Raw genomic sequence first — 123945 nt, 5'->3', positions numbered from 1 at the left:
CTCCTTTCATGAACAGCAAAATGGCTTTCCCTTTTGCACAGACCCTCCATGTTCTGGGCATCAGCTTAGATTCACGCCTTGGTTTAGGCCTTCCCTTCATGGTAGGTCTGTAACGTTGCTTTTCATAGGCGTCCACACAAATAAAGCTCCTGTCCATGGATATGATCCATGGCATGCCAGGTGGGTATGAGGGGCTGATGCTGTCTGTATGGGATCAGGAAATAAAAGTAAATTATCAATGTCTTTAATTAAAATTTCTGAGAAGTAGGGAAGGCAGTAATTGTTCCTTTGGGTACCTGTGGTGTGGCTGTCTGAACTGGTGACCCAGCACAGTGCTCAGAGTTTCAGTTGTGGACAGATGGATTCAGCAGCTTGCCCAAACTGCTAAAAAAGCTTCTTGGTACAGTTTTCTTGGCAGTGGCAAAAGGAGTTCATCTTTCTAAAACAGTGATGTGACAAAGATGTCTTCTGATCTTTGGAAGCTGGGAGCTGATTTCCTCTTCTTGTGTCTCTACACGGGACAGTACGTTCCCAGGCAGAGAGTTGAGGCTGTGGATTTCTTCCTCATCTGGTGTTTCAGAAATAAGCACTCACTTGAATACTGTTCAGTTATTACGTGCCGGGACGCTGTTTTCAACCTGTGATCTACAAGCCTCCCTACAAGGGAGGAGTTTGGTAGAAAAATTTTGCAAGGGCCACACAAAAAGTGACTGAAGAAAAGGAATTTTGTGCCTACGCTCTACAGCAGCTTGAATAAGGGAAATCATTGTAAGAAATGCACATCTGATGGCAATTTTTTAGGACCCTGAATATCAAGAAGATTGAAAGACACTTTGCTAAAATTACAAACCTCTGCATTGTGGTAGTGTTTGAACTTCTGCTAATAGTCTTCTTTTTTTAGCCATATAGTAATTGCACCTCTCAATGGGAACGCTACTCAGGAATAATGATCCTATCAAGACAAGGGAATATAGATTGTAGTAAAGGTTATGATGGTTTCTGAGAGGCTTAACATTGATCCATTTAGCTACCTGATTTTCCAAGAGGAAAAAAAAAAAACAACTTTGAGTTAAGCAGGCGATTCAGTGTGAAAATCTTGTGGTTGGTTTTAGAGGATGGAACTTGAAGTGAATTTGCTAAACTGTTTTTTTTTCTCTCTCTTTTTTGGTGAATGCTTTTGAAAAGAAATGGATTTTTCTTTCCCACACATTTTAAATGCACTTCTCAGTTCTTTTATTTTTTTTCTAATGCAAGTCAAAATTCTTAGAGGATTCAAAAGTAAAAATCCGTTATGTTGAAAAGCCCGTGTTGTGAAATATATCATAAACACCCTGTTAGAGCATTGCCTGCTAATTAAGGGAGAGAGAGCTCCTGGGAAACAGCAAGCCTATAACACAGCTCAGCCCTCTTTGATCCTCTGTTAAGTTTGTGAAAACGTTGCCCGCCTAAACTTGTCTGCAGCTTGTTACACATTTTCTCCATCTGCTGCAAGACCAAAAATAAGCAATTTATAATTCAGTTGAACTCCAGTTGTTCAGTATATCACTGACTGTGGAGTTTTTGGTAAGAGGGTAAGGACGAGAGGAAAAGCCAAGCAAAGGCTAAACAGAGTCAGGCACCCTGGAAATTGCGTTGCTTTTGCCTGTGGGTATTATGTAGGCAGTGGATTGCAAGTTGTACAGTTATGTTGCAGGTGTTACTGCAAAGTGGTTCAGATTTTTTGGGTCTATCCATTAGCTATAAACTGAAATCAAACCATTTGTTGGGGTTCTCCAGCTTTAATCCAGACAAATTTCCATGTCTTGGGTAGCATTGTGGATGTGTATGTACATGTGTGTATGCGTCATGATTTCCCCCAGCCTACTTACAGCAAGATGATCAGGGCAACTACTTCGTATATGAAAGATCCAAGTTTGAGTCTTATCTGACGCTTTGAATGACTGGGTGACCACATCCAAGCGCTGCAGGTGACTGTAGATCACCTCTTTAATTCCATGACTAAAGTGAAATCTCGCCTTGAAAAAACTCTGTCTGTCTTTATGGTTGTGATACCAACCTCCCTAATGCGGAGTCTCTTGTGCAGGACTGCGATGTCTGCCTGAGCCGTGGCGCAGTCAGCGACAGCATGCAGGAGAAGTGGGATGGCTCTGTTGGACCAATTGGGTGTTAGCTCTGAAATCTAATAACAAGAAGAGCGAATTATTCCCTGTGCAAATATCACAAGTCTATGTTCTGTTGATTTTTAGAACAGATCAGCACTTCATTTTAGCACCCATATGTTTTATCTGCATTGGTTAGCTATCACTCCTGGATGCCTGCATCCCTCCAAGGGCTGCTGCTGTCATGTGTCTTGCTGCTGAGATGGAAGCAGAGCATTGTGAAGTTCTCCTTTCATCGGAAATCAGAGATTCATTTGCTGTTGCCTGTAAATAAATTACAGGTTAAAACTGTATCCAGTACTTACCGACCCAAATTTATCTTCTTCCGCGCCAGGGAGAATCTCGCTGTTACAAGTACCATCTCCTCCCAGTGACTTCTCTGGTGCTGTGACTTACCAGTAGCAAACCTGCTGAAAATGTGTCGTTTTGAGTGTGTAATCACTTTAGGTCTATGAGAGAATAAGTTGCACAAAGCAGAGGGATTTTGCCAAGGGCAGGGTAGGAAAGAGGAGAGCTGATGAAGGGAGCAGCTCACCTGGGAGGTTATGCCATGACGTTGTCTGTTCTTTGACAAAGATTTAATGTGTGGCAGGGAGCGTTACCTGGGTGCCAGTGGCTGAGACAGAGCCCAGCGGTTGACAGGTGGATACTGGAACAGTGAGTGCCCTGAGGGCTGGTAACAGCCATCAGCTTTTACAATGGCTTTGCTAACCTACATTCATTTACTGCTCTTGTTAGGACTGTAATTCTTAGTACATACTGAAGCTGGTAGTAAACTTGTTGGAAGTGTCTGCAGTGTAAGTCAACATCACTGAACAAAACTATTTGGCACAGGTGTTTAAAGAAGTAAAGACCTCTTAAGTCACTGATGTCATCTGTAAAAAACATTGCTCACCAAGCAAGGTGGGATCTCCTTAGTCCATGCTCCATTTAAAAATGCAAAACACTTGGATTCCCACTACATTTCTCTGGAGGCCATTTCACAAGGTAATATACGTTGCTGCTGAGCTTATTTTCTTGCTGCTTATACTGTGTTTACCCTTTTATAGTTCAGTTGCTCCTAGACCTCTAAATTCAGCAAGACGCTGGTATTAATTTTTGAAGCTTCTTTTTCTTTCTTTTTAGTTGTCTCTTAGCCTAAAATCAGCAACTATTTAATTCTTTCTCCCTAAACCCCATCATCCTACTTGTAGGTTTCTCCTTCTCAGAGTTCCTAAAAGAATATCTGTCTTGTGATAGTGTGGGAAGATGTATATCGGGCAAAAAGGCACCTTAACGTTCTGCAAGTTATGTTTTTATTTAGGGTTTAGATAAGTTTTGAGAAACCATGTCATATTGACATGATAGCAATGCTTTTGTTAAGTTGTTTCTCTTCCAAATAATTTCATACCTATAATATTCTACCTCCTGTAGTTGTTTTTTTTTTTCATTTCTGTGAGGGGCAAAACAACTCTGGCTTGTGTTCCTCTGTGGGCGGAGGCTTCCTCTGGGGGCTGTGGGCTTCTTCAGAGCTTTTTTGGAGCAAAGCGTTTGAGGCAGTTGTCTGCCATGGGCTGGTTCTGCATGCTTTAGGCCTGTCACTTTAATCAATCAAAACATAATTCTCCCCACATTCTCCACCCTTCGATTTTCCCATCTGGACGTGCTAAAGCTAAAGATGTAGTGAAAGTCAGGGCCAGGAGACTGTTGGAGATTTTTGACTGCAGGTTGTTTTCTACTTTTTTTTACCAGGTCTGTTGACAGCTGTAACCAGAATGCGTGCGCTTCAGAAAAGGTACTTCTGTTCCGATGTTCTGTGTTTTTATTTTTATAAAATTAGCAATTGAATGAAAGCTTTTCAGATCTCTGCAGGAATGTGTGTAATTTGTCCATCACTTCTGGATTTCTAGTGGTATTCTCAATGGGTAGAAGTACTTTTTCCATTTCTCCTCTCAGTTCTAGACATCTTATGTAGATAGTGTGTCGACAGGTGTTGATGGACAAGCAATTTACAGTAATCTCTTATGGTGCTTATTCTATAGCTCCCTGAATTATAAGTGACATGCTGGCAAAGCTGAACAACTGATCACCAGATACTGGCATAGTGTTAAACATGGCTTCTGAGGCTGCTCAGAATTTCCTTCAGCCGTTGTCTTCTTGGATGTCTCAAATATATGAAGCTATCCAACAAGCAGGGGACTCTATATCTGCTTCACTGCTGAATTTGAGTGGAGTGGGTCGTAAGTCAGAAGAAGAGAGGAACCAGGACTTGGAGAATAATGGAGGAGTTTATGAGGATTATTCTGAGGAATCAGATGATGAACGACACCTGGAGCTCTGGGATGGGGAATACTTATATCCTAGAGAAGATGGTCCTGGTCTTGCTTCACAAGATTTCCCTCAAGGCTCTGACCCGGGCCTGCAGAGGCAAAAAGAGGTTAAAAATACCAGCAGCATACCAGAGCAGAGTGTTGAAAGCACCAGGTCTTCTGCAGCCAATGGATCCTACTGGATGAATGAAGATCTCCAGCCGCTTGATCAGCTTCCTCCCATCGCTGAGGAAGAAGGTGAGCCCTCTATGAGGATGGGAGGTCATAAGCACAACCTCAGCTTGGGTGGCTCCTTAAAAAGTAATAACAGCAAGGCAAGTTTTGCAGGTAAGCAGCTATCATGCACCCTGACAAGTGTTATCGAGGCCTCTGTTTTCTGGTATTGATTTGATTTAGTTGCTAATCTGCTCATTATGTTCTGTGTTATCTTTTTTTGCCACAGCTAAAATAAAACTCCCCATATCCCAAAGAAGCGTCTAACCTTTCCTCTTCTGTTTCCAATTCTTCTCTCATTTGTGAGACTAATTTCATTGAAATAAGTGGAAATGTCCCAGGTGAAATGCTGCATATTAGAAGGCAATCGGGCCCTGTTGCTGTGGCAAGGAGTATTTTTCTCCCCCTGTATTTTGTTTCTGGTAGTAGGACCCTTCAAAGGGAGTGTTTAGCCTTAAGCCTTTGCTTTGAGAACCATCTGCCTTTGCGTCATTGCTATTAAAGTTATATATAATCTCAAACCTTGTTTCTTTGTGCCAGAAATCTCAAGATGTTACTGTGCCATGTGCTGTGAAATGCTGTACTAAAAAGCCAGCCGTATCTCATGATTTTATGGATGAAAGGTTCCCAAATCGCTTTCCTCCCCTCCCACCACCCCCACAGGCTTTTCAAATAAGACTGAAGAGGACAGCAGGCAGGAGATTATGGGAAGGAGAACTGAATTTGATATTTTCAGTTCTAAACAGGTCTATGACTTCTGATCATTAAGTGACGTGAACAGCTTTTCAGGTGATTGTGTTCAGGACTGAATTTCAGCCACGTGACTTGTGTTCACTAAATATCACCATAAACGTGGCTGGAAGTTACCTAGGTCACAGAGGACTGATGGAGACGTATGTCCCATCCGCGAGCAGGAAAGCTGCAGTCCTGCTGATGCCACCCTTGGGTCTAGCTGTGTTAAAGCCGCTCTTTACGAACATCCTAGGAAAGGGCATAAGGGAGGAAAGGGAGGGCAGAAATGGGTCTACAATATAGAGCTGATGAAGAACTTGAGACTCACTGAGGGTCTTCAGAATTTGGCTTCAAATATCTAAATCCTTTTTTTTTTTTTGAAGCAGGCAGTAGATGCTATTGAAAATGTGTGTTTTATAATGACCAAGAGCTTTTCATCACTATTAGCTTCTAGGGAAGTCTTATATATTTAGCCTTTTCTGTGCAGACTGCGGAAGATCAGCCTGTTTGTTTTTGTATTTAATAGGAGTATCAGACTGAGAGCGTATAAACCTTGACGGTGTTCTTTAATGAATGTTAAAATTAGCTCTTTTCTTTATTACTATTCCTCACACTGTTATGGCCAGGCAGTAAATAATTAAAAAGAGCTTTTGGTCTAGCTGTTCTGTCTCCCAAACTGGGACTGCTTGTTTCATATTCCAAATGAACGATTGCCAGTTCTCAGGTTAAGCACCCCAGAGCTGTATGGAGTGTCTTGGAGCCCAACCTCTAACCGGTACAGATGCCCTGCCTTCTGGTACCCCTGTACATTGCCTGTGCAATATCCTGCCCACGGGCTTTTTTCATAGGCACCGAGTCAATGCTGCAGGGCTGGATTTACTGCCTGTGCTTGGATTATGTGTCCAGTGTGTGCACAGGTGCCATGGAGCGGGGCATGTAGTGTCCTTCCAGGGAGTGCTGGGGCCATGGATTCTCCTGGACGAGTGCTATCCAGGGCGCGACCTTGTCTTTTGCAGAGCCTGTACCCCCAGGAGGGGATGTTACAGTGATTCATGGCAAAACCTGGAGGTCCTCAGAGTAGGCTGGTGAGCAGCCTTGTGCCAAACGCATTGTTCTGATGGTGGTCTCCAGATTATGGTCCTGTCTCTGGACTACGCCCTTGCTCACAATGGATCGGAGAAAAGGTGTTGAGCCCTTGGGGAAAATGGGGGCCAGGAATGGGCTGCTGTCACTGTCAGAGCAGTTTCTCACCTGCAGTCTTGTCTTCAGGGACATCTGAGAAAGAGGGTCCTTGGGAGCATATGATGGACCAGATGAATTTTCCAGGTGAGAGACACATGGAGTGACAGTCAGATGCCAGAGTGACCTATCACTGCAGCTAAAGGAGAGGGTCACTCTGAACCTCTCTCCCAGCTGAGAGAAGGTACTGATCAAGTTGCTGTTGGACTCTCTCTTAATGTTTATTGGCTTTCCTTCTCAGTAAGCTGCCTAGAGCCATTGTGGGCTGGAAGGCTGGCCTTACGGAGCTCCCGAGCACCTACGTTGCTTCTGCCTAGAGCTCTCTACTTCCACGCAAAGCACTTTAGAGGGCATTGCATAGCTTTTTACACCAGAGGGAATGTCACTCCAAATGCTTTCAAATAGTTTTTTATCTTTTTATCTCTGCAATGCACTGCACAAAGAGCCATCCAGTGGTCTCAAGACTTTATAGTTATGAAGTTGGCTGTTTGAGAGTTGGAGGGCTGGGAGCTGATGCCTTTTTTCTCAGAACTGTGTTGTATAATAGGAGAGAAAGTGCTGAACTATGATTTGAAAATGTCTTCTGCAAGTTCTTTGATGTAGAAGAACTCATTTTGCTCTTCTAAGTCACCCTTCACTTCCAAAACACACACGTGCTTTTCGTGTTTCATTTTTCAACTCTTTATTTCCTCTTTTTCCTTTAGATTCACTCTCTACCATCAAGAGTATGAACTCTGATGGTAACCTAGACATGCAGAGAGGCTTTAATACCCTGGCAACTTAAAATTTCAGTCATGGATTAAAATGATCAAGAGAAGATGTTTGAGGTATCCTTATTTCTGTTAGCTTTGTTACATAACCCTAAGTGACAATGTAAGCGAGCATATGGACTTGCTGACATTCAGCAAAGGCATTCAGTAGCATCAATATTAGCTTTGAACATTTTTCCTTCCATTTGGCATTTTTTTCCCCATTTCTGCAAAATACATGTTTCCTGTTTATCCTTATATTCTTTTCAGAACATTGCCTTTTGACTTTATTTCACTTAATGTACCATATTTCTCTCCACAATAGAATATTTTAAAGCTAAATTGGCGCAAAACAGTAGCAATGCTGAATGCTTTTTGTTACCATGGAAATATTTCTGGGCACTTACTGAAGACCTGGTTGCCAATAGTAATGTAACAGAGAAAATAGATATGCTTCATTTAGCAGCCACTGGTGATTAAAGAGCCACAGAAACCCGTTACAAGGTCATTCCAATATATAGTTTATAGGGTTTAGGGGGAATAAACCCCACCAACCCAAGGTGAGAATAATTTTGTTTTAAAAAAGATGGAAAACAAAATCCAATAGTTGTTCCCCTCTCTTAAACTTAGAGCATACTTCTGAGATGAAATAAAATAAAATTGCACTTAAAAAACATCATTACCCCTTCTCCTTTTTATCAAATATGGTTTTGATCACATTTTTGCCTCCTAGGAAATGTTTCCTAGCTCCCAGAGTATCTTTTCTGAGGCCCCAAAGCAGCACACACATTGAAAACCGTTTTTAGGCTTAGGGATCTAATAAAATATTTGAGCAATTAAATTCTTGGGTTTTTAAGTCAAATATCTGTTGGATACTGTGGGGCATGCTAAACAGCAGGTTGCAGGTTTGGCTGCTGCTGAGTCCTGGTCTGTACTTAAATGGTTTCAAACAAATGCAGGGAAAAGTTTTTTCACTTTGGATGCTTTTGATCCACAGTTTAAGAATGAGGAGGTAATTCAGCAGGAAATATTGCAACACCAGGTGTTTGGTTTAAGAGGTTAATGATGGGAAGGCAGACCCTTCCATGCATGCAGATGCCTGCCACCGTTTGCACATCATGTAGCTGTAAATTTTGCAAATAGAGATGAACTTGCTCTTGCAGTTTCCTTGAGACCCTCCTTCATTGTCTAACTTCAGTGTTCCTGATAGAAAAACTGTCTCCCGTTGCAGAACGGGGAGAGAGCAGCTTTTGCATCCCCCCGCGGCTAAGATACTGCTGATCAGCTGACTGGGGGTGGCTAGTGAGAGTGTGGCTGCAAAATCCATCATTGCACATTTGGCTTAAGAATTGAAAAAAAGCAGTAGAGCAATAAGCCACTTCTAAAAGTAGCATACTGCAAACAGAGGGGTAGAGCTGGCCAGTCCGTCTGCTTCCCAGCCTGAATGTATACAGAAAAAAACCAATGTAATAATGAAAAAGCTGAACAGCAGCAATAATTGTGCCCTGAATGCAATGGCTTTAGCCCAGTTCTTCCTCGGGGCCCAAGTCCTTTGCAAACAAAAAGTCGAGGAGACCATTAAGTTAGCAGTTTCAGCAGACATTGCTCTGAAAAGGCATGGGGACAGACATGCCAGCAGAGCTGAGTCTTCTGAATCAGAGCTGAACTATTTTTGCATCACAATTCTGTGACTGAAGAGTCTCCCGAGCTGTCTGACACTGTGTTCATAACACTAGCGTAATTTATAGGTGAGCAGTACACTTAAACTGCATGAAGTCTTTGGAGACTTTTTTCCATCAATTAGACAATCTCAGTGCTAGCTGAAGATTGCATTTCAGTTGCACTGAAATAAATTCTTTGACCTTGGAATACTAGGAAGTTTGATGTCCTAATAGGAATCTTGTCTAGATGGCTAGATAGTTATCCTCAATACATGTGTAAGGGGAGGCATGCCTCTGAGGCTCTGGGAGTTTTTAAAACTAGAAAGCACTATTGTATTTACTTACCTTGGCCTCCAGCTTAGCAGGGTTCATTGATTTTTGCCAGTAATTGCTGTAGTAGAGGAAATTATTCTTTCTACTGTATATGAGCAATCCTGACCTCAGTAAATGACCCTTCATACGGCCAGGAATTCCTAGGCAAGACGTGAGTTTTCATTATGTCCTATAAACCCATACAGCAAAATATATAAAATATACCCCTAATAGAAAGATGTTGCTTGCGTGATAAATAAAACTTCTGCTTGAACCTGAGACTAAAATAGATAGGTGGCCAGTTTCCATGTAAAGATCGTAAGTGTTGATGAATTTTATCGCCTGTCTGGCTACAGAGCCAGCCAGTGCTCTAGCCAGAATGTAGCCCTATAAAAATCAGTGCCTGTACTGAAACCAGGACATTTAAAGAGGCTGTACTGAATCAATAGCACCACTAGGATTGAGTGAAGGAAAACAAAGACAGACAGTGGACGCAAGCACTTCACAGAAAATGCTCCTGGCTGCTTGAGTGGAAGAAAGCGCTAATGTGACTGAGGATATGCATCTGGTCTCTGAAGAATGCGGTACGAGCCCGCAGCTTTCTGAAATGAAGTGCGGATGTGAGTTTGCATTGAATGCTTTCTCTCTGGGAAATTCAGAACCACTCAGAAAGTGTTCATGCCTAGACTTTTGTCTTTGTGTAGGTGGTACGTGTTTCTTTTTACGTTTAAAGTACTCCTTTGCAGTTCTGTCTTTTCAAAGTTTCAAATTATAAGGGGTCTTAATCCATGATGCCAAAAGTAAGTGGCGATGAGAGTACACAGTAGCCCTGAAAGGAGGATGGATTGTGATATGTGAGCTTTATAGCTGGGGGAGTGAAGCCAAAGAGAGTGGTTCCAACCACAAATTTCCAAAGGTGTTACCATTGCAGGCTCTGACTTGGGCCTGTCAACATTGCTGTTCATCCTCAGTTGGTCATTTTAGACACAGAGTCTTTGCAAGCCCACGGTAGATCAGGAGTTTGGGTTTTCACCAAGTTCCTTGTCTGGTGGGTAGAGCTTCCTGTGCCTAGCTCCCTAGGGAGCATGAGGAAGGCTACTCTGTTCAGGAGTATTTGTCATCTGCTCTTGACATCTAGAAGGTTGCATAAACCGTCTGGAGAAGGGCGTATTTGAGAGGAAGAAATGGCTTTTGCCATTCAGTGCAGTTACAGAACAAATTGTGTGAGCGTGTGTGTTTGTGCGTGTATTTTCTGATCCACTTTAGCTAAGTGGCATCCTCATCCCACTCCCCATATGGCAGTTGCGACTCTGTCTTCCTCTGGGAAGGTTGTTTAGGACTCAAGAGGCTTCATTTACCAATAAACAGCATCTTGGCAGCATCTGGGAAGTGCTGCCTCTCTCCTAGAAACCCTGCCTCCTCACCTTCCATCTCCTACTACAGGCAAGGCAGGTGTGAATGATCTCATTGTGTTGTGGTGGAGGTTACGGGCAGGCATACTAGCAGCACTCTGTACAGAGCTGGAACGTGGTATTTCTGTGTGCTGATACAAACAGTAGTACTTTATTTTTATTTTTTTTTTTTCCCCCCAGTTGTTGCTAACTTGGCCCGTTTTGTAGGAGGGTACTTATGCAAAGCCATGATGGCAGGCAAATGCTTGCAGAAGGGAATGAACATTAGGACTTTGGGAAGCATAGATAATCCATCTCTGTTTCTTCTAGCCTCTTTGCATTGCTTAACAGCACAAAAAACACTAATGTAAGCTTATATGAGATGGGATCACTCTGCCAAAGGGTGAGATGGTGTTGGTCCTTGCTTCTTGCCGGGTAGGGGTGTGGATATGACTTCCTTGTGCCCAGTTCATTTTTGGCTGTTGGCAGCAGCAATCATTTTAAGTGGCCTCACAGACTCCTGAAACAGTTTTAGTAACGAAGGAGAAAGACTGCAATGAAAGAAAATAGGGAGATTACAGTCATGCAGGAAAAAACGTGCAGTTTTACAGACAGTGAATGGCATTGTTGGGCTGTGTGGGTCTTCCAGGTAATGAGGAAGGTCTGGTTGGGCTGTATCTCTGCGGATGCTGTTTGCGTGATTCTCATGCAGTCTCCTTCTCCTGAAGAAAGGCTTCCTCAGTACTTATTTGTAGAACAACATGAATGATGTGTGTTGAATCTTACACCAGTCCATAGCAAAATCTGTAGAAAATCCTATGAAAATAGCTGATTCTCTTATGGCTTCATCACTCTGCCTAAAGGTTCCCTGATCTTCAGGCGGGTGGTCCCCTGTCTAGAAAGCTCAGTATCCATGTGAGATGAAGCATCGCTGGAGGGACTCACTGCGCTGGGCATGAGTGCTTGCCTACGCAAGCTGGGCACTTGGAGACATTTCTCTCCTCAGGCTGAGAGAGATTTAAGCCCATACGGTTTATACGTAGCAGTATAATCTGCGTGGGAGTATTTTCCAGCAAATAGTATGAGAGTGGTGTTGCTGGAGAGAAAGCTCTGAATTTGGATTAATGAGAGCACTGAGGTTTGCTGAAGCTCTGTGTCACAGGGTCAATTTTGGGGTCTAGACTTATTGCCATAAATTATGTAGCTTTAAAACCATTGGGCCTGAGGGTGCAGTTTTGGAATTGTCAGTAGCTGATGTAAAACTGCAGATGAAATATATTGTCCTTCCCCGATCACACAGTTGTGCTACTTTACGTGTCTGGCCTCATGAGCATGACACTGTGTGGTGAACCGGACCAGCTCATTGCTTCAGCTGAGAGTTACCAGCCCCTTCCCTATTACTTTTGAATCAGGTGAGTTAGCCAGGTGATTGCTAAAACTGAAACAAGGGGAAGTGCAGAAGGGAAGGAGGACAGGATTGTCCCTTTTGAGTGACAGCTTGGGTACTGAATGCATGTGAGTCTTGTTGTACCACATCCTCACCCTCTGCTGCTGCTGAAGTCTGTGATTGTCCCTGCAGTGCCATGGAAACGGTGGTGTTACAATGGTGGTAAAGGGGGGCTGTGGTGAATCAATCATCTGGTAGCAAACAGAAAGTTTCAATTAGAAAAATTAGTGGGAAAATAAATATCTGCCTTGTTGCAATGCAGTTGTTATCCGTAGCAACCCCAAACAAATATCTTTGCGAAGGAGTTGATTTCCACCGTGCTAATCATCAAACAAAGACTTGTGGATGTGAAGCTAATGGTTATAGCCGTGGGTGCTATGAACGGTATGTAGTTGGCATGCATATGCTGAGTCTAGCAGGTTGTAAGTGTGGTGTAGCAAAACTCCACTTTAAAGAGATGCAAGAGTCAATGTCCTGGGTTTCCTGGGCATTTCCTTGGGCAGTTTGCTAGGTGCTAGGTGGAAGGCCATTTTCTGGAAGAAGCTAGCGCCAATTCAGAAAAACTTCCTTAAATGTAGTGGAGGGAGCTTACATAGTGACCCCCTTGCACTACAAGAAGTGAGCATCCAACCCAAGCAAACAAGTAGAAGAGGCAAATGGTGGGAAACCTGAAGGAATTCAACCCATTGTGCTGTGAAAGCAACCAGGAAAGCTGCCATAAAAATAATGCTTATACAGTGAAAGTTATTATTTGTTGGGAGGGAAGGGACGGTGTTTTCTAACTCGTTGTCCGTAGGGATCTGGCAGTTTGTTTAGTTTCCGAGTCCACGAGCATTTACAGTCCTGCACCCCAGAGCATACACAGCTACACCTGTGCCCTGCAGTGTCCCCAGCATAGACACAGCATCTGCTGACAGAAGGTGCTTTTCTGCCTACACGGCTGCATGTTTTCTTCAAGCAACCTAACCTGGGCTGGCAAAGGGGTGTAGGCTGACTCACAGATATAACAGCATCCACACCAGGGGTTTTCCTGGCTTAGCAGTGTCTCCTGCAGCGTGTAATCTCCTTTTATCTTCCACTTCTTCAGGAGTCCTGGGCCTGTGCTAATAAAACCCAGTAGCATAAATAAAGCCTGACTCATGCTTACTCCACATGTAAAATGTAAAGCAGGTGATTGGGAAAATCAGGGATGATTGTGCTTCTGCTTCTTGGCTGCCATTTCCTTTAGCTATGGAAGAACCTCAGGCAGCAAAGTGAGATTAAGTTTGAAGCTGAATCCCATGTTCTTATTTTTAAAATCCAAATTTGGGCGTAGGAAAAAAGCAACAGGAAAAGATGTTGATTTTCCTGCTGTTTGTCGTGGGCAGTTCTCTATTTCTTTGCACAGCAGTGTGCAGAATTGGAGTTTATTGCTCTGACTGCTGTATTGTTCGGCTATGGAGGTGCTTGATGGTCAGAGCCAAATAATGACTTGTTTCTGATTACTCTCTGACTTTTTGTGTTTGCTTTTTTTTTTTCTTTTTGTTGGAAATGTCACCTGGTATGAAAGCTGCAAAGTTGTAATTTGCTCTGCCTGCATCGCGTGCAAACACCCAATTGTGTTTGCCTCGGAGAGCTCCCAGTTGGTTTGGTCATGGGGTGAGGACAGATGAAGAGGCAGAGATTGATATGTTGCAAAAGCAGGACACTGTCACTTAGAATCATAGAATTGTCTAGGTTGGAAGGGGCCTTTCGGATTATCGAGTCCAACCATCAACTTAACACTGACAAAAACCATCACTAAACCATATCGCTAAGCACTACGTCTACATGTCTTTTAAATACCTCCAGGGATAACGATTCCACCGCTTCCCTGGGCAGCCTGTTCCAATGTTTGATAACCCTTTCAGTGTAAAAATGTTTCCTAGTATCTAATCTAAACCTACCCTGGCGCAGCTTGAGGCCATTTCCTCTTGTCCTATCGCCTGTTACTTGGGTGAAGAGACTGACAGCCCTCTTTCTACACCCTCTTTTCAGGTAGTTGCGAGAAGGTCTCCCCTCAGCCTCCTTTTCTCCAGGCTGAACACCCCCAGCCCCCTCAGCTGCTCCTCGTAAGACTTATTCTCCAGACCCCTCACCGGCTTTGTTGCCCTTCTCTGGACACGCTCCAGCAACTCAATGTCTTTCTTGTCGTGAGGGCCCCAAAACTGGACACAGTACTTGAGGTTAGGCCTCACCAGCACTGAATACAGTACACTTGTCACTCAGTGAAGAGGGGTGGACCTTATGTTTACCACTGGGCACTAAATGGCTCCCTGGTTGGTATACCTACCAGAAAGGGACAAAACCAAACTGGCCTGGGTGCAAGGAGAAAGCCCAGATGAAGACAGCCTTCTGTTCGTTAGTAGACTACCAGTTGGTGTTAGTCAATGGTGCCCAGTCACTCTGGACAGTCTCTGTGTCCATAATGGCATGTGTGGAAACACGAGTTTACTGTATCGCAGTGCATTCTCCGTCAGTTGTAAGTATATTTGAGGTCAGGGTGGATGTTTTGGATTTGGATTTTGTTTCTGTTTCATAAAAAGAAGGATTTTTGATGTTCAGATGTTATCTCTAAATAGTTTTGAGCATAAATGGGCTACACTCCTCCCTAGTCAAACCCATAAATCAGGTAGTTGAGTTATTTTGTGCTTTCATTTAAACTCCCAGTTCAAATGGTTGACAGCAAGAGGGAGAAGATGACTCTAGATTGAAGACACTGCAAATCAGAGCTGTGGTTGCAAGGGAATTGGTAGTAGCAACTCCATGTTTGTTGCTAAATGTCCCCTTTGAAAAATGTTCCTCCTTTTTTCTGAGAAGCTTTAACATATCCGTTGTTTGCAGTTTTCCAAAATAAAAGCCCTTTTCTCTCTGTGTGCAGTTCTGGGGATTTGCTGAGTTAGGAGCTGTTGCAGATCCTCTATGTCATCCTGATCATGAAAATTTTAAGGCCAAGCCTGTGTGACTGCTTCTATAATAGCAAAGAACATGGCACAGACGGCTCCTGGGATGCTCCGAGTATATGCATTATGCATAGATGTAATGGTATTATCTTTGGATATATGATCGAATACATTTTTTTTTGTATAGTACTTCTGCTTCCTTCAGGGCTCGGTGATCTCCCATTGAAACCGTAACTGACTTCTGTAAAGCAGAAGAAAAATCTTTAAGAAGAAAGTGGACACACAAGGGCAGCATTAAATGTATAGAAAAGCAGAAATTTGGCACTTGTGGACTTTTCATTGTTCAGCCAAAATGACTGTTGTTTGTTGTTTGTTTTTTTTTTTTTAGCCTGCAGGCAGACAGGATGCATGCAGTACAACTGTATTTTACACCTACACTATGTATTTTATTCAGTAAATTTTGTTCTTGGGTAAACTTTGAGCAAATGATAAGTTATTCTTTATACTTGGTAACACTGCAGAGAATTCTTGAATTATTTATTTCGTGCATTTTAGCTTAGTGTATTTGGATGCCTGTAAGCTAACTTTGAAACTGATAGGGTGTTTGAAATTTCTGAATAAATAGTGGTAGTATGAAATACCTTGCCAGAAAAAGAGGTCACCCTCCTTCCTCCCCTCTAGTCTCCTCTGGGGAAAAAAATATATAAAAATCCCACATACTTCCTTACGAGTGGTGGGAAGCCGATTTGTAAAACAGATGCTGCATAGAAGTAATTGAGTTAAAGTTGGTAGAAACGTGTATATGCTACACAACATCTGCAGATCTCACGATGTATTCATTATCTTTCCAGAATTTAGATTGTAATTATGGGTCCTTTGTTTAAGTTTCCGTGGTGATATACAAAATGTTTCCCCCTTGTCCTTTCCTAATCAGGACACTTGTATATTTGAATGGTTAATGTTTTTCTCTCCCCTGGGTAAAGTTAGTTTTATTAATACAGAGATATTAAGTTGACACGGAGCTGTCTGCTACTCAGGCAGAGATTCAGCAGCAGACGTATCAAGCATTTGCTACAGATTCCCCAGTGCCACCATTTAATTAGCCTGTATGCTTCCAAATGCTAGTAAGAAATAGCATCCAGTGTCATAACAAGTGATGCAGTCATGCTTTGGGGATTTGTAAAGTTGAAGGCAAAGTCAGGCGGCCAGTAATACATCAAACGGGGCAAACTCCTCCCCCCCATCCTTTCCCCCTTCCCCTTCTGTCCTAGAAAAAGGGCTGTGGTCTATTTTGCAGGGAGTTGCATGCAGGTCACCCCAGGGACCCTTACAGGAGTGGTCCAGGAGTGCTGCATCCCCATGGCCTTTGTGAAGTTTCTGGTAATAACCAGAATTGCACACAACATTAATGTGCATTTATTTAAGTATAGAGCCTCATGCCCATGATGGCTTGACCATCATGGACCTGGGATTTTAATGTTACGGTTGTTTTAGAAAATGGTGAAAGATGTGGCTTAATTACTAAAGATGGTATTTTACTCAGGATTTTTGGGAAGCTGTTTGAGTGAAAAGTGGACTTTTGTTTATACTGGAATAATTTTTATTTTTTATCTTAAATACCCCAAAGATATACACATATAAATTGAACCTACTGGCATTTGCCAAGCCTTTAAATTAATTTTGTAGAGGTTACATGAGCTGCAGGTAGTGAATTGACAACGCAGTTGGATAAAGAAAAAGATAATGGATAAAGAAAAAAGAAATGTTTAGTTTTATGTGTTTCGATTATTTGAATAGATCGTAGCACATTTAGGCCGTAGGGTTGTTACATCTTGAAATAATTTTTATTTAAAAAAAATTCAAAGAAACTTATTTTTAACAGCTTACATAAAAATAATCAATTTTTATGACAGCTGGTCACTGACCATTTACGAACTAATGTCTAAAACCTTTTTCATTTTTATCAGAATGGGGACACTTAGCTTTTTCCTCCAATTGAGAGCAATTTTCTAGAAGAAACAGCAGGCTTATTGTCAAACTGTGGCAAATCAGACCAGAGGGTCAAATCTACCAGTGTGGCAGCATGGAAAAAGCCAGCTTCTGCTGGGCCGGTGGTGGGAGCAGTTTGCTTCGGTACTGCCAGCTTCCTTGCTCTGACCTCTCTGCCCAAAGAGCTGACTGCCATCTTCTGTGCAGCAGCAGGTAAATTTATGGAGCAGTGATAGCAGTTGTCGTTAAGTTTAAACTGCACATTTTTAATAGACCTAACATAGTGTGTAAAAGTAGGATCCGGCTTCCCCACCTGTAGCCATGTGGTTGATGTAAGTGAGAGTTGAGGTGAAAAAAGGTGCTTTCCCTCCCAAACTGGGCAGTGTCACTGAGAAAGCTGCCCTTCACGCGTTTGTCTGCAACTCTCATTTGTTCAGCTGCTTGGGTTTGCCATAGCGATTATCAAAGCGAGTCTTGGCAACCATATCGTATACTTCATGGTCAAGAGCAAGCAGCGGACCGACCACAGCTGACAGCTGGCTTATTCACACGCATGGACACAAACATGCACGTACACACCGACTGCCCGTCGTCCCCACCGCTCCCTTCCCTATGCACACCGGTGGGTCAAAACGTCCTGCTGTTGTGCTGCCTTGATGCTGATGGCAGGGAGATCAGCAAAATGCCTCTGTATTTTCATCCTGACAAAGCAAGGCCAAGTATATATAATATGTATTGAACCCTCCTTCCCCCATCTGGCGGATATTCACGCACTAATGAGGGTGCAGTCATCTCATATTCAAAGCACGTGTTGGTAGCAGGAGGGGAAGAGCACTCACAGGCACGCGCTCAAATGCGTATCTTCACTTTTAAAGGTTGCAATTTACATTGGTCTCCTGAGTTCCTCTGCTGCTGGCAGATGAAGTCAGTGGTGCTTGTTAGCCATGTGCTGTATTTATGTGTTCATAGTATTACCCAGAGCAGGTTACGTCTGAGTTGCTTTTTCTGCACAAAAGAAGTTCCCTCTCCACCTTAGCAGGAGCTGAAGGGGAACGGAAGCATGACCAAGTTTTCAAGACCTTTGCTTACTACTTTTTCTTTGCACATGCTAATGATTTTACGCGTGGTTCTCTATGTGTGTTGTGTTTTACTTTGTGTTCTGCTTTGTTAAATATCTTCATTTAAAAAAAAAAATAGGGTAACGTGCAGAGTTGGGCAAGGTCTAATAATATGTAAATGTTGTTGATATATTATGACATTCACAGGCTTTCCAGAGGCTGAAGAAGCAGGAGATTCTCAGGATCAATCCCCAGTCATCCCTAAACCCTTGGTACACTTTTTCTCCCCAGAAGGTCCATCTGAGAGCTAGAAGTGTGTCATGTCATCTGGCTTCTTGGCCAAGGGCAGCAGACTGTCTAAAGCTCGAGTTGTGTTTTTCTCCCAGTAAACAGTTACATGGAGGATGGAGAACAAATAGCATCTTCAGGCAGCGGTGATGAGGTGATTAAGCAGTGCAAGATCTCTGTGTCATGCTCACAAAGTTTTCGGTCAGAAGTATCTGAAAAAGCAACACCAGCAGGCGTGGAGCATAGACGCAAATTCAGCCGTTTGCTCTCCAGCCACGAGGAGTACAGTACAGAGGGATCTGAATGCAAAGGTACTGTTGGCGTGAAATAAGATTAAAGAAGTTGGAGTCTTTAATATACAGTACGGAGGCATCTGAATGCAAAGGTCCTGTTGGCATGAAATAAGATTAAAGAAGTTGGAGTCTTTAAGATCTGTAGCCTCAACGTGGAGAGGTTCTTTTGTTGTGGAGAACAAGCCCCGAATCTTGCTTTCTCTCTTGCTAAACTTGGTTTCCTTACTGGTTACCTGCAGCTCATTTCTAAAATACTTAGAGGGAAGAGTCTGGATCCAAGCTGTATATGGCTTTTGAATTCTGGCTTCTAATCCTCATGAGTTTTCATGGATTTTATTGCCAGTTTTGCCAGAGTAAAGACTGCAGGACTTCATTCTAATTATTTTTGGTCTGTGCCACTTAAGTCATTTGTTTAGCAAGCCTTTTAGCAGAAGTTGAATGTCTCCTTTTGTAACAGTTTTGCAAACACAAGGTGAACAGTGAATGAATTATGCTGTATCGTTTGCCAGCACATACGCCAAATGTCAGGCAATGACAGAAACTAAAAATTTATGGCACAGAAGGGAAGAATTTTATGATCTTCTATGGACTAATGGAATGACTCTTTTATACAAACAGAGATGAAATGCATTTAAAAATGTAGCTACTTAGAAAATTGGCCTGAACGCATTCTAAAATCTGGAGCAGTTCATTAGAGGGAAGAGCTGTGAAAGTGCCCCTTGTTTTTCACTGCGTAGAATGCTTTAATTTTGAAATACAATTGCTTGATTTTGATGCACCCTCTGATTAGAGCGATCATTTCAAGATATGGCTCTCCGTCAAACTCTTCTTCTGGCACAACATGGTGCAGAGTTGCTCTTACTTTTCTTTTTAGAGGTAATATTAATATTGTTTAAATAGCTGTTCAGAAACTAGATGTCGAAGCCTGCTTTTATTAAGACCTTTGGTTCTCTGCCCCATTCCTCACGACGCTCAAGACTAGACCCTTCATTACAAACAAATGTCTATAAACTAATCCTGAGTATGTCTGGTCTCCTTCAAACCCAGAAAGGCTTCCAAGGCACATAGAGCTGCTGTTACTGGGTGTACAGCGATAGTTACGCTCTTCCACAGCTCTAAATATGAGACATTTATCTGGGAGAAAAGCTGAGGGATTGGGGGAAAACCTATATAACCCCACACTCTGATACCTCCCAGTTGCCGGTTGGAGATCTCCATGTGTGTGAGAGTCCATTTTGGCCCCTAGCTGGTGCCGTGATCACAAAACACAGAAAAGTTCGTGTATGTAGAGCCGTCATTGTGCCCTGATGACATATCAAACAGGTTCAGCTGAGCAGGTTCTCTGGACCTTTCTGGGTGGGAGGAATGAAGGATCTTTCAAAAGTACTGAGTCCAGATTGGGATCACGGTACTTTCAGACCTTCTTTAGACTATGCTCAAGGCTTCTCTTCTTGTGTTCTCTTTAACAGACCTTTTACTCATATAGCCGGTAGTGTTCTTTTCTTACAGAATCAGAAACATGTAACAAACTTAGGCATACAACGAAGTTGAACATCTTGGAGACCCCTGAATAGCTTCTCTCACACTGAGCCTCAACATATGGCAAAGTCTTCTCACATCGCGTTCTGACATGAGATTTTCCTTGACCGTCTGTTTCTGCTATCAATGTCATGACAGTCTGTGCTTAGGACTCGTCTAGCTTTAACTTTTCACCTGTTAAAAATCTTTGTAGTAACCTGAATAGAGCTTGGAAAGAGGAGTGCACTGCGGGAAGGAAGTGTTTGGAGGATGCTCTGGGGAGCTGAATGGCTTGAATGCCAGCTCTGCCCACAGCCTCTCTGCAAATCACCCTGTTAATAAAGAGCCTATTTTGGTTCTGGAAACATGGAGTCTTCTCAGGCTATTACCCAGCATGTGGTAAATTAAACAATCTTGGCCTGATTACATAATGTCACTTGAAATTTAAGATCCTTTTTCTCTTTAACCCCTAAAATTTACAAGCCATTTTTGTTTAGATTTACTGTAATTAGATAATGATTCTGCTCCTCTGAGGCGCTTCTAGGAAGTTTTTTAGCACTTTTTGATGGCTAATCTCAAAATAACCAGGGGCAGAAGCACTGCTTGGTCTCTCTGCATCTGGTTTGGTTCAGTGCGGAGGAGCACATGGTGCTGGGGTACTGCAGAGTGGTTTGGAACTGGGGCTGTAGCACGGGCCAGGCATACTGCTCTATGAGGGCAAATATGCCTCAGTCCCAGTAACTCATATCTCTGCTGCTGTTACTGTCTTTCAGGAAGAGGGGTTTGAAAATCACTCCCAGTAGCTAGGAGGATTTCAAGTCCAGAAGTACCCAGATCCATACAGAAATCCTCTCATCCTCTGGGCCATATTTAAACAGGTTCTTAAATTGCAGCGTGTGTTTATATGCAATCTAGAAGAATGGATCAAATTTCTTTCATTTTGGAAAATCACAAAGAAAAGACAAGACATGCTTTTTCTTGTAAAAGCACAGTGATTCACTGCAGTCCACAGAGCAAACATTGCCTTGGTCAGCGCAGGTAACAGGCACACATTAAACTCCTCATCTCAGTGTTTATTGCTGGTCAATGAACTATGTAGTGTTAATTTAGCAAGAAGATCTACTAGGCTTCATCTTTTAACTCTGGCAGTGTGTTTTAGGAACTGATGAGGCCTCTCAGGGCATTTCTTTAGCACATTGTAATGCTTCATAGAACTGAGAGATTTTGCATCATTGAAAAAGAAGAAATATACTGTAGGTTAACCAGGCTGTTTACCTGCCAATGTAAGGGGGGACTTCACAGCGTTTTGCAGCCTGATTTTCAGTGTTTGATGTGCTGAGTGTTCCCTGTATCTTTGGAGAGATGCTTCCATGTCCCTGTATCTGTTAGAGTTCTATTTGGAGGTGCTGCTCATCCTTCCATCTGACAAAAGTCACAGTTTCTTCATAGCCAGTTCTCCAACCTTGAATGCAGGCTTTCCTGGTTTGTTGGTGATTTCTGTTCCCCAGAATTGCCTTTGCCTCCTTCTTGGCTTGTGGGCACACATGGCACAATGGGGAAAGGTTGGGGACAGGACTGAAAAAAACATCACTCTCTTAGTGTACAGTGCTATCGGCCCTTAATTTTAGAATTGGCTGCTATTGCCCTGCAGGGACTCTTGATTAATTAAGGTTCAAATAGTTAGGTAATGCTGTCTCAGTGTATATCCCTGATGCTGTGCTGTTTATTCATGTCAGGTATTCATAAGACAGTTGATATTTTCTTCCTTAAAGATCTCTAAGGTAAATTACAGGCATTTTACTTCTCTGACCTTTTCCTTTACATGAAAACTTTTGTTTTGACCATTTTTTTTGTGAATATAATGTTAGAACGGATGTAATTGGAGAGACGTAGTTGTTCTAGCCTGTATAGTTTGGCTATTACCTGTTATGATCCTCTAATGCTGGTATTTATAACAGATTATCTCTTACCAAACTACTTTAAATTGAAAGAAAAAGCCAGACTGTTTCACTAAATGATTTTGGTGAATCACCTTTTCCCTTCCTTTCCCTGAATACTACACTTGCTTTCCTAACACATTCATTTTTTGACTGAGTCTGAGAGAGATGGCTTGCTCTATTAATATATTTCTGGAGTTCTCCTGTTATGAATAGCTTTTTATGGCTTTAATGTACTTTTTGAAAATTCCTCCATTATTGATCTAGATATTATCCCAGCAGGAGTCAAAACCACAAGACAATTGTGTGGGGATAATTTCTTACTACAGTAGCATTTTATTCTGAAAGCCTGCTGTGTGGTGTTTGCTTTGATGGATGACCCACTGTTTAAAATGCGTGTTACACATTGGCTTGCTAATTAAATGCCTTAAGGAGTGCCGGTACCCATTCAGTCTCAGTATATTTGTGGAATTTCTGTTGTTTTATTTCTTGCTTACTTTCTTAATGTTTACTGCTTTCTGTTTTCTGACTTCGTAGAGAAGAATGGGAGTAATGGCAAAAAATCTAATTACTTTCTACCCTCACTCAAGAGTTTCAGCTCAGGTCAGAGGCAAGACAGTGCGGGTTCTTGGTTTCCGGACTAGGTCTGCCAGATGGGAGGATGAGGAGGAGAAGAGGTGGGTTTTGCATTTCAGAAGGGAGTGAGAAGACCACTCACCTTGAATTTGAGAGATATGAATTTAGATCCCTCTCTCCTCCTGAAGGACCATCTCCCACGTCTCAGAAGAGGACCAAAATTACCAAGCTTTGAGGTGCTCTCAGACTTGTCTGTTGAAGTGCCCATGCTTGAAGCATTTTACTGGGAGGGAGAATGTGAAACCGTTCATAGTTGAAGGAAGGGGATAAAGTTATTCTCCTAATCTCTGAGCTGTTAAATTGAAAGAGCAGCCAAGGAGAGGGACAAGAACTTCTGCACACCTCTAGGAAATGTTTCCAGAGTATAATCCCCATTCACCTTGTTGTTGTGGTTTTTGTTTTTGTTTTTCTTTTTTTTTTTTTTTTTTTTTTTTGTGTGGAGCAAGTATGAATCAGAAATGGCATATTTGCTGCTAAGGCCAAACATGGAATTTCCTCTTCTCAGAAAGATTTGGGCTTTCTGTTCTAGACAGAAGGTAGTGTAGAGAATTATAGAATGGCTTGGGTTGGAAGGGACCTTTAAAGATCATCTAGTCTAACCTCCTCCCCCCCTGCCCCGATCCGGTTGCTCAAAGCCCTATGCAACCTGACTTTGAACACTTCAAATAATGAGGCATCCACAGCTTCTCAGGGCAACCTCTTCCAGTGTCTCACCACTTCATAGTAAAGAATTTCTTCCTTATCCAATCTTAATCTACCCTCTTTCTGTGTAAAACCCCATCACTGCAGGCCCTGGTAAAAAGTTTCTCTCCATCTGTGTGCTGTAAGCACACATTGCTGGCTCCTGTCCAGTTTTTCATCCACCAGTTTCCCCAAGTCCTTCTCTGCAGGGCTGCTCTCAAACAATTCATCCCCCAGTATGTACTGATATTGGGAATTCCCCCAACCCAGGTGCAGGACCTTGTACTTGGCCTTGTTGAACTTTATGAGGTTCACATTGACCCACCTCTCAAGCCTGTCCAGGTCCCTCTGGATGGCATCCCTTCCCTCAAGTGTATCAACTGGGCTTGGTGTAATCTGCAGACTTGGTGAGGGTGCACTCGGTTCCACTATCTATCAGATAGTCCATCCAGCAAATCCATATCTCAATAATTTAGAGACAGGGATGTTGTGTGGGACCATGTCAAAGGCCTTACAGAAGTCAGGTTAGATGACATCTGTTGCTCTTCCCTCATCCACCGAGGCAGACACTCCATCATAGGCAGCCACCAGATTAGTCAGGCAGGGTTTGCCCTTTGTGAAGCCATATTGATGAAGGTATAATCAGCTTCCTGTCAACCATATGCCTTGACATTGACATATCTTCCAGGAAGATCTGTTCCATGATCTTACTGGTCACAGAGGTGAGGCTGACTGATTGATAGTTCCCAGGGTCCTTTCTACCCTTTTAAAGAATGGATGTGAAGTTCCCCTTTTCCTGGTCACTGTGGGCTTCACCTGACTGCCATGACTTTTCAAGTATGATGGAGAATGGCTTAGCAACTACATCAGCCCATTCCCTGGGATGCATCCTATCAAGTCCCATGGACTTGTGTATGTTCAGGTCCCTCAGAGAGTCTCAAACCTGATCGCCTCCTACAATGGGTAGGACTGCATTCCTTCAGTCCCTGCCTCGAGATTCAGAGACTCGTGAGATGTGGGAGAAGAAATTGCCAGTGAAAACTGAGGCAAAAAAGTTGTTGGGTACGTCAGCCTTCTCCATGTCACTTGTCACCAGGTTCTATGTCTCATTTATCAGACAGGAATGAAAACATCGATTCATCTAAACCAAGCATAGCGTTTTCTATTGTCCTGGTTTGAGGTAAAACAGAACAATTTTTTGTTCATTAATTTTACTTTTTAGCGAGGCCTCTTCTAACTAGATGAATTCTGAAACTAAGAGCATATTGTGCAGAAACTAGTCACTTTCAGAGTAGTAAGAGCTATGTTTATAGTTCGTGCTAAGGAGTGGTATGTAGAGAGGCTCTTGCTTATACTTACTGCTATAGCAACCAAGGTCAGCTCACTTTGTTATTTGCCCCACTGAAGGGTTGGAAGTAGAAAAGTGTAGACGGCTTGCACCTGTGGGGTGGAGCGGACAGGGCAGGTGACCCAAAACTGACCAACAGGGTATCCCATCCTGTCTGCCCCATGCTCAGTATAAAAGCTGAGGAATCAAAGGGTCAGCTCTCTCTTTCTTCAGTGGCCGACGTTCAAGGAGGAGGACTCTGTTCATCTGCCTTTGATCCCCATCTGTGCGTTCCCGAATCCAGGTCCCGTCTGTTGCTGAGTCCAGTCTGGGACTTTCCCGGTGCCTGCTGGTGACGTGATTGTCACCCTGGGATCTTGATAAGGTTTTGTATATATATTTCAATATCTTATTATTTTACTAATATTTTCATTAAAGTAGTTTAGTTTTTTCTAAACTCATAAATCTCTTTATCTCTCTCTCCTCTCCTTGAAGAGAGAGGTGCGGTAGAGCATCTGTCATTGGTCTGTGTCCGGTCCGACCCAAAGCACTTCATCTGTTAAGCACAGTAATTAATACAGTTTTTAAAAATTCGAGTTGGAGATCAAATTTGAAAAAGTAGTGGCCCTCTTGAGAACAAACCTGCAGGTTTGAGGATGAACAAGCATGTGGCGCTGTTTGGGCAGGGGGGTGTACAAGATGATCTCCAGAGATCCCTTCCAATCTCGATCATTCTGTGAAACCTTTAAACCCCAAGTAGCTGTGTTTGCAAAGGAAGTAATTCTGTTTTCATTACTGACATCAGCTGTCTGGAAGCACAACTTGTTTTCTTTTACTGTAACTGCTCCTTGCTTATTTGAAAGAGACGGAGGTAGAATCTAGCTTTTTGTGTTCCTAAAGCAAGGCCTGGCATCAGATGCATTAGGAGGAGGAAGGTCCCTGGTTTTCTTCTGAAAGGGCTTGCAGAACACATTCAAGGCCAAATCGTGATGTTATTTTCCCTGTCCCCCTGCACATGTAATTGTCTGTGTCATTCCACCCAGAAAGCTCTCACTGATGCCTTCAAGTAGAGAAAAGTGGCCTGAGTTCTAAATAGAGACTTCAATGGTGCAGAGAAGGAATCTGTGGTCTGAACCAAGAAGATTATTTTATTCTCATTAATGAACCTTGCTTTAGCCCATGGAGTAAGTGTGTAGGATCAGATGAATTAAAACTAATAAAAGCAGGCAGGAAATGAGGGAATGCATCTCCTCTCAGTTGCCGTTGGGACAGTTTAGCCCAAACAGGGGATTTGGAGATTCCTAGGAGCTTGTGGGGCTGGTCGTGCACACTCAAGCTCTCAGGGATGGGTGATAGGGTCATGGTGTCACTCTTATCTCCATGAAACTCCTTTCCTCCCCAGCACCCTCCCTTTGAGGGCAATGCTAACTGCTGTCCTTTCCTCCTCCTCCTCCTGCGTAGAAGGAAGTTGCTGTTCATCAGGTCTGTGCTGTGCTTTTCTGTAATTTCTCTCACCTGTGTTTTCATGGAAGCTATTGGAATATCCCAGACACTCCATGGATAATTGCATTTGGTGGTTAACTTCTTCAAGTAAAGGCAACTGGTTTCTCAGTTCAGGATGGGATGAGAAACAGTCAAGTCCACTCCATCAGATGCTGATTTATACAGGGTTTCTTGTTTTATTAAGTTCAGTGCTGCAGTACTCAGAAGTAGAAACTGTCTCTTGCACATGCACTGGAGATGAAGGGGGAAAAAAAGAAAAAGAAAGGAGAGATAGGCACATTTTGGGAGGTAGAGGGGGAGGAATTTATTCTAATCCCTCTGAAATTATTTTCTTGCTGAAAACTGTTAGATCTGGATGGACTAAGCCAGCTGAGTTACCAAGACAACCTATCCTATTCTGAAGATGACCACGTATCTGTTGATTCAAGAACAACAATTGAGAGCAGGGGCACTGGGCAGCATAAAGGGCCTAGGATGGAGTCCAGCACTGCTGATGGCGTTAGCCAGCAAGCCACAGAAGGACGTTTGGAAATGGAAACAGCATTTACCAGCCAGGGATTTGAAGTAAACAATGCTACTGACAGCTCATCGGCCTGGAGCCCTGAGGTATGGTGAATTGTCTTTTATTACACATGGTGTAAGCTTTTGAAGGATATTGGGGGCCAGTAATGTTAGGGGAGAACCGAAGGGAAAACTTGATCAGCACAGCACAAGATAACGGTACTCCTGTGTGCATGAACATACACCTCTAGCTATGCGTTTCCTCTTTTTCTTGTATTTTACCCCTTGCTACTAACACTCATTCAGAGAAGCTGCTTTATTGCTTGATTTCTGACTGCAATCTTTGAACTGAAATTGGAGCCATTAGCTGCCTGACAGCATTTGCTGTCATTTAGCAATGGCCCCGGGCTTTGTTACTGGCTATATGTGCAGGGTGTGTTTCTAGGGAGATGGTGTGTGGTCACTGCGTCAGATCCATGCCTCTTTTTCCAGGTGGTTTCTGTGGCTTTAACAATGGGAAGCATCTGGAAAGCTGGGGGCAACTGGTGGGGGCGGCCGGTGACTTGGCCAAGTGACCATCACTCTGGTCCCCATTGACACCAAGCATCCATCCAGGGAAGAAGAGAGCCTGAGAGCTCCTCTGCTTTCTCTTAGTTCTGTACCTTTATTTTGAAGCCTCAACAAAACATTACAGATTTTAAAGCATTATAAACACCTGATGACTTAGCATCCCCCTTTTCTCTTACAATCTTTCTGCATGATGCATTGGTTTTCAGCATTATTTTACCACAAGATTAAATTTCTGAAAAAATATCAGCTTGCATCAGACATATTAAAAGAACAGCACAAAGGTCACATCTTCTGCCTGAGTTAAAAGAGACTGTTCTTCAGCTGTGGCAATTAATACCTCCATCACACTCTGAGCAACAAGGCTTTGAGGGAAGGGTTCCTTTCATCAGAGCATGCTGCCTGCAGCCAGTTAAAAAGATGGAAAGCAGTTCCTCGGTGCATGTGCTCCAGCCCTAAGGGGGGTTTTGAACAGCATTTTGGTTTGCTGCATAAACCAGTCCCACAAAATACTACACAACACATGGGAACTCTGCGTGGCGGCAGCCCTGCCCTCTCTGCTGTGTACCTCTGACATGCACTGTTTGACTGCCCATCTGAGGCTCATTTCTCCTTTTCCACTTTTGATGTACATCGCCGTGGTTCACATGTGTCACTATGTCTCCAGTGTCCTCTTATATTTCTTTGGAATATGTCTCTCGTTTTGCTCCTGGTATCTACATTTTAAAAACGCAAAGAATGGTTATAGCGTCAGGGGGCAGATATGCCCAAGTCCCAGTTTATCTGCTACAAGCAGCTTCTCATCCAAAGGTATTGTGTAGATTAATGAAAGACTTTTTATTGCAGGAACTAAATGTTCTGAAATGCCAGAAATGTCCAAGCGCTATTATGTTCCCCTCAAAGGAACTCTCTTTAGAGACAAAAATGATAATTTTATGCCCCGGCAGTGGAACCACAAGTACCATTTCAAGCCTTGTCCATAATTAGCTGCTCTTTCAGGTTTCTCTGGCAGAAATGGACTTATTTCACCTGGTGAAGTAGATATTGGCTGTCCTGAGCAACTAGGTTAGACATACAGTATCAATCGGTATACTTCGCTTGACATCTCAACAACTGTGCTGAGAGAAGGGAAAGAAAGAAATTCAGACGAAGTATCTAAAACCCACACTTTTCTTGGATTCCAGTTTAATTGTCTGTATAACCAATATGTTCAAAAAGGGCGCATAGCCTCAGCTGAGCTCTGAAAGCCAAGGGGAATTCTGTCAATGACTTCCACAGAAGAAAGACTGAGTGTCTGTAAGCTTTGTGTGCTGGAAACCTCTCCAGGGGTGAGTCCCAGATAGCACAGTGCTCTCTGAAAGGGCCAGCCCATGGGGTCTCTAAAGCTTAGCTGTCCATGGAAAGGTCACTGCCGCAGAGTTTGACATTTCTCTTCCCCTCTCTGCCTCCAGTTCACGCAGTTTTCTCTGCAGTGGATGTGGCCACAGCTATAGTAGCACAACTTGAGATTTCCTGAAATCCAAATCCTTTCTAGCTGTCCTGTCAAAAAACAGATAGCTCACCTTCAGTCTGCCCTGCATGCTGCCAGGAGATGCTCAGTCCTGTTGGGGCAGGAAAGTGCCTCTTGGATCTTTGTACCTGTGGGCTTATGATGACACACAAGAGTTTGCATTCTCCAGCTCAGGCATGTAGATGAAAGCAACGTTATGTCACAAGCACAGTTGTCTCCACACTTTAGCAGCAGTTCTCAAATGTGCCTTGATTCTGTCTTTTCAATAGCAAATACACAGATGAAAGTGGGGAGGGATGAACGTGTGGAGGGAAACATGAATCAAGCTCAATCGCTTGCATTTCATTTTTAAATATTATTTCATCAACCAGACAGAAATAACTTAACAGCTACAGAGAGACACTTAACATTTGCATAACGTCACGTTCTCTCCAGGCAACGCCTTGCGTTTTTGTCTTTGCAGCCTGCTGTTCATACAGAAAGGCATTTTTATGGGCAACCAAGTCATTTTGCGTGCTGTCCAAGCTCTGATTTTTCTCTCTTTGACATTACTTCTGCAAGACGTATGACAGCAGGTCTCCATCACTAATGGGCACACATGGGCTTTTGTATTCACATGCACAAATCCCTTAAACACTTCTGAAAATATGAAAAGCAGGATCTTCACACATGATGGCAGATGAATCCGAGCACTTCAAAAGTAGATTGACAGGAAGAAGATATAAATTTTGAGGTTTGCCCGAGGTCTAGTTTGAGACATGTAGCACCCTAGACACTTCTGAAGGGAATTACGTCAGAAGTCCTACGGCCTATCATCTGTACTTTAAACAATAAGATTCCTATGTTGAAAAGAAGTGCTACTTGAAATGCAAAAGAAGATAAATGTTTGAGGAGGAGGGTGACTCAGACTGCTAGTGACAGGCCTTAATTCACCTTCTGGCTATTAACTGAAAATCTTTCCCTAGTACAGTGTATACTCATGTTTAAATACAAACCATTGATCACTATAGCAACCCCTTTATCACATGAAGCACATTCTACCTCTAAGATAAAAAAGCACTTTTGAACAGAAACGCACACACCCACTCGTCAAAAGGTAAGGTGAACATCTATTTTTTTTATCTTGTTTTATCAAGATGATTTTTGTTTTAAAGTAGGTAAAAGATTGTGTGTGAATTGGTCTGCACATGTTTTTATTGTTTATTTTGAATTTTTATTCTGAAAGTATTAGTATCCAAACTGAACAGGAGGAACAGATGCTTCTCTTGGGAGATTTAAAAGGAGAATAAAGAAGCAGTATGTATTTAATCAGACTGTTTTTCTCGATTATCATTGCTTTAGCTGTAGGAAGAGTATTGAATTATAGGGTAGCATCTAGAAATGGAATTTTCATTCTACAAGGAATTCTGACATGGTGATTTCCCCTCCCATCAAGTTGAACACAGTGCTTATTTTTTTTAATTTCCAACAGAACAAAATATCCAAAAAATCATCAGGTTTGACTGAATTGTTTGATTTCGGTCATGTAAAAAAAATCCATTCTGAAAAAATTCCAGTATGTGTTCAAAGTATAGGTTAAGTTGGTTTTTTTTAATCAAATCAAATAAAACAAATGTATTAATGCCTCAAAATTGACATGAATTAAATAAAAAAAACCCAAAAACTTTCATTTAGTTTTTCCCTATGTAGAATTTTTGCAAATTAAGTGTCTCCTGCAGCACACTTAAATATTGATTAAATTTTTTGTTGGAAATGTTTCAACAAGTGCTGTTGCTTACTAGATTGTATGGGGAGTATAACACAAAATCAGGCAGTTAACTAGCACTGGCTTTTCAAGAAACAGTGGGATCCTTATTTTGCAGAGCAACTGCCTACGCTTACAAGCACAAGTGAGAAGAATATTTTTTTTTAAATAGAGTTGGGATCGCGGAGGCAGTTGAACTCCAATGGAGGTTTTACTTCTTGCTTCTCTTTGCAGGAACATGATGAAGTGAGCAGTGTACCAGCTCATCATGGTGCTCAGGAGCCCATCTGTAAATGTGGTGATTTAGATGTCGTCTTCAACTATAAAGCCTCAAGTCAAAAGCTAGTAGTTACTATCTTGGAGGCCAGGGATATCCCAGACAAAGACCGCAGTGGTGTGAACACCTGGAAAGTGCACATAGTCCTGATGCCTAGCAAGAAACAGAGGGGTAAGACAAGTGTTCAGAGAGGACCCGTCCCTATTTTCAAGGATAAAATTACCTTCAGTAAGCTGGAGCCAGAGGAGTTAAGCAGCCACGCCATTCGTTTCCGCCTCTATGCGGTGCACAAGATGATTGGAGAGAAGATGATGGGAGAGCAGTTGTTCTACCTGAGCAACATCAGCCAGGAAGGGGAAATGAGGGTGACATTGGTCTTGGAGCCAAGGAGTAATTTGAGCGTAAGTTTGATGAAAGAAATATGGAGTCCATAAAGTTGTTCACCTGGTGAATGGGGACCAACTGTACCTGATATCTTTCATTCAGGGCTGTTAGAATGCAATGGGTGGATCTGTCCTACTGTCACTTAAAAAGTTATCAGTAAGGGAAAGCAAGGGGCATGTCTTCCCTACACAAAGCTGTGCCTTATTAACAAAGGCTGAGCTAGCAAACTTACACAAAATCACGTGGATGTACTACATCTACACAAGTCATCAAATGCTGTGCCGTGCAGAAATAGTAGGTTGGTCGTGGGACCACCAAGGCTAATTATGTCTTAATATTGACAAGGACAGTAGTTCTTGTGCACTGTTATGTTGGTGGACCTGTACTACTGCCAGTACAAGAGCTACCTCATTTGTCACTAGCTACTAGCTTGTGGATCTCTGCATTGTGCAGTTTCCATGTCACCAGAATGCTTAGTGATGTTCCTTTTCATGACAGATGGAAGTGGAGAGGTGGGTCATGTGAGGAAGAACTGACTGTGCTGCTTCATAATCTCCCATGCACATCACAGTTGTATCCAGCTCTGGCTATGCCAATCAATTTGTGTAGATGAGCCCTGTCATGACTCATTGTCTACAAAAAGCTTGGTGAGAGGTTGTGTGCACAAGATGAATAAAGCATCATACTCTGGGTGAAGAGAGGGTAGAGAGAGCATCACCTTAGTGAGGAAAGAAAGTAAGAAAATACACAGTACATGACCAAAAAAACCCAAGCTGCAAAGTATGTTCCATCCAAAAGTCATTGTCAAGGAGATTTACTGTGCATTTCATGTAGTAGGATGTGTGCTTATCTCAGAGGCTTTGATCTATAGTAGTGACAACACATTACACGGAGTTCCTCATCTTTAAAGAAAAAGTTCAGAGATGTGTTTTTGTAAAAGTGGTGCTCTGATTCTTCTGGTGCCCCATCATAATTCATTCTTAGTCGTTGTCATCTCTTAAGAGAGATCTTACTAAACAAGGCTACAAGATATAAATTAAGGGAGGGTGGTGGTGAATGTCCTGATGAGACTTTCAGTGCTCTTTCCCTGCAGAGTGCAGACTCTCAGCTTAGTCTGTCAGCAGTCTCTCACAGTGATAGCGCTTCTTCAACACAGTCCCTGTCGCATGGAGGGGTGCCAGAGCTGCTCGTGGGATTGTCGTACAATGCCACTACGGGGCGGCTGTCAGTGGAGATGATCAAAGGCAGTCATTTCCGAAACCTCGCAATTAATAGGCCACCTGGTAAGTACTTTCACTGCTATTAAATAACACCATTGAGTCAAAATTTGCTTTTTATTTTCTTCCTCAAGATATTCAATTATGTCATGTCTGAGCTGTGTTTCCTTGCAGAGTATCTGATCGAAAATTAAAAGCATTATTTCAAGTACGTCTGCTGGTAAATTTTACAGTGTAATTGGAGGCAATCACATGAAGACACAGCTGACAGGACAGTAATACCTGAGTGTCTCTTTTATTGCATATACCTTTACAACATCTGATTATGGCAAAAGTGCTATTATACCCAAAGCACAGAGTACTTCTCAGCAGATCCATAAAAAGAAAGGAACTCTTTTCAAGTGATTATATGTTACCACGTGACCTACAGAAGCCCTGCCTAGTGCCATTATGTGTTTCCCAGGCCTGTATTTTCTTGCTTGTGCTGCTGAGCGCTGGGTGACCTGGTACTTTGGGCCCTTTGGGGGTCCTGCTGCTGTGATTTCTCCTCTGCCGCACAAGAAGATCTTCTGCAGAGGGAAGATTTGATAGTTGTTCTTCTGGGTCGCAACAGTTGAGTTCCCGTCCTCCAATACCTAAAGGAAAAAATGGAAATTGTTTTACAGTAGGTTTAGGTAGTGCTTGAGCTGTAGTTAGTCCTTGAAAAGGAGAGTGGATGGACCGTGCTAATGTCCATCATGTAGATGGGGTCATGCAGCCATAGTGCCTGGTGTTATCTGCTTTGCTGCTGGGGTGCCTCATTCACGGGTTGAACCGCAGTGCTATATTCATCTCGTATTGTCCTTTTGTCTCCTCCTGTCTGAAACCAGCAGCTAATGGCAATGTGAAATAACATTTTTTGTTTGTTAGTGTGTTTGCTTTTTGTGGTGTTGTTGCCTGCCTGTCAAAGGTAATAATAACCTTTGACAGTTCCTTGCATTCACTGGATTTGACGTAGTGTGTCCAGCTTGCGAAATGCTAAGATGCTGGGCTCTCTGTCCCTGCACTAGCAAAATATTTATGTGATATTTCAGTGTATGGACATGGAAACTTACGTTTCCACTAAACTATACTTTAGTATGTTACTGAAATAATCTGTGTCTTCTGTCAGTCCCTTGAGAATTAAGGGCAGGTCTATGCAACAGTAAAACACGTGACACCAGTCTGTGTAGCCCTAGCTAGTCTTGTGTTAGCTGCGGCAGCATCGGTCTCCAGGTGAGTTACTTAAACACATGTTCTTGTTTGCATGTACATGTTTTATTAAAAGATTTCAAGTTAGGACCTTTTTAGTAGTTTAAAGCAAAGTTAGACAAGAGTTTTACCGCACGCTCTAGCAAGCAAGCTCGCCTGTGTTCATTTATGCTGCAGTGTAGCTACATTCTAAAATTTTATTCTCAGAAATGAAATTAAAGTAGTCCCAATATGGGTCCGTGTTAATTTTCTGCAGTTTTTTCTGGCATGTTTTCATGTATCTACGTGTGGTCTTGGAGTTTTGTCTCTTAGCTGCCTGAAGATGTGGATTATGCAGCACTTCTGTTTTTAAATCAGGCCCCGCACAAGTTATCTTGTATCTGGCTGGGTCGGGCATATGTACTGCCCACTCTTTTCCCATAAATGAAATGTCTTCACTGCATAGAACTCAAATAATTGCCTTCCAGCTTACTACCTGCAATATCATGAACAAATTGCTGTCATTTTTTGGTATTCTTTCAACAAATATCTTGCAGGGTGCATGTTGCATAGCTCTATGTGTTGCAGTAAGCTGAGCAACCCTATAACTCATTGTGAGAGCTGGGGAGTTCTGTCTGTCCTGGGCCTCTGGTGGAATGGGGTTTGGCAGATTAGCCATGTGTGTGCAGGTTGGCTTTCAACGTGGGAAAGTTTAGCTGCCTTTATTAGATGTCCCATTCAGCTTTTTAGCTGGTGGGAGCACCGGAGTGCAGTAGTTTGGTTGGCAGCATCTTTAAACCTGATCAGCATTTTGGTTTTGTTGATGAGATTAGAAAAGGAGCAGGTTATGGGAAAAAGAGGCGTTCCTTGAGCGACCTTTCATTTTAAATTCTGCCTCAATTTTCCATTTCTGTGTTCGTAGGGCTTCCTAGTCTAATTGGTTTGATAAGCTGGACAAAGTCTTCTGTCAGCCACCCAAACTAATAGTCCTGACATTTTTTCATAACAGTTTTTCTATCTTCGCTGTTAAGGCCATCCTGAGTTGTTTCTTCATATCCTTTCTGTATCCAGATCAATTTTAGCATTGTCAGACCAGTATCTCTCAGTATCAGATCAGTTTTTAGTTGAAACACAGAAATTCAGAAATGATTACGGGCAAGTTCTGAGCCCATCGCAATCTGCTTCTTTTATTCTAAGTCACATCGTTGCTTCTGCGTTCTGCATTGTTCTTCTGTGCCTATAAAGTTCCCAGTAGTGTGGGGAGAAAAGGAAAGCCCAGTGAAGCAGAAATTGAACGAAGTTAAAAGGAAGGAAGAAAACCAGCAGTTGTCTCAGGCGCTGGAGTAGCGCTTCACAGATAACTCCTGCAGGCAGTGCGGAGGAGTGCTGTGAGGTCCGATCGTTACTGTCTGAAACATGCCAGTGGCTGAAAGAGATGCTCAATAAGTCCTTCACTAGGTGAAGACTAAACTGCGCCCTCCCTTTCTGGAGGGTAAGCAAATAGCTCTTGTGTTTTCTCAAATACGTCCTATCTGCGGTTCTGTTGTTTGAGGCTCAGAGGGAGTGATTTATTTCTTTAAAGTATCATGGGGATTTTGGACATAATAGCGCTTTCGGACACTTAAATACCGAGCCCAAACTGTTATTCAGGGCAGCCATTTATGGTAAGACTGAGAGAAGTCAACGGTCAGAATCCATCTCCATCCCCAGCTGTGCACGCATAGAGCCTATGCAGTACCCATATGTGGTCTTGTTGCAGCCCAGTGGCTTGAGTATTGTCTGCTGCTGACAGCTGCAGCTATGGGGGATGACAGGAGAGTCTTGCACAACAGCAAATTCTCCAGCTGTGCTTTTTGCCCACCTCGGCCCTCTTCTCTGCCACCTGCACTCCTGCACAGGTGAGCTCAGCGTGTCCTGCAGCGTACATGCTCCCTCCTTGGCATCCTTGCACAGGGATTTCACTGTGCGTGGAAAAAGGAACTGGACTGGGGCACTGGTTATTGTAGGTGTTAAAGACTCTAGAGGCTAAAACAAATGGTTTTCTGGAGAAAGAAAGGAAGATTGTGTACATCTCTCAGTTTTTCCTGGGCACATGTCACTTCACTTAAACCTTCAAACTGAGTCAGGTAAATATCAAAGTCATGGGTGCTTATATGGGAAATAACTGGGTTAGGAAACAGCTGGACAGCTTACAGAGACGTAAATCTTGCAGTCAGTGTCTTCTCTTCAGGTCACATGTGTGGGATTTAAGGATATTTTGGTCAAGGGTAAGTGTCCAGGTATTGTTCTGGGGAACATGCTGAGTTATAGCCCTGGTCTACAGTCCCTGCTCACACAAATAGATCCATTATCACTCAGAGCACTTAAGACCACTCAAGAGTATGGCTGCAGCATTGGACCATAAATTGTCAGTGTGTGCCAAAAAGCCTCATGCGGAAAAGCATCTACGGTTTTGTTAGATGTGGACACCCTCGGTGTTTTAGTGCTAATGGCTTGTGTGCTGTGCACCTCATTCTCTTTGGTTCTTGTAAAAATCATTAACCTGTGCTAGCATTTTGTAGGGCTTTGTATTTTGGTCTGTGGTATTGTATCTTCTTAGATGTTTATTATACAAAAAGTAACAAGAGAAGCCTACGCCACTGGCAGACACATCTTTAAAAATTCATAACCAGTTACATACTATGTCCTGGTAGTAGTACCTTGGGATTGTAGTGATGGACCAGGAATCATTTGTGCTAGTCAGTGTATAAACACACAACAGAGAGATGCCCACGTGATGTTTAATCTTCATCAGCTACTCTGCCGGCTGCAGCTCTCTCTCCTGTAGTCCAGCCTTCGTTCTTTTCCCTTCTGCGTTTCTTTTGGGGCTTATGTCTATGTGCAGTGCAGTTTGAGAAGAATTATTGTAAAAATATTCCCTCACCTAAGAAAAGTCCTCCAAGCTTTTCAGCAGCTGCAGAATTAATCACACATAATAATTACATCTGTACACGATCATTATTATACCAGCAGCATATTAACCCCATTAAACAAATACAATAGCATTAATGCTGGAAAAGACAGGAGGGAGAGAATAAGCTATCAGGATTTCTGTTGGGAAAAGGAGAAGTTCTTGGAGTAAAGACTAGTCTGAAAACAAACATCTACCTGAGCCACAGATGATAACGCCAAGTACAGAAGATACTCCCATAGAAAAATTAAGATCCTTATCTGGTATTTGTTGCTCTGCTATCAGAGTGCTTGAAAGCCATTAGTGGATTTTATTTTATCAACTTGTTTATGAGGAAAGTTATCCCTGTTTCATTCCTGGAGAATGAAGGCAGACGTTAATTTCTTTAATTACTCCTGATCAGACCAAGAAGCTGAATAAAAACCCCCCAACTTTTAACCTGCATATCTTGCTCTGAACTTGCTTGAGCTCCTAAAGCTTTGTAATTCATGTTTCCATCTCATCAGTAATAGAAGGGGGGTCTGTACCAGGGTGAGCTGGGGTGGATTCAGTCCTCCGAGAGCCTGGTTAGCAGAACAGTAGAGGTGCTGGGCAGCTACTTGCTGCCAAGTACTTGCCAGTCAGTCACAGTAAACTTGTACAAGACCACCTCTCCTTCTGCATCTTTTTGCTGCCTATCCTTAAATATAGCTTGAATAAACTTAGAATAAGATCAGCTGAGAAATTTTTGTTCAGGGTAGTAAAGATGAAGCCAGCTGCAAGGAGCCCTGGAAAGATGTTGCAGTTATGAGCAGCTGGGTAGTGAGGTGGAAGATGAAGTGTGGATGAACGTAAGGTATTGCATGGGGGCACGGGTGAGATTCAAACTTAATCTGGATGGACTAAGAGCCACTTGTGAGTGAAATATTAGGCTTATAGTAAATAGCTCCAGGAAAATGTCCACTCAAGGGTCAGCAGTAGTAGTGAAAAAAAAGCAAATTAAGGGTTAGAAACATACAGAGGACAAAATGAAAAATTCATATTTGACTGTAAACATACAGTCATCAGTGTAATGAATACTCTGTACAGTTCTGGCTCCCTCTATTCAAATAGAATACAGCAGAACTGGAAGGATGTGGTGAGGAGTGTCCGAGACACAGGGATATGGGAACAGCTTCCGGGAAGCTGCAGCTGAATAGACTGTGCCTCCTTCGATGCTATGACAAAGGGAGACAGGGGAAGATCTCATGGAGGTCTATGAAATTGTAAGTGTTGTTGAGAACGTGAATTGTCAACAGCTGTTTGTTGTCTCTCCTGATACAAAACCAAAGCATAGTAAAATGAAGCGAGAAGGTAGCGTGTCCTGAAGAGGACACAGCTCTGCAGTTATGCTGTTGAGTTCCTCACTATAGAACGTCATGGATGCTAGAAGTCTACTTGAATTCGGTACAGCACAGGACAAGTTCCTGAAGAAAGTTCCACTGAGGATCATTAAATATGAAGACACTGCCTCTGACTGAGGAAGTTCTTGAGTCACAAATTGCTGGAGAGAATGGGAGGCTGGGAGTCAGAGGGAATCAGCATATTTGCCGTATGTTTATAGACTTACTAAAGCATGTGGTATTGGATGCTGTTGGGTGGATGGACTGGCTTGGTACAGCTCTTCCCACCCCGTGTGAGACCTGGGCCTGATTAGGCTCAGAGAAGCAAGATACAGAATAATGGACTTTTAAGGAGCGATTGTGAGATTTTTGTGGGGGATATTGCACGATAATTAGACATATGATGATAGTATGCAGTTATCCAGTAATGTTTTCAATAGTTTTGTATTTCTAAAAGGTCTATGAAAAGTATAATTGATGTTACACTTGCAGGGTATAAAAATGAAGATATTTCCGAATCAAAGGAGTGCATTTGCAGTAGAATGTATGGTGATGCCTTTTGCATTCCCAGAGCTGTGAACAAGAAAAAAATATATTTATTATTTTTTCCCCTCCCAAAACAAGGAGAAGTCAAAGCCATTGCTTCCAGGGTAGAACTCTCCTAATTCCAAATTTCAGTTGGAGCTGAATGCTTAGTGCAAATCTGCAGTGACTCTACAGAGCACTGATGACAGGCTGTATAATAAAGCTATACCTGGGGTCACCACTGATGGAGGTGAGAAAAGCCAGGCTTAAGCATCCTTACATCATGCGCTGCCGTTGCTGTTGCTGAGGTGTGCATTCATGCGTTCTGATACACTCTTGGTTAAAGTTACCACCCCCTCTCTGAGGCAGCAGCAACGCATAAAGTCCAGTGTATGTTATGGGAAGTGTTGAAATGCCCTTATTAGAGGAGAGCCACCTTGTGCGTCTGGAGCGGTGTCTGTGTCATGCTGTAGCTGTGTAAGCCCAGACTAAAGCTGCACCTCCTGAGGGCTGGAGAGAGCAGGGAGGTGGTAAACTGGCTCCAAAGCCCAAAGAGTGTCCCAGGTAAGGGCTGGCACTGCAAAATGGAGCAAATATGTGGCAGCAGAGGAGGGTTACCAACCAACTGAGCGCAGAGGCTCTCTGGAAGCACCTTTCCTTCCAGAGAGACCAGGGCATTGCTTCCAGGGAACCCTCGTCTCCTGCACCTCTACAGCCCACCACCTTGCATAAAACATGTAATTGGTGCTGGCAATTCCCTCCCCTCAGGCCAAACAGTGCTTCCAGGGAGCTGTGCACTGCTTTCTGCTGCCTTTTAAATTTAAAGTGCTGCTGGTCTGTTCTCTGATGACTCAGGTGTCATGAAGGCTGCCAGATCCCAGCCTCTCCCTTGTGTGATCACAGCCAGCCCCAGGAGAGGGAACCTGTGCATCAGAGACTCGGTGGAATAGGAGAAGGAAAGTTGGCTCCTCAGCATTGTAGCAGGCAGCTCTTAGCTCTTGTGTGATTTATAGAATAGGCCACAAGCTGCATCTGGCCTAATCCAGACTTTGACAATGTGGATTTGGGAACAAAAGCTTGAGTCTAATTCTCCTTCCTGCTCTTTTCTCAATCCATCTGCAGTGAGCCAGGTTCAGAGCATTCCTGCCCCGCTGCTGGTTTAATGGGGAGGTGAAGCCATGACTAACGGAGCAGTGGCCTTCTGGGTCTCAAACTGAGACCTCATGTTGAGCTGCGCTGTACAGAGCGGCACAGGGTTGAGCTCTGGGGCTGCTTTGCCACACAATGCTGCCGTCTATTATGTAGGCTAGGAGTGTGGGCATGCCAGCTGGGTCAAATTAAGCTCTAGGCCCAAGGCTTTATTTTACTGCGGGTGTTATTAGTCTGGATTGCAGCACGCTGACATGGTTATACTGCTTTTGGAAATGAGCTAGCTTGCCTGGAGCGCGGGTGGGAAAGTCTGTACACACTGTGTTGTACCCTGCAGTCCACAGACCCGAGGAGTCAGTCATCTTTGGTTGTTTACTTCCTTTCTAAATATAAACTCAAGCAGGGGGTTGGACACTTTTGTATTGCACTGTTTTTGTTCACAGGTCAGCTTTATTAATAATGGTGGAGCTCAGGAGAAATGAAAGCAGAATGCACGCTATGGTCCCCGCTCCAAGAACGAGAATGTATAAATTATGGTTGATTATTCCCCTGAGCTGTCATTATCAGTTAGTTCCCTTAGAAGGATGATGACAGAAATGGGTCATTAGAAGAATTGCAGATAAACTGATTGCCTTTGCAGATGAGCTCTCGAGAGGTGTTGTATGGTTGGGGCAGTGTTGATGGAGACAGAGCAGTCTGCACGAGGAGAGGTTTGGCCAAACCTCTGGAGTAAGATTATGCAGTACCAGCCCAAAATGTGTCTGGTTTCTTGCAGCATTCCTTGATTTAGTGCTTTTCACTCTGGTATTAAATGCAGAAGTATTGATATTTTATGTATACGTGAACATTGTTCAATCCACTCATACCAGAGGTGAAAGAGTAAAAATGATGTGTAGCAAAAACTTCTGTTCCAAAGCCTATATGGAACGGAGAGCCTGGTGGATGTGGTGCTAATATTGGTCTTGGCAAAATTAGACTTTGTTCCTGCTTCTTAACAGACTTTTGTGTAACCATGGGCAAGCCACAGTCTCCGACACTCCCAGATATTAGGAGGTCTTGCCTTTCTTCATGTCAGTGAGATAGGTGCCTAAATAGAAGGTGAGCACTTAGGCATTTTAAAGAATGTAAGCCTTAATTTCTCTTCTCCTTTTGTGCTTGACAGAGGTGGCATGAAAGTAAATACACTGAAGAGCGCAAAGTGCTGAGATACCACAGTAATGAGGCCATTACTGAATCTGAGCATGTAATTAGCTGGAAAATGTTTGCCTTCGTAATGAATAGATGCTCTCACACATACATTCCTCAGTAAATATTCAAGTTCATCCTTGCTGTATTCCACTAATTTTACTGTGTATTCGGGGATGGATTTTCTTTGGCAAAGCCAACCAAAGGCGAGAGCTTTCCATCTCAGAGGTCCACCCTGGAACACAAGGAGAACTAGGAAGCGTTTCCTGATAAGACACCTGAAAAGATGCTACAAGGAGCACAATGCAGTAAGGGCAAAGAACAATCTTAAAATGTAGTTAGTGAAGCAGAATAACAGCTCAGCCTTATACGTACTGGCTCTGCAAAGCAAATTTCAGATGCTAAATATATTATCCACACCTACTCTTTTATTTCTGTTCAGGCAAGCTTGATGCTTTTGGCTGGTAAAATACACCCAGTGGAATAAATCTGAGAAGAATTAGCAGCCTGATTTAGTTGTCACTTGCGCTGGTTTTGTGCCTGTGTTTACAAGGGGATGAATAGGGCTCCTGATATTAGCTCTGCCCTGAGTGTAGTCTCCTTCCATCCTGCACATTCTTGCCTAATCCAGATGATACCCGCAGAATCCCCACTGCACCAAGACAGGGCTTTGGTGCAGAATTATGTAGCAGATCTGGTGTGTATTAAAGAAAAAGCCTGATTTTCTGACATTGATCTCTGTTGGATTTAAGTCACTGGTCTTATGATGCTCAGTTTTCTTTAAAGCCAGCTATATTACTCCTCACTTTCAAAAGCTGAGGCCTAAGTTAAGGATGTGACATCCTAGAGTTTATGACTGCAAGAAATTAATCTATTTATTGCCTGGAAAATTAACTGGGACATCCTGAAATGTTGGAGTGAGTCCAGCAGAGGGCCACAAAGATGATCAGAGGGCTGGAGCACCTCTCCTATGAGGACAGGCTGGGAGAGTTGGCGTTGTTCAGCCTGGAGAAGAGAAGGCGCCGGGGAGACCTTATAGCAGCCTTCCAGTACCTAAAGGGGGCCTACAGGAAGGATGGGGAGGGACTCTTTATCAGGGAGTGTAACGATAGGGTGGGGGGTAATGGTTTTAAACGGAAAGAGGATAGACTTTTATTAGGTATTAGGAAGAAATTCTTTACTGTGAGGGTGGTGAGACACTGGAACAGGTTGCCCAGAGAGGTGGTGGATGCCCCATCCCTGGAGGTGTTCAAGGCCAGATTGGATGGGGCTTTGAGCAACCTGGTCTAGTGGGAGCAGGGAAGTTGGAACTACGTGGTCTTTAAGGTCTCTTCCAACTCTAACCATTCTATGATTCTATGAAACAGCATCCTATGAAGTGTTTTAGCTGTGGCACTTGCTTTAGCGTTAAAACCTAAATCATCTGTAATGGAGACGTTGTCTACTAGATCTTTGCTGAATTATGTCATATGCTGCTTTGATGGTATTGACTATAACGTCATCTCTGTAGGGGACTGCTTAAACACATGTACCTGTGGTTAGGTGTGATGAATTGCACCTGGGGTGTCAATACTGGCAGCAATCAGAAGGATGATAGCAAGGTTTACTGAGAGGAAAATCTAGACCTCAGTCTAGACTCAGGGATTGGTTTGGAAAATGCACTGACATTATGTAGAAAATATAAGCTTTCAATTTGAAACGAAGAAAAATTTTAAAATTTGAACAGGGAATTGTACAAATTAGCTGCTTGTTTGTCTTTAAAAATCATCCTGATGGAGATTTTTCAGTATTTTGAAATCCCCTCCTCACAAAAAAGAGGATGAACACATTAAAAAAATCCATAAAACCCCTACTCCCCGCCTATTTCTATTTCCAGGGAATTCCCTGCAGCCTCAGACCAGCAACCAGGACTTCCACACGAGGAGCGCTTCAGTGTGCGTTGTGGTTTGTCAGTGCAAAGCAAAGTGACATCTCTACGAGTACTGCAAGAGATTGTGTCTGGTGGTTATCTTGTGTAGTTTCACATTGAGTCGAGCTAGAATAGAGTCCCTTTTGGGCTTTGTGTTTCTGATGGGTCTGAAGTTGTTATAAAATTCAATCCCTCAGCACCGCCAACATTGAATATTACTGTGGGAAGCAGTCCACCTCTTGATAAAGCAGTTCCTTCCTTCCCAGATACAATCAGGAAATTATTTCATGTCAGAGGTCTGCTTTTCAGTCTTAACGAGTAGGTCTTTGTTGGCAAGATCTACTTCATCTCCAGTGTTACACTGGGAGCCAAGCTGGCACCCCCAGCTAATGATTGGACTGAACTTTCCCTGCAGTAACTCGATAGCTGTACAGCTGTGCAGGCTCACAATTTGCTCCTCAATTGTCAGTCTCCTGACAGCTTTTTCAGTGCAACAGTTTGAGAGGAGCGGAGAGCCTTGCTTTGGAGACACAGAAGTGTTTTTCACACCTGAAGTGTAATTTCACACCTTGTGTTGCTCAGTAGATAAGTGCGTAAAATAGCACATCAAACGGGAACAGAAGAGGATAGATATGCTGTAGACAAGAGACGGAGGCTTGTTATTTATTTCCTATCTTCAGCACACTCTGAAATAATACTCACTTGCAGAAACCCAGGCACAGATTATGAAGGGGTTAGGAGGGGACTTTTCAAGCTGAGTGATCTGTTATCGTCACGTGCAGAATGAGGTGAAAACTTAAGCTAGGTCTGTGGACCATTGGGACCACAGAGCACTTCCTGAGACCCCAGTATTAGCGACCACATTAACAGAGGTAAACTAATTAATACAGGAGGCAGCAGGAGTTTTGAGGGTGTGTTTACGGGAACACAGATGTGGACCATCCCTTCCATGTATCTACTAGGCGTTTTTACTCTTTGTATTGACTTAAATAGTGAATAAAATTGACCTTGAGTCCACCAAAAAAGTAAGATGAGAATTTGGAAAAAAGCCTTGAAACGATCATGCGAGATCAAATCATTTCACTGTGTATGCAGGTTTCCCTTCCCTCTTTTTTAGGACCCTTTTCATTTGTTATCTCAAATAATAGGTCATAGAGGCATTCTTCCAAAGGAAAGTGGTGGAGAGGCAAGCGCAGCCAAGGGAAGCCCTGGTAAGACAGCTCCAGCGAAGCTTGGTTGTGAATTGGTTGTGAATTGAGTTGCTGTTGAAAGAGACAGGAGCCATGGTGACAGAGGATGCAGAGAATGTGGAGTTACTGAATGCCTTCTTTGCTCAGAAGAGCCGTCTTTACTGCTCAGGCCATGCCGTCTTTACTGCTCAGGCCAGCCCTCAGGAGTCCCAGACTTTGGAGGTAACAGGGAAAGTCTGGACGAAGGAAGATTTGCCCTTGGTTGAGGAGGATCAAGATAGAGATCAATTAAGTAAACTGGATATCCACAAGTCCATGGGTCCTGATGGGATGCACACGAGAGTGCTGAGGGAGCTGGCGGAAGTCATTGCTGGGCCGCTCTCCATCATCTTTGAAAGGTCCTGGAGAACAGGCAAGGTGCCTGAGGACGGGAGGAAAGCCAATGTCACTCCAGTCTTCAAAAAGGGCAAGAGGGAAGACCCAGGGAACTACAGGCTGGTCAGCCTCACCTCCATCCCTGGAAAGATGATGGAACAGCTCGTTCTGGGTGTCATCTCAAGGCATGTGGAGGAAAAGAAAGCTATTGGAAGTAGTCAGCATGGATTCACCAAGGGGAAATCATGTCTGACTAATCTGATAGCCTTCTATGGTGGCATGACTGGATGGATAGACGAGGGGAGGGCAGTGGATGTTGTCTACCTTGACTTCAGCAAGGCTTTTGACACAGTCTCCCACAGCATCCTCATAGGGAAGCTTAGGAAGTGTGTGTTAGATGAATGGACAGTGGGGTGGACAGAAAACTGGTTGAAAGAGCTTAGAGGGTTGTGATTAGGGGCACAGAGTCTAGTTGGAGGTCAGTGACGAGTGGTGTTCCCCAGGGGTCAGTACTGGGTCCAGTCCTGTTCAATATATTCATCAATGACCTGGATGAGGGGATAGAGTGCACCCTCAGCAAGTTTGCTGATGACACAAAGCTGGGAGGGGTGGCTGACACACCAGAAGGCTGTGCCGCCATACAGAGAGACCTGGACAGGCTGGAGAGCTGGGCAGAGAGGGACCTTATGAAATTCAATAAGGGCAAGTGTAGGGTGCTGCACCTGGGGAGGAATAACCCCATGCACCAGTACAGGTTGGGGGCTGACCTGCTGGAGAGCAGCTGTGTGGAAAGAGACCTGGGAGTCCTGGTGGACAACAGGATGACCATGAGCCAGCAATGTGCCCTTGTGGCCAAAAAGGCCAGTGGCATCCTGGGGTGCATCAAGAAGAGTGTGGCCAGCAGAGATTGAGGGAGGTCATCCTCCCCCTCTACTCTGCCCTGGTGAGGCCTCATCTGGAGCACTGTGTCCAGTTCTGGGCTCCCCGGTTCAAGAAGGACAGGGAAATGCTGGAGAGGGTGCAGCAAAGGGCTACCAAGATGATCAGGGGACTGGAACACCTCTCTTATGAAGAAAGGCTGAGGGACTTGGGTCTTTTTAGTCTGGAAAAAAGAAGACCGAGGGGGGGATCTTACCAGTGCTTATAAATACTTAAAGGGTGGTGTCAGGAGGATGGGGCCAGGCTCTTTTCAGTGGTGCCCGGGGACAGGACAAGAGGTAACAGGCACAAACTTGAGCATAGGAAGTTCCATCTAAACAGTAGGAGGAACTTCTTTCCTTTGAGGGTGGCAGAGCACTGGAACAGGCTGCCCAGAGACGTGGTGGTGTCTCCGTCTCTGGAGACATTCCAAACCCGCCTGGACACATTCCTGTGCAGCCTGCTCTAGGTGACCCTGCTCCGGCAGGGGGGTTGGACTAGATGATCTCCAGAGGTCCCTTCCGACCCCTATCATTCTGTGATTCTGTGAGGGAGAGGAAGGGAAGGTGCAGACACACCGTTTGATGTGGAGAATCCGTAGAGATGCTCATTGTTTCTGTTGGTCTTAGACAGGCTTGTTAGGCTTGAGAACCGTATTTCCTGCTCTTTCCAAGAGAGTGGGGCTGAAACACATATCAGTTTCCTTCCTTTCTTCTCCCCAGCTGAATATGAGGAAAACTAAGAGGTGCTTTCACCTGCTGCTTCTCATCCCATGGATTTTACTAAGGAGAGCAGTCTAGCCCTCCTCTGGTATTCACTGCAGACAGAGCTGCTCCACTTGGAGATTTTTTGGGTGGTTTTTGACTGCTTGGGGCTTTCATATTGAGTCTGTCACCTGTGACACACACATTATTTACTTTTTTTTGGTCCTAGACACCTACGGAAAGCTCTGCCTGCTCAACTCTGTGGGCCAGGAGATGTCTCGCTGCAAGACCTCCATCCGTCAAGGACAACCCAACCCCGTCTACAAGGAAACTTTCATCTTCCAGGTTGCCCTCTTCCAGCTCTCTGATGTCACGCTAATGATCTCCATATACAACAGACGCAGCATGAAGCGCAAAGAGATGATTGGCTGGATTTCTATGGGTCAAAACAGCAGTGGAGAGGAAGAGCAAAGTCATTGGCAGGAAATGAAGGAGTCAAAGGGGACACAGGTCTGCAGGTGGCACACGCTGCTGGAGTCCTAGTGGTTACCATGGCAGCCTGTGGGTCCTGGGACTACGGGCTGTCTTCCCTTGTTCTCAGTCAGCAGAAAACAGCTATCCCATGGCAAGCACCGTGTTCTGACAGGTCACCTACACTTTGACCTGACTTTTCAGTGCCAGCAGTCGTGGGTATTAAAGGTGGGAAGGCCTGGGAAGCAAGTTTAGTTCTTATCTTTCCAGGTCGTCCTGCATTTTCTACATCCAAAATAATTAACCCTGAGGAGAAGCAATGGGAATACCTACAAAATCTTTTCCTTGACCATTGTCTTGCTCATTTTGTCATAGACTTAGTCATTTTGATGCTGTTTTCTTCGGGGGTAAACTCTCTCTTCCCTCCCTCCCCTTATTTATATTAATGAAGTTTGCAAATATTCTTGACACGCAGATAGCTCACAGAAAGGCTAACCTGCATGCAGATCACATCTCTCCCTTCTATTATTGTGTTTCTAAGTCCTAGAAATAAGCATTTGATACCACTGTAGACTGGATGATACATTTTCCAGGCAGCATGGGAAAGCACTCTTGAATTCTCTGTCAACTTTTAAGTGCCTACACATTACTACTGTTCTCCTGTACTAACAACCGATATTAGGACTAAACACTACCAGTATTTTTAATTAGGCGTCCTGTACACTTTTTAGCCTGCATTGCCATAGGTTTGCACGAGAGAGAACTAGAATCAGTTTTATATTGCAATTAATACAATGCATGTTTAAATGCTTACTTGAAGTTCATGGCTTCTGTCATCATGAATACCAAAAAAGAGCAGAACAAGCTGCACATCCACCTTTGTGCCTGAATCACTCTTTTCTGCATCATTGTTTTGCCCATGTGTTACTTTGAATGAACCTTAATTTTAAAAACAGAAAAGCATTTCTGGGAGCATTACACAGGAAGGCTTTAGGCCCATGATTTCTCTGCAATTCAGTTAAGCGCAGCTCAGTTTGCTGAGGGCTCTTCTTCAAATGTGCTATCCCATAATATCTTCTTGGGATCTGAAAGGGGACTGGTTTTGGCACACAGAGCAGTAGAGGATGCCAGACCATGTCACCTCATCTTTGGGGCGAGCTCTCCTGCAGGCAAGGAATAGGATCCAGAGGAGCCCTCTGGCTCTGCTGAACTGATGCCAGAGAAAAGTATTACTCTTCCTGCCTCTAACTGAAAACAATGCAAGGAGCAGGCTTGCTGGATGAGGTGATGACACTTTTATGTAGTTACTTTTCAGACTATATTGTCATTTTCCATTTTATTCTTTTTTCCTGTTTCGGTGAGTTGAAGTCACGGAGCTGATGGGTAGGGGACATGTCTTAGTCTGCTACCTGACTATTGAGAGTTTAGTGGTTGTTAGCTGTTGTGATGCTGTGTGTGGCAGCAGAGGATGTTCATCCTCTAGTGTAGTGATGGTACGTAGGCAGTAAGGTGCTGAGATCTTCAAATACTATCAGCTGCCCAGTGTCCTGTTCTCTGCGCTCTCTAGGAGAAGACTGGCATTTCTCCATTCCTGCAGATGATAGCAAGACACAGGAAATATTTCGCTGAAGAGGTTTGTCTGTAATTAATAACTTCATGTTTTGTTTTTGTCATTTACTGAGACCTGGCACCAAATTCTGCCTCCTACTGCACCACAGCCGTCTCCTTCCCTTCAACGGTGCTTTGCAAATCTAACTAATGCAAATTTTGGCACTGGCTGTTTGACCAAAATTGAGCCTCGGTGCTGGCTTGCATCACCTCCAGGCTAGTCAGAGCCTGCGGGGCAGTGGTGTGATACATGCAGGTTATCACTTGACGTGATACACACACGCTTTGTCTGTCCTCATGAGGCAGACGGAATAATCTGCGCGTAGAAGGACTTCTCGTACGGGTGAGACAAATTATCCTACAGGCCATGGTTTTATATATTCTTATCACTTACCTGTCTGAGCATCATTTTTTCCAGTGAGACTGGTGGGTATCCTATGCAGGAGGGTTGTCCTCCGTTGCCTAAATAAGCTGGTGTAATACCTGCTTTGCACTACTGGGGCTTTGTATCACAAAGCAGGATCTAACCTGAATACAGCTCAGCAAACAAATACATTTTTGACAAACAAATACATTTAATGCTGCTGTATTACCAATGCAAGAGAAAATTAGCATTTAAGTGGTAACCAGAAGAATAGAAATGGGGGGTTTTTTATCAAGTAGTTTTCTTCTGGAAAAAAAAGTAGAGGAAACAGCCCAATTCAAAAGGTGCATTTGATGATTTCAGTTGTTTTCCAGTCTCTGTGTCTTGATTCCTGAACTGCGTAAAATGTATATACAAGTGTTTGTAAGTAATTTTATTATCTGGGATGTGAATGTATAATAAACTAATTGAGATTCTCTTCATAACTTCTTGAACTTGCAAAGTGTTGCTTATGCTTAATGATTAGCTAAGGGAAAAGTATAAGTTGATAATATGTTTCAGCAGTGAACTAGAGATAACCCAGATTTATAATAGCATGATTAAAAAAAAATTCTTGGAAAAGATAATTTTAAAAAGCAATGAAGTAAACTGGTCTTGGACTTCCATGCCATTTTCACATCAAGATCTTTTCTGAAGATACAGCATTAGGGGAATTGAATTCTAATATATAATTTCAGTGTAGAGTATTGGGAGACAGAGGAAAGCAAGTGAAAATAGCTTTTTCACTTACTCTAAGGTAAAACTTTGCTCACAGATGGAAGCAGGTTGCTGCATCCGTGCAACAACGTTTTGGCCTGATGTTTTACCAGAAAAAATTGGAGAGAAGGGAAAAGGGATGAGGCAAGGGAACCCTTGGGTTTTCAGAGCTGCTGCTAAAGCTGTTGGCACATCCCTGCCTTGAGCAATGCATTTGTGAGGTTCATTAAGTTCCTGCTGAAGCAATGGAGGAATTTAGGAATCTTGGGATGAACACAGTGCTGGGGGTGCTCATACTTGCTAGCTGTACTTTGGGGTTTTTGTTGCTTTTGTGGTTTATTTTTCTTTTCAGTATCGACTGTCGATGAAATGAAAGCTTTGCAGCAGCTCCCCTGTATTCCAGAGCTCCTGTAATTCTTCCCATTGACAGACTGAATCAGTCATTGCTAATATTGATAGAGGCTGGGCTTGTGCTCATGGTCTTTCTTATGTAAATACCACTGCCCTTTCAGTCACTGCTTTAACCCCTTGTTTCCTTTGGAAGTGGCTGACGACTAAATTTCCAGAAAATTTTCCATTCCTTGGGAATCTTGACTCGCAGCTGGCTCTCAGTTGGTGGTGGTCAGTAGACTTGGAGCCCTGTGCTCTGCCGGCCTCCATCCACGTGGATGCTGATGTTGATGCCCAATCTCTGCCTTCTGTGGGGCTCTAGGAGGGGAGGACAGTCGTGGGAGGGCCGTGAGGAGTTCCGTGAGCGGGAAGGCAACAGCTGACCTGCTTCTGGGAATGCTTGGGTGCTTGCAAGTCCCAATGCTTGGAGGTTTCCTAATGCACTCGTGTTTTCTAAGATAGTCATCCCCTTTTGCCACCACTATCTGTAATCCCCTTGTAGCTTTTTTGAATTTTCTTCTCTTGGGGGGAAACAAAAAAAGCCTGAAAACCCCCAAAACCATTGTGTGGGAAGGAACTAACTGCGCTGGCATAAACCCAGGATATTATGGGCAAGTGCTCTGGATATGTCTCTCTCTCTCCCAAACAGCGTCATTCAGCTAGTTGCAGTCTGTTCCTTCCTTGGTCTCTCTCCAGCCAGCACGCCCCTGTCCTGCTAGGCTCTGTGCTATTATTTTATTTTCTGTTTTTAATGTGTATCGACAACAGAACAGAATGATCTCATCACGTTTATATTCCCTGTAATAATGCTGCCTTTCAACTGATGCCCACAGGAGTGAGTACCTCTTTTAGCCCACTGAGCTACGGCTGTATCTTACTGAGGTGCTCATTTGTAAAGGCTTTATCTGGACGATCTGCTATGTCATTTGATTTGTTTGGGTTTCCTTTTTACCAGTGTCTTTAATTACCTGGACCCTGCTGTGGCCTCCTCGCTCCTGCCGCTATGGCCTGTCTGCATTTCTCTTGCAGGGTAATGTGGGGTGTGTAGCTCCTGGGGCACACGGACAATACTTGCATTTATTTTTAGTGGCTGCAGATCCTGAGAAGTTATTTGGTGCTTTACGTAGTTGACTGATCTTCAGTCGTGAATGTCTTTAGATGTTCTTGGACGCGCAGAACTAAAGGCTGCCATCTGCTATTGATCGTTTCTCCAGCATAAAGCCTAAGGTAGCAGCTTGGCAGATGAGCGGGCATTTCCTCTGGTGGCAGTTCATTTTCTCCTTCAGTTGAAGCTGGTGATGACCTTGGAGCTAGTGTGCCTGCGGAGCTTTCTTTCCATTCCCCTATTTATCATCATCTTTAATCTGTGTGATCACTGCACTTCGTCTCTCTGACTCTCAGCAGCCTTCTGCCCTTCAGCACAAAAGGTGGACAGAAAGGCTGAGCGAAGAATATGGCCTTCGCTATTGCATTATCCCTGGACTGAAGGGGAGTTGACTCTTGGAGGGGTCATCTTCAAGTTATGATGCTCATTATCAAGACCTTGCTCAAATTCTGTCTCTGCTCTCTAGTCCGCTTATGGAGTTTGAACCTTGTTGGCTGCGCTGTGATAACTTTTAATAATGCAAAGTAGTGACACCCATTCACCTCAATCTGGACGGAGTTAATGACAGAGAACAACCTGTTCTGTATTTGCTTTCTTCTTTTTTTTTTTTGTAAGCATCCTGTTCTGTAAAAGGACAACAGACCCTGAAGGAATTGGTATGCAGGAGCATCCGCTTTCCATTTAAAATGTATGAAGTGTGATGTTTGCATCTATGGTTTGAGGGGAAAAAAAAGCAGCAGGCAGGGTTTGTAGAAGAGCTCACAGTTTGAATGAGGCAGGTTTTTCCTTTCAGCTTGCACTACCCCAGCAAATACATTTCTTACACCCCAGGCAGTGATGCTGGCTCCCAGCTGATCCACTTCCGTGATAAAAGCAGCCAGAAGCTGACAGATCCTAAAGCTTGGAAAGACATCCAGGATAATTCAACATAGCTGGTTTGGGTGTTTATTTGGAATCCGGCGCAGATTTAACAAGCTGTCGTGCAAGAAATGAAAACCCCAAGCAGTGGCCGGGAAGGTGGTGGGGAGGGAAGGCTCTCGGCATACTCATGCTGCTGTGGAGCTGGGAGCTTGCTCACTCTGTACTCCAGGAAGCAGCACAGCCGGGCTGCGGTGCCATTAAGCCTGAGCCGAAACCCGGTTTCTCAACACGGTCCCTTAGCTCTAGATCTGCTGAAGGCATACAGCTTTTTTTCTTCCCCCCCCACCCCCCACCCCCCTTTTTTTTTTTTTTGTTTTCAGTGCAGAGTGGCTTCTGCCTTCCTACAGCTTACACTGTAGGCCTTAAGAAACAAATGTGTAAATATTTTGTCTCTCACGGCAGCCCAAGGTCATCTTTCTGGAACAGCAAACAGGCACAGAATCCAAAGAAGATCAGTCTGTCATGTGAGTAAGGTTAGCATCTGCACTTACAAATGACAAAGGCTATTAATCCTCATGCTGTAATCCCCAAGCTGTTTGCCAGCTGGCAGCAGGAAGATGTTCCCGCTCAACCCACACAGCTATTCATGTTTTTTCACCTTTATGAAGCAGATATAGGTCAATACTTCAGCCTGGATAAAGAACTTGGTAGATACCATTCATCTCTTCTAGCATTACAATCTCTTCTCCACACAAGCCATCTGTACCAATGAGGGTGTAAGAGGAGAGCTGCGGGCTGGGCTCTCCCTGTGCTGCTGCTCCCCCAAAATAGAAGGCTGAAGGTGAGATTTTTTTCCCCCCTTCTGCTCCTGAGCTTCTCATGGGAGGATAAATTTTGAGATCTCGCTGCAGAGCTGAAGAGCCTGAACAAAGCTCTGTCACCAGACAGGTCTTTACACACAGAGCAGGGAAAACTCTATGCTTGTCTTGAGGCATTTTCAATCCTAATTTGGGAACCTGCACGGGATTTGGGTATTGCCCCTCACAAGGACTTAAAACTTGAATCCTACGAAGTAGGGTGGCAGAGCGCTGGAACAGGCTGCCCAGAGAGGTGGTGGAGTCTCCGTCTCTGGAGACATTCAAACCCCGCCTGGACGCGTTCCTGTGCAACCTGCTGTGGGTGACCCTGCTCTGGCAGGGGTTGGACTAGATGATCTCCAGAGGTCCCTGCCAACCCTATGATTCTGTGAGTCTACCACTGAGGAAGGAAATATTCTTACCGTGCGTGTCAGCGATGCAGGTGGGATTTGGTAGTCTGTGTGGTCTTGCATAACGAAAAACTGTACAGGCACCATGTTGCATCCAATGAGTATTAGGCAGCAGAGGCTGGAAAAAGTCGGAAGAAACACAAAAACCAGATAGGAGCTATGAAGCTCCATTCAGACCTGTTAGTTGCTCATCTCTTTAGAAAATTGGAAAGCAGATTGTTGGGATTTACTTAACAGAAGTGGTTTAACAGAAATCGCAGCTCCTGAGGCAGCTGCAGGTGCGAGGAAGTGAGGACATCACCTCCTGGCTCTTGAGTGTCCTCCTGGTTGTACTGGGTCACCATCAAATAGATACCAAATACTCTGGAGGTGCCTATTCCCTGTAACATCATACCCAGTGTGGGCTCATCTCATCGAGTGACGAGAGAGGAAAAGCTGATCTTGGCCATGGGCAAAGAACAAGAAATATTCAGGATTCAGACAAAAGCCAAATTCTTTCCTGAGTCCCACGATCATTAATTAATCTTGACCTCCAGGGAAGGCATTTTATTGTGCCAAATACTTCCCTCTCCCTTACTTTCTGAGACTTAGGAGAACATTGCAAATCAAATTTCTCTCCTCGTTAGCAGCTGGGAAAAATCATATAATTTTGCCAGCTTTCCTCATCCCTGTTGTGTCTTGTTAGCACCTTCCAGGTGCTTTTCCTTCATCTCCATCATCGCATCTCCCATCCTCTCATTAGAGATCTGCTCTAAGGTCTGTGCCTGGTAGCAATATTTTATGTTCACGGTGCTCAGGATAAAACCTGTCCTCCGATCTCTTGCTGTCACTATGTGGCACCTCAAGCACAAGTTTTCCAATTAAACCAGAATCACATCTCTCTTGTAGTTGTCTGCTGGCACTGCTGTGGTTTTTGTCTTGCTGGGCTGTATTCTCAGCTGTAGCTTCATTGACTTTTTCCCAGCAGAGTGTTTTATTTGTCAAGAAGAGTAAATGAAGTGATCATTTGGTAGATTTAGCATTTAAATACTGCGTGGCAATTACGTGTGTGTATATGAAAATGGTTTTTGTGGTAGAGTGGGCCCAGGCATTTGCATGAAGCACATCTCAATGTGTCTTTGACTGTTGATTTAAATATACTGTATATAATGAGTTATTTTTAGTATGTATTGGCTTCTTTCTATGTCGGAATGATGTTTCTGGCAGGTGCAGGTTTTTCTTGTCTCGGCTGCTGCGCTCACAGCTGGACAGTGGCTGCAGTGCGTGTGTGTGGATGCAGGATGCGGTGGCTGAGGCGTGTGTGTGCCCGTGTATCTCCTCTTTCCTCCACGTGTCCTGGGATGTGGCAGTCCTTCCCCTCCACCGCCTTTGCGGGTGGACGTCCGTCGCTGCTGGGATGCATTGCTGCAGGACAGCGTTGTAAGCCCACTTACTGCGTCTCCCTCCCGGCACGTAGTAGAACAATCTACCTTTAAGGGTTTTTTCTATCATTGCTGTTGTGTCCTCAGCACAGACCGTGGGCAGGTGACGAGCTGGTTGGTATTCTGAGTAATTCAGCCCTGTGGCTGAGGGTGCATCAAGAGTAGTAGAGATCTCAGCTCTCCTTTCCTAGCCTGAGATGTACAAACACAAAATTTATCTATAAATCAATCACTTTAAATAACGGCAATGCAGACAAATTAATAAAAATACCAGGTCCTTAACTTCTGTTGGTGCAAAAGCAAGTCTTCTAGAGCTTGAATTTGAATTATTTTTATGATAACTACATCTATAAAAGAATTGTTCATACTATGAAGGTTATAAGGAACAAATTCATAAACCCTTTTCACTTTTGTAAAGTTCAAAGATTTGCACTGAAAACTGTACCTTCAATCTACTTAATAAATGGCTGGTATTGACTGGTGGGGCCACTGGAATGGTATAAGCATCATTTCGCTTGCCGTGTGTGTGACTGAAAGAGATAGCTGAAGTGCAAAACTGTGATAAAAAAAAATGAAAAATACGATGAAAAGATGTTTGGATATTCAACAGGAAGAGTGGTATGGGTTTATTCTTAGCTTTTCGTGTACTTGACAATGAAACATTTTTATTCTACTTAAGTGCTAACGTGCATGATCATACAATATATTGCCTCTCGCTAATTATATGCCGCGTTAGGAATACTAATGTCTAGATGATATCTGACTGGGGGAAAAAAAAAAAAAGGCATTAAACCCAGCTTCTGCAGAATTCTGGGCTGAAATTATCCACACACACATACAACCATCCACACCTTAGAAACAGTCTTATTTTGTTATGGTGAACGCTGTTGTTACAGGTTTTTATCAATAAAATAGAAACAGATGGCTCATGTAGACATGCAAAACTGGCGTATCTTCCTTTTTGTTCGTATTGTGGCAGAATGGAGTGAATATGCATCTAGGAGAGGTGGACGTGCTTTGTTCAGAAAAAAGATGCAGGTGTACAGTGCATAATACATAATGGGGAGGGCTGGGAAATATCCCCCGCCTTGGTCCCCCTGTCTGTCCGCACGGACGGAAGGGCCCTGTGGTAGCAGGTGGAGGCTGCTGGGGGCTCCGGGGGATTGAAGAGGTTCCCGTGTCCCACCGTGTCTCTGCCTCCTCCCTCAGTGTATACCGCCTTTCAGTCAGCTCTGTGTGGAGAAGGAAAAGTGCTAGCTATGTGTTTGGTGTCTGATGTTCCCCCCGTCTCTCACCAGGCCCTGGCAGGAGTTGGGGAGCAGCCTCTTGCGCCCAACTCTCTGGTGGTCCCTCAGCCATCATGTCTCCTATGTGCCCATGGATGAGTCAGTACCCGTGCCAGGGCACGTGGGGGTCGATGTTCCCCATGTTGGCCCCTGTGTGTAGATACCAGCTTCGTTGACATCCTAACCATGTGTATGGGACACTGAAGGATGCCCCTGTAGCCATTGGGGTGGCCATGGGGCGGACGTGTCTTGCTTTGGAGACAGAGGTAAGAGCTCAAGCATTGGGCTGGAGAGCTGAAATTGGGCTGATGATTGATAGGAGGCCAGGCACATCACCGCAGTGGTGAGGGGTACGTCTTTTTCTGGTGGCCACATATAAGCACCTGCCTTTTCACAAACACCAGTTTGTGTGTGTGGTATACTTCTGCCAGGTTGCAGCTGTAATCCATGCCTACGTTAAGGCAGAGAAAGAAGCTCAAAAAATTTCCTAATTGGTGATTTTGAACTGGGGATGGTTTGTTCCTCTCAGAATAGCAGTGCCATCTTTGAGGAAGACATGAGAAACCACGATTTCTCAATCCCTGCTGGCATCCGCAGGGCTGGCTTTCCAGGACCAGCCCAGAAATAGAATTTCTTTTTCTGGCAACAGTTGGTAGCTTCAGTCTCTGGAAGCCTCAGCAACGGTGGCAGGTACAAGACGCTTCTGAGTACATGGAAAGCCCAGCCCAGAGCTCCTCATCTGAAAGATGGTGCGGAACTGGGGTACGCTGAGAGCCTCAGAGAGGCACAAGGCAGTTCAGGAAAAAATCACCCTACTTGGTGTAAATCGGTGGTGAAATACGTGTTTTGCTAAGGACTAACTTTTCTGGGATGGCCAGGCTCAGCTGAGAGGGAAGGGGGTGGGAAAGCGCTGGTGAAGTTTTACATTTTTGGAGACCTCGGCATCAGGGAAGGCTGCAGAGGGGAGGCTGGGGGTTTGCTCTGGGCTGCAGTCAGCTGGCAGGTCCTCTGGGCACAGAGGGGGATCTGCAGAACCAGACACCATCTGTGAGTTGCTCTGGGGTTTGGGAGCTCAGGTGGGCGCTGCTGCCGATGTGGTGGCACAGCCTGGGTTGGTACTGGCCTGATAATTCCTAATACCATTTCACCCCATGCATTTTTCTGAAAACCACTTAAAATTCACCCTGCCCATCTCCCGGCCTTAGTTCCCCCCCCAGCCCACCCTATTTCTCCCATGTAAACCCAACTCCGAGGGGTACTGGCAATTACTCTAAAAGACTTGGGGACGCCACACTTGCTTTGCTGTTCCCGCAGCCTCATGATGTCCTCGTGGGGATGTCCTCAGCTGCCGCATGGTGACAGAGGAGCTGGTGGTAATGTCACAGTGGGTGGCGTTTTCTCAGACTGCTCACCAGCCCAGGGCAAACCGAGGTGGGGTTTGATTCATTCCTCCAGGCAGACTTGCCTGTGTCCCCGTGCAAGCTCGGCACACGCTACAGTGAAGCTGCTGGCATGGAGCTCGGGGGATGGGCCATGTATCTTGGTGCCGAGATTTAGGCAGTTTGGCTTAAATGACTGGTCTGAGGCCACCCATGAAGTTGGTGGTAAAATACTCAGGATTTCTACGGGCTTGGGGTACAACACCACTGTGGAAATATGATGGTGAGCCTGGCAATCCACTTGTTGCTGCTCTTGCTGGGATGCCTACGGTACAGCACGAGCACGTATTGACCTTGCTGGTCTCCCCTGGGGCTCTTGGTTGTGTTTTGTTTTATTGTTCTGATTATCCTGTTCTTCCTCTAGCTGCATTTTAATTTCTTGCTCAGAGCGGCTTCATTCCTTGGCGAAGCACCAAGTATTGTTTTGACAAGACATCCCTGATGTCATCCTAATTTTGACCGGTTGGAAAAGTCACATTTTTAATGTCAGGAAACTAAGTTTTGAATTTCAACGAAAGAGTGATATCATTTTTCATGAGAGGGTGAAAGCGTTCCCACTTCTCCATCAGCTCAGTCGAGGCTGAAGAAGCTGAGCTGTCTGCCATCTGTCTCCTCGCCAGTCTCTCCCCCACCATCATAATATTTGAACAGGTTGGCCAGTTTCAATCACAGTTGAAAGAAGGGTAACTGTCTCAAAGACAATTATCCTTCCACAAATTTTGTCACCTGGCAGAGGATCATTTACAGAGAAGCAGAAAGAAGTAGGTTTGATGGCCAAGGGTCAGTCGGCTGGTCCACCATGACGGTGTGCAGCTCCAGACCAGCTACAGTGTACAGCTGTCTCTTGTGCTATCTCTGGCTGAGCTGGATGTAACCAGGGGGATGTGCTGGAATTTGGTTGTTGGTGGTTGAAGATGGAGGGGATAAAGAGCACAAATGTGTAGGAAAACAGGCTTCGTTAGTTCTGCTCTTCCCCACCTTGTCCCTGAAGTTTTTTGAAGGTTTTTTAAATGTAAAAATGTAAAAAAAATTAACAAATTTTAAAATGCTGACAAATCTTCTACGATCAATGGGAAGACAGAGCAGAAAAAACAGAGTTCTAGTACAGGAAAAACAGAAGGAGAAAGAACCGGGCTTTTAGGATGAAATGCAAAGGCGGCATTTTAGACGCAGGGCGGATTAGTCTCCCAAGTCATCTGGTCCCTCTGAGGCTGGCCAACCCTTGGGAGGCATGAGCAGGGTCCAGAAACTGGAGCTACTCGCCTCACGTTGCTGCGACATGCCAATGGCTGGGAAAGCCTTTGAGGGTCTTTTTCCGTCGGAGGCAGCTGAGTGGGCCGGGCCAGGGATAAAAATCGGTCCAGGATGTAATGCCTCGCCTCTCAAACTGCTCAGCGTTTCAGGTACAAATGCTAAACATTTCAGGTATGTTTTATCTTTTCAAAATCCCTTCTGCATGCTGTGTTTAGAAATACAGCCTGTGTAGGTATATGCTGCCTGGGAGGGCTGGTGCTTTCATACACACCCAGCTTTTGAATGTTTGGTGCTTAAATTCAAAAGGACATGTTAATTTAATCCATTTTTCTTTAACAGTTGGCTTGAGGAGATGTAACTGCTTTGAAATGAAGGAACTGATTTTTTCTAATTCTGTGAGGCAGTTAAAGTAAAGTAAATGCTGAAGTTCTGGTGGTTTATATTCCGAATTGCTCTAAACCATGTAAAAACATATAGCACTGACTATACTAGATAATCTTGCGTTCAAAAGACTAAAAAAACAAAGTCCCCCCCCCAAAGCTACTCTTATATTGTCTGTCCAGGTTTTATCTTATGCAGGACACATTTGAAGTCTTATCTTTTCAAATACTATCACCATCAATAGAGACGTTGGTCCAAGTTCACAATTCTGTTTAATTTCCGTTGCATTAAAACATGGTGCGCTTCAGCTGGGCAGCGATTCCTGGCCGGGCATCCCTGGCAGAGGGGAAAACTCCTCTTCATGCGGGGAGGGGAGGTGATCTTTTGTATTCCCACGGCAAGAGAAAGGGGATGGGATAGGGTAGGTGGGATGGGATGGGGCATCTGCTATTCACCTTGATGGAGGTCCCTTTCAACCAGCAGAGCAACGCTGGTTTGTACTGGCAGGGGATCTGTTTCCCTGCGCACTCTGCCCCCTCGGAAAGGAGACAAAGAAAAGCAGCTAGACTTCGGATTGCAGAAGAAATTGCTCCAGGCTGATCAGGGATTGGGAATGCTTCTTGGAGCCAGCTGGGGAAAGATTAGCCGACCTTTCGGCTGTAAATTATTGCCAGCTAATAAGTCCTGCTTGTGTGCTGACAGGAGAGGAAAAGAAGTGTCTTTGCAGCAGAAATTGTGTTGAATGTTAAAAAAAAATACAATCAATTTCAGGAAGACTGGAGTAACTAAGCCTGTCGTTCATTCAGCTCTTAGATGCAGAGTAGGTGCTTCTGCGTCTTCCTTTTCTATCTCTGCTTACAGAAGTGATATTACTGAATTAATTATGACATCTTTGTGAAGAGCTGAAGAATCGTTCAAGTCTTCTATTCAGCAGCAGAGAAATGTCAGATTCATCTCACAGTAAATTTAAAATTACACCAACCTGAACTATCGCTACTGGCAGCATAATAATAAGGCGAGTAATCAAAATCAATTAAATTCCAGTGCCTTCCTATTGTCCTAGAAAATTCAAATTTGAAATTAGTTTGAGTTCGTTTGACTTCTTAATAAAAGAAGCAGAGCTTCAGAGATAATTTGAAATAAGTATATGGCCATGACTGATCGTTTCTCAAACTGCAAAGACCAGAGGAGCTGTGTGCGTGCACGTGCGTGTCAGTGCATGCTGAGTACCAAATACAACCAGGTACTCAAAGTCCCTGGAGTGACTGGTTTGAGGCTGCTGTGTTGATGTACGTTAGCTGGGACTCGGGCCTGCCAAGACTCGGTTTCTTAAAATTTAGGTGGTGTTGATCAGGTGAATGCCAAATGAAGTGTGCCTCCATTCCCGCTGTGTAAGAGGGAGGAGAACTAAGCCTGATGCATGCTGCTCTGTAGGACTTCGATGGAGATCCTGGAGCAACCAGAGGGAGGGGAGCGCTGTGTGTCCTACCAGCAGTGACATGCCCAGATATGATGTGTGGGGCATCAATCTTCCAGATCACTAGAGAACAGAGGATTGCCCAGGAGCTTCAGATGCTGCCAAAATGAGCCTGTCCCCACTGGCTGAGCCTTTGAGTCACCTTCAGTAGTAGGATGGGGCATGGGCTGGAGTGAACGACCGCTTAGACAGGGGTGGCCATGGCACGAGCATGAGGGTCTCAGGAGCAGTGGTGGTATCTGTGGTAGTTGTGTTGTGTGGACGTAGACACAGCTGGGAAGCAGAGAAGAAAATCTCTTGTCTAAGGCGTTTTCCTCTTGGAGGAAGGTGCTGAGCAGAGCCCACGCAGGATGCTTGGGCTGATCTAAGCCAGTGTTGCGGTGGTAACATCAGTGCAGCCATTGGCACCAATCTGGCTTGACAGAAAAGCTCATCTCCTACGGCCCCTTTCACCAAGTCTGGGAGTGGCACAGTTCTTCTAGGGAAGAGTCCTACACATAACTGGCTGGAGAAACTAATTTAAAAAAATTATTTTTTTTTTTTTTATATCTCCTATCTGCCAGTATCCACTTACAGAGTTAGGATCTTTGAAAAAGGGATTCCCCCTCTTTGTGCACACTGTCTTATGCAGGTAAGGTTTTCCTTACTCCTGAGTCTTGCTGGCTGGGCCCTTGGTAGGGAGGGTAGGCTGGGTCTGATGTTCACCCTATTGTCATAAGGAGTGTGCTCAGCAATAAAATCCCTGTCTGGCTGAGATGCTGGAGCTGCTCTATCTCACAGTGACCTGCTCTTTTGTTTGGGAGAAGAGAAGGTTGGGGTTGCTTTACTGTGTGACTTCTATTCCTGCAGCAATCCCAATTTCTGCCCGTGGGTATTTCAGAGCGCTGTAGTGCCTCTTTGGGGTCCACGGTGTATATGCCACAGCCAGAGAGACCCAGGGTACCGTGTTGGGGCATCCCAAAGGCTGAGGGAAAAGCCAGTGTGCCAAGATGTGGTGGTGGACATGGGGGAAAGAGGGAGCAATGGAAGTTGGGAGGGAAGAGTGTCCCAGAGAGAGAGTAGAAGAGCTCAGCTCTCAGCGCTTACTGCCAGCAGTCCCAGATTGGACTCACCGCTCCCGCCGCTCCCTCCAGCCTTTCCAAACACCGGGTTATGCTTCTCCCTGTCTTGCCCCGAAGCGGGCAGAGCTCTCGCCCTCTCCCCGTGCTGCAGCGGGCACCCGACGCCCCCTGTGGCTGCCGCTCCGCTCCGTCCATCCTTCAGCCTGCCCGGGTGGGGGGTTTTATGCCCCCTCTCCCGCCGCCCCCGCCCCGAGGCTCAGAGCAGGGCTTCCCCCTCTGAGCTCGGGCGTTTCACATCCCCGTCCCCTGCCGCCGTGCCCCCGGCGGCTCCTCACCGCCTTTCCGGCTCGGGGTCTGCTCCATCCTCCGGCTCACCGGGCAGCCCGGCCCCCCGCCCGCCCCGTCCCGCCGCGGAGCATCCCGCTGGCGGGACCTCCCCTTCCCTCCCTCCCTCCCTCCCTCCCCGCGGCCTCGAGCCGCGCCGGTGATGGGGAGAGCGTCACCGTCTCCTAGCAACGCTCCTAGCAACGCTCCTAGCAACCGGGCAACATCTGCTCCCGCTGGACCAATCCGCGCCGGGAACATGTGGGAACCCACCTCCGCGGGCTGCGGCCGGGAGGTGATACGCTCCTCAGCGGCTGCAGGGACCCGCAGGAGCTGCCACCACCACCTCCATCGCCACCACCTCCTCCAGGAGCAGCAGGCGGCTCCGGGCAGCGAGGGAAGGACGGGGAGCAGCCCTCCCTCTGGAGCCGGGGCTCGCCGGGTGAGTGCCGTTGAGCTGGCGGTGGCCGGGGACAGCGAGCTGTGGGGTCGCCTGTGGCAGCGAGCCTGCGTGGGGCTTCTGGCTGGCATCCTTGCTGGTGGCATCTGCCCAAGGGGCTTTAGCAGGTGGTTGTTGGCGCGGAGTAAGTTTTGTATTTGTTTGTGAGCTCTCGGCTTCGCTGCATCGTGGAAGAGGGCAAAGAGCTGAGAGGGAGGCACCCACTCGTCCTGCAGTGCTACGGGCTGTGGGCAGAGGTGCCTGCCGCTCTGCCGGACTCTAGCATGCTCTATGAAAGGTCATTTTAACCAGAGTCGTCTTTTAACAGTCAAAGCTGAAGTCTGAAAAGTAACCATAGCTACTCTTTCATTGCCCGTTAGCGAAGTATCATCCTCTGGGATGAGACAACTATCTAAATATAGATGTCTTATAGCTGCGAGACATGAATACACACACATACAGGCTCTCTGTTTCTTTCTCTCTTGCAGGGGTTAGACCTGTTTGTTTTCATTCACGTACATAAAAAGTGTGAGTGTCTCTGCAAACACAGGCAAAAGTGCAGAGTTTGGGTATGCACATGCATATCTGTGATCGTTTTTCCCCTGGACTGGGAAATATTCTTACTACAGGGTGCTAAATGCTCCCTCCAGAAGGCAAGACATCAGCTGGGTATTGCTGCATCTACCTGCAGCCTAGAAACCGTACCATATGTAAGGCAAACACTGAAACATGCACGCTGCAATAATTATGTTAAATAAAAATGGTAATCTGACTTTCCCCAGACCTGTATTACTCTGCAGGCAGTGTGGGTGTGTATGTGCGCGTGCGATAGGAAATTAATGCTACTACTCAAAATAATGGTGTGGTTTTAATAGTACTCCTTTAGCTTTCCTCTGAGGCTGACAAGAATTAACGGAGAAAATAATGTGCCATCTTAAAAGGTGGTATTCAGGGCAGTAATCATGTTCTAGCTCACGAAACTTCCGGATATTGAGAGGAGCAAGCTGTATTTTTGCAACATTTGCTCCGAGAGGATTACAGCTGTACCACTGAGAGACTGAAAGGATTTTTCTTAATGTTTTACTTTCCTGATGTTTGAAAGGGAGTCCAAGGAGCAAGGTCAAAGTTAGGGAATTGGATGTGACATCAGAACTCTTGTTTTTCGTGTTATTGCACCCCGTGGGGCTGCTGAAAGAGCACTCTCCTGCAGTCCAGCTACTTGCTGCGTGTGTCCTGACTTTGTCACCTGAGCCATGTGTGGTTCTCCTTGATCCAGCATGGCAGGTAACCGTTCAGCAGTGCTGTGCTGCCAGAAATGCTCGCTGAGCCCATGCGGGGAGGAAATCTTACCAGAACTGCTGAGATTATCCCAGAAAGACCCTTGGCAGATTGACTCCACATCCTCAGGTCACTAACAAGTTCGCAGACTTCAGCTGGTTGGGCTTGTCTTCAGAGCGAGGGGAATTACTTAGATTAGTGTTGAAAGGGGGTGAAGCTGGAAATACGATTTTATTCTGTTGATAAAAGTAGTGGGACTACAAGGAGTGAGACAGGAATAGTCACTCAGTCCTTAAGTCTCGTGTGTTTATGCGCTCATGAGAGCTATTCAGATGCTTGTGCCTTGCACACACGTGTGCCCAGGGAGAATCCGCAATTAGGGAGATCTGCAAAGCAATTAGCAAACTAAAAGAAAGGCAGTTTTAAAGCGCAAAGCCAGCAGGTCCAGCCAGCAGACAACGGTACGGTTGTGGGTCTCACCTTTCTGCGGGTCAGTTAAAGGGGGCTCGCTCTGCCTGTGTGAGGAATAAGACCCGATACTCCGGAAAGACTGCAATCGATTGGCAGTCCGTGTGGAATCCTGGACCTGGCATGTGTTTTCAATCCACATGTTCACCTGCCTGTGGTCTGGTAGCTTTGCGTTATCAACTGGGAATGCCATAGTGGGACCAGCTGCTTTCCCTGCCCCTGAAGAAGGGAAATGCAGCAGCATCGCAGGTGAGATCAGAGGAGGGTTTCAGCTGAGCACTCCCTAATTGCGAGTGCTGCCAAGGTTAGAAATGGGAGAATTTATCACTGCAGTTTGACAGCAGTCACAAGGACGTGATGATATTTCCTGCCATGCCGAAGTCACATCTCCTGCTGGTAGTAAGTGCCAATTTCTGTGTGCTCAGAAGCCTCAGGTTTTCTATTTGTGCATGCAAGAGCTGCTCAGACATGGTTTCCGTCTCAGCCAGCTTTAGCTTGCATATTGATTCTCTTCCCTTACGCTGTGATAGGAAACCCTGCAGGGCACCGGCACATTTTACTCACCCCCTTCTGCGCGCAGTGTCGGCGGGTCTGGCTTGGCCAGCGAGCCTCCGTGCTCCCCCCTGCAGACATCTGCATCAACAAGCCGATACTACCTGCTCGTACAACCCCTTTCACTGCAGCACCGAGCAGGCAGGGATGAATTTTCTTCCCGAGGAAAGGTAGGAGGGGTGGAGGCACAGGCAGGTGTGGGAACGCTCCCAAGGTCTCACATGCGAGCTCTGGGGCAGAGCTGCTGTGCAGACCCGGGGCTTGCAGGTCCCTTTCCATTGCCTGACATGGAAAAGCACAAGCTTTGGGTTTTTTTTCCTGGATGTTCAATCATTTGTTAAGCCCCATCTTGCCTCCTGGCTGGGCTAGCTTGCAGCCCTGGGGAAATCACCCGGCACTAATTTGTGCCAAAGAGGGGCTCCTGTCGCTGGGGTAATGCGGAAATTCAGGGGCCGGATAAAGAGAATTTCTTGCAATTTGCAGTTCAAGTGCGAAGTTGCCGTGTTATAAATGTATTTCCAATCCAATTTAGATAAGATAACCTTCTGTCCAAACATGCCTAATAACTCTGCGGGTACCATACCACAGAGTGCCGTAATTATTCCTGGAGAAATAAATAGGAACAGGCACATTTTGCTCTTTTGAAAGTACAATTAAAGCCCTCGTGAAGCTGCATTTGAGAGATCCAGGCTTGAGACAGAGGCATCTATTCCCTCACTGCCGCGTGTGGGATTTATGCTTCAAACTCCCATTAGCGTTAATGGCAGCTACAGCCGCCGTGCTCCGATGTGCCGTGCATTTAGAGCAGGCACGCACCGGCGGGGTGTAAACACTGGCCGGCGTGAGCAGACAGCCCCTGCCCAGTGGCTCCCGAGCCCTGGCAGCGCTGCCCGCTGTTGCAAATTTTACCGAGTCCTTGGTGAGTAGCAGAGGGCTCACAGCTGAACGCTGCCGGGATGCTGAATGCACTTTTCTGAGGTTCATCCAGGCTGGAAGGACAAAGCTCACGCTCAGGACTCAGCGCTACGCTGGTTAGTCCCCGTGGGGAAATTTGGCCCTGTGCCTTGTGGTGTAGGGCTGAAAAAATGTAATGTGATTAAGATGTATCTGTCTCTGAGCTTGACTGAGGCGGAGGCAGTGACTCATACCACCTTGCTGTAACTGTCAAAACACTTGGCTCGCGAGAATAGCCTTCTACACAAAAAGCACTGATTCAATATGTTTATATTTAAACAAAACACTAAGGGTCTGATTCACTGCGGCATTACTACAGCCTTGTGTGCCTGTAACCCTGGCCAAGCAGCTTTTTGGCACGCACAGAGCCACTCTGCTCCGACTTTCAAGCTAAGTATTAGAGAAAGGCTTGGTCCTTGCAAGCCTCCTGCAAGGAGACTTGCCCCTCGTAGGCTTGAGTGTCGGCACCGGTGTCAAGGACGCAGTGCAGGTCATGCTCTCGTTCCCCTGCACCTGCAGACAGATGTGTGGACATCACCAGCAGCCGCAAAAGATGACAGTGACAACAAAGTGGGTGGTGGTGGGATGGCAGCTACACAGAGCACGAGAGCAGACCTTTAGCTTCTGTGGAGCAGCCCTGAGATGGGACTCGCTTGCCTTCAGTTCACTTTTTTGTCCTGTTACTGCAGGTGTGCATTTGAGCCTCCTGTGACGACTCGTGGGAGCTGCTGGGCTGGGGAAATGGGGGCAGATTTGGAATTGCTGGAATATGCTAACAGCCAGTGTGATGTTGAGCAGCTTGTGGCTGCTTCGCTCTTAGAGCGTAGACTTCCACTTACAAGTGAGAACACCTTTAAAACCAACCTTGCAGCCTGGCAGTGCTCTTGGTGTTCATTTTCTGGTTGTTTCCCTTCCTTGCTACTAAAGCAAGTTATGGAGGTTGTTATAACTGTGCCGCTTTGTCTGATCCTGTGAGGGCTTTAGGAATTTTAAATACAGCCAACAACCTTGCATCCAAGGGTATGCCCCAGGCTGGCGCTGAACAGCACCCCAGAAAAGGGGTGCCAGTTGGATGCTTGACGAACCCACTGCTAGGATGGTTGTATGTGTTCCTCTCCAAAATACAATTCTTTCCGTCTGCTTCTGCCAGCCAGCGTCAGAGCCTGGCCCACAGCATGTGCTAAAATGCAGCCCATCCTTCCTCTCTGTCTCCTGCTCTCCCTCACTCTCTCTCAGGCCCAGGGTGCCAGCACTCCCATGGCTCCTTGCCTTGCCCTCGGCTCCCTGACGTTTGCTGGTGTCTCCAGGACCACTTGTGCTCAAGGGATGCCGAATGTCCCACTGTCACCCTCTGTCTCCAGGGCAGGGAGAAGGAGTCCTGTGGCCAGCAGCAGCAAAGGAGGGTTTTGCACGGAGCCAGCGGAGCTGCAGGACTGAGCAGCGATGCTCTGCATGCTGGGGTTGTCTGTTCTTCCCCGGCACTTGGGCTAATTTTCTGCTTACGCTGCACACAGGCAGTGCTAGGTTTGTGCTACCAGCCTTTTCACTGAAAACCCCTAGGGAGCAAGTTTTAGCATTCAAGAGGCTTGGCTTGAAGGGAAAGGATGGGCCCATGGTTGGCTCTTCAACCTGTATGCTGGGTTTGGCTCCTTTCCCATCCCTGACAGCCTGGGTGGCTGTGGGAATGTCACTTTGTCTTTCCGTACCTTTCTCTTCCTCAGAGTAGTGTGAGGAAAACTGTAATGTTCTCCCACCCCACGGCACTGGGAGGATAAATGCGCTTCCACTGAGATAACACAACAGAGGTGTTTTAATCTAGGAGAACCGGGGGGTTAGCCTAGGAGAACCTAATATCAGAGTAATTGAATGTCCAGGATATCCAGGCTCTGGTGTAATTCAAATACTAAGATAAAACCTGCTAACAGAGGAGGCTGCTGCATATGAATTTAAACCAGTGTTTACAGCTCTTCAGTGCTAATAGAGCTGTGAAGAGCACAGCCGTACCCTTGCCCTCGAGAGACGAGGTTGGTGCAGGGAGGATCTCTGGTGTGTGCAGCCATCCAGGTTGTCTGAAATGTAGCGTTGCCCCACTGCAAGAGCAATGGTCCCTCTCTGAGCCCTCCTGGGGAAATGCTGCTGTTGCGTGTGATCCGTGTCGGGCTGGGTCCCAGAGCAGCGCTGGCCATCTTGGCTCCAAACGAGGCATTAATCTACCAGTCAACAGTTTTCTGCCCAGATTTGTAACATCTTTTGTGGGAAATCTCCATCCTCACAGACTCGAAACTCAGGCAGAAAACACAAGAAGACTCTCGTATGACCAGATTTTCTCTTCAGCCCCTTCCTGGTTTTTTTTTTTTTTTGATGTAGGAAGGAAGGTAGAGCACATTACTCCTTCCTGCCAGTGAAGGAGACATGCCACCAGCCCCTGCCATAGTTGCGTGGGTATCTTTTCACTCCCACCTGCAACTAAGACTCAAGGAGGCCCCCATGCCCTGTGGCAGGATCCTTCCAGTGACATAAGGTCTGTGTTTTCACCTATGCAATACTTTTTCACTTTTCTACTGTGGCAGAGAAGCAGTCCAGAACCAAGTCCTTTATTTCCCCAGTAAAAAAAAAAGTTTCAAATGTCCCCATAAGGAGATCTCAATTTGGGGAAGACAATGTATCCCATAGGACTTGACTTAAGAGTTATTCTGAAAAGTGACTCTGGATGCTTTCTTTCCCTGGACTGCCTTTAAAAGTCAGCGTCATAAGTTTTAAAAAAAATAGTTAATCTAAAAGCAAACAACTGAAATTTCTTTCAAAAGAGAGGGTTTGGGAAGTGATGATGCCACCTGCAAATGCACATGCCTCTTTGTATTGTCTAGTGAATAGGAAAACAAAACGCAGTCCAGGCTCTCATGGGGACCCCGTGTTCACCAGCCTGAATACCACCAAAATGACAGATCTCATTAAGATGCTGAATTAGCACCATGTCACCTTTCCATAGAGATGAGCGAACTCAGAGCAGCCAGCCGGGCCCAGCCGTGGGTGTGCAGAGAGCCCTGCAGGGCTCTGCTCCGAGGGAGCAGACTTCCACTGGGCTCTTGTCACAGGACAAAAGCCCAATAGTCCCTTCTCTTAGCCCAAAGGCTGAGCGTCTGTCCTGTGTGCTGTGAAAAAATGAAGCAACCCAGAGATAAAACCAGCTCCATCACCCTCCCACCCAGCTGGGGCTCTCCTGCTTCCCTGGGTCGACACTACCATCTAGTGAATACGCTCTGTATTGGGTTTCCAGGGAAGCCGCGGAGCTCTGCGCGTGGTGTGTAGAAATTATAACCCATCCCCTGTCCCACGTGCAGCTCAGTGTGGTGCAGGGACCCCTGTTCTGCAGACGGGTGGCCCCATCCTGGTCCCTCCTGCAGCACATGGAGACCTTCCCGGCTTGGGCATCTCTCTGGCCTTGCTCTGCGAGGCTGTGGTTGGCCGGGGGCACCCTGCTTGGTTTGTAGGACCTGGAAACCCTGCCGGGCAGTGGCAGCATGTGTCCAGCGCTGTGGTTGTCAATCCAGAGCAGGGCCTCCTGTGCCGTCAGGGCAGTGCCTTGGAAATGCCTTCACATTTGCCAACCTCCCAGATTTTTCTCCCGTGGGGTGAGGGCTGCAGAGAGTGAGTTGAGGCTGAATGTTGTCCTGGCTGCGTCCCACCTCTGCGCCCCCCCTTCCCCTACGCACCCCAGACCGCGACGTTACAGCCAGCGTGGCAGCAAGCGTTACCGAGCCTCTTTTTCTTCTTGTTTTATGCAGAGCTGATCTGATCGGGGCCTACCAAAGACATTAACGACGTCGAAAGTAGCCTACTTTAAGAGAAAATATGCAGAAGAAGAACATTTACATCAAGATTACCATGAGTATTGTCCAAAAGTGAGTAGTGCTCTCATTCCAGACCCCATCCTCCCCCGGTTTCGTTCCTCGATGCTAAAGACCCATTTGCTTCCTCTTTACTCCCCAGCACCTGATACTACCTGAGGACCGGACTTGTATTCTAAAACTTTCTCTCCAGAAACTCCGATTCCTGGACGACCCAGAAGCCTATCTCCGTAGGTCTGTATTAATTAACAATCTGTTGAGGAAGATTCACCTAGAGACAGAGAGGGAGAGCTATGAATACTTTAAGGAAGCTCCCTGCTATAGGACTGCTTACTCTGACGCACGAAAACGGCTGAAGTTTATGGTACAGGAGTGCTGTTCCCAGTCACTCTATTATGAAGAGCTGCATTCGTATCGCATCGTGCCTTACTCTGCAGAGAACGCCGTTTACGGAATGGGCTACACGAGCAGCCACTTGGAGCAAAATTCTCAATTGCTTATTTATAAAATGAATTAAAGTAACTGTTAGACCCACTGATGTTTGTTTCTGAATGCTTGAACTGCTTATTGAGATGTTAAGATGAGGCACTAATTGCAGATACACTTGTGCTCGAAGGCGGATGCGTTCAGAGCTGAGTGGAAGGTACTTTGAATAATGCTCTGCAGTCCCCGCTGTTAACCCCCTGATTATGAAGTACCTTGACGCGCAGACAGAGCTGGTGCAATACGGAGGTCCTTATGCGCAGAGACTGTGTGCAATGTGTTTTGTAGAAACAAAGCTGCATTTAAGTTATCTGTGTGTAGATACAGACGTTCAAAATCACTTTGCAGTTAAATTATGCCATCCCTGGTGGAAGGGGAGCCCCTAAAGCAGCGGAGTAGTCTAACAGTGAGGAGTAAAATGCAAGTTATTTACTGGAAAAGTACAGATAGAAAGTTTATTTGACAAATGCTTTGATCATGAAGAAGTCAGTGCCAAAGGAAACAGCCTTTTGCTTAGGATTTTCAGAGTCTTAACTCGCTCGCTACTTACGAGACACTCCATACTGAGATTTGCAAGGGTTTGGTGTTGGTTTTTTTTTTTAAATTAAAATAATTGCATTCACCTTTTACTTATATTATCTCTTAGCCGGTATCTACTTTGCTATTTTAATACAAACCAGAATGACTCACGGGAAAGATTGTTTCTTCAGTCAGTGTTTCCTTGACTTCATTTGATTCGTTCCCTGGCTGTTGCCCTGATACTTCTTTGCATGCTAATTTGCTGTTTGGCCAGAGGTTCACATTGGTGCTAGGGAATAGACAGTAATTTCTTTCTATGTGGAATATTAAAGGCAGAAAAACAATGATAACTCTCATAGATAGAGAATGAATGTATCTGACAAAGGTTAGTAAAACCTCAGAGGTTCTCCTGATGAAACTGCTCAGCATTAGTAATAGTGTTTCAGCTTAGGTGAAATGTCTAATTTCAATCTGGGAATTAACCTTAGAATATGTAAATAGATATTTCGCAAGCTATGGCATGAGAGATGTTCAGCAAGAGAGATCAGAGAGAGGACTGCAAGTGGAAAGTTTTATAGCTGCAAAAGCTACGTCATGAAAATACCAAAGAGTAATATAAGGGAAAAGATGATGCTCCAGCAATGGGGTCAGAAGCAAAGATTGCACTATAACCTGGGGAAATGTGATTAACGAGCCTGCAAACTGCCCGATACTGGTACACCTGCAGTTCAGCTGCGGGTGACTCACATCCCAGAATTGCTGAACAAACATGCGAGGTGATGCAAAGCCTGTCAAAGTCCTACAGGTCTGCTGGCTTACAGTGAAGAAACCGGCTTTGCCTTGCTGGCTGTCACCACTTTAAAGCTTTAAAGCAAAGTAAATAATAGCGCACACTCAGCTGGAGGCAGATATGAATCTAAGAACCTAATTTTTTATTTTGAAAGGCTTTGCTCATGCAGATGTGGCTGATGCTATTTCTGAAGCATTATGCAGTACGAACAAATTCCGTTGCTTGCCAGGGATGTGCTTCATGTAGGATTCCTCCCGTAACCCTGCTTAGAGCATCCTAGTCGTGCGTGTTGTGTATATCATTGCAGCTCAGGCACGTGTTAGTGCAGGAGAAAAGACGGAAAGGCAGGAGCAGGAGGTGTGAAGAACAAAGTTAACTCCAATATCAGTAGTTAGAAGCCGGTGCGGGTTTAGGAGACAGAAGGAAACAGTGAAATCCGGGTATTTTTTTAAATGAAAAGAAAAAAAAAAAAGGCAACAGTCTAATTCAAAACAAGAATAACCTGCAAACTAGAGAACATAAACAGCACAGATATTGTGGGAAGGCTGGAAAAATAGGGCAGTGCTGTTTGGGAGGTGCTATTAGTCATGATGAATGTTCAGGTTTTTCTTATTTTGAGGCAAGGGTGTCTTTAAACCCTTGGTCAGTGTAATTCGGTGTCAGAGCTGCTTGGCTATGTGTGGTTATATTCCTGCTGCCCCTGGGCTTGCACCAGCCCGAAACCATGGGAACGATTCAGCTTGCATTTGGCATGGTTTGAGAAATTTTCAGCTAAAAGTGGCCGTGCCCATCTCCACAGGGGGTGGCTGAAAAAGGCCAGGCTAATTCTCAGGTGTGTGGAACGGCCCTCATACCGCCAGTAAAAGCTGGTAGCAAAACCCGTGGGCTGTGGGCTGATGATATGATGGCTGTTGTGAGAGGTGCCATTATCCCCCAAAGAGCTCTCTGGCCTCTGCTGGCACCTCCCGCGCCTCATGCGGGCTGAGGGGCTGGGGTAGGGACATTAGAAGACTGCTAGGTGGTAAAGGAAAATTACTTCTGTCTTCTGATTTTTCAAACTATGTAATTTTCCGCTCTGGAGTGATCTGATTTATGCTTTTTTTTTTTTTCTTCCTGTCCATTTTCGCCTGAATTCATCGTGATCTAGCAGCCACATGAAATGCTAAAATGCTTTTTTTTCTCTCACTGACCTACTTCGTTATATTCAGAGGATGGTTCCGGCCTGAAAAAACAAAACTTTTAATGTAAAATTAATAATGTTTCAGTGGAATAAAAAAAGCTCAGTAGGATTAAAGCCTTTAACCTCACCTGAAAAAACCCATTGCCCCCGTCGGATTCACCTTTGAAGAACTTCCTTGCCTGCTGGAAGGGGCAGATATTTTGTTGCCCGTTGAAAGCTTCTCTGATAAGGTGTTAAGAGTTGAACAGATATAACAGACAAAAATCTGGATCAGAGAACAAAACTCCTTGGGCTACCTGTGAAAGAAGATGATATTGTACTCATGTTTTTCTCATGCATAGTTTTATTGAACAAAAAACATTGTCTGATTTTTTTTTATTTCTGCTTGCTCTATGAGCTGTTAAAATTGATGATTACTTTCTAGAAAACAGATTGTTGTTTTTTTTTTTTTATGGTTGACTTTTTGATATGAAATTGAATCAAAAGTCCACAATTCTAAATATTTTAAGTCTGCTCAAGTTTTTACTGCCTTCCACTTTGCGCAGTGATTTGTGCTGTTGAAAAGTGGGTCTGAAATATTCTACTTTAGTGCTTAAAAAACATAGTTGATACGGTGATAAAGAAGTACAAGTGCAATAACATCGCAAGTTACTCCCAAAATATTTGTCACTTTTTGACTTATATACTGATTTTAACATTTAGTTACCAAGTTACTAGGTACCAGAATTTTAATACAGCTACATACAGTGATTTTTCTTTTTTGGGTTTGTAGCTACAATTCAGCTCTTCTGGCTTCTGATGTGTGAATCTGTCTGTAGGTGGTCAACTTTCAGTGATAGATATAGGTGTATATATATATTATTATGACTGCAGTAGGAACTCCCACATATGGGCTATGTTTGCACTGGATGTAAAGAAAGTCCTTCCTTCCCTTTGACTCAGTTGCCTTGGAGATAGTATGTTCATCATCAGAGAGAATATAGACGAGCTGGGTGACAAGGACAGACTTGGTAATGATTTTGAAAATGACTGGCTTAGGACAATTCGTTTTTGTCTCGGAATAGCAGCACACTTGACCGTAATTAGTGTTTCAATGAGTCAAGTTTGCTTTGTGCTGCTTTTCCCTAACTGGCTGTAAATGCCGGGCCTGATCCTGGATGCAGAACAGGAGGTGGTGGCTCCCTGGGAGGCACGGCGTGGGGTCGCCTTCTGGAGCTGTGCGAGCTGTGGCTGGAGGCAAGGGGGGTACAGATGCCCCGAGGCAGCATGGCTCTGCGGGGCAGCATCTCTGCCTGCATGACTTGGTGCAGACACCCCAAGATATTGGGGCCCTGATCCTGTAAACGCTTCAGTTATCATCTAAGTTTCTTTGCACAGATCCTCTTGCTGGAGTCAGAGATGCTCCTCGTGTACTTGATGCTCAGCATGTGTATGAGTGTGTGCAGGGCGGGGGGCTGCTCTTCACTGCAGAAGTACTCCTCAATTGCCTAATTATTGGTGAAAGTGATTGTCGAGCTGCCGCTTGAGTTCTTGAATACGTTTATATTGCACTGTAAATTGAACTTTTGTTTTCAATGAATGTGTTGAGTATATGGACTATCGTGCCTTAAAGTCCCATCCTCATACGAGCCTTTGTATATGTTCTGTAAATCTGCAAACCGTGTATAGCTGATAACTCTGTGCACTCTATACAGATCTGGTTGGGTACTTGACAGGGCCTTGGGAAACACGACCCTGACCTCAGTTTGCAATGAAAACAGAGGGGATAGGGCAATTCACTCTTCTCTTCTTTTTTAGATTGCTTTCCTCTTCGCTGTTCACGAAATTCTGTTTGTCTGGTTTCTGTTGTAAGTGGATTCTGGGTTACCTACGATGCCAGATGCCCCTCACAGGAATCCAGAAAGTTGTAAAAAAGTTGTCTCCAGCTTTTAAACGCCATCTGTACGGCATGCTCTCAGCAGGGAATCACAATTGCATATAATAACTGTGGCAGATGTTGTCAAGTATATCATCATATATTTGACATGATTAACAAAGCAGAAAAGGGAACACCTATTTCTATTGAAATGCATGAGCCTGCATTATGTTAACTACATGGTGATTATACACCACTTAATTGGAATAATACCTACTGGTTCTATAACAAAAAAAAATGGCTTTTTAATGTTTAAAATTACTTGGGACCTGATTAAAGGTTTTTATGAAATTGTTTTCTAAAGTGAATAGTAGAAAAATGTATATGTATTTTAAATATACATATGATGTGCATGTTATTAATAAAGATCTATTTCTATTGAACCAGATGGCCTCTCATTGAATATATGCTGCTTGGTTAACAACTAAAGTTACTGAAGAGAGGTTTCTAACACCATCAATACCCTGAAAAATTTTAAACCCGCAGATTCTTTGGAGGACCTGGATCCCTGGGATGAACTTGGGCTCGTCTGACACATCTGATGCACAGAACTGGAGCAACTCCTCTGGATGCCATGCAAACTCTGGCATTCACTTGTCCTACCTGGATCCCATCCCAACTTGCCTGTGGGTTTGCAAGACCCTTCTCCTTTTCTTTGTTTATTTACTTTATTTAAAAACGTGCAGAGAACCATTGTCCTAACGATGTTCTGCAGGGTACCTTCCAGATGCTGCAGAAGGGTGAAAGATAAAATAGGTAGTTACTGGAGTGGTTCAGGAAAATATGAATTTTTACCAAAAAAAAAAATGGTTATAAAGGAAATATCTCCCCTCCCTCATCCTCGGGGCTTTCCTTTTGTGATCGTTTTTCCTGAAGAAACTGAAACAACCCCCTGAAAACATTTTAGGGATATTGAAAAGGAGAACGATTTACAAAAGGATGAACTTTCGCCACTGCATAAAAGCCTCTTAAAGCAGCCAGAGGGAAACATCTTCCAGGACTGGGTACTTCTGTGCCCACCTCCAGCCAGGGCTTGGGTACCATCTGGAGGTCGGAGGCCCAGCTTTTTTAAGGACCCGAGCATTGCAATCAGCTGCTGTAGGCACAGCAGTAAATCAGCCACCTCGTCTGATGGTGCTGCATGAGGAGAGAGCAGCTGCACGTTGTCAACCTGAGGATAGCTCTGAAACCAGTGATCCTGATTCCCCTATATACCGTGTTTTAATGTGGTGTTAACAGGATTAAGCAGCCACCACCCAAATCCTGAGATGTGCTTCATTAGACACCACCCTTTCCCCATCTCTGAACCTCTCCTCTTTTAAACCAAAAAGCAATACCTAGACCTTGGCATGGGTACATACATGACTTACAGGAACGGGCTGCTTAAAAGAGACAAGCTGCATGTCTGCAGGTTTGTCCTGTTTGCTCCCCATATTATGTGTGAACTGCCAAGGGCCTCTGGGGTGGTGTATCCCTGGCACAGAGAGATGAATTCAGATGGCCAAAACTCCTCCTAGGTCCTGGGTGGGAACTGCTCCCTCTGAGGATACACCACACTGGTAGGAGATACTGAGCCGTGGGCTTGGTCCAATCTTGGAGAAAACTGCTTTAGTGTGGAAATAAAAGGCAGCGTAAAAGCTTCTCACCTCCCAGTGCAGCCACACCATGTTGTCCAACCCATGCAAATACTTTCCCACCAGGGATATTTTCGAAGTTGTGGGAATCATCCTGTCACAAGGCAAATTCTGCTGCAGACTGAAGGCAAGGTCCTCTATGCCAATTCCTCTGATACTAAAGGAGGTGGTGAAAGCATCACGGCCAGACCACCATGGGCTTGCTTTGCTCTCATCTGTATTTTCTTTTTTTTTTTTTTCTTCATGGCCATTTGCAGCCAGTTTGAACTGAAGCAGCTGCTGGGCTGCCCTACCTCGGCACTGCCGGCCCAAACTCGTGGAGCAGCTGGCACAGGACCCAGGGAATCCAGCTGAAAGCTGTAATTCACCATTACATCCCACACTCCGTGCATTTCAGGGCTTAATTAATTCAGGCCCTAAGATAAGCAGTGCTGTGCGCCAAACTAGGAGATGCTTTGCGCTCCTGGCTGAAGCGTGCTGCAGAGCATTGCAACCTCCTGGCTTTTCTAGCACAGCGGGAGAGTCTACACTGCCTTGCTGCTTGCAGGCTGATGTGCCACTGATGGTAAATTATCCCCAGCTGGGCTGAATGGTGCCAAATTGTAGCTTTTACCAGTGGAAGGCGTCTTTCCCTGAAACAAACTGCTTAGAGGAAATTGTTGTCAATTTGCAGCAAGAAGGGTTGTGGGTAGCATCTGCTGTCGGGGAAGAGGAAGGATGGCTGGGAAGGTAAAGGTCTTTCTCCCTGTAAGGTGCCACAATCTCCTGTTCATAGTGGGGAGCCGATATTGCCCTCCCACGTTATCCTTTGAGGCTCAGGATTATGCAGACATTTAAGCGGTGCCGAGTCCATCCCATTACACCATCCCCCGTGGTGCCCTCCAATGCCCAGTGCTTGCAGCACGATCTGGGCATCTGGTGAGCCTGCGACCCCCGTTAGGGTGCCAGGGGGAGCCACGGGAGTTTTGCAGCGTACCCCCATATACAGGCCGGATCATCAGCCCCATACCCAGAGAGGATTCCCAAGGGCTGGCTGCACCGGGTCTCTGCCAAAGCTCTGCGGTGCAGACAGGGTTTGCAGCTTGAGGTGGTGTCATCCAGGGAAACCTTGGGATTTGGTAAGTGCTTGGAATCACGGGGTGGGACTGTGTGAATGTGCCCACTGTGACACTGCCATAAGGACTTAAACATCCTGCATTGTGGTAACATGTATTAATCCAAGTCCTGCATGGCCGGGTCTGGAGGGTGATAGCCCCCCAAATCTGTATCCTTTGCACTTGTAATCAGAGCGCCATTACTGACGAGCCCAATGAGATGGGCCCCTTGCTTACAGCATTAGTGTAAATAGCTATTTTTCTGCAAAATTTTGTGTCTGTGGCCGATGGGCACCCTTTGGGGGCACAGGTCCACATGCAGACAGCTGAGGTGAAGACATGTCTGCTCTGTCAGAGGGCCAGAGGCCTGTCTCTGGTTGCTGCTCAGACATGTGGCCTTCAGAATTCAAAGGGTTTTGTGGAAGTACCTGAATTAGGATAAAAATCTGGGCTGGAAGAGGTGGAAGGTCTCAGCTCACAGGAGCCTTGCACTTGCTACCAAGTAGTTCTTCACATGTGGTTGTTTTGCCTGGTAATTTGCGTCTTGGGGCATGGGTCCGAGTGAAGTAGTGACCAGGGGCTGATGGACCAGCTTGGCAGGGTCTGCTCTTGTCCCACTTCAGACAAAAAAATCAACAATGCTGCGAGCGCTGGGAGGGAGACTTGTGACAAGGGTAAAAAAAGCTCACGTGGACCCGGCATTTGCAGTTCCGAAGGCTGGAGATGAGTTGGAAAGCGAGGGCAAGCTGCAGCTAACATGGGGAAACGGTGAGTTAAACACTGATACCTCTGAGGACTCCAGTCAGCCCTGCAGCATGCCTGGTCCCGACTCCCTGGGTCCCACCCCCAGCAGAGGTGTGCAGGGCAGGCTTTTTGCCTGAAGATGGCACTGCTATATTGAAGGATTGCTGGAAAATAGCTGGAATAGAGCTGTGTGTAAAACTAGGCTGGGAGAACTGAGGTACGGGCGCAGTGGCGGGTGCTCGATGGGTTGGGGCTCGAAGGACCCCGTTTCCCACAGACAGACAGCCCCAAACCAAGGCTCCCGCTGGACCTGTTTTGCAACTTAGTTTTGCATTTTTCCTTAGCGTTTGGAACCAGACAGTATCCAAATATTGCTAGTTTGGTGTAAACTCTTTCTCTTCTGCTCTCTTAAGACGCAGTACGGTGTGTGCTGGTTGCTGGTGTGTTGTTTGCGTAACAAAATACGAGGAGCTGCTCTGACTTATTCACAAGAGACCTTCTTCATATGCTCATTTTAAGAGGGTGGACGGGACCACGACCCAGGCTTTGCCCAGGTGCTCACAGCAAGTGAAAGAGTGGTGGCCAGAGCCACAAGGTGTGAATCAAGTTGTCTGTCCTGGGCCTGCCCCTCCTTTTGCTTCTTCAAGGACCTGAAGTAACAGCAAATATCCCTATGCTGTGCGGATAAGAGTTAGTCCATATGGTGGGGGAAATGCCCCTGGATGACCAAGATCTCCCAGGTTTGTTGTCTGAGCATAAATACTGGCTCTGTTTCAATGCAAAGCTGACGGGAGACTGACTGCAAATATAGTGAAATGGCAGTGATGTCTTCCAGGGATCGAGACTGAGCATGAAGTAGCTCAAAAGCTTGGTGGTTTGGGCAGTACCTGGATGCCAAGAGACTGAACAGGCAGGATTGGGCCTCAATTAGAATCGGAGGGTGCCCAGACTGCCAAGGCACGGCACACCATGCATTTGGTTTGAGGGGCTCCTGGGCAGAAGAAGGACAGCCTGCTGGGCCAGATGAGGGTGTGCACAGAGAAGCCTTGCTCCTCTGAAAGCTTCACATGGCTCAGCTTTGTGCTTATTTCTGTCTGTCCTCAGCCCCTGAACTGCGGTCCTCGCGGGATGGAGCCCCTGTGCCCACTCGGAGCTGGGGGTGGATTTAATGTCTTCTGTGCACTGGCACCCCCAAATGCCACCAGGAGAGAGAAGCAGCAGCAGTCATCGCCCATTACGATAATTCTGTCTCCTGTGCACACACAGGAAAAATGCAGAGCTGTGTGTCTATATTTTCACCACTGGAGGGCTATATCTACCTGCAGACTTTATTTAGGTTACGTTAAGTCCAGAGCACCTGTCACCTTGAGGAATGTGTTGTACCAACGTGATCGGGGAAGGCTGAAAAGCAGAAACTGTTTTCTTTGGGGAAAAACCTGGCTGTAAACTTCATCGGTTTGCAGTGAAAGAGCTTTTTTTTTTCCCCTGTTGGAAGCTTTGTCGTTAGTTTTAATAAAGGAAGTGGGTTGGGAGGGAAGGGGAGAAATTGCTTCAGGATAGCAGGGCTGTGAAAATAGGAGCTTTAGTTTGTTTTGAGCTGTGTTCCCTCTTTCATGAATAATCTAAGTTCTGGGGCCATGTGCCATCGGAGGCAAGGAGGTTCTTGATCTCATGAACACACTGCCAGCCATTTATTTTTGTGTCATGACTGCACTGGCTGGTGGGACCCTGAGGCTCAGCTCCTCTGATCTCCAAACCTCAGCCCTCCTCAGAACCTGGGGGCTTGGCAGGTTTCTGCAGAGCCCGTCTGATGGGCTGAGCTCCCTTTTTCTGGTTAACTCATTTGCGAGAAACGTGGCAGGCGAGCAGCTCGAGCTTGACAAAAGAAATGTCATATATGCAGATGCTTTTAAGTGCGTTGAAGAGTTGTGCTTCTCTGGGGGTCTCTACTCAGGCTGGTGTGATTTTTTTTCAGCTTCACACAGACTTTGCAGATTTCTATTCGAGCTTTGAATTCCTATGGCTTACAGACATACCAGAGGCACTAGAAACAAGCAAGCCAGGTATTGTCCCAAGCCATGTTTGTCCCCTTTGTGATTGCGGGGTGGCTCCTGTGAAGTCTGATGATTGACTATCCGGCAGTGCTCCCTTGGTGATGTGAAGTGCTTGGGATGACTCCCCCAGTGACGATGCTCGCTTGGTAGGGTGACTTTGTTGCTCACCCAGTTGGACCTGTCATCGCTGCCTTTTTCTCGTTCTGCCTTAGGCCCACACCTCTAAGGGTCTGTGGAGGGATTCGGTTAAAAGCAGTAAAGTTCCTGCCATGGATTGAATAAAGCTCTGCTTGGACTACAGAGGGCAGCAGATTGTTCGGAATACAGTAGACTTTATCCCATGCTAATTTTAGCAGCTGCAGCTATGTCGGAGAAGTTCACTGCAGCAGAGAAGAGGAATGGGGCTCCAGCGCAAGGACCAAGCACCAGCCAACAGCCAGCAGGTCCACCCTGCTCGCCGATGGTGGTTGGTGGGGCATGTTGCTCTTCTCCACAAACTCCCATGCAAATGTGCTTGCCAGCTCACGTGCCAGTTAGAAACTATCTGGGATGGAAAGTTGTGCTTTGTCTTTTCCAGGCTGCAGTGTGATATTCAAAGTGGTTTCCCCCCCCCCCCCCCCCCACATGTGTATGTGCTTTCTCCTGAAAAAACAGAGGAGCAAGGGAGGGCTGCCACGTTAAAACCACAGGCAGGTTCTCCACGGATAGTCTTCTGCGTGGCTCACAAGGGGTTGCATGTGTTCAAATCCCTCTGCACCTGTGCGTTTGGTGCTCCTGGCTAGGTGTTGGGTATGGTGTTGTGTAACTTTTTCAATAAAACCTTTTGGGGACTTCTTAAAGAAATCTTTCATGGAACTTCAACTTTTTGAGAAGGCCATTCTAGATGAGACCTTTTTGTGCTGCATCTCTCTGTTTCTCTCCCCCTCCCCTCCCAGATGACCATGTTTCCTTTAAACTCCTTTGAAAATATCAGCTTTGATAAATAAATCAAACAGCATTTTACTTCAGAATCACTAATGGGATCTGATGCTGGTCAGTGAGTAAACTGTTTCCTTTGAAACCCTTGTGGAGAGGGAACCAGTTGCATTATATATCTTGTGTCCTTGTGGCATTTATATTTTTGGAGCAAGACATTCCATTTTTCTGGGAACTAATGGTATTATTTTCTTTTCTGTATGCAGAAGCTGGGTACAAATGTGCCAGGAGAAACAGCCATGCAGCCCTGTTGGTCCCTGTTGAAACACTTCTGGATCACCTACAGCTTTTACAGCCCTGTAACTGGTGGCAGCGTCTCTCCGTATCCTGCTTAACGATGGACGCTGATATGGGGAAGGCCAGCAGTGCTTGCTATTTAACACAGTAGGAATGAATGTGCATGAATGGAGTGAAATATAGGTCTGTCCACCGTGTGTGCTTCCAGACAACCCACTGTTGCCTTTCCTGTCTATAGGGTGGTGGGTGTAGGAGAGTAGTACGGAAGGCTGTGCTATAGATGTCTGTAAATGTCTTGCTTTCCTACGCATGGCAGCTTCTGTTCCAGTTAAAACATACACGTAAAAGGATGACAGCAGACAAGACCCAGCTGGGTTAAGATATTAACACAGTGAAACAGGCATTGGACTGGCTGTTTTGGGTGGTCTCCTCATTTCAAGGATAGCTTTGATAGGGCGGTTAAAGGCAAAAACTCTGCTAAAGCCCAGGTGGATTTGGACAAAAAAATAGCACTGCATTGTCATTGCTGGGAAGGAGTAGTTAATCTTTTTAATGGAGCTACTATGGGGGCTTCAGCTAAGCTCAGAAGGAGCTGCTGTGTGAGATTTTGGTAAATTCCAGCTGGGTTTCCATCTTGGGCTCCATAAGGGGTGACTGCAGGGCACCTCTCAGAAAGCAACCAGTCTTCATGTGGAGACTCTGTCCTTTTCAAGAGGACTGTCCCAGTGGTCGCAACCACTTAAACAGGTGGCTTTTTTTTTAAATTCCTTTTTTAAAGTGTCTCATTTCTAATTGGAACTGGTCTGGACTCAGCTTGTAGCCACCAGCATTTTGTTAAGCCTCTCTCCTAGATTAAGAATCCCTTTTAAGTGCCCGTTATCTTCCCCATGTGCAGACAGTGTAATCAAGTTGCCTCCCACTCTCTTTTGAGACTAAACAGATTGATCTCCCTGTCTGTGGCTAAAAGGCCTTTTCTAAACCTTCCATCAGAGCTTCACTTGGATATTTGGGGCTGAAATGGGACTGTAATCACTAAGTGAGTCTTAGGCTAAAGCGATTTTCTAAAGCATGACATGAAGCATTAAGGATTTCTTGGCCACTACAGAGTGAAGTCTTTTTTATCCACTTTCTTGACTCTTGCCTTTTTGTGTTTGTTTCAGTGGTTTGGACACTAAGATGCAAAATTGATTCTGGATATATCACCCTACAATGGCAAGAGACAGGTGTGTTGGCTGGGGGTGCAGATCCCTTTGTCAGGACCAGAATATTAACAGTTCTCATTAATTTCACATCACACCAGAGAAAGAAGAAGACGACAGACGCGTCTGCTGGCAGGGGCCAGGGAGACTGTGAGTTCAGCTTTGAACTCGGGGAAGCCTAATGCTCAGTCTGGCTGCCAGTGTGATTGCTATAGGGCAGAAGGTATTAGACAGAAGGTTATATTGGTTCCCTGCTGGGGATAGTAACAGTTTTTCATTGCCTTACCTGTGATAGATAAACAGTATCCTGAACTCTGACATGAAATTCTCCACAGGTAAGATATCTGTTCCCCTTGCCCCGCCCCATTGAAGGGTATAAAAATTACTGCATATTAAAAGAAAAGGGAAAAAAAAAAAAAAAAGAAAAAAAGTGGGCAACTCAGGAAAGAAAACAGGCAGGAGAAATAGCCCGCATTGTCCCTTGAGTGTTGCTCAAGCTGCTGTCTGTAATCCACTCCCTTGTGTCTTGAGAGCGCTGCAGCTCGGCGCATCATGCAAGTCCCGAATGCCTCGGTTCCCGCAGCCAGCGCCCGGCTCTCCGAGACAGCTGAGGTGTTAGGGATCAGTGCTAATCAGGAAATCCCGAGCCTGGAAAGTCTTACCCTGTCCCTGTAATATGAAATTCAGAAACTCTGAGCGTTTCTGTCGTCAATGCTGGAAGCTGCTACTGCAGAGCAAGAACGGGAGAAATAGCTGTTAAATCAACATCAGATTAATATTTATAGTGCTATGACTGATGAGGAGACAATCTGCCTTCACATTGATACCTAAAATCTATCCTGATCTCTGTTGCAGGAGCTGGATCTGCTCCCCCAGCAATGCCTTGTGTTACGCTAATGCTGTCCAGACCATGCCCGGGTTAGAAAATCCCCGTGTTGTAAACCGCCTGTGTGTAAAACTCGGATGACTTCAAGCAGCCCTTAAGGCCTGTTGACTCCTTCTTTTGAAGCAAACTTCTACTGATGCAATGCAGACTTTAAAGTGCGTGTGGTGGGACGGGGACTGGGACTGGTGGTGGGGAATGCAGGAGCAAGTGAAGACCAGAAAGGGGTTTAATGGTGACTTGTCACACGGGTGAGTTTGTGCAGGCGGCTTTGCTACTGGCTGGCTCATTCCTAGGGATGAAGGAGAAATGCCGTGAGGAAGCAAACCCAAAATATAGCCCTGTGCAGTAAGAATTATGGTGGTGCATAACATACATACACATATGGTATACGTCTAATTATACTCCTGACAGTAGCTAAGAAGGCAAGGGAAGCATATCATGTACCCTCTTATTACCAGCAGCTGCTTTTTCATCCCAGTTAGTTACTGGTTTATATTCCTGTCTATCTCTTACCAAACATAGTAAGAACAAATCTCCAAGATTTTTAATAACTATAGCCAGAACGTAACAGGCAAAACCCCTTTTTTTCCTAGTGGCTCCCCTGCCTTCCACTGAAAAAAAGAATGTAAACTCTCAAACTTCCCTTGTGTGGGAGAGAAAAGCCACAAAACAATCTGCGGCTGCCAACTTATTTTTCAAGGTCCAAATTAAGGAGAGCTCAAGGACTGAATACCAAAACCCAGAAATATGAAGACAACAAATGAAACCAAGGGTAGAGCTGTGAGTCTGGCCACTGTGGGTCCTTTTTGAGTGGATAGGAAGTGTGTATGGTTGCAGATTTAGTAGTAGGAAGTCAGGCATGCTTCACCTCTCTGAAAGGATCAATAAAATAAGGAGTTTTTCTTTCTGAAGACCATAGAAATAATGAAAATTATGAGATGAAAGACAGCACTTCAGAAATAAGTGTACAAATATGACTGTACACTACTAACTCATGGTCTCTTTTGGTGAGTTATATTAATTAGCAAACTTTGATTTCCTAGTGACAGTTCTTCTAATGAGAGTACCTTGCATCTTCCTGGTGAGTAACTGAAGTCAAACATTCATAACAAGCAAATGTGTTGGCCATGAAATGTCACGGTTAGCATGTGGCCATGAATGTTTTGCAAAACAAAATGTCCCTTAACAATTCATTAAGTACTTTTTTTTCTTTCTGTCTCATACATTCTCATTAATTTGTCAGCTCAAGGCTATTTTTTTCTTTTAATTTTATATTTTTGTTCTCTCTGAGGATCTTTTAACTACCTGTCCAATCTCAGCCTGTAGAAAAAAAGCCTTTCCAGAAAGTTGTGCCATGAAATCTTTCTGCAACAGCGAAAGGATGACTGGATGACCTGGTTGCTCATATCCCAGCTGAAATCATCACTGGAGGTAAATTTCCAGGTGTGAAAGTTTGTTTTATCCTGATGACACTGAATGCTCCTGATGCTTTCTGCTCTGATCTCACACAGACTTGACTGTGGCAGTGCCCGTGCTGCGGAGCTGCTAAGTGTCAGTGTCTAGGAGCCAACAATATCCGGGACACAAAGTAAAAACTACTTGGCGGAAAAGTGAAACCTTCATCCTCTTTGGAGAAAGCAGGAGAAAACAGGTAGACTACATTTGGGAAAGATTGGCTCCTCTCATTCAAGGGAGTAAATTCTTCCCCAAGGTGACTGGTGTGCGGCAATGAACAGGGTGACCCTCATCTTAATATGCAATATTACAGGTTTGATTTTTTTTATTAATTGATTTAATACTTGCCTGTTTTTCATGCACTTTACGGCTGTACACTTCTGTTTCTCAGTGCTGCCGTCAGACCCAAGGAACCACTGTGGTAATAAATTCCACAGATAACTTTGGCTTGGGGCCAAGTAAACTTTTTGGGAAAAAATGAAACAAAACAGAGAATCAAGTGGTAAAAACCTACAGGGTCTGTTTATTATATATTTGGTGAAGGAATTAAGTGCATAAAATTGCTCCTTCCTTTGCGATGTGTATCTAGTGCTGTGTTATACACAGGAGCCCTAGAACTGCAATTTGTCATTTGCTCATAGTTTGTACATGGTCCAGTTTTAATCCTCCTTGTCCTGCAGCTTGTAATGAATACCGGTTGGGTCCAGTCCAGATGTGAACAACCCTACCGTCTCCCAGTAAGCTGGCTGTGCAAACAAACTGGATGCACAAAGTGCACTTGGGTAGGAGAAATCACCCCTGTGGGCTAAATTGAGGGTTACTGATGACTGTTTAGTTGTGGAATAAAAAGATTATATAGCCATCTTTGTGCTTAAATGAGGGTGTCAGAAGCAAAATTCATTACCTCTCTTTGTCATTCCTCCTTTCTCTCCCCTCTCTCCCCAGGCAGCGATGTGCAGGTTGGTTTGTATTCTGAAGCCATGCTTGGGTTCGCGTGGTCTGGGTTCAAGGCGCTGTGCTGCCCCACGTCCCTGCGCCAGCCTGGGTCAGTCCTGTCCCTCTGATGGGCTCTTCACACTTTTGTATGATGGGGACTGACCTGACCCTGCCTGGCAGCAGGGTGTAAATCGTGGAAGGGACGTTCCTGCGAGCAGCAGCAGTACGAGCCATCAATCTGAAACAACGGTCCACTGATGCACGTGCGAAATGCGATGCTTTCTGCCATGGGAGAGAAACGACTTCCACAAAATGACTGTGGAACAGCATTAAACTCGAGTAAAGAGTTGAATTAATCACAGGCGCCATCAGTGTGTTGGGGAGGGTGGCACAGATGAAGGAAAATGAACCACCGCTGAGAGCTGAGCCAGCGCCCGGCTGATGAGGTGCTCTCCCGTCTTCCAAGACACTTGCAAAAGGATCGCTCTCCCCCTCAGAAGTAAGGTAGCTTTTCAAATGTGGGGAGGAAGATGACAGTAAACATATGTTCTGCTTCCCTGTTAGCTGCTGCCTGAGATTTTGCTCCTCCCGTGTATGACTGATTCTTGATTTGTTTCCACACTTCTCTTGCTGTGCCCAAAAGCAGGAACAAAAGGGCAGAGGACGAGCAGAAATGTGAAGACCAAGAGCAGCATTCACCACCCACAGGCCTTACTTTTTTTCTTTTTTTTGTAATATTTTTATGCTGGGTAAGGCTGCATGTGATGAGAGGATTCATTGATCTAATTCCTTGTTCCTACTTGGTCACTGTATCCTTTGGTCCCCTGCTTCTCCAAAACACGTCTCTCAAGCTCATTTCAACCATCAGCTGGTACTTTTTAGTTTCCATGTCTGAAGTATTTCTGCCCATGGTCCCTGATAACTCTCATATCTCTAACAGCATTTATTTGTAAAAAGAGATATTTCTGGACCAGATACCGAGTTGCTTTCAGAGCTTTGGTGCAACGCAGCTTCCCGGACTCTTTCCTTCCCCTGGGCACAAACAGCCCATGGAGGAGGTAAGTAGTGGTTTAGCTAATTCCTGTGCAATCAGAGAGGTGTTTAAACCTTTCCTGCAATACACTATAAAGAAGAATTTTGTCTTGAATGGCAAACAAAGTGCAGTGTAGTTCACAAACAGGCTGATGACCTGCTATAAAATGGGTACCAACTACCATGAAGTCTTAGAGGTTTGCAAAGCCTTGGCAGCCATGGATTTTTCATGGCCAGACTTGGATTTAGGCCTCTGGTTTTAAATAGTGCCTCTGGGAGGCACAACGGAAGAGAAAGCAGATAACTTGCTTTATAATCTTCTCTTTACAGGTCTTGGTCACAGTCTTCTTGAGGCCTTAGCGCAACTCAGAGATAGGAGCAGTACCAATAGGATGTAAAAGCGCTTATGCAGGATAGTAGACACTGCTGAAATGTGGCTCTGTGCTGTTGTTAGATACAGCTCTTTAAAGGTCTGCATGGGACTCTACATATCTAATGTGATCCCTTATCTTGAGTTTGATGCCATTTGACTCCTTGCTTATGGTGTTCTGCAGAAGATGGAGGCTCCACCATGTTCTCCAGCCGGTATATTCCAGTGTTTCATTCTACATAACATTTGAAAGCTGTCCCTAAGGGAGACCTGAATTAGGTCTTACTGCATTTTAAGCCTACTGGTCTATTCCCATAGAAGGGTTTTACAACCTTTATTTGTGCATTATCTTTTACATGCTGGCAGGCTCATCCCTCCCCATCTCTTCTTATCCACTCTAGACTGCAGAAAGTGCAGCTGTAAAAATTTGTTTCTTAGCAGGCTGGCCGTGGATCTTGGAATGGTGTCCTTTGCTCTCTCTGGCTCATAAAAAGCCCTGGCTCTGGGGAAAATGCAGGCTAACCGGTGTTTACCTACTTTTAATTGGATTGAATTACCACTTGCACTGGAGACACTCCAGCACTACTTTTTGGCATCTTGACAGGGTGCTAAAGCTCTAGCCATCTCTGCTCTGGTGGCACTGCCACTTGTAGGGACACCAGCAAAGACATACAGGTGCCTGGACAGATTAGACTGGGCACATTGCCCACTTGTCAAGGGACCAGCATCTTACCTCCTGGCTCTCTGACACCTGGAGAAGCTGATCCACCCCAGACCAGCCCCTTATTGCCTACAGGTAGAAACCCAATTCCTTGAGCTTTCTCCCTGCAGCTCCCATCATGAGCTCAGTACAGCTGTCCTGCAAAAAAGGGTCAGAACACATTTTGACTTGTCTTTCTCTCTCCTCTATGTTAACAAACCATAAAAAAAACCTCAAAAGTCCTGGAATATTGGGGCACCTGAAGTTTTCACCATACTACAACTTGGGCTGTGATACCAGCCGAGGAGGTCCCTCTCCTCAAGGAAAAAGGGAGGCAGACTCAGGTGGTGTTTGCTCACCCTCTGCCATAACGTGCACAGGCCAGAATCTTTTCCTTTGTGGACACCAAGGCTGTGCCTACCCCAATGTGCACCCATGCTACGTGTCACATAGCTCTCATCTTCAGTTTTGTCCTGGCCTAGGCAGTGCCAGATCAATGCTGCCATTGCTTCATGTGTTGCTTGGGTGTATCTCTCTCCTGCAGACCCCTCCTCTAGCTTCTCCTTTTTGAGTCAAACAAACAGTGTCACTGTGTGTCACTTCTGTGAGCAGCTGCAGGACCCAAGTCCTCTTTGGCAGAAATGTTGCCCACTTTCTCCCAGCTTACTCTTGCAAAACCATCCAGTTTGCCTCCTTGTCTAATGCTTTAACTTTTTTGGACTGCTCTTCCAACTCATCATGTGCTCCTCCGTGGTGTCTGTGTACCATAGCTCCAGGGCTGCCATATATAGAAGTATTGGTGTGCTGTAGCAAGGCTAAACATGAGAGCAGTCAGATTTATTTATTTTCTTTGACTGTAACATTTGCCTTCTAGGCAAGCACTGGGGACCTGCCGCGTAAGCAGTTACCAGTTGAGCTCAAGAGCCAAAGTTCTGCAGTTGGAGTTATAAACAGCCTCTTATCTCTGTGCTGGACACAGAGAGTGAACTATTTAACACATTTACCACCCTGTTTTAAAATAGTTTTAGAAATTGCAAGTGTATGATGAAATGATGTGCAGAAACAGTTCGAACAAATTTTGCTTCTACAGCTTCTGCTAAAATCAGTATTTTATTCATTCCCCCTTCCCCCCCTCAAAAGGTTGTCTTGGCTTGTTACTTGCCTGCAGGGTTAGTGCTAGATGGATTTAATAGCAGGTACATAATATCCTGCTGTTTAAGGGTTTTAATTTTTTTTTAAACAAAACCCCACCTCTTCTCCCTTTTCTCACTTTTTAGAAGGCTCACATCAATGAATAGGCAAAAGCCTGAGTTTTGCTATATTCTGCTAATCTGTGGTATTTAAAAATGGCCTTACCCTTTTCTGGGATGATGTATTTTTTTTTTCTTGGGTTTCACTTTTCTTTGAAATAATAAAAGTGAAAGTCCCAAATCTCCCTGAGAATCTTACAGTTATTTTCCTACCATTGCAGCTCAGTCAGTAGGGTTGTAACTATAGATGACGACCAAAAATCATCCCGATAATGAAGGACAAGAACTACATGCACCCTGCCCAGCAGGAATACAACTGCAGTATACACTAGAAATTAATTTAAGAGAAAAATATGAGCCATTAATTCTAATTATAATTCTCAGCATCTTTTTCACATACAACTTTGTGTTAATTTGGCTTTTACAGAGTGTGAATGTTTGTTGAGGGGATAAAAGGAAGGAGAGATGGAAAATGTTTTAGGATACAAATGAAGAATGGCCCGGTCTCCTGTCCCTGATGAAGTTAGAGGTTAGTCAGGGTCTGAGGCAGGCTGTAGGTCTTTGCATCATTTTTTTAACTAAGACTGCAGGAAAGCTTGTTTCTGCTACCTACAGGACTACCTTATGGAAAACCAGAGCATGGCACTTCCTCCTAGGTGAGGAACTGCTCTTAGATGTGATAGGAGTGCTCAAAAACTCCTCACCTTGCAGCTAAAGCCTGTTTTGTGCTCAGGCCTTCCCCTGCTGCCGCTCCAAATCAGAGAATAATCACGTTAAGGACAGCTGAACCACCAATGGGCTTCATCTAAATTCTTTGCCTGTAAAGCTTTCTTTGCAGAGACATGCAGGCCGTTTATTTCAGAGGTGCAACGATCAAAGGCACAATACAAAGATTCAATGTTGCTGCGTGGTGCAGAGGAAGGCTGGAAGCAATTTGAGTCGACTAAAGTTAGAAACCGTCCCCCACCTCACGAGACAGATGTGAGCTTTGAAGTCAGGGAGATTATCAGCAAGACAATCCAGTACAGCCAGTTTCCCTCCAATGCAATTTCCAATTTGCTGACTCGATGCCTGTTGCTGGATGAGGACAATCTGCCCAGTCCTGTGACCTGCCCTTGACAGAGGTCAAAAACTGATGTCAGAAAATGTAAAACACTTGACTGAGCGATGCCGAAGTGTGTTCCTGGAAAACAGTCCTTCCCGAACAGAGCAGTTTGTGATCAATTTAGGCTGAAGATCAAAGGAATTTAAGGTCCTTCTATTTGCCTGCTGCCTGCCTGCTCTGTCTGATGTGGACTGCAGGAATAACCACAGCTCTGTACAGAGCTAAGATCTTCTATTTATTAATTTCAGTGCTTTGGCTTGTGCCTGCTGGGGCTGGTGGCAGGATGTTGACTCAATATGACCACCCCATACAGCTGAAGGAATCCTGTTCACAGAATAAATGGTCTTCTATTGCAAGGCCTTTATCTCTGCCTTGCACTGTAGATGGGTGATGGCTTGTTTGGGGATAAGACACTGCTCTGTCTCTCTCAGCTCTTCAGAGGTGGAAGCTGTGGTTAAAGAGTGCAAGCAGAAGCCAGATGAAATTCAGATCCCCCAGAAACTGGAAAGAGCAGCTTTGATGAAGCCACAGTTTTGCACCTATGCAAACTCACTACCTCTTTGTCACTTTTTCTTTTTTCCTCCCTGGGAGAAGATATTCAGCTCAGCTGCTTTGTGCTGTTTTGATGAGTAACCCTATTATTGGGGAAATCCCTGACGTATACGTCTGGCTCTTCAGACTGCTCCCTACTGCAGACTCATAACTTCTAAGTGATAGATGACTGCAACACAATCTGTAATCCACATTATCAGTGAGGCAGACTCTGTTCTAGAGATGCTATCTTACCTTTCCAAATAGTGTCATGGCAACACTCCCAAGTTTCAGCCTAATGGATCACTGTAACAGCTTGGACGGTTATCCCTGTGCAAGTATTTTAAGCACCAACTTGTGTACCTAAGCCAAGCGCAGCCTGAAACAGAAACCACTGGCCATGGACCCATTCTGCCATGCCCAACTATCTGTTACAAACCAGCAAATGACTTCATCCTGCTCCTAGTGTATTGACCCAAATAAGGTTAGTCAGAAAGTTAAACTCCCTCAAAAAGTCTCTAATGAAGGGTCTTCCAGTTGGTTATGCACCCAGAAGGTAACTTCTGTAGAGGAGGCTCACTGCTCCAGATCATCTCCCTACACTCCCTCCTTCCATGTCTGTGTGACACCAGGTGGCATTGACCTGACGGGTTACCTTGGCCTTTGTAGGCAATTTTTCCTCCTTTCCTGCCACACCATGCAGGCAGAAGGACAGTACTGATATGGGGCATGGATACAAGCATTAACCAGCAAAACGGTGGGAGATACCTGGATTTCTGGGTTCTTGCTTCGAAGATGTCAAGTATAAGTTCCTCATATCGCCACTTGATCTCCCACCTCTCTCTCCAGTTCATTCCTGGTCTTCTCTGCCTCCTGGTTTCAGTCTTCCTATTTCCTAACCAGTTTATATCCCTGCCTGTAACTTGTCCCTTTGCATGTTAATCCCTCATTTTTTCCCACCCATCTCTTGCCACTTCTGCATTTGAAAGAGGACAAGGTGCTTTCTCTTCTTCCCGCATGCCAAGGCCCAGGAGGACACGTTACCAATGAGAGGTCCATCACTCCCATCCAGACTTGGAACTGCCTGCAGTGATGTTCAGGTGAGGCGCAGGGAAAGTCTCATCTTCCATGGGAGCTGAGAACAGGGTCCTTGGGTATTTTAGAAGTTGAAATACCAAAAATCACAAACATGGATCTTCATGCGGTGAAGGAAAGAACAGGCTGTTGGTGAATGCTAGCCCCTTTCTACTTGCTGACATCTCACAGCACAGGTATGCTAAAGGCTAAAGGTTTTCAAATAAAAGCTTAAAAGTCCCTTCTTCTCTCCCAGATCTGGCACCAAGGACTGAGCCAATATCTTTCTGTAATTTTCTTTCTTTTTTTTTTTTTCCCCTTGGAAGCCACTAACCTGTTCGGCTTTAAATGCTCTCCGAAAAGGCTCCCTGAAGCAACTCTATGAACAATTCAGCACAAACACTTAATGTTAAACTGAATAATAGAAAGAGTTGGGCAAGCTTAATACCAAAAGGTGTTGTAAATCAGGCCTATAATCTGAGCAGGTCTGGCACATAATTAATCTTTGGGGAGTCTCTGGGTAGCAACTCTCAGGTTGTTAGTCAGTAAACTCCTGCAGGTCTTCATGAGTTTGGGATTAAGCTCTGTGTGTGAATAATCATCTAATTAATCACCTCAGGCAGGGGTTTTACAGACCTTCAGTCGCTACTCTTGGAACAGGTGTAAGCTATGCTGAAGTTCCATTATATAGTTCACTGCCAACTCCAGATATCTTACCGGCACTGGGAAATGCAAAAACTGAACACCATGAGCCAGGAACAAAGCATTTTCCCCACACTTTGTGTTGCTGTCCTGTGCAGGGAGAGTGAGAGTGCCTGGAGGAATCAACCCTAGTTTCCCATTGTCTGTGCACAGTGCTGCTACAGCAAGCTAGCAGGAGTCAAGAGAAGTTCAGAGAGAAGGTAGTTTTCATCGCAGGTGGTGCAGGAGGGTTTGAAGTCCTCATTTATTACAGAGGCAAACTCTTCTCAACCATGAAATGAACCCAGACACATTTGCCTTGAGATGATTCCTCAAAATGATAAAACATTAAAGCCTTTTTGACGTTAACTTACACAAAACCTTACGACCAAGGCTACAACAGGCCACCTGCATTCCTACGGATACCTATAAGCCTTTCTTATTCAAGTTATCTGTATTTGAGAACTCTTCTTCCATAATTATTTTTGCCTTCTCAGGACCAAGTACAGCTGTGAGATGAATGTGTACTTCAGACCCATTTCTGAGTACTTTTGCATCTTGCTAAGGAGAGGCAGCCTCTGGCATAAGGGTGGTAAGGCCACAGGTGATTTCTCCTCTGGGTTGTCTGCTGAATGTAGGCTGTGAAGCATCACCCAGAGTTGTGGCTCTTTGACCTGAGCTCCAGCTCATCTTCTCAATGGGTGCTCGCCCATGTGAGCAGAGAGAACTCCTGCTCATCCCACCCTGATGAGGACAATGCTCAGAAGAACTGAGCTCTGCAACTGCTGGGCACATAAAGGCCAACAGTTAATGTCATTTGAGAAAGTTAGTTTCTCCTCCTTCATTAGAAAAAGCTCTCTAGTAGCACCCAGAATATAATATAGCCTCTAGATGTGGCTGCATGCTGCAGTTCTCAGGGAAGCCCCTGTTTTCTTGGTAAGCAACAGAGAGAGAGCTGGAGTCAAAGCTGTGGAGAGCTGTTCTGTCTTTTGTAATTTTGACTATTGTCATAAGAAACTGGAAAAATTTTGTGATGCAATTCCTTAAATAGAAGTTTTCCAGGCAAAGCCCCTAATATATGTTTTTGAAACTCTTCCATAGATAAACCATAGAAAAGTGTCTTATAAAATTGTTCCCTGAAAGGAAACCATTGCCCAGTTTCTGCTCTTTCACTCTGCTGCAGCTTGCTAAATGTTTTAATGCCTTATAGTGATTTAAGTAAGAAGAAAATTAGCATTAATATTCATAATAGAAGCAAATATCTGTTTTAAAGGTACTGTTCTCCACAACAAGGACATGGATTTAATAGGCTTTTACTGTATTATCAATAGCACAATGCTGTGGCATTGATCAACAGCTATAGGGAACAATCCGATTACTGTTCAATTGAGTCAAAGCAATTAGTCAGCTTAGGCCGGGGGGGTGGGGGGGTAATGCAATCAGCTGAAAATGTTCAACAATCAGATTTGCAGAGAGCTGAAACTCACGTTTTCTTTCTTTCTTTCTTAGCTGACTCAGAGATCTCATCCTAACTAATGAACATGGTCAAAATATGATGAAAACCCTCAAAGTCCCTTTGAAATCTATGGCCAAGGTAAGGATGGCTTGTAAATGGGCAAGTTATTTTTGAGATGCACAAGCACGTGGGTGTTTCTGTACTTGATCTTCTTTTAGTGTGTACTTAAGTACTAAAATACATTTAGACTACAGAATGAAGAAATACGTTTCTTCTTTAAAAAAGGAAAAACAATCATGAAAATTTATTGGTAGATCTGAGGTATAAGGACCTAAGTGATTGTTTAAGTTGATGTTGATGTAAACCTGGGACCTTTTGGGACTGGCTAAGCAAAAAACTGTTTAATCAGAGCTTTTCCTATAAACTGTGTATGCTTATGCTGAGGTCACTAACATTTTCTGTAGAGTTTTTTCTCTAAATATTTTTTTTTTTGACATGGCTCTGCATTTTCGTGTTTATGTTGCCTGTGTTAAGTAAGAGATGAAAAGATTCTAGGTAAAATGCTATTTCCGAGCATCCTGTGTTCTTTTGTGTAGCTTAATGATCGTTTGAGCAGAATTAACATAACCAAAGCATTAAAGACTGAAATACTTTAGTCTCAGGCTGAATGAGTAGTTGATGGGTTATGGGTCTGACTTCTGTTTCACAAGTATTATGCTCCCTTTGACTTCATTTGGGATTGTTGCTACTCAGACTAATGGCATACAGCATCCAAATGAGCTTTTTTCTAGTTGAAAAAATTGGAAAGGAGTGCTTCGTAACTCTATAGAGTTTTGCAGTTCAGCTGTTCCTATCTGAGGATGATCTGCTTACATATACATTCTGTTAACCTGCTTTAGTATCCTGAAATAATTGACTGAATGGTGCTGTTGGGTTTTGTGATGGAGAAGAGCTGACACGTTGCTGCAACGTAAGATGAAACACAGTCTGAATAGTTTAGCTCTGGAGATGCTAATCTGACACAGGTGTTCTTCAGGTATGGTCTGATGAAAATCTCTGGGTCTTGATTCCATTTTCTTGAGAAAAGTCAGAAGATAACTTGATTTTTCCAAAGGCTAGATGTAATCTGTGTTTGAGCAGAACAGCCTAAGGGATGTTTGTAGTATAATAGATGTGGTTCTTTCTGCACTGAGCCAAAGGAAAGGCTGCCCTAAAGCCAATGTCTTTTGAACTCAGTTCATGACACGATAGGGAGGTTATATCATAGTACTCTAGGGTAAGGCTGTAACCCCAAACTGACCTGCCTTCTAAGCTTGCGTTGGAAAGGAAGTGTTAGATTTCTCCAAATTAATTCAAAATGTAGAAATAATGCATATGTTGGGATTTCTTGAAGGTTGAAGTAAAACTGTGTCATGGCAGCTCCTTTGGAATTCAGCCTTTTGCCCGCATCTTTGTCTGAGATGTTTTCTGGACCACATACTGGGGACTGCTCTTGAGATAGATAGGAAGCTTCACTTCGAGCAGTCTTTCATTCAACTCTGTAAAGTTAGGTCAGGAATCTATCAAAGTGAGAGCTTGTCTGGGGAAAGGAGAGTAGTCAGGGTTTTTCCTGTTTGATTAACAGGTTGAAGGCACTGGTGTGGAATGGAAAAGCTTGCGCTAACTTCCAAGCTAATGTACTGCTCTGTGTGAAAATACTTCCGCATTAATAACAAAACGATGGGATTTACAGACTCTCTCTCGTCTCTAGTGTTGGTAAAAAAGCTTAATAAGCCCTTATCTTGCATCTTCACACACCAGAATGGATTTACAGGATGGGGAGGGGAGAGCGGAAGGAAAAGAGACCTCGAGGTCCCTCCTTCAGAACACCCCACTGCAACATCAGCCATCTGGCCATTGAGTTCTATTGAAGGGGGAAAAAAAAAACATTATCCTTTGAAATTCTGAGTGAGAACAAAGTCTTTAAGTGTGAAAAAAAGACTTTTTCTTGCTTCTTAGGTTACCTTGAGGCTGTTTCTGAGTTCTGCCCATTTGCGTCCATGCATTCCAAAGAATTTGGCTCTGGCATTTTAAGGAACTGCTGTAATGCTGAGTTAGAAACATTTGGGGAAGACATGAAAATAGTATTCTAGACTGTTTATGGCACGCTGTGCCATTATGAACTGCTGTATAATAGTTGAATAAGAAATCAAGTGAATGAGCTGCTCTATTCGTGTAAGGCTTGCTAACCTATGAATAATGTGATCACTCCAGACACAGCATTGTAAAGATTTTATAAGCATCATTAGAATATTTTTATCTGTATTTACATGTCTTAGAAGGAGGAAAAAAAGCTACTGAGGTTGTAGAGTCAAACTTTCAGCACTAAAGAACTTGGCTCTGGGTTCTGCATTTCTTTCTTTTATTTTTTTGTTTGGATGTTGCTTCCCTGTGGTATGAAATGCTGAGTTTTAATTTAAGAAGAGAGCAAAGAGACTGGGTACTATTACACTGCCTCCTTATCTCTTCTGTGGATGAGTCTTCTTATGCTGCACGGAGCCATGAAACGCTTGTAGTATATGAGCACCATGAAAGGAACTTGTATAACAGTGCCCACCTGCCCAGCCACCTCTCTCCTTTCCAGTTATGCTGCGTGTTCCTTGAAGTCTTTCTGCTCTTCACAGAGAGAGAAAGAGGATGATTTCATGGCTTTACACTGCCGGAGGGTGCCTTGGTGGTGCGAACTTTCCGTCTGCCTGTTGAATTCCTACCTAACGCTGAGCAAACCCAACTCTTCCCAAGTAGCCACCAGCTGTCCTCAGCTTTCAGGACCACCGAGAAAACAGGAGTGTGGGAGGGAGTGTGGCAGCTTTCTCTCTTCAAGGGAGAAATCTCTACTACCTTCCCTGCTCACCTTGATTATGCTGTTCTGAAGTTCATATCGCTGCTCAGCTCTTCAGTTACTGTAAGTGGTAGCAGGGGCAGATTGTCACTCACTGTGGGCAAGGGCTGGAGGGAAATGAGCCATAACTTCACAGCTGCCCCCTCAGCAGAGACAGGGGGACTCAGGACTGTGCTCCTGGGGGAGGAAGAAGAAGCCCCAAGCCTTCCTGTTCATCCTCTGTAAGCTTGTCTCCCTTTGACATCCTCCCTGTAATGTGTAGCCACCCTATTTCACCCATGATTGCGCTCTCAGTAGATTTCCTGGCCCACACCCTCCAAATATTGGCTCCGTTTGCCTTGTCTTCCGTGCAAATCTGTTGTCTGCCGTTTGCAGTGAAAGCAAGGGAATGGCCCTTGACCCTCACTCAGATTCTGTGAGCAGGTGTTAGGAGAGGTAGGCTGACGCGGTGTCTGTGTACGCCCCTTGCACTACTGCAGGGCAAGTTCATCAGGCTATCACATGTTAGAACCAACTTAGCTGCTAAAAATTGCAGGGCTTGTTCCTTATGTGAAAGAAGTTTCTACCATCTTCAGGACTTGTCTCTTGGAGGTCAGCTGGGTGCTGTAGGGGAGCAGGCTGGCTCCTGAAAGACACATGAATGGGAGGGGAACATGAAACTGATGATGAAACAGACCTTCTGCTCTTCTGTCCTGCTTCTGCCTGCTGCTACTTGCCCCTGGGGACTGGGAGGGCTGGTGGGAGGCTGTTTGCAGAGCAGGTACTGGGGCAGCCACAAGCATGGCTCGTGGGGATCCAAACAATGGGTTCCTTTACAGGTTGTCCATCAGTGCTGACTTCTTGACTATCCTTCACCTGTTGTGCTTGCTAATGACTACAATCGCTAGATTTTATTAATCATAATTTCTATTTTGACTGCATCTTTCAGATCCAATTTGCAAAAGCATTCAACAGGTAAAAGCAGAGTCCTTTCCCAGCAGAGCACATAAATTTTCTATGGTGGCAAAATTGACTTAGCCCTGCTGCTGGTTGCATAGTTACCCCGCTAGCACAGCTGGGGTGCGATGGAAGCAAGCTGGGCTCTAACTGGATCCCTGAACTGAAAAATTCTCTGCATGGTGAACATTTCAACACAATTGAGGGAATGATAAACTTTGGGATAGGGGTAGGATTGAGCATCCATGGGTAGGAGAAAGGATAGATTTTATCTTTAGAAAAGATGGCAAAAACTACTATCTTGGATTAAAATTAAATTTTGTTGGCTTTCCCAGTAGATCCAAGTCTCTGTTCTGGTAGAATGTGTACAATTCCTTTCCTGTGATCTTCTGAAGAGTTATTTGGAGTCAGACAATTGTCGCAATAGGGGTCTGGCAATAGTAAAGTTATGTGGACTGTCTGAAAACCTCTCTCTCTGATGCTCTTTGATTTCCACCCTTTAGATAAGACACCACATGATACATCAGCTTAGACTCAGTAGCGCTCATTTAACTAAGTAGAAAGAAGCAAGAGCATGGATCGTATTGATGTGTAGCTGTGTATGTTACTCAGCCTCTGGACAAAACTGCTGCTGCTTATTCACCTTTGTGATTGATCACTACTGCACTATGCTCTTTCATGTTGTGAGTCACTTACCAGACAGGACAGCCCTTCTCTGTCTACTAAACATTGCGCAAAGGTTGCTAATTGAGTGACTCACTGCAGTGGATCATTTTTAATGTCAGCACTTTTTTGCTGATTTATCCAGGTCTCACTTTGGATGGGGTTATTGATGCTGTGGGACACTTAAGCATTTGATTACAGTGAAAGTCTCCTTAAAGACGTGACTCACCAAGCTGGCCTGGTAACCAGACCACAGGCTTTTCTAACAGAAAAGACTCCTTCTCTTGATCCTGAGAGCGGTATTGTTTTCTATTAGATTGCCTCTTGCTTTGTTACGTCTGACTAGGTATGTTATGCGATAACCTGATGTGTGTTTGTGCTGTGCAGATTGCCCAGGTGGGCAGAGCTGTGGAGTCCTTGAAGTCACTTGAGCCAGCCCAACTCTGCTGACCAGCAGGTTACTTGCATATCTTGTGTCCTGGGGCTTTTTGTGCCCATGTGCATGGAGGTATGAGAAGGTGGCTTTGAGAAAAGGGGCAGCAAACATGTATTAAATGTAGCTAGGTTGTTTGATGTACTCCACCTGTTGTTTCCTGGGCCCAGAAAACACTTTTTCTCCCATGGCTGTGATCCTGCTTTTTATGATCTTGTACTTGAGATGTATTTTATGACCATTACTTGAGGTGTCTCAGCCCTTGGTGCAGCACAGTGTGCAGAGCCCAGGGGAACTCAGAGACAGCTACGTACATCTATGTTGCAGAGCATGGAGCTGGGCAAGGATGCAACTGGGGCCTGGAGGCAGCAAAAGTCTGCTAGGGCATTTATTTGCTGCTGCTAATATAATCGTGTTGTGCATCTAAATGCCAATCTGGAGATAGCTCTGTTTGTCTCTCACCCCACTTGTTAGGGATAGGCCTTTGGTGTCTCAGTGATCTTTCTGCAAAATTAGGAAGTGCTGTTTATTGCTCCCTTCCTCACCCCGTCTCAGAGAAGTGTGATTCATTAAAGGTGCTCAAGTCCCGAATACTATGGGGAGAAAAGTCTAGAGTTCCACGGAAATGGATTGTGAGGACACAGAAATAATATCTGTTTTGTAGTGTTTCTGCTGTCACTGCATCTCTGGGGGATTCCCTTTCCCATTCACGGTTTGCTAAGCTTATGCTATCTGCTAGGGGTGTTCTTGGGAAGCTTTTAGTGCCCAAGGCTGTGCAGTGCTCCCGAAACATGGTGGAAGTTGGTGTCTTCAGTTGCATTACTTGGTTGAGAAATTGCTGATGGGAAGATCTGCACCAATACATGCTGAAGAGTAAAGACTGGGAAGGATGTTGGATTGCTTAAATCTATTCCAATACAGTTTTGTTGGACATGCAGGTCCATTGAGACATTGAGGTCTCTGGATTCCTGGTCAGCATCTCTGAGATGATTGTCTGGCTTTTGTCATCCCAGCTTTAGTGTGAAGACAGGCAGTGAAACAGAGCTCTTCTAGGCCCTTCTCTATTGCCTGGCATTTTGACTCCTAGACACACTGAACTCCACGAGGAGTTCTGTGCTCAGAGACTGGGTCTAAGCAAAGACACCACTCTGATCTTTAAGATGAAGAGACCTCTTATGCTTGCTTGAAGCGGGAAGCATGCAAAGCTCACATGAGTGCCAGAATCGTTTTTAATAGATTCCAGCAAGTGTGTGTGTGACGTTTAGACCTGAACTATAAGGCATGAGGTCTTCACATGAGAAGGAAATACTTTCTTACTCTTCTTCCCAGGCAGGTTCGGTTTGTGGTCCTCATTATGATGAGTTTGGCAAAACAGCAGTCTGTTCGTGTTACTGCTGGTTCAGTTGCCACAAAAATTCCCATACAGACAAAGTTTTGAGAGTTTCTGGCAAACTTGGTTTAAGAAGGCAAAGCCCATAGCTCCTGCAGATGAATTACCTGTACCATGGGTAGGGAATATAGCTCTCTGTATGTATCCCCAGCAATTCCTGCATGCTGCTTGTATCTTCTGTTTTTTTCACTGTTAGCCAACAGAACTGCATGATTTATTTAAAGTTTCCCTGATGCATGATTAAAAGTCAGCAAAGTCAAGGGGTCCTCAACAAAGTTAAGATCCTCTAGAACATGGTCAGTAGCTGTCTAGGGGAATGAAAAAATGAGCTGAAAACCAAAATATAATTTAGCCACAATGCAGGTGCCTCTATATCCGCTGGGAATTTTTCATTTTCTTCTATTAGGTTTTGTTATGAGCTTTATTCATATTTGAGTCACACGTAGGAGAAGTTTTAGATCTTTCATGTCAGACTATAAAGAAATGTAAAAGCAATAAGTTCTTCCAAATATTGCATTCTAACCTTCAGGTGGATCGCCCACTATTATCCCACTAATGAGAAACAGTAATTCTCCCCAGTGTATTTACATGCTGCGTCCTTTGAACTCACAATCTGCAAGCATTTTAACTCCTCATAGAAAGAGTCATTCACTTTCTGCCTCATAAACAAATTAAAGAATTAATTGTAGACTGAGAGAAAAGGGATGATTTTTTTCTTTTACAGCCAATATTGTGGAAGGGATAAGATACCCAACAGTAATGTCTCCCCACCATTTGGCTCAGGAGTATGCCTCCACTTTTAATTAACCATGAGTACTTTCAAGTCCAGATTTGCCAGTGTTCTATATTGCAAAACTTGTGTGAGTGCCAAAATTTGTCTCTCTGTGTGTTTTCAATCACAGTGGCACTGGCCAAGACTCTTCTTTATGTGGTTTCTGACTACCGGACTTGGCTGGAAACAGCTAAGCTTCAGCCCAGCTCCAGCTGTAGTAAGCTTGAATTTTCCTGAGCACAGGAAATCCAAAGATGGAATGAGACCTTCACATGGAAGTCCTTCAGCACACACAGGATTGAAGGGAGAAGGCCATTAACTAGCACAGTCCAGACCCATTGCAAGTCTCAAAATAGTCCCATCTTCTGAAATTTCTAGCCTGATTTGGAGCCTGATGCCTCCTTGATGTACTGGTAGTGACAGTCACAAGCGTCTGTGTGCTTGGATGGCCACTCACATCAAATGCAACAACTAGGTTACATCCTGGCAGAAAGTTTTTAGGAACACTGGGATAGGCAACGATGACAACACTTTAGCAGACTTTCAGAACTGCTGCCTTGTTCACGACTGCCAGATATTGGTGAGAAAAGCTAAAGCTCAGTTAGAATTAAATGTAGACAAGGATATCAAGGGAAACAGCAAAACTTCCTATAGGTACATTAATGGTAAGGAGATGACTAGGGAGGGTGTGGGCCCCTCAGAAAGGAAACGGAGGAGCTGGTAACAAGTGATATGGAGAAGGTCAAGGTTCTCAACGACTTCTTTTCCTCAGTCTTCACTAGCAAGGGCTCTAGCCACACTCCCGGAGTCACAGAAGACAATGGCAGTGGTTGGAAAGAACTGCTCATTGTAAGTGAAGATCAGGTTCGTGACCATTTGACGAACCTGAAAGTGAACAAGTCCATGGGACCTGATGAAATACACCCATAGGTACTGAAGGAACTGGTGGATAAGGTTGCTAAACCGCTCTCTATTATATTGCAAAAGTCATGGCAGTCTGGTGAGGTCCCCACCAACTGGAAAAGGGGAAACTTAATCCCCATTTTCAAAAAGGGAAAGAAGGAGGAACCAGGGAAGTATAGGCCAGTCAGTCTCACCTCCGTGCCTGGTATGATTATGGAGCAGATCCTCCTGGAGGCACTGCTGAGGCAGAAGAATAACAAAGAGGTGACTGGGTACAATCAACATGGCTTCACCAAGGGCAAATCGTGTCTGACAAACCTGGTGGCCTTCTATGAGAAGGTCACAACATCAACAGACAAGCAGAGAGCAACTGACATCATTTACCTGGACCCGAGCAAAGCCTTTGACACTGTCCCGCATGACATCCTGGTCTCCAAGCTGGTAAAATACACGACTGATGGACTGACAGTTCAGTGGATAAAGAACTGGCTTGATGGACACACCCAAAGAGTGTCTGTCAATGGGTCCATGTCCAAGTAGAGGCCACTGACAAGCGGAGTCCCTCAAGGATCAGTACTGGGACTGGTCTTGTTTGACATCTTTGTCAGTGACATGGACAGTGGCATAGAGTGCACCCTTAGCAAGTTTGCCAACGACACCAAGCTGTGTGGAGCGGCTGACACGCTGGAGGGAAGGGATGCCATCCAGAGGGACCTTGACAGGCTGGAGAGGTGGGCCCATGCCAACCTCATGAAGTTCAACAAGACCAAGTACAAGGTCCTCCATCTGGGGTGGGGCACTCCCAAGCACCGATATAGGCTGGGCAGTGACCGGCTTGAGAGCAGCCCTGAGGAGAAGGCCTTGGGGGTGCTGGTGGACGAGAGGCTCAACATGAGCTGTCAGTGTGCACTTGCAGCCTAGAAAGCCAATCGTATCCTGGGCTGCATCAGGAGAAGCGTGTCCAGCAGGTCAAGGGAGGTGATTCTTCCCCTCTACTCCACTCTCATGAGACCCCACCTGGAGTACTGTGTCCAGTTCTGGAGCCCCTGCTACAAGATAGGTATGGACGTCCTGGAACGTGTCCAGAGAAGGGCCACAAGGAAGATCAGAGGGTTGGAGCACCTCTTCTATGAGGACAGACTGAGAGAGTCGGGGTTGTTCAGTCTGGAGAAAAGAAGGCTCGGAGGAGACCTTATAGTGGCCTACCAGTATCTTAAGGGGGCCTACAAGAAAGCTGGTGAGGGACATTTTAGGATGTCGGGTAATGGTAGGACCAAAGGGAATGGATTAAACCTAGAGATGGGTCAATTCAGACTGGACGTTAGGAAGAAGTTCTTCACCATGAGGGTGGTGAGACACTGGAACAGGTTGCCCAGAGAGGTGGTGGAAGCCCACCTCTAGAAGATATTGTTTTCCTGATCCTACTATGGGACTCTCTACAGACTTATGACCTGCATATGCCATGTTGCAGGACTGATTTGTATTTGAGTGGAGGCAGAGGCTTCAGCTAGCTATGTTCCATATCACAAGGCCTTCAAGGCATTTTCTTTATAAACTAGGTAATATATTTGTAAAGCTGTAGCCAGAGGACAGTACTTGGCACTGGACACGTAGGCTGTACACCAAGGGCATTTCACACAAGGCAGTGTGTCTGCACTGTTCTCTACAGACTCAAGAGGACCCAAGAGAGTTGTGTCCATCTCAGATGGTTTCCAGAAAGCTAACTGTGCTTACCTGGATTTCTGATGTCAGGAAAGGAGAGAAGAGCATTAAGGCTTTAGACAAGAATAAAGCAAACTTGCGATTCTTCTGAAACCCCTTAAGGAGGAGGAGATGAGAGGAAAGAACAGTGATTAAAGTAAATTTGCAGTCTCATTTAATAAGTTATGACTGGGCTGGGGAAAAGCTGTCAGAAGAACATTTCTGAAGCCTTTAAAAACAAAACAATCCCAGCTTGATGGGAAAATCTTTGAGCCTTCCAGGAATAACTCAGATGCTATCAAGGATGCTATATTTTGTTTCCTTTCAGTAACGTCTATGGGTGAATCAAGAACAGGGCTCACTGTGCTATGTGCTGTATAGACATATTAGGCTCTTGAGATGGTTCTGAAGAGCTCCCTGGGCAGGAGACGTGGGGTGGGAGGTGACAGGGGAAGATAAGATGTAGGAGATAAGGAGGAAAAAAGAGTAGCCTTGGTAACTCTAAAAAGAAAGCTAAAGTCAGTTGAAGTTAAGGGTCTTTCCTGAGTTCCCATCATCTGCCTTGTCTATATATCCTACATTTACAAATGTTTTTGTTAAAAATGATCCATTTCAAATGACATGAATCCCTGTTTTCTGTAATTTGAAAGCTTTCAATGCTTCTTAGCTTCATTTTGTTGAAGATCCTCAGACAAGAGGATTCTCATCTTAGAATAATCATATGCTATTGGAAAATACACACTTATCTAGCTTCTTATGTAGCTCTCTTCATCAGTGTTCTCTTCCCAGAGTACTTAATCCTGCCATCCAGAGGAGTAAGCCAATTTACTGGAAGGCAGTTTGCCTGTGGGATGAGTCAAGTTCTCTCTCTATAAAGGGTATATATTTAGAGAAAAGGTGATGGTGGGATTGGTTGTGATTGCTACCAAGGAAATCCTCTTTCCATTTGGTGGTAGAGAATGTATCCCAGCATATTACTGGTATTTCTTGCCAAAGGAACCTGTAACACAAAGCTACCTGTGAATATAAGAAATGGGAATATTCTTGTAATATGGCCCTTCTGTTTCTAGGAACATTGCTGCAAACGTGTAAAAAGGCTTTGCATGGCACAGAATTTAAACAGCTTTTTAAAAACCCACCTCAAGTTAAAGCTGCAAGATAATCCAGTATCACGTAGGCTTGAAAAAGTTGGACAGATATGAATTTAGCAAGGTGGATCCTTTGCCAGACTGTACTCTCTCTGGGAATAGGCCAGTAGGAAATAGGCAGTAGAGAAGGGACTTATCAAAGTTTTCAAGGGATGATGGTGCGGGGCAGATCTCTTTGCAGCGCCAGGTCCTGGCTCTATACCAGGCCACCTTCCGCTTGGCAGAGGTTTGCATTGCACAGCCTGGGCAGGACCCTCTGCAGCAGAGTTAGTTGCTAGGTTTCTTCACCGGGGCTTCCTAGCCTGAACGGTTCTAACGACTGCATTTCCTACAAAAATGTGTGAGTGCATACTGTTTTAGGGTTGATACTGGGTAGAGTACACTTGTAAAATATGAATTGTTTTATGACTACTGAATTCTCTTAAATTCCTGTAAATAAAAGATGGGAACAGATTTACTGGTGGAAAGCACCCTATTTCAGCAGCTTTTCTCAGCCCTAGACAACTGTCATACGGTTGCATTAATTTCTTTGATTTGTAAATATTGCAAAACATGATGAGTTTAAATTTTTATGCTTCAATGAGAGGCTGTGGCTGCACTACCTGGGAGGATTAGGCTGCGAGCTTGAACACCAACCCCAGTAACGGATAAAAACGTACAGGAGACATAAGGTAGGTGGCTTCCTAGGCTGTAATTGTTCGTCAGCTGCATGGCTGCAAATGTCCTTTCCAGGTAAGAAGGTAGAAACAGAAAACTCTTGACTACAACATAGGAGGGAAATTTTTCCTTTTTGGGCAGAGCAGTGAGAGATGATGGTAACAGTATGAGCCCCTTTTCTCCTCCATCAAAAAAAAAAAGGGCTAATGGGTCATATTTGTTTTCCTTTTCCCTTTTATGTGATATCTTATTGGTAGGAAATGCTTTGGTTACAAATTTCAGACGCAGCAGAGAAATAGCCTTTGTTTGTTCTGGCTAAGCCTTTCCCAGAAATTGATTCCTAAGCCCCCAGATAATGCAGGTGGCCTCTTGCTGTATTAAATGAGTCTAAAGCTGCCAACTGCGAGATGTGCTGAGCTGGCCAGCCCTAAGCCCATTCACATTCATTCATTTAAGCAACTTAGACAAATTCCTTGACTTGTAAGAGAATCCCTACATAGTTCATAGCTTTGCTGGAATGGTATAAATCCTTAAAATTTGAAGTAAGGACGCTTGCTTGATGCAGAACATTTGCTGTGGTGGAATTATGTTAGCAGTTGTGAGCACCTGGCTCTTTCAGTGTGTGGTGTTTGATTATATGATTAGCCTTTTGTGAGTCAAGGAATAATTTCCACACTGACTGTCTTTTTGTGTAGTTTTTCTTTCCTAAATTGCTTGCATAGTGTATATAAATCACACAACCAAACTGCATATGGAGCGGACTTGCTTTTTGGTTTGTGAAGATATGAAATATGTAGCCCCTATTTTGCATTCATAGAGGTCTGAAAGAAAGAGTGTACACTTTTGGAAAGCAAGCTGAAGGTATTTTCAGCATCTTCATTTTTAGGTGTCTGGCTTGAGAGATTTTTAAAGAATTTCTGCTCTGAAAAATTTATTTGAGTAGACAACAGGATATGTGTAAATTCAGGCAACTGCAGTCAGTAGTGACTTCAGCAATTCTGAGGCCAGAGGCAGAGAGATCTACAAGACTGGGCGTATGGAGGACTGACGCTGGAAATTTCAGGATGGGTTTATCACCCTTAAGCCAGTCATCAGGATTTGTCTTGCTGTGTTTGGCAGTCATGGCTGTGTCAGATGTAGGCCTCCCCTGGCTCTAGGGGTCGCTTACTGTCCTCAGGAGTTACCGGGCAGGGCACTTGTACCTCCTGCATGGTCAAAAATAATGTTTTTCCCCCAGGTATCCAGTAGTAGAAGGTGAACAGCTTTAATACCATTTTATTTGCTTCAGTGATGATAGGTGGTACTCTTACACAGAAGAGGTGTTAGCTGAGAGCAAACCCACACCAAGGTGGCACTAGATGATATAGAGTCACCTGTCAATATATGTAACAATCTTCCAGGCCTTTTAAAGTCATGCATAAGGGAACACAGCTTAGTTTGCTGCAGTTGTGCTCAATGAAGTGTCAAAAACCTGTGGGATCAGTGCTGGCTCTCTACGTCCATCTGTGAGTATTTTGGCACAGCATTTGTTCAGGGAATTCTCTGGGATTTGGCCTGTTATTAGCAGTTCTAAACTGATGATTGCTCACAAATCCTTTTTAATGGATACAGGGACTTGTATGTGTTTAATCTAAAGCCTGATTACTTGGGCTTTAGGCAGCAGGGATGAATTTCACCCAAAATGGTTTGGGATGTAAAAAAGTGTGCTCTCTGATCGGTTCCTAGTATTACTGCATTGGAAATACATAGCATTTGGCTGGCTGAGAGGCGTGTATAATACGTACCGGTACAATTATCACAGCTCTTGGGGGATAAAATTGCTTTGCTCTGACCATTATACCTCACTGCATACCTAAGTATGCAAAAAACCCCCTGGAAGTGTACTGCCTGTCATGTCTTATTGCTTAATGATGTAGCCAGAGGCAGACCTGACATTAAGGCCATTCTTTTCTCCCAGTCGGGAATGCATCTTTAATCCCATCAGAGCAGATGCATTTAGAAACTGCAAAGGGAGCTTGCTCAAAGCTGTCACTTTGTTACCTTAATGAGCCTATTCTTCAATCAAGGTAGTTTATTCTCCGCGAGCTCAATGATAGCGTTTGAATACTGGATATTTATAGTGTTAGGCCTGGGCTCTTAACAGCATAATGGCTGACAGCAAGCATCTCTGCTTCCTTAAGCTGGGTCAGCTGGGCAAGGGGAGAGGTGGGTAGGATGGAGGGCACCAGACAAGCTTTGCAATTTAGACTGTCTCAGGAAAGGAATCCTGAAAAGCTGAAACCTCAGTAATTCCCCTTCCTCCTGAGCAGGACGCTACTTAACTAATCACACCAGGCAAGGAGGGGGTAAGGAAAATAAGAGTGTAAAAATTAGTGCAAGCTTAGCGCTTGCTTTGGAAGCAAGGACTGCGGCACAGTATTGCGCTGACAGTGCTGGGATTCATCTGCCTCTGTCAGCAGCACTGCCAGCTCCATTTGCTTTGCTTAGTTTGGCTTTGCTAGTCTTGTTTTGCCTGCAGTACTCCTTTAAAGTAATGGGGCTTGTCTGTGGCAGAAATACTAGACTGGTGGCACGTAGTGTTTGAGGAAAAATCTCTTCTTCTATAACATTATCTTACTTTTTCCCCGCTCCCTTCTATTACCTCAACTCGTCGGTTTTCAGGAATTAGGTGTGACTAGACAAGATAAAGAGAGTGTGTGTGTTTATAGTGCATATTGAACGCAAACTGGAGCTGTTGTGTCAAGCTTTTGAGTGATTTCTGTCAAGACTCTCAGGACCTGAAACTGTATCCCCAAATTCATGCCCGGCTAATTACAGATTGTTCTCAGGTCAACATGGAGAGGCAAGAGTTTTCTCATATCTGAAAGCCATGAAAATGCACTTGACCTGGCCATAGGGTTTCCATAGTCTCCTCCTGAGGTTGCTCACGCTGCTTGCACTTGCCAGGGAAGCAGAGGGCACTGCCAGCCAGCTCTCTGTAACACTTGGTGCTCGGCCCATCTTGCACGCTTACCTGTTATTTTGCAAGCTCTCAAATGCCTGCTTGCATGCTAAGAAAAGGTTGCTGTACATCTTTTAGATAAAATATTAATGAGTTGTTGAAAATGATCAATAAAAGCATCCAACCATGGCTATGCAAAGAGGCGATTTAGAGCTTTACAAACACCCAACCTTTCTCACCGAAGGAAAAGCTCTGCCAGCTGTCCTTCCTGACACCACCAGCACTTTGAAATCAGAAAGCAGCTGTTAACCTGCCCACAGGTTGGAGAGGAGGCAGCAAGACTGACAAAACACCAGCAGTGCTTGTTAGGTGATCTTGTGAATATTACTAATCTCTTCTAGTCGTGGAGCAGACTTGTGTTTTTCTCCTTTGAGATGCCAACGGTGAATACAATGCTGGATGAAAAATGCTTCTTGCCCAAACATGTTTGTTCTTTAACCTGGCTAAAAGTTACTTTGTGTTATGATAAAAGGGAAAATTCTACACCTTGTGTCTTACTGTTCAGTGAATAAGGGCAAACAGTGATGTCCCAGGCATGCAGGCAGTGATTCCCACTACTTGTTTTGGAGAAAGGCTCAGGGCTCAGAAGTTTGTTCCTCCTCCCCCCAGCTATGCCAGCTGATCTACAAAATGGGGTTTGAGTGCTCAGCCTGACATAACAGGTAGTTTGAGGAGCCTGCCCTCATCTCAGTTTTAATCATCACACTGTCATAATGCAAATAACTTTGGGTGTTTTTGGAGGAAGGTCACTGGATCAGTAACAGTTTCCCCCTGGGACCTCTGACATTTTTGCGAGCGCGTGAGAGATGTTTGTGCATGTTTTATCTACCTTTGTGCACTTATTGCTTCTGTGAAGAAAGTGCTTGGGTGTTATTTTTAAAAAATACATTTCCTTAGGCCTTGTTTTCTTAAGAAAAAGAGGTAATGCTCCATAATTGCGTTCAACAATGCATCACATCAAAATTGTCTCCAGTCCACAGCCTTGTGCTTCAGCTGTTCTCCTTTTCCTGCTTTAAGAAAGCTTTACTGTTGCTCATGCCCTAAATACATGACTCAAGGAAAAAAATCATAGAACCAAATCAAAACAATATTTTTTTCATAAATGACACCAGACTGTGTGGAAGCTTGGCATCACCATTGATATTGCAAACAAATCTTGTTTATAGTAATCAAATAACCCAGTGATGTTTCTGTGCCAGTAAAGGAGGCACTCAGGAGGACAGTGCACAACAAGCACCACCTGTGTCTGCTCCTACCCGAGATGGGCTATTTTGTAGTCCAAAACGGTGTCTTGCACACTGTGGCTGGAGCTCTGAACTTCTTTCTTCAAAGCGTTTATACGGAGTTGTCCTGAGGGTGATGTTCTTCATACTGTGGATAGGGTTTGGACTGGAGCTGGTCAGATCAGGCTCATATGCTATATATTGAAGGGCTGCTGTCCCCCTTCCCTGGAGGGATTCAAGCAGATGCTACTGAGGAAGGAGTGGACAAGGATGAGAACTCATTCCTCAGTGCATCTCCCTGTTGCTGCAACTCTATATGGGAGAAAATTGCAGTGACCCCCACTTCTGCCTGCCAGAGTTGTATTTCTGGCTGACTTATGTTGAACTGTGCTCTGGGGTGGTGTCACTGGACCACTAGTGAGCACTAAACATGTCCCTTATGGGCTTGTACTGCTTTACTGCTCTGCAGCACAGGGATGAAAGCAAGCTCTGCTGAGGCTTTATCCTCTCCAGCCACTCAGTTTATGTACAATACATACTATGTACAATACATTTTTCTTGCCAGGAGAGGTGTGGGACAAGCAAGGTGGGAATCAAAGCAAACATTTTGTTTCCTTCATTGTTGTATTCCCAAAGAAAAGCTCCAGGAACTATACAGAAATATACTTTCTGTTCTTGAATATTTGGGCCAAAGCCATGAGTTGGATTGCAGAGAGCAAGAAACTAAGGTTGGTGCTTTTGGGTCAGATGAAGATGCATCTTCCCTCATACCTTTCTGACAGGGGTGAAAGAAGTGTGTAACTGCTGGAAGAATTAAAACAAGGTTTTCTTTGCCAGATACCTAAGCCAATTTTGCTTTCTGTATGACTGCATTTGGTGGTTCCCGATAAATACAGCACAGAGTGGTACCTTCTCTCTGTCCCACAGGCAGACAGCAAAACCTACACCCTACACATGCCCTGCACAACAGATTTCCACCAGAGGCTCCAGGTAGGAGGAGACACACTGTCTCCAACAGACTGAAATTTCCATCCATGAATTTGTGTGGGTGGTTGCCCAGACATCTTTCATTTGGTACCCGCTATCATGTTAGAAAAGATGGGAAACAATCACTCACAGGTTGGCATAGAGGAGGTATTCCTGAAACCTCTGTGGATCCAATATAATTTTTTCCTTCCTCTTCCACTTATCTCTCTTCCAGGCTTAAATCACCTGGTCTATTTAATTGCTCATCCCTCTGACTTGCCTTGTCATCATTCCATGGACTTCGTCTCATCCTATGCTTTTTTCTGACAGAGTGATCCTAATCAACGCAATGGGTTTGTGTGCAGATTGTTGATGGACATTGGGTTGTTTTAAATGGGAGCCCAGGAACCGCAGACTGGTTTCAAGAGTACTCCCACCACAGTTCTTGCTTGGCTGAACAAACCTGAAATTCATTGAGTTCATGCCCTTGCTTAGGGCACTTTTGGTCCCTAAGCACTACTGTCCCCCACCACCTCCATGTTTTGGGGTTTCTAGTGCCAGATGCATTAAACAGAAGGCATTAGCTTTACAAATCAGTGAGTATGAAGGCAGGCAAAAAGCTGAGTGGGAGTTTCATTTGAGTCCTTGAAAAGTTAATGGTTATGTCAAGTAAAAGACTACACACTTCAAGACCTGGCATGTCAGTTGCCCCTTGCTAATTAGAGTCAAGGGAGGAGAAACCATTGCATCAAAAGTTTAAGTCCAAGTCTTTATGCATTTATTTACTATTGTTTTGCTGGCTTTTAAACTATTTGCTACTACTCATCCCAAATTCATGAAGTACTATAAATACTCACACAGATAAACTTCATTATTTTTTCATAAAGGACAAGAAATATAGTTTGGAAATTCAGTGTAGTAATCATGCTTCCAAACAACTGAGGGCTTGCTGGGTTCCCATTAAAAGCCTGTCAGATGGTGCCTATGCTCTGAGCTCTGGGTGGCTTATTCTGACTGTAGGATGGAAAAGTTAAATGTTTCTAATTAGACATATTCCCATATGTGAGAGAGACGATCACCCTCTGATGGTGTACTTCATAAATTCTCTAAGGCTGTGGGAAATGCTTGCTACCTATTACCACCTGCCAAGCTGCATGTTTGACTTTAAATCCCAGGTCCTCTTTTTGGTACCTTCATGCTGCCAAATGAAATGGTTTTGGTATAAGTAGGAACTGAATTCTGCCCATTTGGTAATCATAGGAAACGGCTGCTCAAAGTCCTTATTTCCTATGACAAGCAAACAGCTATCTAGGGCATCCTTCTTCCCCAAGACATAATCAATTATATTTTTTCCATTCCTGACATACCAATTGCTTGACACCATGCTTAAACTCCTCCTTCAACAGGACTCTGATGCCTCCTCACCAACCCATCAGCTGCTTTGCTGAGTGTTAGAAACGTTAAAGCTATGCCAGCTTCAATTTTCTTCTGTTGTAAGTTAAACTTACTACTCCTTGCCCTCCCCACCCTGGATGTGGATAAGAGTTTATTTCCACTGTCTTTTTATCTGTCTTCATATATGTGGATGTCACTCTGTGTCCTCTTAGGCTTCTCTGTATTTCTTCGGAGGTCACATATTCTGGATGTCTGCATCTCGTGGTCTCCAGACTCTCTTCAGTTAGTTGACTGTATTGTAGCGCTGCAGATGGGAAAATCCCAGCTTTGCCTCAGCACCGGTGAACGGGGTAGAAGAAATGTTTTGCATAGGCAGTGCTCCTACTTGTGCATCCCAGTATAGTGTCTGCTACAGTGAGACACAACTGAGTCAAGTTTCTTTTACAGTTGCAAGTGAAGCTTCTAGCTTAAGAAATCATTTTAATTGACTTGAGCTCTCAAAGTCAGTGCTTATGTGTCCTTAAAATTTTTGCATTGAGGCAGTCTCCCGTTCATATCATAACAAACTCAGGCTGATGGAAAACAGGGGCTTTCATTTCTTGCTTGTGGTGGCTTGGTACAAGGTCTGTTGTGGTGATGGGGGGCATTGCTGTTACCCTTGGTAGACTTTTACCTCAGACATAATAGGACTCAATTTTTCATGAACAGCCTTTTTTTTTTTTTTATTACTGTACTCATTATACCCCCTTAAATGGTATTTTAAACTTTGGTCTGAGTCATCAAGTAGGTTTTCTCCCCTCCCACCCATTTGTAATATTTTCTAGATATTCACTCAGGCTAATGCTCATTAATTTAGGTTCCAAAATTAATAATCCCCTGATAAAATACTCCAGTTTAAATTACTCCTTAGGCTTAAGGCAGGTGTCATGTGTGAGTCATAATGTATTCCCACCACTTTGAGAGGAATATTGTTCATAATGTCACATTCAGAAACATCAAATTATCTGCTGAATATTTAGACACGAGTGTATATTTGGTAACTAGAAAGAACAGATATAAATGAATGTTCCAAAATGCTATTACTGTAGTGATACTTGTTAGGTGTTTTTACTTGTTGGCTTCAGTATAGCAGTTTAAAAGTATCTGAATTATTTTCAGAGTCAAATGGATAAGACACTCTTAAAGGAATGCTTGTAAACACTTTCTAAACTAATTTTCTCGCAGGCTGGAAGTACATTGGTATGTCCCTCAGCCATGCCTTTTACAGGTTGGTCTGTACTAAGTTTGGCTTCAGTATAGGCAATCTGGGAGAGAACAGGTAAATGTGCTGCTTTGTTATTGTCCCATTACTAGTTTTCAGGATGGGTCTCAATGTCTTGGCTTTTCTAGGCTGCCTTTATTCCAAACTCTTTTAGCTTCTTCTTTTCTAGATCAGGCTTAATGTCTAGCCTGTGCAGTGCTGCGTATCAGGTCTGGATTATGGAGCAGACTCCATATTTCACACATGTTGTTTTCACACATTCCTGGTTTTAGCACAGAAGACACCCTTACACCATTACCTGATTGCCCCCAGTAAAGCACAAGCTGTGCACAGCACACGATGTGGTCACTCCTGATTTTGAGCAGAGTAAATCACTTGGTAAATAAGGTATTAAGGCCAAACTTGAATAATAAAGTTGATTAAAAAAAACACCCAAATACCCACAACCCCACTGAACTTCTTTATATTATATGTTGTAGTGAAGTAACGGGCTGGAATGAGTCTGAGACTAGGATGTAATCTTGATATTGCCTACAGTACCAATAAAAGTATGCCAGTAAACACCTCTATGCTCTTAGCTTTCCTGCAGAGAGCCTGTTACGTTTCGTCTCTTGGAGAAGAGGGAATAAGGGATTGCTGGGGTATGCCCAACCCCTCAAAGGAGGTACCTTTAGCTGCCTGTTCGCTCAACCCACATCCCACAGGCACAGAGAGGGAGAGACTGTGCTGCTGGATTGTGGCCAGCGGATCCTGCAGTCAAGCTCCTGACATGTCAGCTTCTGCTTGTGGAAAACTCCATCTGCAGGTTTACAGGCTGTGATGTCTAAAGACAGATTGGCACCAAAAGCCAAGCAGTGCCCCTGCCAAAGCGCTGACAGCTTCCCCCAAGCGTGCCAACGTTTTGAAATTAAAACCAGCTTTACCTAAAGCAGCGACCCAGAGCCTGACATGTTCATGTCCCCTTCCCTGGGGAGGTCACCTGGGGAGGCCACCCGTCCAAGTTGGCACTGGAACCGAAGGAGTCACGTAATTTTGTTTGTCACTCTCTCAATTAACGTGTCAAGGAGTCACAGCAGCTCTGGAGGTGCCCAGGTGTGGGTAATTAAAGAACACAATGGATCTGTCAGGACTAGTGAGGTGTGTTGGCGCGGTGGGAAATGCAGGCACTACCAACATGGTGCCGATAGCCTGTGGGGTACATCAGCAGAGTGGGTGCAGCGGGAAGGACAGGCTCTGAGTTAAAGGCTCAGATTAGGACCCTTCAGCTACACCAATGCAAGGGAGGGAAAGTAGGTAGGAAGCAGGGAAACCCTGTGGACCTGCAATTCAAGAGGGATGAGATCAGTGAGACATAGTCTACCTGTGAATTGTGGTGCTGAGGATGTACCTAGAAAGTGGACTTGTTACGTGGGAAGATGGAAAGAATGGGGTCTTTGGAAAACAGAGAAAACTGAAGGAGGAGAAAAACAGTCCTCGATTGTGTTACACGTGTAAGTGGCTTCAAAGAGTGGGGGAATAATCTATTCGAGTACGCTGTGGGTAGAATCAGTAATAATGAATTTAAATTAAAACAAGGGAGGTTTAAATTAGCATAAGAATTTTGGCTCCAAGAATAGCAAAAAACTGGAATAGGAGGTGGAGCCTCTGTTATTCAACCTGTCCTTAAATTCTTCAAACAAAATCAGTTGAGGATGGCACAGGCAGAACTAGATATATTTTTATTTTTTTTTATCCCCCCCCCGCCTTATTTTTACTGCAGGCTCGTAGGGGAGCAACAAGGTACTTATGTCTGTTTTTCCTTTCCTCTTTAAGAGTGGGATTCAGCTTTGCTACCTTGTACTTCCTCAAATCACCTCTGTTTAGGTGGGGTCATGGTCGGAAATGACAGCCTTCAATGGAAGAAAGGCTTTATTTTTTTTTAGAATGAAACTGTAAATTTAGGTGTTTTCCTTTGATTTTTGGCAACTAGTGTCTAATCCTTCCTTTATAAGAAGTGGAAAAAAATTACCTCCTGTTTAATGGACATGAATCTTATTCTTGATTCTGCTCCAGGCTTCCCCTGTTACCTTGAGTAACTCTCTAGTTAGTACATCAAGGCGAGGACAGTAATCTTTATCCTGCAGAAAAAAGGGCAGAAGGAAGCCTGTGTGATTGTACTTTCTTAGTGGCAACGACTGTTTCTTCTCTATACCGCCCCTAATATGTGGAGACACAGTCACACTTGAAACCTTCATGTGACTGCAACAGGCAGTAATCTTCCTTTGTCAAGATCTGGGATCACCGATGTCATGCAAACACAAAAAGCTCCCAGACAACACTTCGTAGATGAAATCCAGTAGTAATGTGTTTAAAGAGTTCAGAAAAAATAGAGGAGTAACGTAGGTGGACATGCTCACATAAGCTTAAGGCTTTGTGTCTGCAAGGCAGGTGTTTGCTGGCAAGACCTCGTCAGGCATTTCGGTACCGCCCTGTGCAGCCTGCTGGTCTTGCAGCGCAGCGGTTTTGAGTCGTCAGCAGCTGCGTGGCTTCATTTGGGAAGCAGTGTCCCCAGAATGGCACATGACACCACTGCAGGGATTTTCGTTCTGTAGCAGGTCTGTGCCTCTGCAAAAGAGGGGCTTTATAAAGGGTCATTGCAGGGGAGAAAGTTTTTCAGGCTTGGAAAGTGAGACAATCTTTCTTTTCATTGCTGTCCTAAAATTTTTGACTTCTCTTTCCTTGAGAAACTCTTTCAATCTACATATCAGGATCCTGTAGCCCTTCCATGCTCATGTCTCCTCATCAGCTTTGCTCCTGGGGACTCCAGAAATGTCACTGGTTGTGCTGTGCTGTGAAATGGCCCTGTTTACCCTGCAGGCAGGACATCCACAGCGTGCTAGAGAGATGTGCAAGTGCCTGATGAGTCTCTGCTGGCCAGGCAATCTGACAGTTGGGTGGGGACGTACTGCTTTTTGGAATGGTAGATCCCCGATCTTGCTCAATTTCCATCTTCTGGTGTGGTCCTTAGGGTTTTTTACCGTCTCATGTCAGTATTTTTTTGTGTGCTTGAGTTCCTGTTATCATCTCAGCAACTTCTCTTCTGTGTCCCTCTCCTTTCCTTGCATGGTGTTAGCCTACAGACTACTGGAGGTCACCAACAGTTTTCCAGGAAAGAAGAGCCAATTTTGCACAGCTGTAATGCGCACAGGCAGGCAGCTGAATCTTGGGCTGGAGCTACGGAGTTCTTACCTGATGTAGTTTATACATCAGCCAATGCAGTCTGTCTTGCTAATCTGTGTTGAAGATGCTCATGGTAATTTTTACAAGTGAAGTGCTGGATCGCACTTGAATTCCTGGTATTCCCTTCCTTTCCACCTGATAGTTAGTAGATTCCTTTGTTAGGGACTGGAAGCTCTACGGGATGATTTTTTCTTTTTTTTTTTTTTTTTTTTTTTTTAAGCAAAATACCAAAACCAGTCCCAGGGACACACTGTGACAGGGACTTTCAGATACTGAAGTAGAAGGTACTTTTAAAATACACGCTCATTAGCCTTGATTCAAAATTCTCCGTGTCTTGGAAAGCGGCAGTGGAAACAGCTTTTTAGCCTGGAGAAGTGTTGGTCTGATCCTGACTTCGTAGTGTCAGTCTGCGCGTGGTGTTAGCATCTGTTTTCTCTGGCACTGAAGCTTGAGCAATGATGAAGCTCAGATGGGGAGAACGCAAAAAAGCGGGATGGGCTGAGCCCCTACAGACAAGCGCTGAAGTATTTCTGTTCTTAGTTGGTCTGTCGTTGTACAAATCCATTAATTCCTGTGACATTTCTATAAGCTTATGAAAAATTTTTTTTCCTTTCAGAATTTGAAACCCTGTGACTCTCTTGTTCTAATCTCTTCCCCATCATCAAGCAAATCCCAGGACTTTTCCCTGGGCACTTTAGAAGGCGACAGTTCTGTCTTTACCTGTTTAAAGCAGAAAACTAAAAAGAAAACTTTCCTGCTGCAGAGGGAAAAAAAAAAATACCAAAAAACCTGGCACTGACAATAACAGAGAAATGAGATTGTGCAGGGAGGGTGGGCACGTTCAAGGTGAGACCTCTTTGGGGAATCATTCTATTTCAAAGGGACTGTGCTGAGACAAGCGTGCTTTCTGAGAGAGGATTCAAAGAGGAGCAGGAGAGCAAGGGACTGAAACACTCCCGAATTTGACTGTGGAACCAGCTTCAAGAAGAGAGCAGCTGAGGCAGTGAAATAATAACCACGAGAGACGCTGCAAAACCTTTGAGTTAAAGCTGTTCTGCTTGAATGGTACTGCTACCGAGCACCCTTTTTTAGGCACTGAAAGCTTTGCCAGGGATAAAGGAAAAAGAGACAAGGGACCCATAGAAATCATACAGCAGTTTGACTGTCTAGTTCTTAGTACGTGGAAAACTTTTGGATGCGGTGGCAGTGGCAGCAGCAAGAGCATGAAGTTGGATAATTCAGTGTCTTCCTCTGTTCCCTGTTTTTGTGCACCGAGCAAGGGTCTAAGAGCACTTGTGGTTTCTCGTGGTATCTGAAACCCCAGATTTCACTCAACATCTGCTTTTGGGCTGGCAGTCCCCTCTGGAGAGTTCATTTCATGTCCTGCTCTGCATGTGAAAGAGGTGTCTGTCTGTCTGAAGGGGTAAGATCCCATCTTGCAAAAATGCTTATCAAGCTGTGCGACAAAGCACGAGGAGCTGAAGTGAGAAGTGACAATCTGCTTTATGCAGCAGGGAAGCACTTGGCAAAGCTGCAATTTATAAATGAAAGAGTTGCCAAGCTTTTTGTTTTAATTTGTTCTGCTGACTTTTGCAGAAATGTAACCTGGGAGATTGTAGGACGGCTCCTCTGTAACAGATTTCTGTAGAAAATGTGGCATAAAAGAACAAGATACGGTGGGGCAAATTCCCAAATTCTCAAAGGTCGCTTTATGTTTGTTGTCAAAGTGAAGAAAGTCTGAAGTGAACATAATTGTAAATGATAGGGCTTTAGTGATTAACAAATCATTTAAAATTCTTGATGGGGCAGAGGGAGCTTGGGTCTGAATACAGTTACTCTTGTAAACAGGGACTTCCAAAAAAAAAAAAAACAAAACCCAAACCAGTGTAAAAGATCACGTGGAAGATTTCAGTTTAGTCCCCATTTATATGAAGTCAGCTGGATTATAAGAAAGCTGGTCACAATACTTTTCTCCAAGCTTTTTTTCTTCAGAGGAAAACTAAGTTGCCGTCAAACAGCAGAAAAGTGCCTATAAGGCTGCAGGTTTATTTGTTTCTTTTGGTGGGGAACATAAACAAAACGCTTAGCTTCAGCTTAGATTTTACCTTGACCAAAAGACTACAGGTTGTTTGAGCTGACTTGCAGCTTAACATTGCAATTGTCAAGGCACAGCCAGGGCAGGACAGGGCATTGCAGCCATCCCACCACCCCAGCTGGGGAGCGGGGCAGCCCCACCTGGGCATTGGGCACCTCAGTGGGGACGGGAATGGCGTGCCAAAGACAGGACATCAGCCCGCGAGGGGATGTGGGTGCAGAATCACCCCCACGTGCCCTGGTCAGGCACAGACATGGCATGACCGTGCTGGGGCTGGAGCTCTGCATTTCTAATGTATTAAGATCTGATTTTATCTTCCATGTTCACTTTAATACCAGACAAATTGTCTTGTACCACTGTGTTCTCGTACCACAGCGTTTCGTTAACTATGGGGGGGCGGTAATCACACAACAAGGGAAATATCACACACTGGAGGTTTTGCAGGCAGACTCAACTATGAGAAGTTCTCACATCGTCAGACAGTGTGGACACCATGAGGAAGCAATTTCTCTGTCAAAGGCAAAAAGCAGGAAGTTCCTTGCTTTGCGCAGGGAACAAGATTCAAATATGCTTTTATTTTTATTTTAAAAGTACATTTCAATTCACTTCAGAGTCTGTCTCTCCAGTTAGTCTTTCAGTCTGTGTTCATCTTTCAGATTTATTTAATATTTGGGGTTCCGGTCTTGCTCAAAAAGGCTTTTTAATTGTTCCTGGATAGGCAGTTGCCTTTTTTGCAGGTTGGTTGAATTCTCTTTGATAATTAGTCCCGTGCCAGATACATAAGTGAAATAATCTTCTGACCAACTGAAAGTCCCTCGCAATGGCAAAGTAGCTAATTAGAAAACATCCATTTTCCAGCGCTCTGTTCGATCTGCATGCTTGCTTAGTACACATTGCTTGGCTTTGCTGATTTGCCGTCCGACTGCAAATCTCATTAGGGCCAACGGTGCAACAAAAATCAGGTCACTTCTTTCTTCTTTTAAGACCTCAAGTTTAGGCAAGTCACTATTAACCGCAACCCTCAACTTTTATGAAAGTCTGAATCCTTAGAGCCTGCGGCAGAGATGCATGAATCTGCTCATTGTAAATAAGGGAATAGAGTGCAGGTTTTGGATATTAAGAGGGGTAAAAAACAGTGTTTGATATGGCTTTCTGCACTTAGGAAAAGAAAGAAAAATCGTTAATATACTTAATTCTCTGTGGCACAGCACACCACCAGCAAAAACGAGTCTCAAGCAGATTGTACACTATCAGAAGTAAAGGAATAACAGCAAATGAGTTTCAGAGCAGAACCTGTTAAACAAAAATGAGAGGAGAAACCAGATCCTTGATGAACAAATCTTCGGGAGCTGTTCCGAGTCAAGCATGTAATACTTGCTTTTAACCAGCTTTCCCAGTCAAACCTGGGAATTGCCTGGGACTCTCTCCAAAGCCACCACCATTCAGAACATCAGATGCTGAAAAAAACACGCATTTTAGCATTTAGCATTTCTCCGGGTGTTCGCCTTAGCCAGAATAATAGTCTGTGCTTTAGAAGGTGCTTCAGCATGAAAACAAGTTTCCTGCATATCTATCTTCAAAAGGCAATTCAGTGAGAAACAAATTCTATTCAAGCTCACTGAAACTGCAAGTGCTCAGCTGACTGGAAGGTGGGGCTATTTCCTGGTTTGCATTGCTCGGGGGATAAGCTGACTGACATGGCCAACCCCTTTCGCATTGCTGTTCTGAGGGATCCTAATGCGAGAGAGAAAAATAAATACCACCATGACGGTCAGGAACCGAACAGTGATTGATACTTTTGTTTTCTCATTTTCATTCCTAGACTTCTGTTCAACAAACGGTGCATGGAAATAATTCCTCCCCTCCCAGCAGTTTCTTTTTTTTAATGAATGACAATTTTATATACTAAAGCATTAGATGTCACTGCATCGTTCTGAGCACACAGACTGTGAAATTCCTATGGCGCTTGTCACAGGCTGTGCACTCGGAGTTGTCATACTCTGTTCTCAATGGTTCACGATTGCATGAAATAATCTCTGACTAAACTTGACCCACATAAAATTCTATCCTTCATATCTCTACTTTATGCAGGGCAGAAGTTCTGATAAAGCTTTGTACTTTGACATGTTTATCTACTTTTACACGGCAGATTTAGCTGGTGTAGAAGTGTTAAAGGACTTACTTTTCAGTCAGCATCTCCTGAGGTAAGGCCCACTCTGGGCTATGTGAGAGTTGTCTTCACCCTTTTCCCATCCATGCCACAGCTTCATCAAGTCAGCTGAAGCTCTCTGTGGTGGCAGTGATGCATATCCTTATTTAAAATAAGATATGCGCATAATACTAAGTATGTGAGGGAGGCCTGTGAAAACTGCTGACCTACGCATAGAAATTATTTGCCGTGTCAAACACAGTGCCAAGGATGCAAGTGATACTAAATTATTATTGGTTTTGTTTGTCTTACAATTACTCAGTCTTCTTCCTTGTTAATAATTGCCCCATCCCTGTAAACGTTCAAAGTCAGGTTGGATGGGGCTCTGAGCAACCCGATCTAGTTGAAGGTGTCCCTGCTCGATCCTGAATATCTCCTGCTGCGTACTTTAAAAAAAAAAACTCCTCTGCACTAAAGTCAGTTCAGTAGCTATTAAAAGTAGTCACTGACACAAACTCCATTTTGTTCATGAAAATGTTTTGAACAAAGCATTGATTCTCCAGTATTTATGGAAAAAAAAAAAAAGATAATACCTGTAAAATGTTGGCATCGGTGCTATTTGCAGCATGAGAATGACATACATATAAATCGTAGTTTATTGTCACAGTCTTTCATACAGTGCAAGAAGACTTTGCTGAAACCTGAATTAATCAATGTAGCATATTTCCTCTCTCTAACAGATTTGCTTTAATGTAATCTGAAGTGGAACAAAATCTGAAGCAAACCTTAGGCCTAAGCTATAAGGGGAATCAAGAGGCACAAAAAGTCTTTTATGACATGAGGTTAACTACTTTAGAGGGGATAATTAATATACGTGTAGGCAGAGTCTGGGGAAATCAGGATGGGTGCCAGGGCCTCAGTGCAAATCTTTCCATGTAGTCTCCACCACATCTGCATTAGACCTGGAGACAGAAGTCTGTTGCTGCATTTGTAGGAAAGATTCTTACAGGCTTTCACGGGAGGACTCTTTCCCTTCTTACCCACCATGGGGTAGGTGGAAGAGGCCTTTTACACTGACGGATTTGCCCCTGAACAGCACAGGACATATCTGGCAACATTTTGGCAAACCTTCATCTGCAGCTCCTCTAACAAGTACAAGGAGAGCAATCGCCTGACAGCTCTTGGCCAAGCATCTGAAGCCACCTTTCTGCTTCATACACCTTCGTGTTTGATCAATAGCTGGTGGAAAGTTAGAAACTTCTTCCCTGATCCTAGCCCAGGTAAGATGTCATCAGTCCCAGGTCTACCTATGTACATCCACGCTGAAGAAGACTTGCCAGTGTCATCTGCTGTTTTAAAAGGTGAAGGGAAGTAAATCTCCATGTCTCACTTCGTGAAGTGGTGGAGTGTCTAATTCACTTGGTTTTTTTTGAGTTGCCCAGTCTTACTGGCAGGAATATTTCAAAGGTGTTGGTCACCTAATTGAAGGTGAATTGAATGCAGTGAATTGAATTCACCTAATTGAAGGTGAATTGAATTCAGAAAATAAAATCTGCGATATTTGAGGTGGGGTGGGGAAGATGTCTGTGGAACTATGAAAACTTAGGAGGGAATCCTTAGGGGAAGTTCCAGAAGGTGTGAAACCTGCTTGCGTATCACTTGGTGGTTCTGCTGAGAAAACTGAAAATACTGGACATTTTAGATTGCCTAAACATCGTTTCGTCTCTCTCAATACATTCAAAGTATTCTTTGTTTAAAGCATCTGGTTTTAAAAGTTTTACCTCTCTTACAACACGTAGGAGAGCTGCAGTGTCCTAGACTCAAAGGATCTGCCGCACTGGATGGTGAGATGAATCAACCACAAACTACACAGGATCATTCAAGTCCTGATAACAGGGTACCCCATAGTTGAATTGCTCCAGTTCCAGACAACTGCGATGTCACTGAAGTGACACCAGAGTAAAACAAGAGACACAGCAGTGAACCAGCCCAAGAATCCTCCTAGCTATTCTTTCCTTTTTCTTTTCTAGTTGCAAAATTAGCGGCAGCCAGCAGGGATCAGTGCTGTAATTAGCCTTGAAGCAGTGAAAAGTAAATGCTTTAGCAATCCAAGCAGTGTTCTGAAACTTTAACAAAAGACTTGAAAGAAGTGAAAAACATCATTCCAACCCATGCAAAAAAAAAAAAACCACCCTGAAGTTGAAATACACATTAAAAAAACAAAGACGAGGAATCAACATCAAAGTTTACTGCACCACAAGTGCCAGCTATAACAACACAGATATCAAAGCCGAGTTTAGAAACACCTGATCTGAAAGAGACCCCAGCTAAACAAACACCACAGGCCTCATCAAACTCCCCAAAAAAGAAACAGGAATGAACAACAGACAAAAAAGAAAGAGAAGGTGGAATTCACACAGATGTAATGGATCACACAGTGTGAGGATCCACACAGGGAAAAAGGCACGGGTAAATAATTACCCACAACACCTGACATACTGGAAACAAGCAGCAGATAACATACAAATGCTAATAATTCAGAAAACAAAATCTGGGATATTTGAGGTGGGCTGGGGAAGATGTCTGTGGAACTATGAAAACAGGAGGGAATCCTTAGGGGAAGTTCCAGAAGATGTGAAACCTGCTTGCATATCACTTGGTGGTTCTGCTAAGAAAACTGAAAATACTGGACATTTTAGATGATTGCCTAAACATCATTTTATCTCTCCTTCCAAGATAGCTAAGTGTAAGTCGGGAGCTGAAATTTTTTGGTCAGAATATCTTTCTTATGCAAAACCAGAGGAAACTCCCGCTACTCTTTCAAGGAGAGCTGGATCTAAAGTTCTGTCCGCAAGGGAGATAGAGCCCCTACAAATCCTGTTTTTAGAATTTCTGATTGGGTTTGTCCAAAGTTGATATTTGTTCTTCTACAATTGAACAGCACTCTGCATTACCAAAAGAGGATGCAACTCTTACTAAATATCAAATGAACATTCCAGAATATGAACCAAAAATGTCATCTCTTGCTGATATGAATCTTTCTGCAACAGATTCTGAAATTTTAAATGGAGCTTATTCTTCGGAGAAAAAAAATCTGAAACCAGAAGGGGAAACACCGGCTCCTGAAATATCTACGGGTAACACAGAATGTACAGTTAAAATACATAAATCCTGAAACCCAAAATTTAGAATTTCTTGCTGTAAGGGAAAACTGTCAGAAAGTGACACTGGTTCTAAAGTGGAATCTGAAACTTCTTAGGGAAAAAAAAATCAAGTTCTGCTGATGAAGATATCATTCAAAAACCAGATATTAAAATCCCCAAAGGAGAAGTGTCAGCTGAATTGAGGAGCCCTGAAATAAGAACCAAAGGATCATCGTTTGTGGATGGAAGAAAGATGAAATTGGAAGATGTTCAAAAGAAAACTAAAATGCCCAGGTTCCAGGAGCCAAAGTTTGGAATCTTCCTCAGAAAAGGGAAAGGGCCAGAGCCTGAAATCTGCTCCTGAGAAACAGAAATTGAGCTACCTCAGCTACAAATGACAGCTGAAATAGCTGACGTTTCTGTGCGAGTTCCAGCATCAAAACTTAAATTTCATTTGTCAGATCCTGAAGGAGAGGGAGCTGTTGAGAGCCCTGAGGAGAAGGGAATCAAATTAAAAGAAGAGCAGAAGATAAATGCTGAAGAAGTTGAGACCAAGGAACATCACGGATGTTTTTAAATGCCAAAATACAGAATACTTGCATTGAGCTTGCCACCTGTGAAAGGGGAGGGGGGGCTGCAGGAAGGCAAGGCTGATGTTGAAAAAAGT

General features: G+C 44.5%; 1 protein-coding gene across 7 annotated transcripts; it reads left to right on the top strand.

Annotated features, from left to right (window-relative positions):
- Positions 1–2677: 2677 nt before the first annotated feature.
- SYT16 (synaptotagmin 16) lies at positions 2678–69471 on the top strand. Of its 7 annotated transcripts, none has more exons than XR_008466159.1 (9): positions 2678–3146; positions 3891–3933; positions 4181–4795; positions 18567–18779; positions 26713–26969; positions 30920–31363; positions 32440–32629; positions 68980–69096; positions 69185–69471. XR_008466159.1 is itself a non-coding variant. In XM_054199917.1 (8 exons), the coding sequence occupies exons 3-8, from the start codon at positions 4252–4254 to the stop codon at positions 46579–46581; spliced, it is 1872 nt and encodes a 623-aa protein (XP_054055892.1). In that variant the 5' UTR covers positions 2678–3146; positions 3891–3933; positions 4181–4251; the 3' UTR covers positions 46582–48966. The 7 variants fall into 7 exon arrangements, 5 of the variants coding, with proteins under 5 accessions (XP_054055892.1, XP_054055891.1, XP_054055894.1 ...); XR_008466158.1 differs by lacking the exons at positions 68980–69096; positions 69185–69471 and adding exons at positions 46268–47812; positions 48345–48966; XM_054199917.1 differs by lacking the exons at positions 68980–69096; positions 69185–69471 and adding an exon at positions 46268–48966 and having other exon boundaries at positions 4181–4705.
- The last annotated feature ends 54474 nt before the right edge of the window (positions 69472–123945 follow it).

The sequence above is a fragment of the Rissa tridactyla genome, chromosome 4 (genome assembly GCF_028500815.1).
Source record: "Rissa tridactyla isolate bRisTri1 chromosome 4, bRisTri1.patW.cur.20221130, whole genome shotgun sequence".
Lineage (NCBI taxonomy): Eukaryota > Metazoa > Chordata > Aves > Charadriiformes > Laridae > Rissa > Rissa tridactyla.
This window is presented reverse-complemented; position numbering and strand designations above follow the sequence as displayed.

What these genes read in the sequence shown, in the direction of transcription:
- SYT16 (XM_054199916.1), top strand. Translation starts at nt 4,252, where the DNA reads ATGGCTTCTGAGGCTGCTCAGAATTTCCTTCAGCCGTTGTCTTCTTGG. An exon ending in CAGCAAGGCAAGTTTTGCAG is followed by an intron (nt 4,796 to 18,566) that starts GTAAGCAGCTAT and finishes TTTTTCTCCCAG; the next exon opens with TAAACAGTTACATGGAGGAT. An exon ending in AGAGGGATCTGAATGCAAAG is followed by an intron (nt 18,780 to 26,712) that starts GTACTGTTGGCG and finishes GAAAACTGTTAG; the next exon opens with ATCTGGATGGACTAAGCCAG.